At 38.6% G+C, this 123,198-nt stretch overlaps 3 protein-coding genes, 1 long non-coding RNA gene, 1 pseudogene and 5 gene segments (V, D, J or C); 5 read left to right on the forward strand and 5 right to left on the reverse strand.

The window, feature by feature from the left end:
- The first annotated feature begins 4,007 nt into the window (after positions 1-4,007).
- Positions 4,008-55,538, forward strand: LOC146686241 (DNA (cytosine-5)-methyltransferase 3A-like). Its single transcript, XM_085440652.1, has 23 exons — positions 4,008-4,111; positions 5,277-5,472; positions 10,463-10,549; positions 15,300-15,642; positions 23,268-23,314; positions 23,953-24,099; positions 33,820-34,200; positions 34,789-34,947; positions 35,197-35,304; positions 35,925-36,081; positions 36,244-36,390; positions 37,050-37,094; positions 38,240-38,319; positions 38,470-38,582; positions 45,181-45,364; positions 45,465-45,549; positions 45,831-45,976; positions 46,392-46,482; positions 46,640-46,788; positions 47,263-47,348; positions 49,942-50,011; positions 51,996-52,114; positions 52,246-55,538. Exons 2-23 carry the CDS (start codon positions 5,410-5,412, stop codon positions 52,385-52,387), a joined length of 2,949 nt encoding a protein of 982 aa, XP_085296778.1. The 5' UTR covers positions 4,008-4,111; positions 5,277-5,409; the 3' UTR covers positions 52,388-55,538.
- Positions 55,539-58,720: 3,182 nt separating this feature from the next.
- On the forward strand, positions 58,721-71,195 carry dpysl5a (dihydropyrimidinase like 5a). Of its 2 annotated transcripts, none has more exons than XM_085441407.1 (13): positions 58,721-58,873; positions 60,964-61,234; positions 62,880-63,038; positions 64,262-64,441; positions 64,556-64,624; positions 64,742-64,786; positions 65,862-65,937; positions 66,156-66,312; positions 66,430-66,571; positions 66,806-66,948; positions 67,079-67,286; positions 68,220-68,388; positions 69,193-71,195. In XM_085441407.1, the coding sequence occupies exons 2-13, from the start codon at positions 60,974-60,976 to the stop codon at positions 69,276-69,278; spliced, it is 1,695 nt and encodes a 564-aa protein (XP_085297533.1). In that variant the 5' UTR covers positions 58,721-58,873; positions 60,964-60,973; the 3' UTR covers positions 69,279-71,195. The 2 variants fall into 2 exon arrangements, with proteins under 2 accessions (XP_085297533.1, XP_085297532.1); XM_085441406.1 differs by lacking the exon at positions 58,721-58,873 and adding an exon at positions 60,704-60,793.
- Positions 71,196-71,842: 647 nt separating this feature from the next.
- Positions 71,843-78,858, forward strand: mapre3a (microtubule-associated protein, RP/EB family, member 3a). 3 transcript variants are annotated; one of them, XM_085441536.1, is made up of 7 exons: positions 71,843-71,987; positions 74,043-74,165; positions 74,275-74,420; positions 74,559-74,751; positions 76,227-76,369; positions 76,479-76,631; positions 77,298-77,434. In XM_085441536.1, the coding sequence occupies exons 2-7, from the start codon at positions 74,045-74,047 to the stop codon at positions 77,310-77,312; spliced, it is 771 nt and encodes a 256-aa protein (XP_085297662.1). In that variant the 5' UTR covers positions 71,843-71,987; positions 74,043-74,044; the 3' UTR covers positions 77,313-77,434. The 3 variants fall into 3 exon arrangements, with proteins under 3 accessions (XP_085297662.1, XP_085297659.1, XP_085297660.1); XM_085441533.1 differs by lacking the exon at positions 77,298-77,434 and adding an exon at positions 77,457-78,858 and having other exon boundaries at positions 71,846-71,987; XM_085441534.1 differs by lacking the exon at positions 77,298-77,434 and adding an exon at positions 77,457-78,858 and having other exon boundaries at positions 71,848-71,987; positions 74,559-74,715.
- A 4,075-nt stretch (positions 78,859-82,933) lies between these two features.
- LOC146686244 (Ig kappa chain V region 3381-like) lies at positions 82,934-83,477 on the forward strand. The segment is given in 2 exon segments: positions 82,934-82,998; positions 83,170-83,477. Coding segments are annotated over 2 exon segments (357 nt in total).
- Positions 83,478-88,536: 5,059 nt separating this feature from the next.
- Positions 88,537-90,311, reverse strand: LOC146686245 (Ig lambda chain C region-like). The segment is given in 2 exon segments: positions 88,537-89,053; positions 89,756-90,311. Coding segments are annotated over 2 exon segments (474 nt in total).
- Positions 90,312-94,367: 4,056 nt separating this feature from the next.
- On the reverse strand, positions 94,368-94,674 carry LOC146686246 (immunoglobulin lambda constant 7-like). The segment is given in 2 exon segments: positions 94,368-94,523; positions 94,567-94,674. Coding segments are annotated over 2 exon segments (264 nt in total).
- A 10,665-nt stretch (positions 94,675-105,339) lies between these two features.
- LOC146686247 (Ig lambda chain C region-like) lies at positions 105,340-107,120 on the reverse strand. The segment is given in 2 exon segments: positions 105,340-105,856; positions 106,562-107,120. Coding segments are annotated over 2 exon segments (474 nt in total).
- A 2,132-nt stretch (positions 107,121-109,252) lies between these two features.
- LOC146686248 (Ig lambda chain C region pseudogene) lies at positions 109,253-110,968 on the reverse strand (annotated as a pseudogene).
- Positions 110,969-114,951: 3,983 nt separating this feature from the next.
- Positions 114,952-115,436, reverse strand: LOC146686249 (uncharacterized). The gene is made up of 3 exons (XR_014916861.1): positions 115,318-115,436; positions 115,096-115,201; positions 114,952-114,996 (listed from the first exon to the last, which is right to left on the reverse strand). It is a non-coding gene; the product is annotated as an uncharacterized LOC146686249 (long non-coding RNA).
- A 4,163-nt stretch (positions 115,437-119,599) lies between these two features.
- LOC146686250 (Ig kappa chain V region 3374-like) lies at positions 119,600-120,194 on the forward strand. The segment is given in 2 exon segments: positions 119,600-119,660; positions 119,806-120,194. Coding segments are annotated over 2 exon segments (357 nt in total).
- Positions 120,195-123,198: the final 3,004 nt, after the last annotated feature.

Below are 123,198 nucleotides of genomic sequence, written 5' to 3' on the forward strand. Positions count from 1 at the left end.
GTGAATGTTCTTACAAAAATCTCATTCACTAATTTTAGTTAGTTTCATTGCTGAATTGTACATAGCAGTATTATTATTTTTAATTAGACTACGTTCTCCAGCATTAATTATACCAATTAAAAGAATAGGGGCAGTAAAAGTCTTAGGTTTCATTGTAACATAGAAACATTAAGATAACTGCCTTTGAATCCTGAAATGTACTTGCAAGTTTGTTGCAGTGCAAATGTTGAGTTGGGTTTCTTTGATCACTTTTTTTGTCTAGTTTGATGTTCACACTTGTAAATGAGGCCATTCTTACACATTTAAAGTATTACTTCCTTTATTTCAATGCATTAGTGGTGAAGACACATGCTGTTATGCTATTTTAACATGTATTTCACTTAATACAGGAAGTATAGAGTTCAAGGAAATAGATAAACTTTGCAAGTAATGTTGGTCACATCCCTTTTATTTAATATGCACTTCATTCATGTAGAGTAGATTAAAAAAAATGTTTACTCCAATGTGTATTTAAGGACAAATCATCACTTGCTGTCTTATGAGTGTTTCATCCTTTGTTAATATAGGTAAGTCTACAGTGTAATATCCATCCATATTTTACTTGTTTAACAGGCTATTTTCTTTACATCTCAGTTTCTGCTTGTTTCGCCAACCTTACACAAGTATTTCCAAGTTGCAGACACAAGAAAGTGTGAGTACCCTTGATTTTAATCTTTTGTGTACGACCACCTTTTCAGCATCTTCTTTTAAACAAGAAGCAGAGAAACAGAATAACCGAGCAATAACTGAAGCCCACCAAACTCTATATCAAAAAGAGTGTGGCCTTTTTCCCAATACTTCAGGCGTAGATCATATCAAAAGCTATGAAGCTGACATGAGGTCAGGACACTGTGACCTCTCAGTATCCTCCTCTTGGGGTTTCCACGAATAGACAAAGGGTGTCCACTAGCCAGCAGCACGCTGCTTATGTCTGTAGGTCATGTGCCATCGTCTTGCTGCTGCTATCCTCAGATGAACCACTCAGTCCCAATGACACTATGAGAAAGAGGAGCCATTGCTACTTCCATATCAGTGAACCACATCTGCCAACTACGCACACATGTCCTCTCTTCCTTATTGCCCATGAAAAGCCTTCAAGCTGCCCCAAAGGGATTTGTTCGGTGAACATTTAGCCTTCCCGGAATCTGGCATTGGGCGACTGCGTCTAGTGGCATGTACGGGTATAGATGGTTGTTTGCAATAGTGAGTAATAAAATGAAAATGATAAAACCACAGACATGGTGCAAGATGAAGAATTCTATATGGACTATAGTCCCAAACATTTTGATATACTGCATGCATTTTTGCACGTTTAATTTAAGATACATTTGAAATAAAGTGAATCTTAGACCTTTGCACTGTTTTTTTTAAACTCATACCTTTGTCCAGCTTCTTTTTTATTGTGTTGTTTTGCCATCTTAATAAATCCTACTAATGTGACTCTTTACTGCGATATAAAGGATACTAACTGTTCCCAGGGGGCAAATTAAACAAGGACTTAGAAGTTACTGAGTAAAACCGAGCAAAGATCTCAGATACTAAATGTTAATACCTTTAATATTGTGTATTGCCTTCAGCTGAGCCTTAAAAGCTCATCATGAATTATCCTACTCTTACATCTCTAAACTTGTTTTTATTTCCTTTTGTTTGATGTTCTGTTCTTGTAATTTGCATTTAAAAGCCTTATTATTATTATGTATTAATGCATAATGTAAATGACTTTAAATTGTCTTTGTGTAAGTAAACTTTCTTTTACAGGAAACGTACCAAAGTTTTTTCAAAGAAATTACTTTTGATTTGTCACAGCCTCCACTCCAGCGCTTACAGGCATCACAGTGAAACTTTTAACATTTTATTAGTCCCAACTGCGTTTCGCCAGTTGAACTGTCTGCTTCTCTAAAACTGTTGATTTGACCGAGAAAGGATTGAAGGCTACTGTTGTCCTCCCATCCCTTATTAGATACCAGAGACAAAGCATCGCAGGTACCAATTAGCGTACAGAATAAGAAATCTAGGATAAAAAAAAGAATGAAAAAGGAATCATAAATGTCTAAATCTAACAAAGGCACATTTACGAGTAATTTGAAGGGTCTGAACAGGGATGAACAGACTGTACAGGGAATGTTACAATCCATAAATATGTAAAAAAAAAAAAGAAAAAGAAAAAGTGGGGCATTAAAAGAAAAAGTCTACACCAGCGTCAAGAAGTAAAACACACATTGCAGTTTAATTAAAATAGGCATAGATGACACAAGTGTTACTTCACCAGACCCCAAAGCTGGCTTCAGGCATCAGCTAATTACATGGCTGCTTGGGGCCCCACAGCCACCAGGGGGCCCATAAAAGAAACAAAATAAAAACTAGGAAGTCTCTCCAGGTTCCTGTGTGTGTGTGTTTTGTCATTATTTTCTATTACACATGTATTACTTGTATTACACACTACATTTGAACAAGTTCAAGCCTTTGTGTGTTTCAGTGCCAATACTAAAAATGCAACAATCATTTTCAAACAGGAAACTTCTTGCATGCTTGGTTGTTTCATTTTTCTCAACTTAGTATTTGTGTATTTTGATACATTTAAGAACTTATCTTGCATATTTTGTCAGTGTGTCACTTTTACGTGCACGGCATTTCAACAGCTGCTGGTGATAGCTTTAAATGATCAGGTTCATCAGGTTTTTGACATGTGAGATTTGGACAATCTTTTGAATATGCAATGAGCAGAAAAGGAGATGGGGACTACACACACATAAAGGACAAAACAGCTCAGGACTGGTTATGACTGCAAGTGCATATTGTCATTTGGCACAGGCACGCAGAGACTCTCTAAGGGGCAGTGGTAAAAATGTGGTTTGGTTTACTGCTTATTTTTACCCTAAGGTCACATCACTGGGGCCAACCAGAGCAGCACTTAGGGGACATCTGGACCATTAAAATGTCTCTGGTGTAAAATCAGTTTAGAAACTAAGCATAGTATTGTTCCAATTGTGCAATAATGCATAGACCTGTAAATAAAGTTATAGAGGCATCCCTGCAGCCTTGTGGTCTTCAGTGCACACAGTGTGGTAGCATGAGTCCCAGCCTGAATTATCTTTGTTATACAGGATTCCCCTTTACCTGTCTCATGTTAGAGTATAAGGTAAAGGCCAGAGTTACTAAAGACTTGCATTTCCAATTGAGCTTTTTTTTTTAATTTTACTTTGAGTGTTTGTTTTCAATTCAATTCAGCTTAGTTTCATTTATTTTCACAGTCATGCACACATTACAATGTACACAAATCTCAATAGACGCATTCCCCAAATATTCGTTTAGTTAATTATAATAGCTTTGGTAAATACTCAAGAATAAACATATGAAGGCATCCCAAATGTTCGGGGGATACACATGGAGTAGGGCTGGGTTTCAATTATCGATTTTCTTATTAACACAAAGACGTAAACACAAAGCGCAGACTCGACACCTCATAGATTTTGATGGTGCAGGTTTTGTCGCTCTCCGACCAAAATGCACTGAACCAGCAGTAAAAGAAGATCAAACTACGCTTTAAATTTGATAAATATGGTCATTAATTACTCTTATTTTTGCTGTTTTGCTTCCATCAGGATAAAATCACACTTCCTGCACAGCTCTCTCTCTCTGTCAGTGTAGTTCAAGAATAGTTTCCCATCTTAAATCTCAGTTTTCTGCATAATTTTCTTGCTTATTGCTTATTTCTGCTGTTTAATACCGAAGAAATTACTTTTAAGCTGTTTATCTGACGCAAAATTTCAATCGAAATCCAATCGAATCGGGACCTTGTGAATCGGAATCTAATCGATTATATAAATCAGTGACGATACCAGCCCTATTATCGTGCAAAAATGTAGATATTTGCAAATGTGTTGAGTCCACGATATATGACTGTTTCTAGGACCCAGAGAAAAGCAGGCACACTTCAGGCCCCTGCAGTCAGAGCGGCGCATCTGGAAGAGAGCTGGCCGGCTGGGGAGGTGGAGGACGGGGAGAGAAGAGGAAGGAGGCTCCGGGAGCAAGCGAGACAAAAAGGGTCAGGCCTGGGACTTGGGAAAACCGGGTAATGACACACAGTGACTCACGCATGTAAATTTGTTTAACCCGCCACGAGCAACCACGCAGGAAGGGTAACCTTTATGTGAACAAAAAACGTGAACGACCGGAAGGCGCTCGATGGAAATGGGGAAATAGCGATTTAGGGTTCGCTTTTTGCAGATGTGCTGATTGGACGTCGAGATGTGAACTTGACCGGTTTTGGAGCACGGAACCAGCATCGCGGCTTCTCAAAGCTGTGGCCTCATTAAAGGAAATAACGGGGGGGTTATCCTTCAGTGTCCGTGGCCTGTAAAAGATCCACAATCCCCTGGGTCATATTGCAGACTTCCCCTGCTGTAAAAAGACGTCTAAAACTTTGCAATTTTTAACGCATAGCCGGTTGAATAATATATGCACACCAGTCGATCGTAGTGTGGTGTAAGCGTGTGGCCTGATTGCAGGCTGATGGCATGGAAATGCGGTGACACTGAACGCCTGTGTGGCCTTATAATAAATTATTTTTTAACACGTTCTGGTTGTTGCCTACATTTATTTTCCACGAGCGTGGACGTAAATCCGGCAGTGTGTTTTACATACAGCATGTTTTAAATAAATCACAACCGAGTGTCATCAGTCTCATTTTAGCCCTTAGATTCAACACATCCTGTACGAATATAGGTTGTTGTTGTTTTTTTTTTGTTGTTGTAAATTTCCACGAGTGCAAAACAGTGTAACTGTGGCTTCGCTTTGCGCGTTAGGCAGACCGCTCGAGTAACTTTAACCCAGACTCTCACGATGGAAATGAAATATTAATGAATTTTGAAAAATGTCCCCACAAAAATACAAGTATTTTTGCGCTTAGTTTGGAGCATCGCGCTCTTTATTTTCAGGCTGCACGATGCACCCAGTTCATGTCGTCTACTGCACAACACACATTCATGTGGTGTAAAGGGGCCTGTAGGATATAGTGGCCATACAGTATCTATAGAAGCCTGTGAGGGTCCTATAGCTACATGACGTGTACTCAGCAAAGAGAAAGCTGATGCTCAGGGTAAAACAACTTCATTTTAGAGAAGATACATAAAATATGTCACTGGATTATCTAGTCTGCATGAAACTAAAGAATCAACACATTAAAGACAAACTTGCTGAACATATCTTACCATTGCTTTTCTTCTTTTAACTTCCAGGAGAGCAGGAAGAAGAGGGGATCATCCGTCATTGCTTTATTTTCTTTTAAACTTTTCAACTTCCTTTTAACGTGAAAGTCCATATCTACACTACCCATCATCAGACATTACCCATAAGCTCATAAGACTCTCAATGATGCCGTCCAACACTCTCACCAACACCACCACCACTGCTGATTCACCTGGAAATCCAATGGTAAGAAACACGTGCGTGACAACAACAAAAAATGCGTCACTTGACACGTTGCGGAACTTAACTCATGATCTGGTGATTTTAAAAAGATGTCGGGAGGGTTTCTGAATCACTTGACTTGAGCTCAAGATTGAATTGGATTTGCTCGTCCATCACTGAAAAGTGCTTCTTTTAATGTCTTCGGAAGCACTGATTTAAAAAGACATTATTCACCCCTGAGCTCGTCCTGCAGTGATATAGCATGCACTGCCTGTTTGTATTTTCATATGATCTTGGCACGGAGTATGTGTACATGAATTGTATTTTTTATGACCGTGCTGTTACACAGATAAAGCCTTAAAAATGAAAGGAAGTGGATTGGATTGATTTCTATAGTCACTTCAGGCCAAAACCAATTCAAATCTTCCTCAATTTTACGATTCCCATTAATCATTAACCCACACTCACTAATCTGTGCAGTCCAAAGAATTGCTAGAGCAGACCTCATTGCAATGAATTCCTCTATTCAGTGAAGAAATGGGCAAATTTTTACAGTAGAATCCAACAGCATGTGACATGCCTTGTCACCTTTCATGATGCAGACGCACTTGTAATTTCAGTCTCTGTGTAACTGCAGCATCACCTGTGTGGCAGCAATAGCAGCGGCACCGAAGAGGCTGTTGGGAGGTGCAGCTGTATTCTGTGACATTTACTGGTATAATGGTGGTTGGTGACGTGGGCGTTGGCTGGTGTAGGTTGAGATGGAGCTGGAATGGCTCGACAGCTCTTTTGCTGGGGGGATCTGTCCTCTTCTTCTGTGTTCCCATTACACAGTACTGCCCTTAGTCTTGTTGCCTGGCAACAGACATTGCCTTAAATAACTGGCTACCCAGACGGAAATAATGCAGAGATATTGACAATGTAGTAGGGTTCACTCCAGGCAAGAACAAATTATATTCCAGGCTTTTTTTGTTGTTTTTCTCAGAAAATATTAGGGCGAAGCTGAATGTGAAAATGGCGTGTTGTCCTCAGTCGGAGGACCTCAGCCTGAGCTCTCTAACAGAGAACTGGAGGAGCGGTGTGCTGTGCTGTGCTTGCAGAGATAGCCAGGCACCACTGAATTGTGTCATCCATGTAAGTGGTTCCCAAATGAGCCTGCACACCAGGCTGCACTCAAAACGTGCTATTATCTATGCAAATTCTGCCGCCCTGGTAGGGAAAAACCGACGCACCAGGCACTCTATTAGTGATCGCACAATGAACTGGAACCATCATCAAAACACATTCTCTTACAAAAGGTTTCAAATCTACGTGTAAAAATAACCGTTCAAATGCTTATCTCTAACAAAAATGTCATTATTTTCACTTATTTTATAACCATTTCTTCCAGTTTTAATCCTCTGCCCATCAATCAGAGTATCATTTACCTTGATTATATCTATTTCCTTATGCAAATTAGTTTATCTCCCAGGAGCATTGATGGCTATGGCAGACACTGAGGGCGAAACGTGGCCAGACGGTTGAAATAACTGCCTATAATGATTAAAACCCCTTGCCCTTAAATTATTTAGTAGACCTTGTGGTACTTTTATGGTATTTTTTAAAACATATTATATAGTTATAGTATTTCATCAGCACAGAATCGGATGAGTTGCAGATTTTACTGTAGGACTGACTCAAACCCAGAATGTCACAGCTACCAGGTACTTCATGAAATATGCTCAACACTAAGGCTACTGTAAAAACTCACTTTGCATACTGCAAGTTTTTTTTTTCACATGACAAGATCATCGTCAAAGGGCACATTTTGTACGGCTAAAATGAAATTGTTCCTGTTTAAATAATTTTCTGAGAAAATGAAGGAAATCCCGTCCATTTTGGTTTAACATATGAGGTGAATTTTTGACTTTTGAGACAGCAGTTGAAAGAATAATTAACTCCAAGGCCCAGTTAGCAGCTTGTAATCTTTTTGCCCAAATCAAGAACCCCTTACCCCCTAAGTGTTTAAATTTGAACATTTAATTGACTTTTGAACCCTTTGTGCTGATAAAAGGAAATGATTTAATTAGATCTGATGCTGAATGGATCCTGTGGCCTCATTTCCCGTTCTTTAATTCCAGAATAAATTATGACACTAGAGTATAATCTATAAGGTAAATGTTTTCATGTAACACCAGGGTGGAAGACCAGATGAAGTCATGCAGTGTAAGTAAAAGACGTGCACATGCACTTTGAAGCAGCTTGTTGATTTGTGGGCTGCTTAGTCTCATTTTGCTGCTGCCATCTTGTTTAAAAAAAAATGTAACAGGAGCATATATGGACTCAAATTGCTTTCTTATTTACTATAAGCAGTGTTGGGAAGGTTACTTTTCAAATGTATTCCACTACAGATTACAGAGTACATGCCTCAAAATGTATTTTGTAACATATTCCGTTAAGTTACTCAATGAGAGTAACGTATTCGGAATACTTTGGATTACTTAATATATTATCATGCTTTTTACAACTACATGAATGTAGTATTGCTGTGTGATTTATTACTATAACTGAAGGATACTCTCCATACCAATAGCAACTAGATTTTTAAATCTTAATATAAAATGAGTAACAGTAGGTGGACATTAGGTAAGGCTGCACTTTTTGCAGCGATTTCATATAGAAAACTATTCCACGCGTGTATAGAACAGGTCCGCGGCTCCGAAACCGTAGTAAAGGGACCTCTGGCTAATACGTCGGGTTCATGTCGGGCTCGTAGCTGAAAACTAGCTTTACTTTGTTGTCTGAGTCCGCTTTGCTAGCGAGAGACAGAGAGAGGCGTTGAAAGGCTGCTCCAACGTAACTTATTGTTTTAGAGGAAAATACGATCACAGTGTACAGTCGAGTCTTAATAGCTTACTTACAACTGGGCTCATCAGGCACTCTTTTTGGCTGCAGTGGTTATTATTATATTTACATGCTTTCATCTCCCGTTTCTGCTCTTTGACAGCTCATACTTTTCCACTCTCCTTTTTAAACGGTAACTGTAACGGAATACAGTTACTCATATTTTGTATTTTAAATACGTAACGGCGATACATGTATTCCGTTACTCCCCAACACTGACTATAAGCCTCACCCATTTACACAAACATTCATAGAAGTGCTTTTTTCTATTCCTAAACACTTATGACCTAGCATTCATATACTCACTCTCCAAAGAATACATCGGGAGGAACCTGGGGTTCAGTATCTTGCCCAAGGATGCTTCGAATTAAATTCTCCAAAAAATAGATGACTCACTCTACCTCCTGAACCACAGCCAATCTCCCCCCCCCCCCCAAATACCACACTATGAGCCAAATCCTAAAGCATAACCTGCTTTATTGTTAATTTACTGTAAATGGAACCATAATTTTAAAAAATGAACGTCATGCTGTGTTAAACAGCACGCGAAATGAGTGAATGAGGTCTTAAACTCAGTAGGAGAGTGTTTACTGAGGTCATAAATTGAGTGAGAAGTAGGCCCATTTACTCATAGATCATACAGCAACTACAAGAGTTGCCTCCTGCTGGTCATTGTGAAATAAATAAGGTTCAAGGCATTTCCACCTTGGATTCGCTTTTCAGTCCCACAGTTATCCTGCATTCTGTTGGAAGCAGGAAGTTTCCAGTCTCTGAAGTTTTAGCTGGAATGCCCATTCAAGTCAACGTGCCACTTGGAAAGTTGGAGAATTCATGCCAGCGCCACCTTTGCACACAAACAGTATTGAAATGGCAACATGTCTTGTGTATTTATGACTCCCTAAATAAGCCATACATAGAAAACCCACCAGGCTCTATCCATGAACGCGTCGCAGCCTTCCACTCCATGTATTGCTGAAGGATTGTGTTCATGGCATCGCCTTCTTGATGAAGCGCAGACAGCTCAGGTATGAACATGAGATCCAACATCCAAGGTTAAAGCAATGCCATAATTGCTTTTATCTTTAATTGCAGTTTGATACTTCCATAGTCTGCATAGCACAGTAATTCTGTGTCATATTGAAATACACTAAATCTGACGTAGTTTCATATGTTCATTGTTGTAATTTCTAGTTAAATGTCTTTAAGATGACAAATTAACTGTGGATATGCACTGGAGACTGCTTTTACTCTGGTTTGCTGCTTCTTAAAGTTATTAATGTTTTATACCACTTTACCTCCGTAATTCAGTAACTCCTCTTGTTAGACTTAACTCCACCCATTATATATAGACAAAAGCTTGTACTATCTCATAGTAACATTTTATCATGTTGTACTACGCCATCTCACTAGAGATTAGACATACATACACTTATCAACATGTCAGCAGAGGTTGGAGAATGCCTACAGTGCAGAGACCCCGTTTATCTTTGATGGAATTTCACATTCAGTACTGAAGGAATTTAATAAGGACCCGGCCCTCCACCCCCCCACTGCAGCTGTCAGGAATGGCGTTGCACTCTCATTTGCATTCAAACCTGGTACTGGTGGTTCTATTCAGTCAATATTGAAACTCAAAGCATCTACATTAGGATCATCTTTTCTCCCGTCAACCCCAGGGGTACTTGGTGATGGCAGACATGGGGCTTTGTTCCTGGGGCTAGACAGTTTTATTAATCAAAGGGAAATTGCAGCAGGGGAAGGTGGGGGCCGATCTATGTCTTTGTAACGGTGTCAAGAGGGAATTGTCTGTGGAAGGTCAGCACTGCGTCCGAGGAGCTTTCATTTCAGCCTACTTCAAAGGAATGTGTCATTCAGTTTCTATCTGTCTCATTGTCCACTCAACCAAAGACACTGGAGGACCTGCTCCAGCCCTCCCAAATGTTCAAGTGTTTCACTGTAGTGCAGTTGTCTCTGTTTCCTATAGATCTAGTATCTTTGGTGGAGGTGAAACTGCCATCTAGCTGATTGTACACAAAAATGCACTAATTAAATCATTCAGTGTTACGTGCATCTTTACCCAAGCAGCTGCAGGTACTTTGTCTAAATTGTGGCATGCATTTTTTCTTGATAGGGTGAGAGAACAATACTGGACTCGGACCTGATGGAGGAGAAGTCACCTAAAAGTAGCAAGCCTGGAAGAAAACGCAAGCAGTTTTCAGTGAGTGTTGACATGTCTAAACAAATTACATTTGTCCACGCATGCATACTTGTTTTGCAGTGATTAGGTCTGATTCAACAAACCCAAAAATAGGATTAGAAAAATATTTGCAGATGATGTGCCAGAGGGCTTGTGTAAGTAAATTTAACCTCCTAAGACCCAAACTCTTCCACGGCATGCATTTTTAATTTCTCTTTGATATTTGGTCACATTGGGGCCCGATGAATGTAAAAACAAAGAATTACCAGATTTTTTTTTAAAACTTATTTTTGTTTTTAAGAAAAATAAGAGCCACATATGAGGATATTCGTTTAAAATTTTGATAGAACAGTAGCAGTATAATGTCCTCGTAAGTGGATATCAGGCCCTTGTAGAGCAAAACTGAGTATTTTGGTCTAAATAACACAAAATGTGATGTTCACATATGTGGACGCCAGGTCCTAGGAGGTTAAAGCAGCTTGGAGTTAGTATTAATACCTGGTATAGTAACACTCTACTTCGAATCAAGGCACCTTAGTAAGTGCTTTCACAGCTGCGTGGGGAATTGACCACATGTACCAAATGCTCAAATGTTCACTGTTGCTGTTGTTGTAATTCATCTCTGAGCGAGACAGCCACTTCACTTTGTCACATATCAGCCTCCTCGCTGACTTGCGTTGTTTCCTGCCTTCAGTGTCAAATGTCAAAAGAAAAAAAAAGTTGCAAAGAAATAAATTTAGAACTCAAAATGGGTTCAAGTTGTCCAACCACAACCGAAGGTTTGCTGTTTCAGAACTGAAACTACTGAACTGAAACCCTCCTGGAAGGCAGAAGGACAGATGGCTGCCTTTTCACCTTCACATACTGTAGCTGGCCAGTCATCGCGTGAAGTGCTTGTTAGACTGTTGGTTTCAAAATTCAGCCCTTTTCCAGCATCGTCAGAACGATGTGTTTAACCATCTGACCAGTTTCAACATGATTGTTCTTGTGAATCCCACCTGGCCATATTCGGTTTCATTCACTGGTATTTATAAGCCCGATGTACTGAGTGAATCTCATCATTCCATTCAAGCAGAAAGATTATAATGGCGGAAATGCCTGTAAGGAAAGCCCATCTAAAAATATTTGATATTATTCTTCCCTTCGCCATGTTTTTGCCTCATCGTCAAGTAATCATTTATCTGTACGCCACATTATTTGAGGCATGTACCAGTTTATAATGAAAGCTCTTGTTTTGTCTTTGCACATGGCACCTATAAGCAGTTTCAGTAGAAAAACAAGTATTATTTTAGCCTTCAGAAATCTGTTAACCTGTAAGACACAACGTGTACTCCTTTGTACTCATGAATAAACATGACATATTCTTGAACCTTGTTTCCAAGATACATGCATGCACTACACTAACACCATTTGCAGTCTATTTGTGATGCCTTGTGTAGTTAAAAGCTCTGATTTAATAATGACTCTAAGGGCCAACATGTTTCTGGGTATTTTTTCTTTCCCTGAGATGTTAGCATTTGCATAAGCTTCTGTTGAAAATCATCTTAATTAACTCTCACTGTGCAATTAAACAAACCAAAAAGGGAAAAAAGGATTAGACAAATATTTACAGATAATGTATGATTGGACAGGATATGCCAGAGGGTTTGTGCCCCTGTATTTAAAGAAGCTGAGGAGTGGTATCAATAACTGATTAAGAAAAGCCGTACGCAGAATCGGGGCGCCTCACTGAGTGTTTTCACAGCTGTGGGGGATTGACCATGTGTACCAGGCGTTCTGCTCACATAGATGTTTCACAGTTGTTGTTGTTATTCTCTGAATAAAAGAGTCACTCAAATGCCAGATTGGCCAACTTCAAATGCTGTCAGAAAGCCTCTTTTAATTTTTTTGTTTGACTTTTTTGAAAAGAGGCTGACATGGAACATTGGTTTTAAAATGTTGTTTTCCATGCAAACTGTCAAAAGCTGAGTGAAAACAGAAGGTAATTGTTGGAAAGGATAGCGTAAACAAGCCTTTAGCCCTCTTCGTATGTTGCGTTTACCCACATGGACAAAGGCAGTGGAGAGAAATTCTCAGAAATGTCCTTTCTACAAAAGTGTATGTATTTTATCAATGCACACTACTGTATATGGGTGAAAGTATTGGGTCAAACCTCTTAATCTTTGAATCTTAGCCCCATTGCTTCAGGTCTATACTTTTGTCCTTATTGTGTACATACTCACTCATTCTGCTCTTTACATATATTTGCGTTCTTTTTAAGTGTTCAGTGACAAGATCAATATACTAGGTAACAAAGTGAGTATGAAACTAAAGCCATCAGGATGTTAGCATAGCTTAGGAGCTGTACACAGATAGCCATTTATATACTGACTATATCATATGTATAGAATAAGTTTGTATAAGGTGTGTAAAGTCTTTTTGATAAAATACTTGCTATAGCTTAATTCTTATTGTACAGACATGAGAACGTAGCACTTGGCAGGAACATGAATAAACAGGTTTTGCTTGGAAAGATGTTGAGCTAATCCTTTAGAAAACCTGCCTGAACAAAGTAACATGACTAAGCTCTTTTTTTAGGGCACCCAGCTTCTTTATTGCTGCACTGCACTAGTTTCACGTGAACTGATGAATTTCTGAAGTTTCAGGCTAAAAATATAAAAAATCCAAACAAAAACTTGCCTGCAAAAAAGCCCTGTTGCCTGTTAAATGTGATGATTAGTTTTCTGTTAAACAGATCAAACACTGGAGTGGTATTAAAAAAAAAACCCCTGAAAATAAAGAAAAACTTCCATAAACATCTTAATATTTCCTGTTCGGCTAGCTTTCCAGAAACAGAAGATCTTCAATCAATGATAATAACACGTAGAAAGGCAGCAAAATACCTCTTTTCGCATAACAGTTTCCAGTTGCTGTTAATTGAATAATGTAAGAAGTTATCAGGCAGTGTAATGAATTATTAGCTCATATTTTCAGGCGTACATCTGCATTTAATTTTAATTTCAATGTGTATTTTTAGAAACCTTTATAATCATATTATTACTGCACCTAGTTCTATGAGGGTGTGTGAGTGTTGTAGCAGTAAGTTGGTTGAGGTAATTAGTCTTTATTTTTTCAACCTCTCTCTCTGTCTAAGCTGCCTGATTGACCAACTTTGACTTTTGACCTGTAGCAGGGGCCGCATGTTGTTAACTATGTCACAAATCTGTTGCGTAATTCTTTCACTGTGAGTTCTGTGTGTTGCTAGCATGTGTGTCTGAGAATATGAGTTTTTTGGGTTTTCTCTTTGCTTACTTCTTTTTTTTGCATGTGTGTGATATTTGCGTAACCCCCCCCCCCCCACACACACACACACACACACACACACACACACACTGTAGCCTCTTTTTCTAGTAGTAAACTGAGTCAGAATATTAATAATGTCTGAGCTCTGGGTTGTTTTCATTCATCGTGTCAAAGAGATTTACTGGAGAGCTGTTCTTTGTAGGAGTGCAATTGTTCAGTTTACAGTTAATTTGTTCTCAGTTACTACAGTGATGAAGTCGTTTAGAGTTCTGCGGCCTCTGAAGAATGCTTTGAAACCGACTTTGGCTTGCTGTAGATTTGTTTTACGATTCAGAGCAACTTCCACTGAAGCTTTTTTTTTCTTTCGCATGTCTGCCACTCATAATTTGCATTGCATCCATTACACAGACATTAAAACTTGATTTAAGTTGTGTTTGCTTATTCCGACTGTAAGAATCAGATTACGGATTTGATCCTTACCTTCCTGGAGAGGATCTTTGCTCAACTTCGTCCGATGACAGACAAGCCTCCTGAGGCATTGCTTTCTCCCTTCCTCAAACTTCTGTAAATACCTGCAGATAAAAGTTTCAGATACTGTCGTAACTGCTGACAGTCTAATCTCACAAGACACACTCCACTTTCTCCCCTCAGTGACCCTATAGTGGGACTGTCTCACTAACTCGGTTTTTAGGGCTATTTTTAGGCAGTAGCAAAGACACTATTACATTGCTTCAAACATTTAGGACTTTTCTAGGTCTTCTAAGATAGTTGGTGTTTTATTTAAGGATTGATGACTGAGTTCCTGCCATTGAAACTTTCAGCTTCAGGTCAGCTCTATTTGAATTTACTCCGCTTTATAGAATGAAACACTTGACTGGGCGTTCCAAACTGGCCGGAGAAAAAGCCTTCCCATTGTCAAACAGCCAACATTCTCAACATATTTCCGTGCTGCTGTAATGATGAATACATGACTACAAAAAGTGCACTAGTGTACCTGATGAACTGTAATGTAATCCCTTTCCTTCTTGCAAGTTAATGGCTGTACAGCACATTTACTGGCACAGCTTTGAAGTTTATAAGTTTGCCATAATTCACAGATTAATACGTGCGGAGCTGAGCTACATGTTTGATTCTGTCCAGATAGAGCTGAGGAAATTTAATTAGGCTTGTCTAATATGAAAGAGATGAATGCTTTCATTCACATTCTCTTTGAAAAAGGCCATTTAGCCACTGCTGAAAAGTGCTTATCCTGACACGGATAGTGCCAACTGTTTTATTGTGGGTCGTTCAGATCCACTGGATGATTTGTTGTAAATTCAGAAAGGTTGTGTTTATCTCACAGCCAGCTATCCAGTCATATTTCATGACTGCTGAGGCACAACTCTGTTGTACACTTCAAAACATCAATTTATAGCATACAGCTGTAAGAATCTTTAAGGATGATCGATCATCAGGATGTTAACATTTCAACCTCCCCTTTTCCTTTCAGCAGGTTGAGAGCTGTGGCTCTCTTAAAGACAGTGCGAGTGTAGGCCACAGCTACACTATGGCGATGGCACAGGTCTTCAATGGGGACATGGGCGGGATCAGAGACAGGATGCCCGATGCCTGCTTCCCAAAACAGGAGAAGCGGGAAGTCGAGAATGGGATTCCCAGAGACCCTTCCTCCTGCCGTGCAGAGGACAGCTCTCAGGGGCAGAGTCTGAGTCATCCTCAAGAGAACGGATTCCTGTCCAGCCGGGAAGAACAGGACTTGGAGAAAGCCAATGATGACTGCCTGATGACGCCGCGCAAGAAACGAGGGAGGCGGAAACTGGAGCACCCAACTAAATGTAAGATTTTGGCCATTTTCATTTGGGTTTTTTTTTTTAGTTTTTAGTTGAGGTTTATTATCTTTTGATCAGTCTTGTGTGGCTCCAGGAAGAAAAAATCCTGGGCGTGTGACAAGTACAAGATGTTGAGTAATGAACCGTAAATGGATGTCAGACCAAGTAGGTCGACTGATGCTGCCAGGATTAGTAACACTGGGCTCGAAGAGGTGCCTTCATGCTGCTGCACAGACTAGTCTGCAAAGCAAATTGGTGATGATGATCTCCTTGTTAACATTTATGTGAGACACAGTATGCAGACTGTTATGCATGCAATATGTCGCTTATTTTGCCTCAGTTTGGGCTACCAAATGCTTTCAGTATGCAGAAGCAGTTGGCATTTAAAAGCTCAGCGTGCTCCATATGACAAAAATGAAATTACAAATGTAATGAAAAAAGAAAGGGATAATTACCAGATAATGTAGTGAAAAGAAGAGTGGATCACTTTACATTTATTATGCTATCCTCTAAGTTAATTACAATGTGCCGTTTTAGCAGGATATAAAAGAATACAAATTTAATTTACCCCAAAGGTTTCGACTCATCCAGCAGTTCATTAAAACATCAAAACGCAGACTACATGTACCAGCAGCTCTGACAGTATGAATTCACAAACTAATCTTGAAGACAACACTTAATTAAAAATTTAGGGAAAATGCCCAGATGTTTAACTTTTTAATAAGACAAGAACAGGCTCTGCTCCCAGTGTGCAGTTTTAGATTAAAGAAGCAATTATTTATTAATCTGTCTGTTCAGTTTTTCTAATAATTTCTCCATGCACAAGTAGTTTCTGCTGCCAGCTTCTCGAATGCGAATGTTCGCTGCATTTATTGGACTTTGTACAACGTAACAGACAAAATGATTAGTGCATGTAATTTATTACTCTACTCATGTTCATTTTGAAAATATGGCCACATTAACAGTTAAAATTAGCGGGATTAAATCGTTTATAATAGAGGGATGCAAGAAAATTAGGACAAAAAGGAAATGTCGTACTGAAGAATGCCTCAAATATTTATTTTTCAGGAAATAATTTGACAAAATAATTATGGCAAATATAATTATTTTGTATAGATCAGATTTTTGTTCTGTTGGACTAAATCAGCACCAGTCGCAGTGCACCAGGAGATAAAACAACCATGTAAAGCGATGTAAATCAGTGGGGCATTGTTGTGAGAAAATACTGCTGACAGGTAGGTTTTAGGCCAAGATGGAGATTAACCATATCACTTAGCCCCCCCAACACACCCATCACAGCACACATGCACTCCATTTTTTGTCCTATCTCTCCCTCAGCCACGTGCCTCTCCTGCTCCGCTCTCAGTCGGCAGACACACTGGCTATGACCTTGATGAGTGCAATAAATAAATCGAGGGGAGGAGCAAGTTCTCTCCTGGCAACGGGCCTCTGTTGGGAGCTGGCAGGTCTCTGTTGTGGCCACCTCCCTGTCGGGGGTCCTGCCAGGTGGATGGCTTTGTGCCCAGAACTCTTTACAAACTGAGTCTGCACTCTGCATACACCTGATCTGTGCTTCTAGGATCTGTTACTTCACTTCCAAGCAAAAGTCAGGAATATGCATATTGGCTGCAGGTGAAAAAGGGTCAGATTTCTTAAAGCTCAGTCCAGTGCCGCTCACCATTAGCATGGGACGCAGATGGCATGGAAATCTGATTTCCACATTTCTACCTTAATGATGGTAATTCTCTGATAAATCATGAAAGTGTTTTGAGCCAACCATTTTCTTCCACTTATTTGATTCAGGGTCGTGGGGAGAACTAGCCTATCCCAGCTGTCATAGGGTGAGAGCCAAGGTACACCGTGGACGGGCTGCCAATTTGGTACAGGGCTAACACAGTGAGACAATTTAATTCCACTGAGTTTTTTATATAGTGCCAAATCACAACAGTTGCTTTAAGGCGCCTTATATTGCAAGGTAAAGACCTTAGAATAATAGAGAGCAAACCCCAACAATTAGATGACCCCCTATGAGCAAGCACTTGGCAACAGTGGTAAGGAAAAACTCCCTTTTAACAGGAAAACAACTCCAGGGGTACCAGGCTCAGGGAGGGGCAGGTGTCTGCTGTGACCTGGACAAAAGACAGGATAAAAAACACTGTGGAAGAGACCCAGAGACGGACAACCATTTACACTCACATCCACAGCTGATTTAGTATTACCGGTTAAACCTGAATGTGTAAACTTGACACAGAAAGGTCCCAGCTGGGATTCACACCCAGGGCCTTCTTGCTGTGAGGTGACAGCGCTAATCAATGCACCGCATCTTTTTTTATTTTTACAGTGAGGAGAAGCCTTAGAAGTAGACTGTATGAAGTGAAAACTATTAGGGAGTATACTATTAGGGACTGCATGAAGTTAAAACTATTGAAAAGCACTTGACCAGTCTGTCAAAAGGCTAATATTACTGTCAGAAAAAGTGTTACTCGTGCCTCTATTCAAAGAATGTGTCTTTTTTGAGGACACTGATTTGAAACCAGTGGAAAGTGCAACATTAAAGCACTGTTTACAACTTTAGTCTAATATAGGAGCATGCTAACTCAGAAAATTAACAGCAGCTTTGTAAATTCCCAGTGTTTCAGTGACAAATGTGTTTGTAATTATTTTTCAAACATTAAGACCACATAAAGAATGACCTAATCTCTAAAATTTTGAAAGGGTTGTCAGCACTCTTTTCCACGATAACCACTTTTAATGAGCCCTGTGCCGTGATAATCTAGAGTGAATTGTGGGAGTTTGCAGGAAACAACCTATAAGCATTCCTTTCCACTTTAGCTGTGTAACAGAAATGAAAGGTCTCAGCAAAGTTTCTCTCACAAGATAAGACCAGTTGTCGACATGTCAGACCAGTTTGTCAGACAGAGGAACTAGGTAGTGTGATAAAGCACCGTTAGCCACAAAGTCAAACAAACAACCTTCACAATCAGATACTCAGAGTAGAGGTTTGCAAGCACTCTGCAAGTCCTTCAAAATCTGCAGCAGATGTTAGCGACATGGCTGCATCATGGTGTTCACCAGCAGCTATGTGGGATGATACAGCAGAAAGTTTGCTTGAGATTTTAAGATTTTTTTTTAATCAACATGGAGAAAGGATGGTGACATTTTACAGAAATGTGAAAGCAGCAAGGCGTTATGCAAACACTCTGGCATGCGCATGTATGATGTTAACATTTACCTTATTGCATTATACTCAACAGCATATCAGACTGCAAAAAAATCCCAAAACAATCCATGCACGGGGCTTATTAAGGTTTTAACTAAACATTTAAAATGTGTTGGTATATCCTTTTTAGAGTGGAGAGACCTTGGTGGGAGGCACTGCGGTCGATCAATAGTCAGCTAAACAGGGTTTCTGTTATCCATCTGGAGGGTACAGGAAGGACTTTAGCTCCAGCAGGAGTTGAACTGAGCTCCAGCAATACTAGAGCTGGAACCCACTCAAACTGGCAAAGTATACTCTCTGTGGGCAACATTAGCCAGCTCCTCATGCAAACCCAGTGACCTTGGCAGTGTGCATGCCTCACCGATTTGTTATATAGTCACTTATTCCCGATGAGGACAAGGAGACCAGTAGAGAGGGGTGGGGTCAGGGTGTGTGTGTGGGGGGGTGGTGGTGGTGGTGCAGCAAGTTCAGCCACACATGGAACCAACTTGAAGAAGCTGCTAAGAGAGCGGACTATTGTTTGGACAGGTTTGCAGGGCACTTCACTAACAATCCTGTGCAGAAAACACGCCATCAAAAGTTGTCCTTAACCTCTTAGGACTCGAGTGTTATGATAGTGTTTGGGCTTTAAAACAGCAGCTAGTTATGTGTACTCTGGCTGTGCCATCATGCTAATTCAGGCCACAGCTGCCTCAATGTTGTGTGTATGCTGCCCCGGTGTAATATCACTGAGCCAGGGCCCTTTTCGAAACACGTGCCTTCATTCAGATTAAACATAGTGAAAGTAATACACGAGCTTCTGGTTTGAGCTTCTGTGATGAAGCTGATTTTGGCTTGCTTATCAATGTTTCTGCAGCCACTGTGGCAGAAAAACTTTTCATAAATCATGAATCCCTGCTGCCAGGCTAGCGTTTCAGTTGGGTGATATCCATGCTCGCAGGCTAACCTCTCGCTGCTCCGCTGAACACAGGCAAACAATGCCTTTTAAGAATGAATAACATGCCGTTGTTGGTGTGCACCCCCAGACATTAAATCATGGCCAAGTTAATGGGAAATCCCAACTGGAGCTTTTACTGTGTTTGAAGCATTTTTATTAGACTGCGGTTTCAGTGCACGTTTCAGCAAATATTTTCAGTGCCATTTTTGACAGCTTTACCCCGCTGCTGTACCTCTCACTTACGGTTTCGCAACTTCCTCTGTACAGTTAGGCACTCTTTCCTGTGCAAAACACTGGACTTGCTGGTACTCTTTAGCGTCTTGAGCAGTAATAATATATCAGCGGTGGGTAAAGCATGATGATTTCATGTAATTGCGTGAATGTTTTTACAGATTTTTAAAAAGAAGAGTAGAATTTTCCAGTAGTAATGTTGGGAGGTTTGCATTTTTGGATCAAAATGCCATAATACAGCGGTTAGAGCTTTTCTTATATGAATATCTCCTCATTTCTTGGCAAGAATAGCACCCTGAAAAAATTTAGCTTCTTACACTGAGTTTCTGCCCACTTAAACCCACACATATCCATGATTAGTTGTCTTTTTGCTTATAAATGAAGGACTATAGTTGTTAGATTGACTCATCCACTTAAAATCTAAATATTGCTCAAAATTCTTGAACGCTTGCTTGTTTACAAAGATTCTTATTACTATATTATTACTGTAGCTGGTTATAGTTTGACCTAAGGCTGGGCCATATCATACCATTCACGGTAATACCGGTATAATGTTGGGCAACGATAAGAAAATGAAATATCGCGATAGAATATGGGTAAAACGCACATGCGTAGTGCCTTTCTTTTCATACGCACATGGCGGAAAAAGCATGGTGGAGAATGAGAAGGGCGAAAGCGGGTCGTTGAATGAAACGGATGAACCAGAATTGGTTTGTAAAAATGCTGCAACTTCAGTGGTGTGGAACTGGTTTAGCTTTCGTCTGTCAGACACACAACAAAGCACTATTTTTGGTAGAGCATGCTAGCGGGACGGCGTTATTACCGTGTTCTTTGGAAAATACGGCACACTTAAAATCAATCCTTTGATTTTTCTGAAAATCAACAGTGCCCCTTATAATCCCGTGTGCCTTATTTATGAATTCTGGTTGTGTTTACTGACCTCGAAATGATTTTATGTCGTACACGGCGCTCGAAAATCTGTCAAATATTTTAGTACGACTTTGCTAACCTACGAACCCGCACCGCTTGATGGATTGTCGGAGCATTACGGCTATCGTAGGCAGGAGCCTCGCAGAGTGATACGTACTGTGCTTCAACATAATATTATCGTATTGTGTGTGTATAACCTCTTTTTAAGTTTTATGGATATTATACATGGTTATGCTGAGGCCAATTTCCACTAGAAATGCCTTTTGGTTAAACTGTCAGCAAGGAATTTGCATTTGCACTGTTAAATTTTTATATAACTTTAATGCTCATAAAAACAGCTGCTTGTTTAAGTAAAAATACATTGATGGGATTTTTTTTGTACTAATAAAGTTGTGGAGTTGTAAAGTATTTTGTCTAGTGTCAATTATATCGTCAGTTATATCGTTAACACAAATTTTCAAATGCATATCGTGATAAATATTTTTGGTCATATCGCCCTGCTCTAGTTTGACCTACTACTTACATTTGAACTACTTTTGTGCTGTTGTATAATTTAACGTGTGATATCATATTCTAAAAGTTGTACAGTGGCAATCAGACATTTTTAACTGCTGCATGAATGTAGTCTAGTAAACCGTACTAATAATCTGTAGGAAGTCCCTCAGAAATATTATATCAAAACTATCAATACTCATTTTTCTCATCGCCATGGATGCATGAGGGATTTCTTCTCTATAGTGTTGGCAGTGTTAAAGCCAGTTTGCAATTTTGGGGTGTCCAAGATAATGGAAATCCCAAAACGGTGCTTGTGTTGTACAGCGAGAGGCATTCAATGTAATCTTCAGTCTTCAGTCTTGCAACCGAAGATTATCTGGGACAAAAAAATTCTCACAGTGTCTAATATTTAGGACATTTCTAGCACAGCTTCACCTACTTCCAAGGTCTGTGGAGATAAGCAGTAGTTTTAGACAGGTTGACAATCCAGGAAAACCTGTGGTACTTCATTACGTATTGGTCAAGTAAGCACTGGAGCTTCAACCTCTTTAATGTCTTCCAACCAGCCAGCAGGAATGCATCATGAAGTGATGTGTCTAAATGGTATCAGTGGATTTTAAAATGGGCTAAACCAATTGACTGGGACAACCAAGAAGGAAAAATAGTTGAGTTGTGGCAGCAGCAGCGTATTTGTATGAAGTGTCCCCCCCAGCTGTTATCCTGACTCCATCATGAAGAGTGTAGTGTGGAAAGGAATAAAAAAACCCCCAAACAATATATTTAAAATGGAAAACTAAAGATAGGCTTGGAAAGGCGTATCAAACAGAAGTCTATTAAACAGGTGTGTGCAGGTAACTGTGTAAGTGTGCGTGTGTGCGTGTAGGTGTGTGTGTTTATATGTGTGGACAAAGATATGACACTGCAGTTATCTTTTGGATAATTTAAGATGTCATTTGGACTGTAGCCAGCTGGCCTCAGCTGTCAGGTTTTCTTTTTATTCTTTTTTATTTTTCCATTAAATTGATTCAGTGGGGTTTATTAAAACAGTTCCAAATGTGAAAATAAATCTTTTAAAACTAAGAAAAAAATAAAATAAAAATAAAAACTCCTACTGAATGAACTGTGAGGTGAAACCCTCCTGTTAGCTGTGAAGTCTGTGATCTTTGAATGCCCAAACTTAGCTTTGACAAAATTGTACTCAGCTAAGGTACAAAGTAAATTATTCACTCCTCAGCTTTAATACACAAAATAGGAGGCTGTTTTTTTCCTTCCAAAATAATGTTGACAAGCACTGGCTATTGTGTCTCCTCACTACATACATCTCCATCTACACAAGACAACTGCAGGGAAATGAGAATCCTGTGTCGATCCATTTCAGGCTTTGGAGATTGGCGGGGAGATTATATACAGCCCCAGAGTCACAGACGTGACCTGTGGAAAGGGGCCTTCAAAACTCACTCTCAGTAGTTAGGGAGGGGCCATGTTAATGGCAGCCAGCTGTGTTTCTCATGAAGGGGGGATATCAGGTCAGAAACACAACATTTGCAAGTAATCCTGGCCACCCTCCATCTTCATCATAATTTGGGCAGGCCCTCCGAATGTTCGGAGTGGCTATGGTATCTTTCAGCAGTTTATTAACTTGACTTTAATTTGATCAAACACGTCATTTATGGGGGTCAGATTAATATATGTATAATATGGCTCAGTGATGGACGAGAGCTCACTGAAGCTCAACATTGATACAGCGAAAGCCGATGCCAGCTCCCTCTCTCTTATGAATGATTCAGGCCATCCATTGTGTCACTGTCTTCTCTCTAGATGTGGAGCACAAGGAGGAGGATGGGAGTGATGCGGTAAAGACTGAGGTAAGATTTCTGTCCTGTTGTGTCTTTATTCTTTGGTTAATGTAGGTAAGGTGACTGTCCCACGTTGCAGAAGTGTAGCTTCATTTATTGAAGTGGGTGAATTACCTTGCTCGTGTCAAACCAGAAGTCAAACCGGTTGGGTTCTGAACTGAACATGGCAAAAATGAGAAGCTATTCCTTTAAACTTACTCATTAAACTTTTGCCACATGCCTTCCCATAAATGGAGCAAAGAAGCCTACACTGTATCAGCACCATTACACAAGTGGAGGCTATTCGTTTTCTTGCCTTTGGACTTATGAAAGAAATGGTACCTGATGGTGTATAAATTTGAAATATCAAATACACTTGGGAGCTTGTTGTATAAGTCGGTATTGTTGGCCTTGAGTCTGTTAGACATGGTGACATCATTTCTTCCTGCCTGACCAATCACCAGCATGCGAGACATCATATTTTTAGCAATGTAGTTAACCCCATCTTAAGTTTATTATTACCCAGTTGTTACCTAAATTGTTAATTTGCAGGTTGTAGCGACAGATCAGTCATTTTACTACAAATCTGGATGCTTCCTTATGACAGAAACTCTCAGAAGAAGAATCAAAAACAAATAGCTAACTTTTTTTTTTAACGCCTTAAACAGGGAGGTCGAGGCAGGCTGCGAGGGGGAGTTGGTTGGGAGATCAGCCTTCGTCAGAGGCCCATGCCCAGAATAACCTTCCAGGCTGGTGACCCTTATTACATTAGCAAGAGGACCAGAGAGGAGTTGCTGGCCAAGTGGAAGATGGAGGTGAGTACCCCAGCTCTGTCCCAGCCACCACAGACGGCAGGATGAGTGACAGGCGTTGACTAAAGCCGCCAGGGTAAAAGACAGAGCTCGTAGTGCATTCATGCTCTGCCAAGTGTATTTGATGGGTCATTTGATATCTCATGAAGGTACCATTTATTTCAGTGGATTTCCAGGCCTTTCTGGCTCAGTAGGCTCCTGTGTCTCCTGGCTTAGTTCTTGTGTCTTGCATTTGCAGAGAAGAAATCACACACAGCTGTGTAAATAGCATTCGTTTGGTGTGTTGATATGATTCATGCCTCCTGGATGAAAATGTGTTACATTTCGATTTGCATCATTCTGACTGCTTTTGGTGTGTTGAAGCTGAGCCAGCCAATGCAGTCTCCTAAGGACAGATTCTCCCTCTGTCTTTGTTAATATCGAATGTACTTTTAATTGGCTAGATCAGACTAAGTTTAGATTTAAGAAATGGTGTTTAAAAATTGAAGAAGTCCAGTGTGAGGATGATCTTGTAAGAGTAGTATTTTCAAAGCTTTCGCAGATGCTTATATATGGCACGGGTTCATAATTTAATGGGAAAGGATTCAGGAGTAAAAAAAGTAATTATCAGCATATTAACCCATTTTCTTCCTGTGTATTCAGTCAAATAGAAAAAAGTAGTGTATTATAGATGCACTTAAAAAAATTCTAGCAATGTATTTGTAAGGTTGTTAACAACTTGATGTGAAGACACTGCTTGACTCTGCCCACCATCTGCAGCTGTGCTGTGTACTTTGCTATTTGTACTGCAGAACGTATTATAGACAAAGTCAGAGTTCCTCTGCTGGACAAACACCAGCCGACTTTACTGCTTTGAAACGTAATCACAGTAGCAATCATTTCATCTTTCAACCCAACAGTTGCAGAGTAAATTTAATTTGTATATATAGCTATATGTAGCACTAAATCATAACAACAATCGCCTCAAGGTGTTTTGTATTTTAAAGTAAAGCCCCCCTGACAGTATTGCCAAATCAAACATACTGAGCAACCAGCTGTAGCAATCCCTATTGAATAATGGGGCTGCCGAAAGTAGATTTTATAGTGGCATGTAAATGCATCATGAGTCGAAAAGAAGCACTCAGTGCATCATGGGAAGTCCCCCAGCAGCTTCAGTTGGTAGCAGCATAACTAAGGCCTCAGTCGCACAGGTCTTCAGACAGGTTGGCAACCCCCTGCCAATCTCCAGTCGGTAGAGAAAAATGTGTATGCCCTGACAGGTTGCTGAGTGGTTCCTCGAGGTTGCTGGCTGCTACTGGGTGAGATTGGATGCAAAGAAGGTGCTGCATCAAAAACCTAATTGGTTTGTTCAGCAGCAGATTTCTGTGGCTGTGGTTGCATGGATTTGCAAACATGTGGTTGCAAAACTTGAAAAGGTTCTACTTTTGCAAAGTGCAAAAGTAGAACTTTTGCTATTCAAGTAAAAGTTGTCCCTTTTTGCTGAAACCAACACACTTCAAAAGATGCAACTTTTACTGTGAAAATAAATGGTTTCCTTTTTATTGTTTGCATTCCACTCTTCACAGACTCCCTATGGTTTAGCATGTAGTTGGAGTGCTTTTAGACAAGCTGACCTCTTCTGTATGGGCGACTGCAGCGAAATACTAGCAACCAAAGCAGTTGTAAGAAATTTTTTTGCATGTCATCATCTTTTTGATTAATTACATATATATTTTTTCTGACCAGGCGGTCGCCATTCAGTCTCTAGGAGATTAATGGAAGGTCCAGGGTCACCGAGTACAGCGCTAACTCTAAGCTTTATCAAATATGATAGTTAGAGAGCATGCTTGTTTACCAAATGCAAACTGGGAGGTTCCACAGGTGAAGTGCCTGAAAGCTGAAGGGTCTGCCTCCCATTCTACTTTTAGTCTACACTCTGAGAGTGAACTGCTCTAATACAAAAAAATATGTTGGAGGCCAATGATTCAGGACTTTGTCAGAATAAGGATTTCAAAGTCATTCCTGAATTTAGAAGGAAGCCAATAAAGAGAAGCTGAAATAGGAGAAATATGATCTGTTTTTATGGTCCCTGATAGTACTCTTGCTGAATCAAACAGCATTTGCAAACCAGGAATTTCCACTTGTCTAATTTTACTGTTGGATGATGTTGCATTGTGGTACAGTTGGCCTTCCTTTTTTTCTTATTTTTGCCAGAACCAGTGGCCACTTCCAAATAAAGGAGGGGATTTTTACGCAGGTTTTATGAAGACCTCTGTGCTACCTGTTAACACACTTCAAACAATATTTTATATCCATTAACTACACTCAGAACAATCACACAGCTTGCTCTTTTATCTTCTGGCAAATATTTATCCTTGATTTTTCTTTTTAGAACATTTATCATCTGTGAATGATGATAGATCATCCTTCATCATTGTAAAATTCTCCACATTGCTTACTTAATCCTCATAGTAATGTGATGGCACCTACCTTCATCTGTTACATAATGGGGAGTCTTCCATTTCTTCTGCTGCTCGCTTCTCCCTCTGCTCTCCTCGGGACCGTAAAAGTGTCTCCAGAGAGAAAATATTGCCAAATTAGTCCTACGAGTGAAATGTCATAAAATACAAAGTGGGTAGTTCACATTTTCCAAACAGAGGTGGATACTCTTGAAGAAGTAGCTGTACAAGACAGGGATTTATGGGGATTTGCAAGATGCAAATTTTAAATGTACCTGCTCCCCCCCCCTTCCCCATCCTTTTCTTATCTGGCTTTTTGCAAGCTTTGAACTCATTTGCATAAAAGGATGATTTGTTTTGACATAAAAGCCCTTTCTTGATATGATTCATATCCCGTAATTTTGGTTCTGCTCTTGCTACAAAGATCTTTGCTGTTGCATTCTGCTGCAACAGGGGCCATATGTTGTTGAAAGGCTGTCTTGCACTTTCTCCAGGATCCCTGTTTGTTTCATTTGCCCTGTGTTACAGTGGACTTCTCGGTCTCTCCCTCTCCTTTTCCCTGCTCCATTCTTCCAAGGACCCCTCCCCCAGCTATGGAAATGAACTCTGTGCTATGGATATGAGGGTGAAGATGAGGTTTGCAGCAAATTTCCAACCCTGCTTGCAAGAGAGCCTCTTGGCTCCTTGCCAAAACTTTGCAAGTCCTCTCTAGCCAACCAGCGTTCCTGTCGGCAATCACCTGACCCTGAATTCCCAGACAAAGAAATGTTCATGCTTTCTTTTTTTAAGCGATCTCTCCTACGCCAAGAGTGGGGGTGGAAAAAAAACTTCAGCCCCACACTGGATTATGAGGGTTGCACGCTGGCGTGTATGGGTATGTGCACTGCATTGTTTGTTTGATAACACAGGGGGATAGTGTGCATGTCTGATTAGCCTGCTTACAGCGAGGCGAATATGCTGACTTCAGGTATTTCCACGAGAATTGTTGTGGACCATCTGCTCTGCACGGCTTAAAGGGAAACGTCTCTTTAAAAAGGAAGAGGGAGCAGGGAGCTTTAGCCGTGTTTGGGAAAAAGTTGATTGGCATGAAAAAAACTTTTTCCCCTGGGTTGAATACTTGCTCAAACTATTTCCTGCTTCAGAGCAGCAGCTAGAAATGTTAGAATAGCATTGTTTTTAGAGGTGAAGTATATTTAACTTTTGAAAAAAATGTTTGTTTTTTATTTCCTCAGTGCCGGTATCCTTCACCTTACATAACATGCACCTAGAAAAAGTGTGAAGTGAAGCCCTTTTCTTCCTATCTTTGTGCACTTTGTTCTGTTTGACTCCTAACATAGATTACTGTAAAAACTCAATCCCTTAGAAATATTTTAAGTGGCTTTTTTTTGTTAACAACTCTAGTTGTGGATTAATGGAGAAGTTGATTTATGTATTCATGGGTAGCTCTGTAAAATTCCTAATTATCTCTTAAAGGGATGTAATACAATGAGAAACAGATGGCCTTTTTTAAAACGTATTTTCTGGGCGATGTGACCCCCCGCACCCCCTCTTCCGAGGACACTCATGTTGTAGGGATCAGTGCTAAAAACAGCCTAATGAAAGCAGTAGCCGCTGAACCTGACATTTGTGCATTTTTGCAAAGTATTTCCACGCTAAAAGCTTTTTCAAAGCTTAGGATCAGATTATTCTCCATTTGGAGTTAACTACACCTGTTGTGGCTTTAGTTTTTATTATTTTGCTGCAGTTCTGCTCAGCAGATAAGCTTAGGTCTTTGCACTGAAAAGACATCTCACTGCATTATCCATCACACAGTCACACAAATGAGTCCCCGCTGTGCCTCCCCTGCCTGTTGCGCATGACAGACTACTGCATTCAAAGGTCACACTCTTTTGTGTTGTTTCAAAGGCTCAGTGTAATTTTTGTGACAGTGTATTTCGTCTAATGTTTAGGATACCTGATTGTTTTGACTAAATGGCATTTTTTCTTGAAGTTTTAACACGCTTCTCTCTGTAATCAGATTTGATTTTCTCTTTGTAGCTGGATCATATTATTTTTAACATGCACAGTGTTGTTTCATCTCAGCAACTGCACTTTTAAATCTTTGACCCGTAAATACTGAGACGTCTATAACTTGTAAAGTTAATAACCATATAATAGACAGTTGCTGACTGCAGCTATGCAGTAAAAGTGACCTTTTTGTTAACAAGTGCTGCCAGATTTGATAGTAAAGTATCATCTGCACACCCCAGAGACCAATATCACTTCTCTTTTTTTTCTTCCTCCGTTGCAGTGCACTCTGTCACCCCTTGAGCCCTCAGGGTATCATGCAGCACAGCCTCTAAGTCTGATTATCCCTTATTGTGCGCCCAACATGTCTCCACAGTCTGCCAGGGGCCTGCAGAGCTTCTGTTTTCTCTCTGCTCATAAGAAAGTCCACGATCACTGGAAGCTTAGTCTTGCATGATACTTTAGAACATTTAACATAGTTTTTTGGAGGGTGGGGGAAGGGGGATTGTGTAGTTGTTTTCAGCACATTTATTTTGCAGTGTTTTTACAACTACAGTATGTCTGCTGTCATTTTTGGTATTGTTGTTCAGCACGGCGTGACAGCGGATATATGGTATTTCTGGTATCTGGTATTTCTAAGCTGTCAGTGACGGGCAGGCGTGTGTAAGTGATAAAGACCGCATTGTGTCTCTGCTACCTCCTTTCGTATTTTCCCCTTTAGACTCTGAGGGCCTGTCTTGCTGGTGGAGCTGCACACACACTGTGAGGCCCCCAAAAGGGGGCAAGACAAATATCTGGTTCTTATAGCCACTGTACTTTCTCTCCTCCCCCCACTGGCATTTTCAGCGTCACTTTCTCATTGGCTCCGAGGAGAAGGAGTCATGGAGACAGCCGAGTCCTAAAAACACAAAAACGAATGCAGGAAAAAGGTGCTTCATTGGCTTTTACAGATAACTCTGTATACCTGCAATTACCAGTCAACAAATATGAAGAAACTCACTGTGCCAGTTTAATTCATTAAACCAAGACTAACTAACCTTCCAGTTAGTCTTAAGTCAGCTCATTTCGTCACAGCTACACCAGTGACTGCCCTCCTCACTTGCCCATAACAACACGGATTATTCCACCACAAACTATGTCAGCTTAACTGGCATTTGGTAGTTTTTGTATTTTACCAACTGGAACCGCACATTCACGCAGGGCTCTCGAACACTAACTTCAGTGTTCTTGTACTGGAGCCAAGAGGCCTAACACATATGGCCAAGGGCTTTGAACCATCCATCCCGCACTACAGTACAGATATTTATAAACCACAGCAGAGCCTCTTGATTAAAGAGCACATGTTTCTACTCTTCTGCGCCGACACCCCTCCCCATGCTCGGCACTACCTCCCCTTAAAGGCACTATTGTTTACTAGTCACACTGGGGGAGAGGACGGAGCGTTGTGCTATACTCTCTCTCAGCCTCTCTGCTGTTTGACTTTTTTTCCTCCTCTTCCCACAGAGCCTCTGAGTGAGATATGAGAACCTGAGAAACACTTGAGCAAAAGTAAGCACAGCTGTGCAGCACTGCTCTCACGTGGAGCCTATAGTATGACCAGCACGTGTTTACATATGGTACTGCATATATTCTGTGTGTGACAAAGGAAAAGAAAGAAAGGAAGAAGAAAGTTAGCACGTGTTCGCAGTACAGCCCTACTGGGTGTGTGTTTGAGAGAGAGAGAGAGAGAGAGAGAGAGACATCAGAATGAGTGCAGCTGTTGGGGATTTGCTGTGAGAGGCTTAAGTCCCGGCTGTGTCTCGTCCTCTCTGATCGACCTAGCGGTTCAGTGTCAGGTACCACAAACCAAGTGAACGATACACTGCAGGTCTGTACACTATAGAGTTATTGTATTCAGTGCTGCTGATGAATAGGTCTCACACGCAGAGATAAAGACGCGTTTGCAAAGGCTACCATTCTGCATTTACACAGCAGAAATGAGGCGTGCCTCTTATGTTCTATAGCTAAATAGCTTCAAATCCGTCAGCCTCTGTACAGCTATATCTATATCTGAGGGAAGCATTTCATGCATGACCAGATTTATGGAAGACTGGGCTGCGTAACAAATTGTTACCCTTGTGAGTAAAAAACTGTGTCCATAGAAGTTGTTGGCAGTTTTACTGCTTCTCGGATGAGAGGTGAAACGTCTTCAAGCAACTTAAAGAAGTCCAGACGCTTTTCTTTGCAAGCTCCTTTGACTACGATGACCTGGATGACTGAGAACCTTCACAGACATTTTGGCAGTTTTACATTTTTTTTATTTTTTATTTTTTTTACTTCTTTGATATATTGCGTTTATATTTCCTTGAGGTTAGTAAGACCCCCCCCCCCCCCCCCCCAAAAAAACAAACAACAAAAAACAAAAAGAAACATCACACCACCCCCTATAAGCAAGCACTTTGTGACAGTAGGAAGGAAATACACTCTTCTAACATGAGGAAACCTTTACCACAAGCAGGATCAGGAAGGGGCAGCCATCTGCTGTGACCGGTTGGGCATGACAGGAGGAAGACAGGACAAAAGATTCATGATGGGAGAGATATTTAATAATTAATAAAGATTAAATGTGATTTAGTGATGTATTAACAGAGGTACTGAAAACAGACTGAATGAGCAACAGGAAGCCCCCCCTAGCAGCCTAAGCCTGTTGCAGCATTACTAAAGAAGGGTTCAGTGTCACCTGATCCATCCCTTGCAGTGTTCAGGATCAACTGAAGGCTCTTCAAGGAGTTTTTAAAGCAACCTGATTATAACGAATTACAGTAGCTCAGCCTAGAAGTGAGGCACAGGTTACACATCATTTATCTACCTTTGTTTATTTTCAATTAATTTTTTAACTTGAAAATGTCAAACTGTGCCTATTTTTGTGGTTTAAGAATGTTGCAAATTGATAAATACTCACATAAAGGACGTTGGTAAATGATTAAGCTTCAGTTTAACACTTCAGTAGGTTGTCCATCAAACACAAACCACAGTGTTATCAGGCTAAAGGGTCGCACACCCATGTTTAGCTGCAAAGCGTGGGGGTTTCTGCTCTGATAGCCAAGAGGTATGTTATATGAGGATTTGGTTCAAATAAGCTAGATTTTTCACAGCGTTTTGAGAAATATTATAGTAAATGAAGTTAAGACAGCAAATATTTGAAATCTTGATGTTTCATCATTGCTTGGCTGATTTTTTTATTTTTTTTTGCAAGTACCTGGGTTTCCTGTGCTTCATTACATATCTTGACAAGTTGGTGGGGTATTAGTTAAGTTATTAGCTAGTGCTACCATGCTGAAAAAGACAGCTGCTAATTAGCGCCAAGTAACATATAAACAAAGTATCACTCACCAAAACTGGTGCTCAGAATTTTTGAAAAGGTACAATTATTTGCACAGCAAGTCAGTATTTGTCACACAGTTGTAGGGCTGGGAGATATGGCCTAAAATCCATATCATGGTATAATTTGAAGCATGTGCGGTAACGATATATATTGCGATATATTCTTTTCTTCTGTATAACGTATTTTACAAAGTATAAGGCACACTTAAAATCCTTTAATTTTCTCAAAAATCGACAGTGTGGCTTATGTATGAATTCTGGTTGTGCTTACTGACCTCAAACAGATTTTATGTGGTACACGGCGCTCAAAAATCTGTCAAAAATGCTTTAGTACGACTTTGGTAAGCTATGAAGCCACACCGCCTCGGAGCATTACGGCTACCGTAGTCAGGAGCCTGGTAATCTGGGTCCAAAACTCCATCTGCTTCAGGTCCCAAAGTCAAAGGAACACTGCGGCATTACTGACAGTTAAAAACTGTCTAAATTATTTCATCTTTAATAAAATGATCAGCGTTGCTGCTTTACCAGTTGTAACAATTAAGTTTAACATCCAGGCATCCATGAAAACAGAATTTATTAAATTCAACACAATGGGGTCCTTAGGGACTAGAAAAGCGCTATACAAATGCAGGCCATTTACCATTTACCATTCAACGGAGTTAGAAGTTAGCAGGAAGTTAGCTCGCTGGTTTCCACCTAAACATGACATGCCATGTTCTGACTGAGAGATATCTGAAGAAATTCAAACGTACAGCTCTGCTATCACTTCCAACATAAATGAGGACAGAAAACTAAGCAGTGACGTTTGTAGGGTTACTGAAGTTGGACTAGCTGGTATATAATAATGTCCTACGTGATTGCTAGCAAAACAGCTATGTTAGCATAACATTAGCACAGTGAAGCTGAAGGATGAACGTTAACTTTTTTCCACTCGATAAAAGTTAACGTGAGGGTTCTGCTGGTTAGGGACAAATGCAATTGCATAGCAGGATGCTATAAACGGACCAAACTTCAGTCAGGAGAACAACTAAGATAATCCATCCACAATACGAGGTTAGTCATTAATATACAGCAACAACATGGGAATAGAGCAGCTGCGAGGGAATTCGGCATTAATGAATCAATGGTAGGGAAGTGGAGGAAGCGCAGTTTTTGACTTTCCTCATATTCCAGAAGTGCTTTGTCTCTTTGCTATTACTGTCGCCCGGTGTTCTGGGAATCCATCCTACCCGAAAAAACATCCTACCCAATGTTAGATGATGTTGTTTGCAGCCGCTGCAACCAGGCGCAGCTTGATAATGACACCATCAACATGTGCTATTGCGGTATAGTAAAAATCTACTGCTGGCCAAATTTATATCGTTTCTACCATATACCGTTTCTACCGCCCACCCCTACACAGTTGCATGAAAAGACACAAAATGAGAGATGCAGATGAAGTCTGGAACATAGCTAGCTGTTACAGCTCCGTCCACCTGTAATTTTAAGGCTTAATAATATTTAAAACGGAGGTGTTAACAAATCAGATCCTGCACAGCTGGTGTGAGGGCAGTAATTTTTCTATAAATACCAAAACCATGTTTTAACATGGGAGGGTATGGTTATTGAGTTGCTGTTGGAGCCAGCCTCAAATGGCCAATCCAGAAAGTGCAGCTTTGTGCTCTTACTGGTTAGCTTCATCACAAGTGGCTTCTTTTTCTTCTTTTTTCACAGTTATTCTTCAGCTGTTTGTATTAATATACAAACAGCTATGTCTGATTTGGTCACATTTATACATATTTTTTGTAAATTATATTTTTTTAAATCCTCTAATAGTGTAAATTCCTGATATCTTGATATCTAGCTTAAACTTACTTAAACTCAGTGACTGCACGCATCATGTCCTCATCTCTGTTATCACTTGGCTTTGTTTCAGGCAGAGAAAAAGGCCAAACAAATGTCAGCAATGAACGCGATGAAGGATCACGAGGATAATGAAACAGAGACCCGGAATGAAGAGGTCTCAATAATCAAACACCCACAGCCTTCAAAGCAGCAGCCGCAGCAGCAGCTGCAGCTGCAGCCGCAGCCACACACTAAGTCTCAGTCACAGCCTCAGTATCAACAGCAATCACCGCTGGTGCTGCCACAGCAACAGCAACATCTGCAACATCAGCAGCCACCTCAGCAGCAGCAACAGCAGCAACAGCCTACTGACCCAGCTTCCCCCACTGTGGCCACGACCCCAGAGCCTGTCGCCATCGAAGGAGAAGACAAGACATCCCCCAAGACTCCAGACACTGAGTCTGAGTATGAGGTAAGATCATTTTGGGTTTCCCACTGACTCGTGTCTGGTTGTAAGCTAGTCTGTACTGGATAAAGGATCCAGTTGACGGTGAGGGTTCATCTTTATCATGCAAGGTAGCCGGTCACGTTCTGGGAATGTATTCATTTCAGATATTTACATAATTTCTTCTGGGATTGTTAAGAATTCTGATTGTGACATCTGCAAACTTTAAAGGGCAAACGAAGCATTCAAATAAATGACAGGTTTTTAAATATGCACTAATTTAACGGTTATTTGGAGTAGATATGTGTAAATCAATTACTTAATTCGGCAATTATTCAACCTATTTTCATAAGCTGTACTTTTTTCATAGTTTTCTCCCACATAAAAATCCCTAGCATTGTTAATTTTATGGGAAAGTGAGTTTAGCTTTCTCAGAAAAAAAAGGTGATTTGTGATGTTGCTACGGTCACCATTTTCATATAAACTTTTTTATCTAAGCGATCTAACCATCCAAAAAGTAAAAAATATCCCTAGACAGGCTGTTGAAAAAAGGTTTCACAACTCTGCCCACAAGTCATAGCAGAGGGGATGATTTGTCTTTTCTTTTGGCTGCAGGACGGTCGTGGTTTTGGCATCGGCGAGCTGGTTTGGGGGAAGCTCCGAGGATTCTCTTGGTGGCCAGGCCGCATCGTATCCTGGTGGATGACAGGACGTAGCAGAGCTGCTGAGGGAACCAGATGGGTCATGTGGTTTGGAGATGGAAAATTCTCAGTGGTGAGTCTTTAGAGCCAACATTAATATTGCTGTTAGGTCTTTTTTTTTTCTTCTTCAAGCAAAACAGACGTCTGTTTATAGTGACAGCCACAGACTTTATAATGAGCTTATTGGTTTTATTTACTCAGCCAGATGATCCTTTAGAATATAAACAGAAAACTCAATGTCTGGAAAGTTTTTTTTACCTCAACACGATTCCTTTAAACATGCGGTGTAAACAATCGTTTATTTTTATGTGTATTTTCACAGGTTTGTGTAGAGAAACTATTGCCTTTAAGTTCCTTTAACAATGCCTTTCACCAACCAACTTACAACAAGCAGCCCATGTACAGGAAAGCCATCTACGAAGTCTTACAGGTGAGCATGGGAGAAGATTTTAGGGCACAGCTTTCGTTGTAGTTAAACCTTTAAACTTACAAAGCGAATGTATCTGACATTCATATTTTTTACATGTTTTCAATCTTTCATGTAAAGACTTCAATATCTGCTGTGGCATTAAACCAAAGCCTACTGACACTTAGCTTGGCATAGCATAAAGACTTGAAGTAGGGTTGAAGCAGCTGCAATGGTTCTTTAGAAAGGCCACGAATATTAACATGGCACATCTTGTTTGTGTCTTTGTGTCTTTTTGCAGATATAGAATAAGAAGTAACTTTATTCCATGTTCCCCAGTCTTTTTGAGCATCTCAGGAAGAGGGTGTTTAAGAAGCTTTATGAAAATTGCAGAAACGTTTCTGCAATTACCATAATTTGGAGAGCCAAATGCAAAAAAAACAAAGAAGTAATTTCAAAATAAGTGCTCTCAATGAGAAATTCAAGAGCAAAATTATCCAAGACGCCCCGCAGGCAGAGCCCTCTCAAATTATCCACCCATTTTAGGCATAGTATTAAACTGAATGGGACTAAAGGATCTTTACTGTAAATATCATAGAATAAGAATACATTTTTGGTGAAAAACGTTTTGAATGTGTTTGTAGGTGGCTAGCAGCCGGGCAGGAAAGGCCTTCATGGCCTGCCCTGACAGTGATGAGACAGAGACCTCAAAATCCGTGGAAATGTTAAACAAGCAGATGATTGAGTGGGCTATGACAGGATTTCAGCCCACTGGACCCAAAGGCTTGGAGCCACCAGAAGGTAAGATGACATCACTATTTTAACCCTATTTATGACCCATCTGGAAGAGTTAAAAATTGCTATATATAATGGCATAGCAGATGTATTCTATACACTTGGTAATTAAAAACATCCGTAACATTTGGTGCAATATTAATTTTTTGCTTCTGTTGTGCACCCCAGAGGAGCGTAACCCATACAAAGAAGTTTATCCTGAAATATGGGTAGAGCCAGAAGCAGCAGCCTATACACCTCCTCCAGCCAAAAAGCCTCGCAAAAGCACAGCAGAGAAACCTAAGGTCAAGGACATCATTGATGAGAGAACACGAGGTAACGTGCCTCATTTATTGGGTTATATTGGAGTCATGAACTCTGTGTCCAGCTCCTTGGGGAGGTTGCGGCGGTGTTTTACATCACTATAGTGGTCTGGGAGGTAAGGTATGGACAAGAGATCCATTAGCAAGTGACGTGAGAAGGCAAAAAGATTCAGGTTGCTCTAAAGACAATAAATAGATGCTATCTAGAAAGACAGTGCCCTGTCTTTATTACAAGTATTACTCATCCTCCGTCTCTTCCAAATGACAAAAGAAGAAAAGAAGTGTAATTCAATTCAGTTTTATTTATGTAGTGTCAAATCACAACAACAGTTGCCTTAAGGTGCTTTATAATGTAAAATAAAGATCCCATAGTAATACAAGGAAAACAGAGGAAACTCCAACAATAACATAACCAAATGTGTATTTTGACTGACCCATCAAATGATCTGTTTGTTACATTATTTCTTTATATATCATGAAAGCATTTGTGCTGTCAGGGATTATCATGATGACTGATACTTTAAGTGGTTTCTGACATGTTTGGCGAAGAAGTTTTATTTGCGTGATACCATCTTAAATTTTAGTTTTATTTATTTTTTCCTATATTTTTTTGAATTTACTTCTAAAAAAAAATGAAGGAACTAACACAGATTCTTCATTTCTCTGTGTCAGAGCGACTTGTTTATGAAGTGAGACAAAAGTGCCGCAGCTTAGAGGGTAAGTGAAATGTTCTCTGTGTGCTCTTGCTTGTAGCAACACCGAAGGGCCTCTCAGGAGGCACCGACACACCTCTTATTTGTACCTGTTGTTGACGGGCAAAGCCGATTATATGCATGCATCTGTGTTCACAAAATAACAATGAGTAAAAAGGAGGAAATGGGTTTTCTGTAATTTCATCTACCTTATTAGCAGCTTTGTTTGTTTTCTCATAACCTGATAGCTAAACTAACTAGATCTAGACCTACAGTTGTGGTCAATGTTTACACACACTTATGGTCATGAATAATAATTTGGGGCTCAAACATACATTTCATTCAGTCTCTCTTAGCAAGTTGCAGCTCAACCCTTCTGAGCCATCAGCAAGCTTCTGGAATAATTATGGCTGTATATCTGACTGGTCTTCTAGGTGGTATTGACAGAATTAATTTAAATTTGTTGGTTTTCTGGTACATAGTACACACATTTTCAATAAGGTTCAGGTTGAAGCCTTGGGAAGGCCATTCCAGAAGCTTAATTTTAGCCTGCTTTATTCATTTTAAAATCAGTTTTGATGTGTATATGGGATCGTTGCCCAGCTGGGACATCCAATTATATCAAAGTTTCAACCAGCTGTTGATTTGAGGTGAAGTTAAAGGATTGGGTGATGCTACCACCATGCTTGACAATTACCTGACAGCTGGATAGCGAAGTGTTTCTAGGTTGAAACACTCACCCTTACTACTCTAAGCATGCTTCTTGGTGTTGTTGCCTATCCTCTGTAATGCTGGCAAAGAGAAACTACCAGTCATGATCACTAATGAGAAGCTAACAGGCCTTGTCAAGTTAAAAGACATTGCAGAACCTTCAGCACCAGTTATTCAAAGATTTATACTTCTGACCATGTTTAGATAAGAGAAAATCCAAAATAAATTAAAACTAGTGCAAAGATGTATGCTGTACAATCATCCCACTCTGGAAAAATAACAGGAAATCATTAAAAGTACAAATTACCCTTCGTGTCCCATGATGAGCGTATGGAAACTTCTGACCACAACTGTATCTCATAGATATTCAAATTGTTTCACAGAGGTGTGAGTTCTGGGTGCTCACTCCTCTCAGAGCTCTGCCTGTTAAATACTAACACGGTGTTTCTCTTACTGCAGACATCTGTATCTCCTGTGGAAGTCTGAATGTTAGCCTTGAGCACCCTCTTTTTGCTGGAGGAATGTGTCAGAGTTGCAAGGTAAGCTGCGATAAAGGCTTAGACTTGGACTCAACTAGGGTGTTATTAAAAGTCACAGCAAATTTCAAAGCTCCTAATAAACAACACATATTTTAAGCAGCAACTGATGTGACCCCGTGTCTTAGAGTATATTTTGGATATTTTTTGCAGAACTGCTTCCTAGAATGTGCTTATCAATACGACGACGACGGCTACCAGTCATACTGCACTATCTGCTGCGGGGGACGAGAGGTGCTCATGTGTGGGAACAACAATTGTTGTCGGTAAGGTTTCTACCATGAGAGCCTGTGTTGCAATTACATGGATGTGCATGGAGTCTGGTAGAACTAGATTTAGTCTACATATACAGCTACACATTACCTGACCTGAGCACAGCCTTTTTTATAGTTTTGATATGCTAAGTGGTCAAGACAACAGTTGGATTTTTAAAACCATAGCTATGAGGGATTTTCTTGGTGCAAAGTTGACAGAAAGGCAACAGTAACTGAAATAACTGCTCATTACAACCGAAGTATGTAGAAGAGCATCTCTAAATTTGCAACACGTCAAACCTTGAAGCATTAGAAGCCTACAGCAGCAGAAGACCACACCAAGTGGCACTCCTGTGAGCTAAGAACAAGAAACTAAAAATAAACTGACCTTCCATAACCTAAATCTACTGTTAGTAGAGTATGAAAGGGTCTTTAAAAAAACTTGCAATCTTTGCAAAATTCTCATATGCTTTCTTCACACCTTTATTACAGGATAATCAGCCAATTGACTTGTTCTCAAATCTCTTTGTCATAAAAAATACTCATAAAATTATTGCTTAATAAAGAACATTGTGAAGCTGTGTAGCAAATAACAGCAATATTTTTTATTTTTGAATAGGACAGTACTTGCCTCTAAATTTACAGTTGTTTTTCCAGCACAGATAGCAGGATTGTGCGTTCACTGCTCATATTGGATGCACAATAAAGGCTTTGTGATGGGTCACTAATCTCGTAGCAGTGATGTAAGGCAACATCGTGGCAGCCCAGTGGAGAACTTGCTGATAGCAAATATTTTATAAAGTGTGGTTGCACTGTATTTCTGTTGAATAGAGCATTGTTAAACATAAAGAAACAGACTGGTGTTCTCACACAGTTAGATTGAAGTCTAGAAAAATACCATTGAGAACAGATTGAGCTTTGTCAGAGGCATGCTGGACTGATCACAAACAATGCTATTTTTGGATGGTGGCGTTTGACATTTGGATGACAGTGTTAACGATAACTTGCTGCTTCTCAAAACCCACAAACCCCATTAAAAACCTTTTTATCTACACCTTTTAAATACAAAACAAAGAGTGATAATGAAACTGTGCACCTTTTCTTGACCTATGACCAGTGTTGGTCAAGTTACTTGAAAAAAGTAATCAGTAACTAATTACCGATTACTTCCCCCAAAAAGTAATCCCGTTACTTTACTGATTACTTTTTCAAAAGTAATTAATTACTTAGTTACTTAGTTACTTTTTAAAAACACGATTTACAACCTGAAGAGGTGATAAAGTGATAGATCTTTCAGCCCATTTCTACTTTTTCTGCATAATCCATCATACAAAATGTAATCAAATGGAAAAGTCTCTTGTTTTTAACTTGTTTTATCAGTTTTAATCTTTTAACTTTATGCATCAAGCAAAAATTTAATTATATGCAACAGTCTCTGACTGGAAGAAATTTGCTTAACATTTAAACTTATTTTCTGCACATTCCAGCACATAAAATATTTTTTTTTGTGTTTACACTCAGTCTTTCAAATAGATGCAAGTAAAACACAGCAGAAAATAAATAACATCAAAGACTAGCGGTCCTGTTGCTCTATTTTCACCTGTAAAGCAGGAGTAGCGTAGGCGGAGGTTTACCCTGGTGCAGGTGTGCCGCGGCGGTCAGTTGAAGAATCCGCGAGTTTCTCAGCGTACTTGGTGCTTGCTTGGAAGTTTAGGGGCTTTTTTCGCTATAAAGAGAAGTTTTCTTCCCAGGCACAACGGACGCTAATGTTTTTGTCACTTTTTATGGAATTAAACTCAAAATAAGGTCAGTACTTCCACGCTTTAAACGCTGCACGCTCATACTCTCTCCTGCATTCGATATATGATCCATTGTTGATCTGCACACAGCTGTTGTCACGAACGTCGCACTTGCTTACGTCACTGTCATGAGACATTCTGGCAAAAAAATCACGGTTTTAGTAACGCAGCGTTCCTACGGGAAAGTAACGGTAATCTAATTACCGTTTTCGCAATAGTAATCCCTTACTTTACTCGTTACCTGAAAAAAGTAATCAGATTACAGTAACACATTACAAGTAACGCGTTACTGCCCATCTCTGCCTATGACTGATAAACTGATCTAGAGAAGAGAGACATGTCGGTCATGTTCATGTTGTATAATTTTATTTGAAGGACACAGATGTTCTCCTACGATCATTACGGTCAGCAAACCCCCTCATACGAGTCCTTGGTACTCATTGGTTGATTTTCTTTTTGATCTCAGCCTGTAAATATTTGGATTTGTATCTTGCCTACTTGATGAAGTATTCAAACCACCTTTGTGGTTGTTCTTATTACAGCAGGTGACTCCAGGGCAACATTTGTCTGTCATAAAACACACACTGATAGCTGGTGACTTTGGAGGCCATGTGAATACAGTGAAGATGCTGAAGATGCAATTTTGAGAATATTTGTTCTTTATATCAAGGTACATCAAAAGATGGGTACACTGTGATCATAAAGGGGGTGGATGAGGTCAGCAAGAGTAATCAAACTGGCTATAGTGTTAAGACCAAATTCTGACCTTACCATCTGAACGTAGCAGAAGAAATTGAGACTCATCAGACCAGGCAACAGTTCTCCAGTCATCTAGTTTCCCATTTTGGTGAGCGTCACTTTCCTGTTCTTAGCTGACAGAAGTGGCACGCGATGTGGTCTTCTACCACTCCAGCCCATTAACCTTCAAGGTTTCAAGTGTCGCATGTTGAAAGATGCTCTTCGGCATACCTTGGTTGTAACAAGTGGTTATATGAGTAACAGTTGGTTTCCTATTAGTGTGAAGCAGTCTGGCTGTTCTCCTTTGACCTCTGATATCAACAAGGCATCTTTACCCAGAGAACTGCTGCTCACTGGATATTTAATCTTTTATGGACCATCCTCTGTATTCCTTTCTAATCTGGTAGTAAACTATGCCAGATGCATCTGGCTTTGCTGTTGGCTAATAATTACCCTGGCAATCAAATTTTCAACAGAGGCATTGTACCACTCTGTCTTCTGTGTGTGTGGGGCTCTTTCAGTCACAACTTCCTGTTCCTCTTCTAGTTAAACCATTACTGCTAGACCAAACATTTCTCCTTACAGTCCTACTGGCACAAACGAAAGACTTAACAGACTTATTTGTTGAGGTTTTTTTTTAAACGATTTTTCCTAAAAATGCAAATAACCTGTGTAGTGGAGGTATCAGGGATAGACACGGTTATGGCACTGATTCACTCCTTAGCACTACGGTCACCCTGGTGTGTCAGCCAGAACACCACTTCACCAATTCTCCCAGAGCATGGAAAAAAAAGCTTAAGGTTTGGTTTGAGGAAGTTTATTTCCTTCACAGCTCAATTCCTGTGGCTGTAATCGTGTGTGTGTGTGTGTGTGTGTGTGTGTGTGTGTGTGGTTTTCTACTAAAGAAGTACATAATACAAATAAGTGATAAATAAGGTGAAGAGATAAGTGACATATCCAGATATATGCATAATACAATATAGTTAACATAACCATACATAAAGAAAAGAGCACAGTAGTGTAAGGCAGTAATGCTAAACACAAAAAGATGTAGCTCTACATAAATCTATCCTTTAAATGAGCAGAGCAATGTAGTACACTTCTACTGCTTACACTATGCCAGCTAAATAGCATTACTGCGAGGTTAAGTTAACGTCAGTACAGAGGAACTACTTCCGGTAGCTGTAGAAAATAAAGGCTTCTCCGTTATAATCCGCCGTAATGCTTTTATTGCGAAGGGGAAGTAGGAACATGGTACTTCCGGTCGAACTACGCTCGGCATTTAAGCGGTACTCTGAACAAATTATCCGCTATAAACTCCGTATTTTAAATTAAAGAATCACGAGCACCACATATACCATACAGGGAAGCTCTGATAACACATGAATTACGTTAGAAACATATTGAGGATCGTACATGTGGCAAACTAAAGCCAAACCAGGATGAAGTAACTGACATCAATTAGCATGTGAAATGAGGGTGAACTCACGCATTGCGTGCGTGGCCTATACCGCTCCAACTATGAACTACATTAGCTCCTAAATGGTAAATATATCACAGTATCAACACAAATAAAGCAAAATGCAACACAGGTTAATAATCACTTACCATTCACGCACACATCATATCCCACAGGAATCAGTGCACCCCCACCTGACCAACACTGCTCATCCGACACTAAAACTGCCCACCTTACTAACTATATGACATCACCAGACGGTGGGCTGGCTCAAACTAACAGAAGGTTAAATGCTAAATGAACAGCATATAAACTTGTATATAAACTTACAAACACCTGTATAAGAATTCAAATATAGTTATCCTATGAACTTTGGGGCCTTTTAGACAACCTTGGTAAACCCCATCAAAGATGCAGAAGTTTTTTCACTTGCACGTAGGGTTGCCAACTCCCTGAAAAATAAATAAGGGACACCTCGTGGCCAGGGCCGGGCAACCCAGTTGTCTTCACCCTTCCCAGTGTGGTAGCTCTTTTTTTTGTGTGTGAAATTATTTTTTAACCATTTGACTTGAATTTGATTTAAGCAGATGCATATTCTTTGTGATATGACCATATGGGAAACAAATGATCATTTAGCCATTTATTTTTAGCTCAAAATGACAACATTAACACAATAAAACAGGTCTCTTTCTTAAACAGAAGCCTGTCATGCTTAACTTTTGAGAATATAAGTAAATCTTTCTTTAAAAGAACTCTGTCCTGCTTAACTTAAAATTATATAAATTAATAGAAAGCAATAGAATGAAAAATATTCTTGTAACAGTGCACATTTAGTGCATTTAGTACAATTGGCTTCAGTTGAGGTATTATTTCAGCTTTTCTAATGCTAATCAGCTGCTTCTGTTTGTAAACCTGCTTGTTCCCATGATTACGCATCTTAACTCATCATCATTATTAATCTATGTATTACTTTTATGTATTAGTCATCTATTTGTTGTAATCATCTATCCTTGCAGTTTATTACACAAAATAAATTATATTATCACACTTCTGGCCACATAGCGCTGATATTCACTGCACATGCCCATATTAACCTTAACCAGAAGGTTTAAAAAAAACAAACCAGTGTTTGCATACCATATCTGCTTCTGCCGTGGCCTGGTGGACAAGAAATTGGTTAAGGGTTCCCCGAGCTTTCACGCCCCTCTTGTTCTTCATGTGCCCACCATTAGAAGCATGCCTATGGAAAAAGTGCGCCGGCACACAGTGCAGTGCGCTTTAAAGGTGTTATCGTGCACTTTTCCAGCCAGGTGTTTTCCTTTTCCCATTCCTCCCTGTACTTTTGCAGCCTTTTTTTTTCTTTCTCTGAGCGAACAAACATTGCTGCTCTAATGCTGGGCTTACACTGTGCGATTTTTGGCCCATTTTGAGCCGATTTTTGAGTCGTGCGACCGTTTTGGCGATCGGCCCGATTTTGGCCTTCATCGTGCATCGTGTAGTATACGTGGGGTAACGAGACACGATTAACACCTCACGACCACTGCTCGCGTGCAAACACGTAAACGTCGGTGAAAAAGGTGGAGCAGCACAGCTGTGCAGCGTGTGATCTGGACACAAGCGATGGAGGCACAACTTGTAGAACTTTGGAAAGCTCATCCGAGCCTTTTCGATGTGGCCTCACAAAATTATCACGACCACAACAACTGTGAAAATAGTTGGATTTACATCGCTGCTCAATCACAGCTGCCTGATCAATGTTTTTCATTAGCAATTTAGCAAAGTTGATGGTGGTGGTGTGTCTGTGTGAGTGAAAGACAGAGAGAGGGAGAGCGAGCGACAGATTTTCTGTTATAACCTTCATTTTATGGAGGCACAGTGTGAGCACTCAGGTCGCATCAGAGTATCGGGTCGTATAGTGTGAGACCCTGCATCGTGACCTACCAACTTCTAACCCCTGCGAGTCAATCGTGCAGTTTGAGCAGGAGCTGAATAACGTGACTGAAAAAATCGCACAGTGTCTGCCCAGCTTTAGGTGTACTGTCGTCCGAGACTTGCACTGCAGTGTTGGCATTTGTTTCCCTGTTGGCCATGCTTGTTGTTGTGGTCATCTGTTGTCTTCCGGTATTTTCTCCGCAAGCGACCTTTCCTCGACCAATGAGATGAGCAGTAATCTGAATTGTCATACTCGAATTGTCATAAGTGTGCTGTCAGCTCATTGGTCACAAAGCAGGAGAGGGGCTGGGAATTATGTTTTCCAACAAAGCGTTAATTCCATTAACATTTATAGACTACTTTTGATTCTCACTGTATTACGGGACAAAGTGCGTCCCTTATTAGCTCAATACGGGACGTGTACTTTTGTTTCTAAATACGGGACGATTCCGTATTTTAAGGGACGGTTGGCAACCCTACTTGCACGTTACATTTCCTGCATTTTCATTCTCAGATCAAGACCATTTTAAACAGTTAATAGTTTATTTTGGTCTTCTAATGGAAAACATGCAGTCTACCACATTTAGTCACTTAGTCGCTTACTGTACTTAACACTGTGACTGCTTTTAATAGGTAGGGTTAGTTATCATTTTAGAAGTAAATGTCCTTGTCCTTGGCGCAGGTGCTTCTGTGTGGAGTGCGTGGACCTTCTTGTTGGTCAAGGAGCCGCTCACGCTGCCATCAAAGAAGACCCATGGAACTGCTACATGTGCGGTCAGAAGGGTGTGTTTGGTCTGCTGGAGCGTCGTAGCGATTGGCCCAGCCGTCTCCAGCACTTCTTTGCAAATAATCACGATCAAGATTTTGTAAGTAATTGACCTCTAGGCCATAAATCTCAATCACCATGTGACTGAGGAGTCTGTCTCCTTTGTGTCTCACTGTTGCCCCCTCTGCCAATAATTTCAGGATCCACCAAAGCTTTACGCCCCAGTCATGGCGGAGAAGAGGAAGCCCATTCGTGTCCTTTCACTATTTGATGGCATAGCCACAGGTTAGAAAATTTTCCCCAGTTTGTGTTATAAAAAATTAGATGGATTTACTTTCTTCCTTTATTAGTCAGAACATTGCCATGTATCAGTCACTACACATGCCATATATAACTAGCTATACTAGCTATATAGCTATTAGCTATATTTGTGTTAGTCATCATAGGATTTATTTATTAGGGATAGCTCCAGTTCTTCAGATCAGATCATTTAAGTGGACAGATTTTTTTAGACTGTCTCCTTCTTTTCTTTTAAAAAAAATAATCTTTAACTACACCCTGCACAGGACTGCTGGTGCTCAAAGAACTTGGCATCCAAGTGGGTCGCTACATAGCTTCTGAAGTGTGTGAAGACTCCATCACTGTGGGTATCGTCCGGCATGAGGGTCGCATCATGTACGTTGGAGACGTGCGGAACATCACGCGCAAACATGTGAGTGAGAATAAGTTACTAAAAAGAGACACCAAACTTGCAAATGGCTACAAACTTACAAATATATCATTACTCGCTTGTACTAAGTAGCATTGGATATCATTTTCTATTGTGGAAAACCAGAAATTAAATGCAGACTCTTCTAAACAGAAAATGTGGATATTTTTAAGGCTTAACAGTATGGTTGTTTACCAGATGTACAAATGACCGACAGTGAGACCATGCTTTTCTTTGACACTTTACCTTGTCATATTAAAAGCCAAGAGTGGAGAGTAAAAGACAATAAAGACATTATAAAACATTCAAACTCTAGCATCTGTATAGCTAGTTTTATTAGTATTTACTACTCACTAGGAGTACATTGCTGGTTCAGTTCATAACCCTAATCCTGACTCTGATTCTTTTCTCTATACAGATAAACGAGTGGGGTCCTTTTGATCTAGTTATAGGTGGAAGCCCATGCAATGACCTCTCAATAGTCAATCCTGCAAGGAAGGGTCTGTATGGTAAGTTTAAATGAGTCCACTGCTTTTTTGCTTTGCTAATGTTGGGAAATTCATTCATATATAAAGTCACTGGCCTAAATAAATCACTAGAATATAAGGAGTTTATGTCTTTTGCTTTGCTTCAGCACCTGGTTTAATACCTCTTTCTGTCTCACAGAGGGCACCGGACGCCTGTTCTTTGAGTTTTACCGACTGCTCCATGAGGCTCGGCCGAAGCAGGGGGAAGACAGGCCTTTCTTCTGGCTCTTTGAAAATGTGGTTGCTATGGGCGTCAGTGACAAGAGGGACATATCTCGCTTTTTAGAGGTTAATTTCTTTACTGATACTTATAATCTCTACCTGCTGTAGGCGGTAGATGTATGATGTGCCGTTGGTGAAGTGGGTATTGTTGGGCTTTGAATGCCCCCTTGTGGCAATAATTCATTATCTTTAGGCAAAAATTATGAGAACGGAGCTCTGACGTCTTGATCTTCATTCAACAGTTTAATATGCCATCTTTAATGCGCTGCAATCTACTCCTAGATGGTGTTTCTGGTTATCTGTTAGGTGAAGCCCTCATTAGCTGTTAGAATACTCTCTTTTTTTTAAATGACTGTCCACTGAGGAAACTGACAATTTTGAAGTTTAATTTTGACTCTTTTCTGTTATATTAACATTGTGCTATATAATAAAATTGTTGTTGTTGTGTGATTACACTTGTATTATTCTGTATGCAATCACAAGCTTTTTACCTTTGTTGCTTCCTGATTGGTGCTTGTTCTTCCTCGTCTCTGTTTTCAGTGTAACCCAGTGATGATCGATGCCAAGGAAGTGTCAGCTGCCCACCGTGCCCGTTACTTCTGGGGTAACCTTCCTGGCATGAACAGGTTGGTGTATGAATGGTGAGAAAAGAAGTAGTATTTAACAAAAAAGTAACACTATAAAGGGACTGCTTATGTCAAATTATATGGTCATGTTACAACAAAGTACAACCTAAATTCTTTAGTCAGTATCAAGTCTTAAAATAATGCAAAAACAAACTAAAAATGAACAACAACACAGAACATGTTACACTATGTTATTACTTGTTTTTAGAAAAGTAAGCCCAAAAGAAAAAGTGGTGTGTGAAAAACTAATCACACCCTGTGATTCATTATAACTTTTAGGTGCCATAATTTAAAGTGTTTTGTTTTCTGCATGACTTTATTCGTCTCTCATGTTGCTGTGGAGGAACTTCCTCCAGTTCATTGAGATTTGCAGGCATTTATATGGTAAATTTATGTGGTATAGCATTTCCGCTATTTCCTTTTTTAGTTATTCTGTTTTAGATTTGCTGCTGTACTTGGGATTATTATCGTGTTGCATGACATCATTTTGGCAAGTTTCAGTTGTCAAACAGATGGCCTCACATTTTGCTTTAGAAATCTTTGGTATACAAAGACTCAATGACTTCAACATGCCAAGATCCTGTGGCTGCAAAACAAACCCAAACCATCACCCCTCCACCACCATGCTGACAGTTAGTATGAGGTGTTTGTGCTGATGTGCTGTATTTGGTTTTGTGCATTATAGCCACACATGTCTACTTTGGTCTCATCTGTCCAAAGGACATTGTTCCAGAAGTCTTGTGGTTTGCTCAGATGCATCTTTGCAAATCTAAGTATGCTGCCATATTATTTTTAGAGAGAAGAGGATGTCTCCTGACAACCCTTCCAAGTAAGCCACATTTGTTCAGTGTGTCTTGAACTGTAGAATTTAACTATCTAATTAAGGCCTGTTGAGGCTGAGACGTAGCTCTTGTTTTTTTGTCATTTCTCTGAGCATTGCATGGCCCGCCACTGCTGAGATTGGCAGCTGTCGTGAATGTTTTCTGATCGTGAATAATATTTCTCACTGCAGAATGAGAGACCTCAGACTATTTGGAAACAGCTTCTCTGCTGAAAATAATTGCTGATGTTTTTCCTCTTTGGCATTGTGTTAACACACATGTGAATGTTCCTGATGAACAAACTGCCTAAACCTTTTGTTTTTTAGAGGCGCGTGCTTGCTGATGATCAATGAATCGAGTGAACTTGATTAGCAGCACCTGGCTGCTACTTATTCTCTTAATTCCTGTTGAAGCAGTGTGGAAGAAGAAGTGTGGCTTTAGTTTCTCACGCACTGCTTCTGATTTTTGATTGTTAAATAGATAGTCACACAGTGTGGTACGTCGTGTTTTGTAGGCCCTTTGAGGTTTTATGTATCATATTTTAAGACCTGCTAAAGACCAGATTATTTTTATTTTTAGTTTATTTATGGGAAAACAGAATTTTAAGGATCATACTGTCTTTTTTACTATGACTATAGATAAGGTAGTGATAGTGAGTCATACATACCCAATTGATTTGGCTTCTTTTTTTTTTTTTTTTTTTTTTAACTATTCTTGTCCTGGCAGATTATCTTCTGTTTTCTTAATACTGCATTCAAAGCATGGAACAGCAAATTAGATTAGATTATCTCCAAAATCATTGAATCAAAATGAAGTGCCATTATGGCATGGACTGAAACTGATTTCAGTGGCTAGATTAGAAGTAATTTCATACTTCCGGCAGAGATTTTTTTTTCTTGTTTAAAATTGCAGATAAAGGCCGATGAAGTAGAGACTTGTAGTATAGCAGATCCAATTCAGTCTATTATGCCCTACTTTCACATTTGTAAATGGGACCTTTTACTACCTCCAGCTCCATATTTTTATTCTTGGACTCTATTAGTGTAGCTTTGCATGATTCACAGTTCAAATAATAATTTGTTATCTTTTTCTGGGCCCCGTTCCTCCCTTGGCTCAATCCCAATGTCTACATTTACAGACTCAGAGACTTAGGCTATCCCACTGTGACATTATGAAATGCATGACGAGCTCTCTGCTAGACATTATCCATAGTTTCACAAGTCTGCATTTCTGTAGACTTTGCTCAAGACAGTTACTCAGAGTTCGTAGCAATGTGGCATTAAATGCAAGGTTGTAGGGGAGGGCTTAGAAAAAGGTAGAGTAATCAGAGGAATGTAGCATGAGCTTTATTGCACACCTAGTAATGAGAAAATTGACTGTTTTTGACTGTTACGTTTTGTCCACAAAGATTTGAACTCACCAGGGTTATTTGTACCTGCACTCATTCCATCCATCCTAACACGGAGACACGGACAACCATTCACACCTATTAACAATTTAGAATCACCAGTTCCTCCCACAGCCCGTGTCCATCTAGAAAGGTCCGTGGCGCCCAGCTGGTGAACTCAAACCCACATCCTTCTTGCTTTGAGGTGACGGTGCTGACAACTGTGTCACCATACCCTGACCTGTTATGTAATTGTTTGAAACTTAGTCCAAGTTTAATGTGAGCATCCACTATTGTAAGTGTATATAGGGACCAGGAAAAAAATGAAATGCATGTTAGATTTAAATAACGTGTTAAAGTGTAAATTGTTCATTCTCTCTTTCAGGCCTTTGACTGCCATGTGCACTGATAGGCTGGAACTCCAGGACTGTTTAGAACATGGCAGGACAGCCAAGGTACTTGCAGCTTGTCTTTCAATACACATCATGTTCGCTCACCGGTGCACACAAAAACTCAGTCTGGCAGCTGTAATCTCTCTGGTTAATCTGATTCATTCAATTTAAATACAGTAGAATATCAGAGACACTAAAGCTGGTGTGGCAGAATGTCATACTAGAGGATGGTTCTTTACATACAAGGGGGGAGCAAGCGAGTCAGAAACCCAGGGCACAAAGATGAAGCAGGTCTGATCAGAAAGGGTTTATTCCAGGCCAGGGAGCAAGAATGACAAACAATTCTAAAAGCCATAAGCAATAAAATGTTGTAGAGGTACTAAAATTCCCAGGAATAAACAAACCCAATATCAAAAAAACTTTATAAAACGCAATGTTCTATGCGCTCTAAAATCCCACCCCGTCACACAATGTAACTGTCCCACAGCCAAGGACGAATGTTTGTTAGGTGTTCACAATCAGGGCAGAAATCCCTCTTCCAGAGCGGGGTCCATACCAGCCTCGTCCCAGGAAGACCAGGAGAAGCCTTCTATCCCCCTCTCGTCCCATCACATCCCTGCCCAGCTCGAATTCTGCACTGGAGTCCGTTGCTCGATGCCACCACGGCTCCCCTTGCATCATTGCCCTGTAAGTAAACAAACAGGGGCCAGAACCATCGTCCCGGAAGTTGGCCTGGCTTATAGCCATGGCGACCGTCTCCCAACACGGCTGCACAACGGTGGAGACACTACTCACAAATGCAGCCAGAGGTATACCTCTGCCCTGCTGTCAATCCCACATGTTGTCTCCTACTGTCGCCATTCCTGCTGTTGGGACTGGGTCGCCACGTCACGCTGACCAGACTGTCTCCAGATGAGGTGTCGCACCCCCATGATCAGGCAGCGGGTCCCTCTTTATCAGCTGGCCTCCATGCATTCCTCTCCATATCTGGGGCCTCTCTCCTTCCAGTGCTCAGCTAGCTTCCTTTTAATAGGTCCTTTAAACAGCTGATAGGCCGCCTTTGGACACACCCATGCCTCAGGAGGTGACCGCTATCAGCTAATTTGTCCCATGCCCAGCCAGTCCACAGTGGATTAAAACATGATCGGAAGGTCGGGGGTTCAAATCCACCGAACGGCTACCCCGAGTTACCCCTGAGCAAGGTACCGTCCCTACACACTGCTCCCCGGGCGCTGGATTGGCTGCCCACTGCTTCACTGAGTGAATGGGTTAAATGCAGAGAGTAATTTTCTTACAGAGGATTAATAAAGTATACAGAAAAAACATGCAATACAACCAGAATAAAATCATGCAAATAAAAACTACACTCACAAATAAACACTAGAATCAGAATAAGACCAATATAAAAGATAAATGCAAATTTCCACTGTGTGACATGTTCGGATTTCGTAATACAGTTCATTTGATTCAGGAGTGTAAAACTCTGCACACTGGTGGCTCCATGTGGCAGCTAGATGTAATAGTTTCAAATTGAATTTATCTAACAAAAAAAATCAGCTTTGACATGACTCAGAAACTAAGTTTAAACTAAAAGACAACTTTATTGCAGAGCTTAAACTTCAACAAAGAACAAAGTACTCCATGTCCAAAAAACTAGGAAACAAAACTTTAACGAAAGAAGACACAACCATGAGGGCGGTAAACAAACATGGAAACAATACTGGGCCAGAAAAGGAAACGAGAGGCGGGAATAACCAGGGATTCTTAAACCAGCCTAAAACCAAGAAACCAGAACACGAAAAACTCACAACAGAGGACTAAAACCAATACAGAATCATGAAATAAAGATCAAAAATACAAAGCTGAAGACTCAAAACTCTGGGACCAAGATCCAGGGACAGGTCTTCACATGGAACCTCATGTTTACCAAATTATCTGATCACGATAACCTCAACATTTTAGAAAAGGTATCTCAGGTTTTGTAAGTTTGTTACGCAGCAAGGACATAAAAATGGCATAAACAAATTTTTTTTTTATTGTCCTCCAGTTTGGCAAGGTGAGGACTATCACTACCAGGTCTAATTCCATCAAGCAGGGCAAGGACCAGCACTTCCCAGTCTACATGAATGAGAAGGAAGACATACTGTGGTGCACTGAGATGGAGAGGTATGTAAACATAATGATTTCAACTACTGTGTAGGCTTTTTTCAGAGGTCAGAATTTCAAGGTTTTCTTCCTTTGTCTTCCCCTGTCTGCTCGCTGGTTGCACGTGTGGTGTGGATGGTTGCTCACATCAGGGTCTTTGGTTTTCCAGTCCACTATACAGACGTATCCAACATGAGCCGACTGGCGAGGCAGAGGCTGCTGGGCAGATCATGGAGCGTCCCAGTTATCCGCCACCTGTTTGCACCACTCAAAGAGTACTTTGCCTGTGACTGAGCAGTCAAAAAATTAGCTCAGAACCATTTAGTATGAAGTGCCGTAAGGGGCATTATTACTGAAACGCTCTCAGACACACTACTGAACACCAAGGCATTTCAGCTGAACAGGAAGGTGTTTTAGTGTTGCCAACTTAGCAACTTTGTCGCTATATTTAGCGAGTTTTCAGACCCCCTTAGCGACTTTTTTTCTCTAAAAAACGACTAGCGACAAATCTGGCGACTTTTGCTTTTGTTATTAGGAAGACCTATGACCACTTTTTGACGTGAAAGCACATATCTGTCTTACTCCCAACAAGCAGCGGGTGCTGCCGTGGGCACTTCGCCCATGCCAAAGTGCTCACAGGCAGCAGTCGCCCCCAGCTGCTGTCAGAGCAGGAGATGCTGATCCCTACCCATCCAAACTGCAAATGAATCACGCATGAGCAAAGCCGCTGCTCCCACCCTGACTTTAACGCAGTCAGTTCTTCTTTTACTTTTTGTAAATCACAAGGTTTAAAACTACTTAAACACACACAGTGTGTGTGTGTGTGTAACTCCGCCAGAGTGCCTTTTTTGGGTCACTTTTGCCGGTACCAAGCCCGGATAAAGGAGGAGGGTTAGAATTGTGACATAAAAAAAAACAATAATTACTCAAAGAATTTAATTTGTAGTTCTAAATATATTCCTAATCCATTTAGGGTGGTTTTTTACCCACTTTATGTCTCTTCCACGATGTTATTTCTCTCTCCTACAACATAGGTTACAATTACATAAGCATGACCAATTATGCAAATTAGGCAATGACCATATTTAGCAACTTCTAGCGACTTTTAGGACAACAACGCTAATAGCGACTTTCCTTACTAAGGATTTGGCAACACTGCCCTATCCAGCTGAAACGCCTTGGTTTTAAGTAGTGTGTGTGACTGCATTTCAGTAGCGTGTGCGAGTACATTTCAGTAGCGTTTGTTAGAGCGTTTCAGTAGTGTGTGTGAGAGATAAAATTTTAGTCGTGTGTGTGAGAGCATTTCAGTAATAATGTCCCTTACGGTACCTCATAATTTAGGAACCACAACTGTATGTTGTGACTAGAAACAAGAGCCTTGATCCTCAAATTATACTCTGGTATAATTTGTAAGCGAAACATAGATTTCACATTATTTCTTGTATTTGAATTGCAATTCTTATTCTATTTAATTTTATATATCATTTTACAGTAGGGCCGCTGCAGTGTTATCAAGTATTGTTTATTTGTTTGTGCAAGCTATACTTGAGACTATGCTTTCTTCTCAAGACACGAAGACAGAAGAGTGCTAAATACGTCTTGTAAGAGAGAGGGATAGGAATACATTGGGAAACATCAGAAAGACAGGAAGTAGGATATTTTTTTTCAAGATATGTGAAATGCTTCTGCTGTGTGAGCGTACTGCGAGACTCCCACCTGCAGTGCAGCCATGCTTCCAGCTACTGAGCCTCACAGGGATGTTTCCTTCAGTGTCAAGAGAGCTGTGTCTCTGAGAATCCAAAACACCAGATCACATATACCTCTTTGTTTACAGTTTCTATACACAACTGAAGGTAATAAAGGTACTACTGTAATATGGTTACAATACCATGGTGCTCCAAGATGATATGAAACATCATAGCCCATGTGGCAATGCATTTTTAGACAATACGGAGCGTTTTAACCTGTTGCTGGATGAACTTTTGTTTGACGTTTTTACATTTAACGAAAAAAAAATAAAATAATGTTGTATGCCGTTCGGTTGACCGACGTTTGACTGCAAAATAGAGCTTATACTCTTTTCTGCGTTTTTACAGCTATTACACAAGTTTGTACTGGTGCTCTTCTAATCTCAGCCTTGCTACACTCAGGCTCACTGTCTGAATCTGCACAAACAGAAAGTGAAGCTAGCCACATGGGAGATGATGTTTTCTGTCATTCAAAAGAAAAAACTTAAGATCAAAGTCTGTGATGAGCTACTTTTTTCTAGTTTCATCATGAACAATGACGTTACTGTACAACTGTTAGTAAGCGTGGTCGCTGTAAAGGAGGGAGAGCGACCAGGCCGGGTAACTCTCCTCCTTGGCTTCCACCTCTCTAAACTGAATAACTGTCAGGTGCAAATACTCAACAATATGGTGCCGCTTCACAGAGTTCTTCTACCTTTTTATAGCAATTTTGTGCTGTTTTATCAACATTATCAAGCACTTTTATACGTACACTTTCTTTTTCTTTTAAAAACTTTTTTTTTTCTTGTGAATTGGTTTATTTTTCGTTTAGTTTAATGATGTGAACTGATCAATCCTCGTGTAATATTTTTTGTATACAGTAGGGCTGTGCCAATAGAAGTGAAAGAATGGATTTTTTTTATATGTGAAACCATGTTATTTGACTCGGTGTACAGTAGATGGATTGTCATTTGTAACCTCCAACTCCTTTTCTCACCTTCCATCATCCATATTGTTCTCTGTTTCGAAGCAGCGATACAGTATGTTGCCACGTAAATTCAAGGAATGTCTGTTGCTATTAAGATTGTAAAAATGTAAGGCAGCGTCAAAAAGCTGTGTTTCCTGCTTTGTAAAAATATTTTGTCCCCTGTGAAGGACAGTAGGGCCGCTGCCATTTGCTCGATAAATTGTAGTCGTCACGTTGGCAAATTGTAAGCGCCGATCCAAATTATGGATTACACGCGCAAACTAAATTCTCTTGATTGTAATCCTTAAGCTAAACACAGAGGATTTAGGCTGCAGTTTGTCAAAACAAAAGCCTGACACAGTGTTTGACACGGATGTCAGCACTCAAAGAGTAAAGAGTAAGAGCAGATGCTATCGCTTCTCTAAATCATATTTAAGATTTGAAATTTAATTTCTTAATGTAATTAATTTCTTAAGTGACCTTATTGCCATCCTTTTTGTCCATGCATGGTGGCTCAATATGAGCTCTCGTGCTTTGTATTTTATCAGATGTTATCCCCCTCTCCACCTTTAATACCTAACGTCATATTCATGGTTGTACATTCTGTACATAGAGTTTTCTGGTTGCTGTTTTCAATTTTTTTTCTTTTCTTTTTTTAATTACAAATGAGATGTACAAATATAATTCTTTGCTAATATATATCATCAAATAGAAAGAAAATCTTAGGTCGAAAATAAAAATCATTGACAAATTTCATTCAAAGCTTCAAGCATTAGATGTAGAGAGATTCCAACTCTGCTTTTTTTGTTTTTTTGTTTTTTTATTTGTTTGTTTCAAGTGAATCCAGATTGGATGTTTTGTGATCTTAACATTGGCCTAAAGACAGCTTTAAGATTGACGGTCTAAACTTCACTGCACAGCCCTACACGGTGGTGTTTTTTTTTTTAAACTTCTGTTTCTTTTTGTAAGACTTTAAAAAGAGGGATTGTAGGCGTTTCCGATGGTGCTAAACATTTTACCTAATCAAGAAAAATGTGTTTGATTGGAAGACAAATAAACATGTCTTGACAATGACTGTTTTAAGTTCCTTGTAGTAATGAAAAATAACTATTATTTCACTCATATAAATATATTAACAAAGGCATTTTAACTTTGTACTTGAAAAAATAAGGATAACAAATAATGAAAGGTTTGCTATATTGTTTTAGACTAGAGATTGCTGTAGTCGGTGCTTATCTGTGGGAAAATTGTGTGAGAAAAAAAATGGTAATAACTTTTACTGTAGCATAATGTATGCTTAATGCGCATTGCTTCTTAATCCTACATTCCATGCCACAATATTCTCCATGTCTGTTTTCCGAATGTTGTTTTGAACTGACGCTTACTTGTTTCTTTGTTTTTAAAAAAAAAGAAGAAGAAAAAAATCTGAAACAGCATTTCATTTTACTGGTCAAAGCAGGTCAATACTTCAGTGATACTGTTAACGCTCTTTGTGACTTTCTTTCTGTCATAACTGTTTTATGGCCTGTATGGTTTTCCTCAAGACCAGTTCATACAGCAGATGTAGCAGTCATTCTCTGCCCCATACCTTTGTTTAGTGTTCAAAGAGAAGATAAAGGCTTCGTATGTACTTGTGCTGGAGAACACTTGAATAAATGTATTGTTTTTGTGCAAAAAAAAATTCACCATGGGTCTTTCTTCTTTTTTTAAATGTATTGATATCTTGTAAAATGTATCTTTTGACGTTACACTAAGAAAATATATTTCAGATGTTCAGCATCAGAATTACGCCAGAACCAAATTAAGTGTTAGAGAAATATGTACCATCACCTTTTTTTTAAAGTTAGACCATTATCTGGCCAAAAACTGAAACTGACTGTGGCTAATAAATGACAAAGGTACTTTAAAATAATATCAGTGTCACATTACAGTCAAACCAGTAGATGTGTTTAGACTTTTAAGGTGTCCAAGTAAGTAAGGCACAGGCTGTTGGACATGACAGCCAAAGTGATTCAAAAGTATGAATGATTTTTATTAACCAGACATGGCTTCATTGCTTCATTTGCTAGCACTTGAAGACACACAACACATTTTAGTCTTCCATTGTTATTATTTGTCCATTGTGCTAATTAGCTGAGTTTGAGAGCCAGTGATGTATTTATTGCCATATTAATGTGAAAATGGGCAGCTGAAATTACACGTTATGTCTGTGTCTATGATTATTATTATTATTGTGTGTCTTCAAGTTTTAGTATATAAACCAATGAAGCAAGCCAAGCTAAAGTGGCATGTCATCACAAAGTACCCAGCATTTTATCAGCTGAGGACTATAATTGGGTCCAATTGGGTCCCCCCCCCCCCCCCAAAGGGGTCCCTGCCCCCCAAAAGAACCTCTGAGATACATGATGCAATATCTAAATCAGTACTTTTGATTTAGTGGGAACTCCTTGTATATGAGGTGATTCCTATTATATTTTCAAGTCATATCTGCTGCAAATATTACTAAGAATGGTTCTGCATTAGTGAATTAATGTTATGATTTTCAGTATTTGTTCATTTGTAACTTAGTCTGTAATTAAGATATAGCCTACTATATCTTAATTATACTGAATAAAATGATAAAAGTATAAATCATAGTATAATTATAATGTTGCTTAATTAGGCAATTATAAGCTTGTGACTGTCAGCAGCCCGTGAACATTGATATTCAGCTCCAGTTTCCATGCTCCTCCAGCAGAGGATCTCTCAGTGTCTTGGCACCTGAGTTCACTACGACTCACTGCTTTAAATACAGGTGACAGCCTGCAGCTCCCCTTTGATCACATTAAACCTGAACATGTTGCCATTCTCCAGCTTCTAATTCAGCCACCAATCAGAGCTGATGAGTCGCCTGCAGTTACACTTTCTGCTAGTACCATGTTCTTGCTTGCAATAGAATTTCTTTTTCTTTCCCCCCTTTACCTCATTTATAGCTGTGGCAGATGAAGCTGAAGTCGTTGAAAGATAACGCACAAAAGGTAAACGAGCTACTTATACCTCAAGGTGAACCTCATAAAGATACATAATCCTTTAAATCCGTTACATTAGTACTAACTATGAATCCTAAGGGTACTTCAATCAGCCTTGCTGTACTGCTGTCTTCATAATCACCCTCTTGATCTGGTAGTGGTACGGCCTCCTCAGAGTGAACACGCCCTAAGTCCAAATTAATTGGGTGCTTGGGCAACCAAGCCTTCACTGAACGCTGCTGATTGGAGCGTCACACAGTCGCACGGCCTGGATGCTGCGAGCTGCGTCAAGTTAATCACAGAAACACCGGAAGTGTGCTGATTTTCCTACAAAATAAAATATAGTAGCTATACCATCATAGTTAGTTATAGCGTTTCGATATCGGTGCTGATATAAATTACACTGATCGTATAAGTTAGGTAATTTTCATTGAGTTATTTTATGCAAAGACAATATTAGTGCCGTTATTGGTTAGTTATAACTCAAGAGTTTTTTGTGAATCAGTGACAAAAATAAATAAATAAAATAAACAAATATTGTTATTGAAAAATAATAAAAAAAGAATTACCTCAAATTATTGTCTTCCATCATATGTATCTAAAAATTACTACATACAATGTTTTTTTTATTTATTTGATAACATTTGATATAAAGCTATAAAACATGAGCTGCTCTAAAATATATTCTAACACATTTTTAACATCAATAAGTTGTAGAAAACTCCCTTTCTTTCTTTCTTTCTTTCTTTCTTTCTTGAGCTTGATGTTAGGTAGCAGCTGATCAATTATATACAAATCATGATGAAAATCTACTCTATATTCGCATTACTTTACTAGAAGTTGCATTGGGCTCAACAGCTGTTTTATTTTGAAAGTCACAATAAGAAGTCTTGCTTGCATGTCATTGCTGACTTCACGGTGATGATGCTGCCCCTGATGGTCCCGGACCGGCCAGGAAGGTATCCATCTGGTGTGTGTGTGTATATCTCCTTGGGAAGTGCCATCCACGGATTGTGTTGAATTGTGTTGAGAAAGTATCCAGTGATCCGAGTGGAGCAGCAGCAGGCCCATAGAGGAGGTATGTGGTCCACGTCGTCAGAATTATTAGGTCTGCTATGCTGCAGTGACTGTGTCTGGGGTGCAAATCCTCTCCTGGAGCACGGAGACTTTGTTTCCATGCCCCTTGGCTACACGTCTGGTCCCTACCTGGTGTTTATACCATCCTCCCCGTGATCTATACACACCCTACAAGTGCAGCTGCATCCGTTCACCGTGCATGAGGGCAGTGTGATGATAATGTGAGGCCACTTAGATAGCAGACTGGTGCTCATTGTGGAAGAGGAGAGGAGGGCGGACTGAGAGTTAAGAGGACGCTTTTCTAGGTCGGTAATGAACGCTGTGAAGCCGATCATGCCGGATGGAGACCGGTTTCTTTGTGTCAAGTCGCACAAGTGGAAGTGTCATCATTTCACTGTGTTCACAGCTAATCAGCAAAATTGCCATATTTATTGGAATAATCATTGTGGCTGGCGCCAATTTAAAAGCACGTTTGGTTTTTACGAGGGATTTATTACATTTATTTTATGGACGAACAAGAAAAATATCAAATAAAGAGCATTTGAGCAATGTAGCCACGAAAGAAGCCTTGCGTTATAAGTTTGTAATTACCTTTATTTTATATTAAAGGTTTAGTGTATCCTTATTTATCGTGCAGTGATTTCATGCAACTCAAGCTCCTATGTTTAATAATAACTAACCGCCGACAACTTCCGTACTGGTAACTGAGCTATAGGCCTCCTGATATAGTAATGACTTTATTATGCCTGTAGCTGTCCCCTCAGGCTTTAGGAGGGTAAAAAAAAGCACCTGTGAGTATCAATAGATGTACATGTAATAATGGGATATCCATCACATTATCAGCTATCAGATGTGGATGTGTAAGGAGTCCATGCCTTGCAGTAAAGTTGCCGCACCCTCATACGCACGCATCCTGCATGCACACATGTACGCAAGCACGCAAGGATGGAAACACACTCACACACTACATCACACCATTAATACAGTGGTGTGGAGGGAAGGGAGGGTGTAGGTCTTAGAGACTGCTTCTTTGTCACAGATGAGCCGTTAATTACTGACAGTAATTATATCTGTGCTACCCAACAGCTGATTTAAAGAAAATATTGTGTGTGTTTATTTATGACTTTTATGAGTTAAAACGTGTTTAGGACAGAGCAGATAAGAGTAGAGGGGCCTTTAGGACCAAGAGGCCTCGGACAGCCTTACTCAATAAAATTGTCTTTGGAGTAATAATTTGTTACTTACTATAAATTAATTTAATTTTACATGAGAAATGCCTAAAACCTTTGGAAGTTTTCATACTGCCTGGAATAAAACTGTGGATTGGTCCAAAAATAACCTGATTTAAACATGTAAAACTGGAGTTAGCTGTTAAAATATGAGGGCTTGCTACACCATCCAATTCACATGTGTGTGTATTTTTATCACAGCATTCACACCTGTGAGCAGTTAAAATCTAGAGGTGACTATTTCAGATGATAACATGATTTTAGATAATGTAAGTGGAAAATGTGTACGTACCAACCATCAGTTTAGGAAATGGAGTAGAGGCAATCAAAACCATTCTCAGTTTAAGCTAAACATATTTTTACATGTTTTCTTAGGGTTAGGTTTAGGGTTAGGGTTAGATTCTTGTAATATAACAATACAGTGAGTGTAAGCAGTGTTATGCTCCTTCGGTCCTTTCAAAAATAATAGTCCCATTGACCCTTGCTTGCCCTATTGTGACCCTTAACTGGACGCAGCTTCTTTCTATTTATTATGACGCCTCTGCACACTGAGCTGTCAGGTCTCAGGCAGTGACTGACACAGCCTACTCAGCCTTGTAGCTGATGTCAGTCACAGTGTGACAGACTGGTCCCAGAGCAGCATTACTGATCCTTCTCTCTCCTCTGTCATCTTATTCTACTGTAAAAATGAGGTACTGTAAACAGATTTTTTTCATAGAAATACTGCAGATTCCTTTGTCAGGTGGTTATAACTTTTCTTCTGTTTTGATGTACACTGTGGTTGCTTTGAATCAGATTGCCACCCTTTAGTATCTACAAAAAGCAAAAAGTATTCAGCTGTATGTTTCCCTCTTCCTCGCAGATCAATAGCCATGTCTTCCAGCTCAGCGATGGTGCGGATCCTTATAAAGGGTGGCAAAGTGGTGAATGATGACTGTACCCAGGAGGCTGATGTTTACATCGAGAACGGCATCGTCCAGCAGGTGGGGAAAGAGCTGATGATCCCAGGTGGGGCTAAAGTGATTGATGCCTCAGGGAAACTGGTGCTTCCTGGGGGCATCGACACTAGTGTCCACCTGGAGGAGAGCTTCATGAATGCCACCACAGTAGATGACTTCTACAGCGGTACCAAGGTAACAGTCTTTTCATATTGTCCCAAATTTAGAGAAGCAAAAGAGCAAACTTCATGTTTTATCACCTTTGTCACAACAGGAAAGATTAAGATTCAGAGACCATTGAATTATTGAAAAAAAGGTTTTTTACTGATGTTAATTTTAGTCACACTGTCAGTAATGCATCATTATTCTGTTCTTAATATTTGGAGATCAAATATTTAGGTTATTTTAGGCAGGAATACTTTTGCTGTCAAAGTTAGAACTAAGAAGTCAGACCTCAGACACAAATTTATAGGTCACTCCTCCTTCCCTTAAGAGAGCCAGAAGTAATATATCTATTACTTTGCAAATAAGCAGAGCACAGAAATTACGTCAAAAACTGGCACATAAAATAGTAACGAAGCATTTAATTTTAAGATCTAGCTGCAAGCAGAAAAAGCAGACAAACCAGCGGTACTAACATTAACAATAGCTGTTACTAAGGATATAAGAAGCATTTATAAAAATAAATGTCACTGGGTTGCATCCAGAGTTTATTTCTCCAAAATTAGACAAAGGTGTTTTGGCAATTTTGCTCTTGGCAAGGGTGAATGTTGGAGGCTGATATAACCGGGATACCCCACTCTGCTTCAGGGCACTGTGATGACTCATCACCCTGTAGTACTTTCAGCTTTCTAAGAGGTGACGGATGCTGGGAGCGAACAGGCCGGTAGATGCTGGTGACAGACACAATTCTTTGCTGCTTTCCATCTCCGCCAGTCATTCCTCTTCTCTGTCTCTCTCCTGGCCCCTCCCTGCCTGCTCCAGTATAAGTCCAGAGAAAAATGCAGATCAGTATCTGTTTCCATGGATACCGGGGTGCTGCTGCAAAGATTGCCGCAAAGCCTTTTCACTCACGCTATTGTGCTTGGAGACAATGGTTCCCAGACCCACGCCCCCCTAACACCCGTACTCCGTGCACGCCGCTCGAGTCTCTAGGGTCAGCTGACAGATGCTCAGTGAAGCATGAAGCACAAAACACTTGTTTGGGTTATTAAGATTTTCCTTAACTTGTGTCTGAAACATCTAAATCTGCTCGTAGGAGGTTAAAAAGTAAGAAGTGCTGATGCTGTAAAGAAATGATATAGTTTGTAGGTTTTAAAAAAACATGATTACACTGTAAGGAGCACTCAATCCTGTGCTTTAACTGCTGAAGGATTTATATTTCCATCAGCAAGAATGTAAAGATAACCATTAGCATTAATGGTAATTGAAGCTATCACTTTTATGCTTGGACTCGGGGCTGTGCTGATTAGTAGATTAAAGTTGTTTTAGTAGTTCATAATTTCTAGCACAAAATAGCACAAAATGGATTGCTTCATAAATCAATCCATTTTGTGCTATTTAATCATTTTTAAAGAAGCAAATGATTAAGTTTAAGGATTTAATTTAAGTTCGTGTCATATAGTCTCAAATTATTTAAGTCTTAAATTGCAGCTGACGATTCTAAACAAACTGAATAACAGCTTTTAAACTGAAACATCTCAGTGAAAAAAAATCAACTATTATAGCAAATGAAAAAATGTCAGAGCAGGAAATACACCACATGTTTTTTGCAACTTATTTGACAGAATTAAATTAGACATTATAAGTGACTTCAGAGCTACTTTTGTTGTTTTTCCAGGCTGCTTTGGCTGGTGGCACCACCATGGTGATCGGACATGTTCTCCCTGAGAGGAACGAATCTTTGCTGGAAGCCTACGAAAAGTGCCGCAACTCAGCCGACTCCAAGGCCTGCTGTGATTATGCTCTGCACATTGGAGTTACTTGGTGGGGACCCAAGGTACTGGAACACTGTCGCTCTATGTCATTGTAATACGTTTCGCCTCCACGAACACTTCTTCTAAAGTAAAAACTCAACTTTGTGACTTAAATTATTATAAATGACCAGTGTGTATAAAGTATTGCAATGGGTTTCTAAGCCCCCCCCCCCCCAAATGCAATATTAGGAACAGTTAGCAGCACTTTTCACATTTCCTTTCTCACAAAGTACCAGAATCTATTCGAAATACCTGGAATATGTTTTAAAATCCTTGTTAAATTTGACTAACTTTGTAATAATGAACTTGATGATCTTTAGCTGCTAATATGTCAAAGTACAAATAAATGCAAGAGACTTGTTATTTTTAAAGAGGACCTGTTATGCTAATTTCCAGCTTCTTATTTTAAATCTAGTGTTCTGCTATGATAGCTTTGAATTTACAGCTCAGATTAATCCTTATTCATATTTTGCTTGCTCATGAACATCTGAGTTCATCTTTTGTCAGAAACGAGCTATTTTCGCTCCCTTACCCCACCCTTTAAGACGACTTCTTTTGATCTGGTTGCCCCTTTACAACCAGTGGGTGGGGCTGTTGTGCTCATAGCTAGCTGTGTGCCTGAGATGATAATGCTGACCTCATTCTTTGAATCTTTAGCCATGTTTAATATGAGCCTCCACCACTACAGGACAGTCAAGGTAAAAAGAAAGAGCATCATTTGCCAATTCTAAGGTTTTACACATCAACACAAAAAAACAAAACAAACCCCATAAAAACAAAATCAGGTCCTTAGCAGGCATTAAAATGAGGTAACTGTAATCTACAATATATTACACATTACACTGTGTCATTATTTATTATATCCGTTGTATTATATTTGACAATAATAAGGAAAAGCATAACAGATCCTCTTTAAAATAACTATTTTTGCATTCTCCTTAAATCAGGCTGGATTTCATAACTGACTTAAATTAACAAGTAAGAAATGACCCATATTTGCTTTATGACTTCATAGTTGTTAAAAACAATACTGGAACAAACTATTTATTTCAAAAATACCAAACTTTTTTTGTAAAAATAAGAAATCCACTTTGATCCCACCTACTTACAAGAATAAATACTGTAACTCAAATAACGGCATTAAACACTCAAATTAACTACTTCAGTTTAACCTTTTTTTTCTGGATAAGGATATTTTGGAGATTGAGGCCACATTTGAGCTTGTGTCATTGTTCCCCTTGTACAGGTTCGAGCTGAGATGGAGAAGCTGGTAAGAGACAAAGGAGTGAACTCCTTTCAGATGTTCATGGCGTATAAGGACATGTTCATGCTGCGGGACAGTGAACTCTTCCAGGTCCTGCAGCACTGTAAGGACATTGGAGCCATAGCGAGGGTCCACGCTGAGAATGGGGAACTTGTGTCAGAGGTAAGGGATTTACTGGGAATTACAGTGTGTGTACGCAAATGAAAATATTGTTAAAGTTATTTAATTACATTTTCTATATATTTAAAAAAAAAACATTATTACTTTTTTTGTCAGGGTGCCAAGGAGGCATTGGATCTTGGCATTAGTGGCCCAGAAGGTATTGAAATCAGCAGGCCTGAAGAGGTATAAACATTTATAATTATAACTCTTAATGATATCCAAACTCTGGTCAAGGATATGAGATATTTTTTCTATGATTGAATAAATTCCTTGCTTTGATTTACTGTGATTTCCTTGCAGTTGGAAGCAGAAGCAACCCACAGGGCGATTACCATCGCCAACAGGGTGAGTAGGATGTCAGAAAAAATGCAGTATAGAAATCAAAATAAGGTCATTATAAACTCTAGGGATGTTAAACATAAAACATTTTAATCACCAATCTTAGCACTGCTAACACTGCAATTTAACTCCAATGATTAATCTGCACAGAGCTGTTTTTGTTGGACAAAATTGTCTTTGTGCACAACCACAGTTGATTTTAAACCAACAATCAGGATGTGATTAAATTAAAGGGCAGACTTTAGGCTTTAATTTAAGGGCTCTAACAAAACTATTACATTAGTTGTTTAGCAACCATTTTCATACACAGTGCCCCATTTTCAGAGGCTGAAATCTAACTGGATGGCTGACTGACAAACAGTTTAAGTAGGGATTTTACCCTATAATCTAAAACACCTTAAGACTACAGTTATTATCATTTGGTAAATAAAACTGAAATGAATTTAATTGAATTTAATTTGAATTGAATCAGCGAGACAGCAAAACTCTGGAAGTGGTCAAATCAACAATCTGACACTTTCTTGGAAATAATGAATGCGCGGGCCAGCTCAGGAACACCTAAAAGCCTGAAACACCACAAAAGACAGCTAAAGTGGATGATTGCACTGTTCTTTTCTTGGTTAAAAAAACAACAACCCTTCAAAACATCTAGCCAAGTCAACAACACTCTGGAGGAGGTAGGCGTATCGTTGCCAAAGTCTGCAATCAAGAGACGCCTTTATGAATATAAATACACCGAAGCTTTAAAACAGGGTGCAAACCACTGCTTACACCCAGGAACAGGAAGTTCAGATTAGACTTTGCCATAAAACATCTCAAAGAGCCTGTATAGCTCTAAAAAACACAGATTTAGCAGATAAAACTCTAAATTAACTTGTACTAGAACGATGTAAGCGAAAAGTATGTAGAAATTATTTTCATCCATGTAGTTTGTCCAATTACTGTACTTTTGAGACTTTGAAAATAAGGATCTATGAATAAAAATAACTGTACTTCTTCAACAGTTAATGCTGCTTTTGTATTAAAAAGTCTGTACAAGCACTTGTGGACCTAACTATATAACCTTTTTGTTTTCTGTTAGGCCCACTGCCCAGTTTATCTTGTGAATGTCTCCAGTATGTCTGCTGGAGATGTAGTGGCTACAGCCAAGATGCAAGGTGAGGCTCTTTATCTTTTATATTTAGTGTTACTATCTTTGAAGCAAGTGATGTGCATTAAGGGAATGTATTTCTTTGATGAGATTTGATCTACTGTTACTTAAATGTCTGCTTTGACGATCCTAAAGTCAACTGAAAATCAGTGTTTGCTTGTCTTTTAAGCTCCTTGCACTATTATTCTAGCTAATATATGTCCTTATTGAAATGTCTGACCACAGGTAAGGTGGTCCATGGAGAAACAACAACTGCCCACACTGTCCTGAACGGTATGCAGTACTATCATCAGGACTGGTCTCATGCAGCTGCCCATGTGACTGTGCCTCCTCTCCGCCTGGACCCCAATACTCCAAATTTTCTAATGAGCCTGCTTGGAAAGTGAGAAAAAAAATACTATAACATCTGTCGTTAAGTTTAATTTAATATGAATGTTTCTTGTTTCTTCCACTGATTAAATAATTAATAATAAATATGACTTCCTTTGTCCTGCTTCAGCGACACTCTAAATGTTGTGGGGTCTGACCATCGTCCATTCACCGTCAAACAGAAGGCCATGGGCAAGGATGATTTCACAAAGATCCCTCATGGGCTTCCTGGCATTCAGGACCGTATGAGCGTCATCTGGGAGAAAGGGGTGGTATGTGTGGCTCTTTTGTTCCTGTGTGGCTGTCAGAGAACTTTCACAAATAGGACATCTGTTTTGGTGGTTATGAATGTGAGCTTTTAACAAACAGACAGAACGGGCAGAAGAGACACAAAAACATCTTGGTCTCCTTTTACTGGGTCAAATGATTTAGTAGCAGTTTGTGTTTTGTGTTTATCCCTAGTATTAGAAATGGATTCAAATGTGTGTGCGTGTTCTCATTTTCAGATTGGAGGTAAAATGGATGAGAATCGCTTTGTAGCAGTCACAAGCTCAAATGCAGCCAAGATCTACAACCTCTACCCGAGAAAAGGCAGGATCATCCCAGGAGCAGATGCTGATGTGGTGGTCTGGGACCCAGAGGGATCCAAGTATGAAACTCAATCCATCCATTTATCGACCAGCTTGTCTCAGTGCAGCTTTTATATCAAAGCTGTAAGGCTGATCCAGCGTTTGCTTTGCTAAACTGGGTCACTTCTGTCTTTCAATCTCTGCCTACAGGGTCATTTCTGTTGAAAACCAGGTGCAGGGAGGTGATATTAACCCGTATGAAGGTCTGCGCTGCCACGGTGTACCGATTGTCACCATCAGCCGTGGACGTCTGGTCTACGAAAATGGCATGTTCACGTGCGCCGAGGGCTCCGGAAAGTTTTGCCCACTGAGGACTTTCCCGGATTATCTCTACAAGAAGATGGTTCAGAGAGAAAAGGTATCAGCCTGACCTGAAATACACTTACAAAGCATTGGTTTATAAACTTAAATTTTATAATAGGATGATACGGCACAGTTGTTTCATGTATTTTTCTCTATCACCGGTGCCGCACTCCCTACTGTAATGATTGAACTTCCCATTTGTTATATAAAAAAAAAAAATAGGATAATTGACAAAGCAGTACTAAAAAGGCAAATATCATAGAAAAGGTTGAAGGTTGGTTAAAAATAAACCAGAGCTGCACTAATTTAAGTTAATTATATCATAATTTAGAAACATGTATTTTTCACACTATATTTCTCCTTAGTTATATGTATAATTGTAGTTTATTGTGATTTCATGTCTCATCCTCCATAGTGGAACTACAAAAGATGGAAAGCTAGAAAATCAAAAACGAATTTGTATATTTAACCAGAGTTGGCCAAATAGCTCTTAATCAATTGGGATGTTCTGTGAGAGGGAAAATGTTAGAGATTGTTGGAGCTTCCACTACAAAGCTCAGTGTTTCCCACTGATTAATCTTGATTCTGGAGGTGTAGTTAGCATCTAAGAAATTTTGCAGTGGGGTTGAGAAATATACTCAGTTGCTAAAACATGCATTGCTTTCAGTGCCCCCTGGTGGAACATAACTCTCCTTGCTAGGGGACAGCAAGGAGAGTTTGCTGATCCTATCATCTTCATATTTTTTCCTTAAAAAAAAAAAAAAAAAAAATCTCAATAATTGATAAGAATTCTTGGATCAGGGTGTGTGAACTTTGTTAGATTCAGACAAGATTAGAGGATTTGAAGACTGTAATGAGATTAATTTAGAATGTCAATAAATATGTGCTACTTCAACTTATGTTCTCTACATTTTTACAGGAAGCCTGCAGCGTAGTTTGTTGAAAGTATTGTTTTTAAGGAATACTTATTGCTATATGTTTCTGCCAGTGCCAGGCGGTGAAAGCTGTGGAGCGGGAACCCTACACAGGTGAAGTTGTTGCCGTGGCAAATTCTGGAAAAAGAGACACCGGCTCTTCAGATCTAGACACTCCAACACGCCCCTGCACCCGGCATGGGGGCATGAGGGACCTCCATGAGTCCAGCTTCAGCCTGTCTGGTGAGGACCAGCTGATTCATACACATGGCATTGTGAATTTTATAATTATGTTATAGATACACAAAAGGAGGAATTTCCATGTTAATGGAAGCTACGGGACACTGGTAGCTTGTGATTTGGTGGCGCTGCTGCTGGTTTTATAAAATGTCTAATGACTGGCCTGATGAGGGCGCTATAGTCAAAGTAACTTTGAATAACAGCACTTTAAGTCAGCTGAAGACTATAGTTGTCCCATGTTTGGGATCAAACTTGTTTGTTTAGGCCTGCATAATCAGAGCAGTACTTACTGGCAAGCTGCTGAGGTAGAAATGACGAATGACAGGCAGCAAAAAGTCTCAGTAGAAAGAGAGTAAAGGTTTCTGACAGAATCTCACCTGCTTCCAGGGTGCATGCTGAAGAACACGTCTGAAAAGGTTAAAACTCCAATAATGATTCTAACTGTGCAACACGTGTTGCTTTATGCCTGGGAAGTCACTTCACCTGGGAAGATAATAATTGGAGTGTAGTTATAGTGAACATTTATGCTGAAGGAATCCTTGTATTTGTACCTTACATCAAATTACTTACCAATAGTTTTATCAAAACCATAAATGCTTTGATTAAATGGAAAGCAAACAAACACTTCCATCCTTTTAGTTATGCTCCATTTCCTAAATCTCCCGGAACTTAACATAAGCTCTTTAGAGAAGCCTTTACTGTACTACTGCAAAGTATGACTGAGCTTCAAGTAAGTTCTTCAAGGCAATAGCAGTTGTTTGTTTTTCGTTGCCTAATCCAACGTGATCTTGTCCCCGGTTGCTCCAGGTGCTCAAATCGATGACAACATTCCAAAGAGATCCTCAGCGAGGATCCTTGCTCCTCCTGGTGGAAGATCCAGCGGGATCTGGTAACCAGTCAGAATGCTGCTACGTAAAGCAGAAGAATGATATTTGAGGAAAATGTATGGCCAAGCAAGAAGACTTGTTTTACTTTAGAACATGTGTGGAGTAACGGAGTCATGTTTTCATTTTGAACTCAGTGCTGTTATTTAGAATTGTAAAATTGTATGATGTGGCTGTAATTATACTGCAATACGGCCAGGGAAAAATGTTTGCTAAGTGGTTATTGCTACCAAATTCCAGTGAAATGTTAACCAAATATAAGCAGCAGATATAAATTGAGTTGCAGTTGAGTTACTTTGGTTATTGGATTCTGGTAGGGGAAAATGTTGAGTCTTATTAACAGTTTTAGAAATATGAAGGTGAGTCAAGGTTTTTATGATGCGATTGTGTTACCTCACTGTAAAATACGATTTTGCACTTGTATCATGTACTATTTAGATGCCTTTTTACATGATTTCATGTCACAAGTGTCACAAAATGTCTTTTTACTCAGAGCCACGATGAATGAAATGTGACAAATTCCTACAAGGATGTCGACGTGACATTAAAAAATGTCAGTTGTGAAAGGAAGAGTTGCTACTGATCAAATGATGAGGAATATCATAATTCAAGCTTACTGTTTTTTGTTATCATTTTTTTATATTGCATTATTTGTTATGTTCTTTTGATGCTACTATGTTGGAATGATTACACAAATAAGAACATGAAGTCTTTGCTCACTGGTTCATCAGGTTCAACAGCCTTATAGCAGAATAGACTTCTGTTCCACCTCCACCAAATGTGAATGAAGCTATGCTGTGAGTACTGTGCATGTTAGCATAGTTAGAAGAACTTTAACAAGCACTGATACTAAACATGTTAGCATCTTTTCTGATCATATTTATTTCCACAGAGAGCAAACAGTCTCACCCAAATGGCCTTTTTCTCACCTGAGAACACACCATCCTGTACCACTGGTGCACTTTTAACAACTTAACAACTTTGGTTCACTGTGGTCAGGGTGTTATCGGTCATCTGACTGACACGTCTAATGTAGCACACCACTGTGAAGCACATACAGTGCTCAACAAACCTATTAGACCACCACACAGTGTGAGTTACCACCGGTGCCCCAAATTAACTCCTGAACTTTCAAATGTACTTTTACAAAAAAAGAGATGAAATAGTTAAACACATGATCATTTTTTGATTCAGATGCCAAATTACAGCTATTTACTTACATTCCTCAGTAGAAACATTTATTTTAGTGGTTGAATGTTGTGCTTGAATAATTTCTGACCCAAATTTGTGCCTGCTCAAAATTTGGGTATAAAAAAGTATATTTTACTTGCCTAACAAACAATATAATTTTAGTTTTTAGTAAGTTTTTGACAGATTTATAAAATATTTGTGTTTTCTTCTTTTTATGACAGGTGGTCTGATAAAATTTGTTAAGCTCTGTATAGAAGCGGTGAAGGGATCCACTTTAGTGTTCATAAAGTTGAAATCTTCAGAGGATCAAATGCCTTCTTATGACACTGAAAGTTTGTATGTTTGTTTAGCAACTACAGAAAAGCACTGATACTTTTTCAAGTTCTCTAATACTGTATTTTTACTGTTCATTTTGTAGTTACTACTTGTGAATATTTGTCTCGGCAACCGATTCTCTCTCTTTTTTTGTATTTTGATCATGCATTCAGGATTTAGCTCATTTTAGAATCAGTTATGTTCACAAGATCTTCATGCATGTTCTAGTAAAACTCCTCCATCACTGTTTCTTTTTGGACAGAGTTCACATTTTGCTCCAGTGCATTATGCTGTGTCTTTTCCCCACCTAACGTACACTGGTGCTGAACAATGTGTCGTCACATTGAATCCTTTTATCTCCTTTTTTCGCCCCTTGGAGCTCTCTATCACATGATGTGAGTGCAAATAAACAACAATGAAATCAAATCCTGTGTCTGATTCCTGGCTATACTCGATATACTGCACATTCTTTCACAGGAAAATTACAATTTTATCCAGTTTTATGCTTTTACATTACATTTTTCATACTTCTCTATATTTCGCAGACATTTGCCATTGCTAGTAACTCTTTTGGCTTGTTAGGCTCCTTCGTCACATTTCACCAATAACAATTTTCACTTAATAGGACAAATGTAAATAACTGAAAACAGATGGCATATATAATTAGACAAAAAATATAAGAGTGCTTTTTCTTCTTTTTCAAAAAGGGTCTGACCACTTGATTGGAAACTGTCAAACTAAATTAAATTTATACTGTAGATATAATAGATACAGATCACAACTAAAATACTGGACCCAGCAGTATTAACAGCAGTTTGCACATTAAATCAACCCATAGAAATTCTAAAACAGTTCTTTTGTAAAAAATGATCACTCCACTTTGTCCTTCGTTCACATATCTTATCCAGCAGCAGATAAAACAGCAACATGTGAAGCCTGACCCCACAAAAACCTTAGTCACTCGCAGTCCTAAGATCCAACCAGACACATCATGTGTCTCTTAGCTGGAACAGGCCAAAGTCCTATTTATAATGAACCTTTAACAGCATGGAGTCGGGCGCACGCGCAGTAGAGGCTGAATTGTTGCAGCCCCAGACAGGGCGGCCCGTTACCAAGCACTGCACCGCGTAGGGTCTGACAACGACGACAGCAACGGGCATTGACATAAGGAATACTGCCAGCGTGATAACACCACAGACGCTCCTGAATACAGTGAGTATCGCCGCATTTACGCCCTGCCGACCCACCCCGTCTCTTAAATCTCTCCTTTTTCTGCGCGTAAAGGGGTTTAACGGGGAGCTGTGCTTTATTCCCATGCAGCGAGGATATTTCCCGTGCGCTGACAGTCCTGAGGTATTCGGGGAGGCCTGTAGAGGGGGCCGCTATGAGAGCAACACCCAGCGTTGCGGCTTTTTTTTTAACCAAAAGCACCCAGCAAACGAGCACATTTATTGTTCTCAGCTCGGGTTGAAATGTCAGACCCCCGCCCATTTGCTCTTGCTTGACTTCAGCGGTTTGCGCTCAGGATTTTATTTATTTATTTTTTGCTGCAGTCATTATGGGAGCTTTTTCCAAGGCCCGATAGATTTTTGGAGAATAGATAGACTTCCCTTCGTGCCCTTATTTAATAAATGTACGCCCACTGCGTGGTCCTTTGCTGCTCATGTAGCTGAAACATTGTGATTTTTTCCTCATCCTGGCTAGTAGTTGCTCGTGGGGTTAGACGCTACAGCCATGCAATTTCAGTATAGCCAATGGCCCGTGGGAGAATGCGTTGCTGAAGGTGCATTCACAATAGAAGTGTTATCATCAGAAATCACAGCACGATTCAGCATCAAACTAAAAACTGACAGACGTGGTTTCATTAGTCTTTGGCTGTCAGGTGCAGACAGAGCGGCGTGTGACCTTAAAAAGCATCATTTTAAAGTCGCCACGTTGCCCGTGTTAATATGCATATTGGTGCAGGAAAGGTCTGAGGTGTTACAAGATCGTTTGGACATGACACCGCATTAACAGGCAAGCAAAGTGAGCACAGAGAAGGCTGGAGATGCCAGATGTGTAAAGCTGCTGACAAATACTCCGGATTTTTTTCTCTCTGTATAATCAGGGAGGATTATGCTTGAAACACATTTTTAGATTAGAACTGAGAATAAAGATACTTCTTAGGGACTCAGTTTATGTCTGAAAGTCAAATTTCCTCCCTAAAAGCTTGATATCCCCATTCTCAGTGGGCTTTACAGCTGCAACAGACTGTGGCCCAGCCCCAGGATTTACAGTCAGACAGGGGGTGAAAAAATAATTCCTAAAAATTGAAGAAACTGCAGTGCAGTTTTGGAATCTGCCTGTATAGATTATAGGGTTTAATATTAACATGGCCCAACGAAGAAATCCAGGTCAGTACAGTAAAAAAAAAAAAAAATGGATTCAGTGAAAGTAGTGCAGTGATGTAGATTCACAAGTTAATGAAGTCAGAAGTCAGTTTAACATTTCCTAATTCCAGCTTCTTGAATGTGTTGCTATCTCTTTATGTTTAACCGAGATAAACATTGTTTATATAGCGCCAAATCACAGCAACCCTCGGGTGCTTTGATACTGTAAGTTAAAGACCTTATAATATTAGAGAGAAAACTCCAACAATCAGTTGACACTCTATGAGCAAGTGCTGGTGACAGTGGGAAGGAAAAACTCCCTTTTAACAGGAAGAAGCCTCTGGCAGGACTAGGATTAGGGAGGAGCAGTTGTAGCTGGTTGGGGGTGAGGGGAAAGATAAAAGAGCAGAGGGAAAAGGAACACATGGAAGAAAGCCACAGTTTAAAAACTAATTAATAATGATTGTTAATTGTTAGTGATAAAAAGCCATAGTGGTGTAGTAGATAATGGCATAATAATCATGTATAGTAGGTTTATATGTTTTGCAGTGTTTGCATGAGAAATAGGCACATTGTTTTTAGCAAGTAATTAATTGCAATAATAATCATTATTTAAGGCCTAAATAAGTCCTGTTTCAGTCTTTCAAATCCAATATAAGAAGCTTGGTAAATGTTATGTACAGTAGTTGGTAGCTTGGTTAAGGAGCATGCAGAATGGTTACTTTGCCTAGATTATACTATAAAAACAATCCCTACATTTTTATACTCATACCTTGCACTGACCAATCAGAGAGATTAATCATTGACCAATATTCTTCCTTCAACTTCCATTTAAGGTTTTCAAGTCTTGCTAACAGGAAAATGTAGCTGAGTGGTTGTTTCTCTCTTTTCGACTCAGGGATGGCAGTGAATGTGTACGCAACATCTGTGTCCATTGACAACCTCAGCCGACATGACATGCTGGCGTGGGTCAACGACTCTTTGCATCTCACTTACACCAAGATTGAACAGCTCTGTTCAGGTGAGGCCTGAGGTTATTTTTTCCCCCTGAAATAAGCTGCTGAGGTAATTTTGGGGCAACTCTTGACCGAAATAACGAGATCGATTTGTTGTGTCTTTATGTTTTCAAGGAGCGGCGTATTGCCAGTTCATGGACATGTTGTTTCCGGGGTGCATTCTTCTGAAGAAGGTCAAATTTCAAGCCAAGCTGGAGCATGAATTTATACACAACTTCAAAGTTCTTCAGGCAGCTTTTAAACGGATGAGTGTCGACAAAGTCAGAATCACTTTATTATGGTTTTATTATTTATTTCATTTATGATACCTGAGATAATTAATTGTTTTACCTTTCATACTGATTGACGTGTGTGTATCAAGTGGAGCTTTTCAACTATTTCCTGTTTTCATTGTCCAGATAATTCCTGTAGAAAAGCTTGTAAAAGGGAAATTCCAGGACAACTTTGAATTTGTGCAGTGGTTCAAGAAGTTCTTCGACGCCAACTATGACGGCAAGGAGTATGACCCTTTACTAGCCAGACAGGGGCAGGACGTGGCCCCTCCCCCCAATCCAGGTGATCACTTTATCCACAAACCAAAGAGAAACCAAGGTAAAGCCAAACATTTTGCCTTTGCTGCACGGTCTTGCTGAGCTTTGGATGGCTCAAAAGCGCTCCCTGCAAGCAAGTGGTGTGAGCAGCACGATTCACAGAATGACTTCTTTGATCCATCTCACTGCCCAGCATTCGCAAAACCATGACACTTTAGGTACAAGTGAGTCATTGGTAATATTCTAGTAATCGTCACAGTGCCTAGTGGGATGCAGCGTTAGTTTGGCAGAAAATCCACATTTGTTCTGATCGATCATGATCAATAATGCCCAAACACCTGCAGAAACAGCAAATATAGTTATCTCCCCAGTGTCCTGCATCGAGCGACTGATGCAACACTGTTGCAGCTTTGTCTCTATTAAAGCTGGTTTGATAACAACAAATTCTTCCCTTTCTACTAACGAGAGTGGTGTCAGCCTGAACAGCCTCGCCCTGTCTCTGTAAAAGCTTTTTGCTTGAAGATCATGGCAAACAATCTAATTTAAGCTGTAGTATGTCATAAGCCTGCTTTGTGACTTTGTCACTAGCAAGCAGTGTGTTATAAATGGGAAGAATGATTGCACTTATTTTTAAAACTGAAAATACCATAGACTGTATATAAAAGATGGATGTCACTCATTGCATTGTGGGCTGCTGTTTCGAAGCCTCAAGTCTGGCATTTACCTTATTTGAACATGAGCGTCCGGTTTTTGCACTAGTTAGCCATCTTGGTTAGCCAGGTGCTAATAATGAACAGTTTGAGCAACTTGGAAAACAGGCTTAAAAATGTGCGTAGTAGAAAAACTGAACAGCCAGCTCCTTAGCCTGTTGCACCCTGAAGAATAGCAATTATTTTACCATTATTAGGCCCATAATTTATAACATGAATATCATTTGTAATGTATCGAAGCAACCAATACATTGTGAGAATTAAGGGCATTTTTTCACTGACTTGTGCACAGTCCCAAAAACTATTTGCAACCAGGAAAGCCATCCCATCTTGGCCAGTAAAAACAAAAAACAATGATAAATAAAAACAAGTTTTGCACTACTTGATTAGCGTTACTTTTAAGACCTGGAAGCCGCTTCCATCTTTTATATACAGCCTGTGGATAATGTGTTCGCATGTTTTGTCTTTGAGTTTATCTGAAACACCTTTGCTTAAGCACTTATAGAGGTTTAGTAGGCAACAGGTCTTTTCGTTTTTAAGATCTTGAGTCAAATTAAAACAACCTTTGGTCATTTATATAAATGAATCGATAATTTGGCTATTTAACCTCAGCACTCTAAATATGTGTCATTTCTATCAGTTTAGTTGTAAAACAATTTGAAACCTTTTACATGTCAAAGGCATAAAATTCTTCTACAAGATGATTGCATCAGCGCTCTATAATGTGCTATATCCATCGCCACAACTGCTAACAAGCCAAAATAAGTGCAATAAATCTGTCTTAAATGAAATGCTGAACCACTCCCACCATCTCTAACCACTCCAGGACCACAGAGGACATCCCCAACAGTTCCCAAAAACATGCCAACACCGCAGCGGGTCCAACATAACACTCCAGCCTTGAGGAAGAATCCGACTTTGTCAAGAAATGGGGGCAGTGATGCTGAAATCATGGAGCTAAATCAACAGGTAGAGTTGAACGGGAAGGACAGAAGGCCGTGTGGCTCTTTTGTTCTGATTTCATCCTCCAGACTAGTTTTTGACTACCAGCTTAAGCACCTTTTTCTGTTTTTCTAAGTTGATGGAGTTGAAGTTGACTGTAGATGGCCTTGAGAAGGAAAGAGACTTCTACTTCAGCAAACTACGGGATATCGAGTTGATCTGCCAGGAGCACGAGAGTGAAAACAACCCCATTCTCAGCAGGATAATTAACATTCTCTACGCAACAGAGGTATCTAGCCATTATAACAGATATATAACAGATTGCCATACTCTCTCCACTGTTGACAGTGAAAAGCAAGGAGAGCAGAAGACCTGATAAAATATTATCAGGTTTTCTGCCCTTCTTGCTTTCAATTCAATTCAATTCAATTCAATTCAATTCAATTCAATTCAATTCAATTCAATTCAATACAATACAATACAATACAATACAATACAATTCAATTTATTCAACGCAAATCACAACATCAGCTGTCTCAAGGCACTTTTTTAAATACATACAGAGAAAAACCCAACAATCATATGATCCCCCATGACCAATTTAGAATTAGAATCAGAATCAGAAAGGGTTTTATTGCCAAATGTTGAACAGATTTACAACATTAGGAAATTAGGTACTTTGTGTGAGACATACGATAAGACAAACACTTAAATAAAAAGAAAAAGTGCTAAGCAGATTGATATATACATGAATGCAGGTGATGATCAGTGCAAAAATGTAACAGGTGTGGAGAACACAATACAGGGTCATGGGAATCCCCCAGCAGCCTACGCCTATTGCAGCATAACTAAGGGAGGATTCAGGGTCACCTGATCCAGCCCTAATTATAGAAAGGAAAGTTTTAAGCCTAATCTTAAAAGTTGCAATAGTGTGTGTCTCCCGAATCCAAACTAGAAGCTGCTTCCATAGAAGAGGGGCCTGAAAACTGAAGGCTCACCTTCCATTCTACTTTAAATACTCTAGGAACAACAAGTAAGCCTGCAGTGCAAGAGCAAAGTGCTCTAATATGGTGATATGATAATATATATATATATATTTTTTTCTGTATCTTAGGAAGGCTTTGCACCTCCAGATGATGAAGACCTCGATGAGCAAGCTCACCTGGACCAGGACGAATACTGAACCCATCGTGTCCCTACCCTCAAACATCTCCATCTTTCTTCCCCTCTTCTTTTTCCCCTCATTTTTTTTCTCCTGTTTGCACGCTTTCTGTAAATACTCACCATCATCCCAGCTTTCTGTCTGTGTTTTCCTTTCTTTCTCATGTGCATATCTGTTGGTAACCTCCCCCTCCATCCTCTGGCCATCTACACACTCTTCACAACATCTCCGTATCAATATTTGCTGCTCCTCCCTGCCTCCATTTACACAGTAACAATAACAGTAATGTATGACACATCCCCAGTTATTTCAGCATGAGTAATGCAGAAAATAGAGCCGAGAGCTGGCTGGCATGGAGGTTGTTATGGCGAACAGTTGAGTTTAAGTCTGTAAATATTACCGACATTTTGATTACCGAAGGAACAATGTCTTTGCTCTTTATGGAGTAACTTATTTGCCTTTGGTGCGTTGTTAATACTACTGTTAGAGCACAGGACAACACTGCTCCCATGTGCAATCAGGACACTCCTTGAGCTACTAAAACTGTAACAAAACTGACTTTTTATTAACACTTTATTATTTATTATTTATATTTCATTTAACTTTCTGTAGCAAAATTGGTGCAGACCTACTGTACGTGAACTGAAAGCTGAGGCCATGTGTGTTACTCATATCGGTTTGTGCTTCAGTCAAGCTTTTGGTTTCTGTGACGGTGGGTCCATGGCATGTAGAAATGCTGAAGGAAATTCTTTGGTGTAATGACTCAAGACTTATGATAAGTGCTCTGCAATTATTCATTATTGATCAGCAACATATCTGAGCATGAGAATGTTACACATTGACTGTGAATGAGTGATATTTTGTATGTGTATTTTGTGTGCAGATTTTCTTGGATGTCGCACGATCCTGGTTAATTGCCATTGTATCTTTTTAGGCTGACATACCGCAGTCTATTTAGGTGTAAAATGTAAAGGTGGAAAGGCACCTGGATTCTGGCAACTTGGTTATCGAGTGTAGCAGATCTAAAGGTTTAACTCTACAATATGAAAAAGCCTGACACTGAATTAAAAACAGACATTTTCACATGTTCTACTGCTAATCATGCTGTGTTTATACTTTAAATTTGCTGTAAAGGGTTGCCCAGGGTTTTAGAGGTGTCTCAGAGAAGTCATTATTTAGAGATCTAAGACCAGTTGACTGGTCATCAAACAAGGAACTCTCCTTGTCCTTCCCTAGTTATTTTTACTTTGCAAACTGGCTGTTATCTACTCTGGAACTCGCATTCATCGACCATATAAACATCTACAGAACACTCATCTTTTGAGTTTTGAATAAATAAACAGTTGTGAAACAAGTTGTTTTTGGTGTATTTGGGGTGATGCATTGTGGTGAATGACTGGGATTGTATTAGGAAAGTTAAAATGTGTTAACGTGGCTAAATTAAACCTTGCAAACTATATGTTTTTTTAAGACTTTACCTGAAATTAGAAACTAATCAGCCAAGCCGTTAAAGATGACTGATGAAGTGAATAAAATTGGTCACCTTTCATGACCTGAAATACAGCCCAGGGAAATCACAGTATACGTGTCAGAGATAATTATACCACAAACTGAATTGGTTGTATAACTATAAAGCAAGGGTGTTGCTAGGATCTTGAAATCTCCGTGCTTCACAAAGGTTTAATTCACAGAATGATCCTGAAATTAAAAAAAAAAATCAGTGCAATTTCATGTCTTGGGAGCTTGGAAAGAAAGTCACTGGACTTCTGTAAGTTTGTTGAAGATGAGTTTCCTCTCATCAAAGAAGCTTCTTCAGTTCTAAAACCAAATGGTGGAGAGCCCCAGGTATTTACACCCTAGTGGGAGTTGTCACTTAAAAGGTCATGACCCACTATTGATCATGTGCCTCATCCTTTTGCCAGTTACCGGTAATAGAATTATCCAAAATGTCAATATTTTTTCTAATATGACATTTGCCATATTTTCAGTCTTCTTTTTTTTAAAATCTAATATTTTTTTCCTCAAGTGTATTAAGTCATAAGATCAAATGTGTGTTAATAACAGTTAATGTTCATAAGATTATTTTTGCAACATTAAAATGGTAAAAATTGACCACCTTCCCATTGATACTTTTACCCCTAAAATAAAAGTTCAGTCATTAATTCTAATGCTTATAATCTTAGAGTCATGAAGCTACAGTGCATGACAATACATTTACATTTAATAGAATTCAATGTATCATATAAAAACCAGTGAACATTAGTGAATGTTTCAGAAAGATATAGGGACTCAAAATGGGCACTACCAAGACCACTAATGAACTGAAGTACAAACAAATTCAGGTATGAAAATATTGATAAATCACAGATTGGCAGATGGAACATTCATATACGCATTATTTGTGTTTAAACAACTATTAGTAAATATGGTCCAGTGACACTATACATTCTTTTAATGGCAGGAAAGAAATCTGCCACATTGTGTTCTAGCTGGTACAAGGAGATATGATCATGAAAATATGCACTTTTCACAGCAGATGGCATTTCAGTGATTATTTTAACATGTATCATTCCTTTCATTTAGATGAGATAATTTCAGGATCCTGGAAGTCTGCAGAACTAACTTCTGAGGAATTCTGGTATAAAATGATAAAGTTAACCCTGTAAAGCCTGAACCACAAAACAATTGCCAGAAAATTCTAATTTGCTTATTTATTTTTGAAAATGGAGTGGTTATTGAATCTTCTGACAAAATAAGTAAATAAATATGTATTTTCCAACAAGTGTTGTTACATTTGGTCATTGCTTGAAGATATATTGTGCAATTTGTTTAGTTTTTTTTTTTGGGGGGGGGGGGGGGGGGGGGATCACTCTGATGAAGTAGCGATCTCGAAAACCCTAAAAAACCTGTGTATCAAATAGGATATTTTTGCCATTAGAGGGTAAAGGCTTGCTCAAATCATGTGATTTGTGAGTAGATGTCATAATACAGATGGAAACCAAAAAAAATACTGATATCAGAAATCTTGCCTTTGACTACAGCTTCTGTGTCTTTATATTGAGATATCAGTTTATACTGCTTAGGGTCCTTCTGCTTGGCATAATGGTTGTCACACTCATGGCTAACTAAGGTAAAACTGAGACATCACTAGTGAAATTTATCTCACTGTGCTTTAGTATCACATGCACCTCAATAAGGAGACATCATTTTGAAGGAACTGAACATGATTTATTGAAATACAGCTATTTAGCAATTACGCCCCCATAGTGCTATGTAGAACAGGAAGTAGAACAGGACCCCTGGAGTCTAGACGCTGGTGGTGGAGATGAAGCAGGTGGAGATAAGGGTGAGGAGCTCGATCTGGCCAGAATGAGGTAGGGATGGGGAAGAGGCAGGAAGTAACAATGAGAGTCTCAAAGGCTGAATGACAGAAAAGCAGTGCAATTTAAAGATCATCACACAGAGGCTGACTGGTTTGCAGAAGGGGGACAAGAAAATGACTGGAGCAGAGTGATGAATACAGAGTTAAGTTAGACAGCAAGGGAAAAGTGAAAGTGTTGCAAGGAATAGAGAAGCCTGACACCCAGTAACGATGAAAGATGAGTGAATCTTGATCTTCCTGCATAGATTAATTCTAGGAATATTCAGGTCTTTTGCTTGTAGTCTTTTTTTGTGAATGAAACTTTTCATTTTTTTTTAATTTGAAGAAAAATGTTCTGAAGTTCTACGTTTCAGCCCTCTGGTGGTAATTGGAGGTGTAGCAGGTTTCTTTTGTATATTTTGTATTTTGTGTAATGTTCGGTATTTTGAACAGCTCTTACTATGCATATGATTGTTTTATTGGTAAAATGAACACAACAAAAGAGGATTTCTATTTTTTTTTCAGATTCTTTTTTTAAAATTCATCTTTGGTTTCCTGAACTATGCAATCTGCACTCAAAAATCACAATATAATGATAACCCTTAGACACATAGTATTATGAAATTTGTTTTAGGTGGCTGGAGTAACAGATGAGACTGTTTCAATTTCCAGAAACTTTAGACAATCACTGCAAACACTGAAACTTGTTGATGTGTTTACTCAACAAGTTGACACAAATCCTTAGGACACAGTAATATACATCATTATGTGTTTTTTAACCAGAACACCTGCTCCAGTTAGAAATATGTGAGACTGAAAAGAATAATTTCTGGCACTGAATAAAATTTAGACATGATGTAAATTATAATTAAAGTATGGCCTCAGAGATTTGGATCTCAATTAATGAGATCCATGGATAAACTGTTATGTTAAGTGACTGTCCCACTTCAAACAAAGTGACAGTTTTTGGCTACTCGGAGGTGAAAAATGACCATAAAAGGATGCAATAAAAAGAGGTATAAAACAGGAAAAAATGACTACAAAACACTACAAACAAATATGAGGTGTGGAAAAAAAAACACCAAAAGGAAATTGTCATGTTAAGCAATGCAAAATACTGTAAAATAATGTATGTAGATGCAAAATTGCAAAGAAACACAAACTCTCGACAAAGATCATTATAGCAATTATTATTATTTTTAATATAGATCACTAGAAAGAGGCAGGGCATATTTTTTTTAAGCCACTCCTGTAATTTTGTGTCTCTTTCAGAGTCGCTCCGATGTCCAGTTTGCTTTTTGTATCAATTTGGTGGATTTAATTTTATGTGTATTCTCTTTTTATGACACAAGAGGGCACTATTTGTTTTCATATAAACAGAGGGGTATAATTTCCCATGCAGACTCTCCAGGTGCAGGTGTGTTCACTGACCCATGCTGTAATTTGAATATTTGCTATATATTCCATATTATCATCCCAGAAAAAAACATTTTTGAAAAAAAGTTTTTATTATGCGATGATAAAAAAAATCTTAAAAAAAATATATTTTAAATATTTTACCGGACTGACAGCTAACCTAGCTCTGATTCTGACACACAATTATCAACGTCTATAAAACAAGGCGATAGCGTCTCTCCGAGCTGTACAGTCAGCACAGGTACCTGTAAAGAAATCAGCTCAAACCTGTTGGGTTTTCATAGATTTATGCTGTCATGAGTTGTGTAGAACTGAACATCTTTCAGCACATAGAAAAAAGATAATATTACATCAGTTTAATATACCTTCCTTTTAATTGATGTTCATGTATTTACATTTAAATATAGATTTGGTTTGTCAGAATGAGCAAAATGAACCAACCAGTATCTGGCGACCAACTAATATGGGCCCTGTTAATGAGACAAATATAATGGAAAGGTTGAATGAGCCTCTCCTCACATGACCTCTGTGTTTTCTGTTTCATTGGGAGAGGTGGGTGGTTTCCTCCTACAGTGTGTTTTGCACACTTTCATGCATCACTGCTCCTCACAGTTTAAGTTCTGCTGTCACACATGCTCTCATTCACTTCCACTGAAAACTGAGTCAGGATGGTGTTTCCAATGTTGGTGGTTCTTTTGTTAGGCTTTCTGAGTCAGGGTGAGAGTTTTGAAAACATTTCTGACATATAAAACAAATTTTATGTTTGGTGACATGTTATCTGCTCCTTCTGTGTACATTGAGTTTGAGAGTTTAAAATGCCTTACTGATGTTTACTATTTGAAAGTTAAAAGATTCTGTTAAAGTCTTTGTTTTATTTCTTCATTTCAGAGTCATTTGCCAATAACTTTCTGACTCAGACTGATGAAGCCAAGTCTGTCAGTCTTGGTGGGACCGTGACCATCAGCGCCACAGGGAGTTCAAATATTGGTCCTGATCTCAGTTGGTACCTTCAGAAACCTGGACAGCCTCCCAAACTCCTTATATACAAAGCATCAAGTCTCTCCTCAGGAACTCCGTCACGATTCAGTGGCAGTAGATCTGATTCTCAGTACACTTTAACCATCAGTGGTGTTCAGGCTGAAGATGCTGGAGATTATTATTGTCTGGGTGACCATGGTGGAGCATTCACACAGTGATATATAGCTGTACAAAAACCTCCTTCAGCAAGACTGAAGGCTGCAGGTGCAGATAGCTGGTGCAGAGGCTGTGATGAAAGTTACTGGCCCAGTGAACACAAAAAGAGCACAAACACAAGAACATAAATACAACTGAAGAAACTAAAAGCTTAAACATGCTGATTTAACTCTGCTAAAAAACAGTAAATGTAGTTTTCCTCTTGAACTGATCAACTAATAGAATAGAAACATATTATTTACTGTTACAAAATACACTAAATCACAGCTAAATCACAACAGTTGCCTCAGAGAGCTTTATATTGTAAGGAAAGGGCCCTACAATAATACAGAATAGACAAAACTAAAACATGTTATGTTACTGAAACAATAAATAACGGGTTATAACCTTGACTGTGTGATAGATTGGTGGTCAGTTACTGAAAGGATCTTCATTGAAGTGGCACTACAGTCTTAAAAATCTGTAGTACATTGTATTTTCTTCTCTACATTTTGCACTGCACACAATAAGGTAACATAATAATAAGATGTTCTAACAGTTTTTAAAATAGAGTTCTCACATTTAAGACATAGACTAAGTCACAAAGTGTTCCACATTTACAATATAATGCAAATGTAAAAAAATAACTTCACATATCACACAAACAAGGTACCCGTACATTATACATGTATTTACAATACATGTATTTTTCAGTTAAACATTTAATATAAAACATATATTTACCTTTATTTGAAATTGATCTTGATTATGTTTCCTGTCACAGGGTTGTAATGATGACTGCAATTTAATCTTTAGTCCACGTTGTGAAGAGACCTTAACTACATGTAATCATGATGGATGACCCTGATCATTCATCCAGCTCTCCTGGCTCAGACTCAGACTGCTGCTGCTGTAGAGTCCACTCTTCTCCTGAGTGAAAGCCAGGCCAGATTTTACTGTAACATACAAAATGTGGAAAGAAGTTGTTTGAAATATGTCAAATGACTACAAAAGGATGGTGTGCACAAAAATATGTGCAGATTTATTAAATGGTATTAAATAGAAAAAGAAATAATAACAGAAATGCTCCGAATCTGAGATTTTAAAATAACCACAAAAAACAGAAAATTGTGTAAAAAAAATACAAATGACGTAAAACAGTATAAGGAGATTGGTGTCTTGGTCAGTGTGTATCATGGTTAAATTAGTATTGGTAAAAATGCTAACAGTCATTTTAACAGTGTTAGAGTGTTTTGACCTACAGGAGAAGAACTGACCACAAAAGAAGGGTGTTCACAGTAACTCAGTGCAAAGACAATAAACAGTGTGAACCAGGAAAAAACCCTGGTGACAAAATAAAAAAAATGAAATAACCACAAATAGCCTGCAATTGTATAAAAAAAAATGCAAAATGGCATAAAACAATATAAGGAAATGCAAATAAGCAAATTAATAACCAAATAAGCCAAAGTATAAAAACACACTATAAAGAAATACATTGAATGCAAAAGTCACAAAATGGCAACTGAGACACAGACAGACAAAACATGTATAAAAACCTTAACAGAAATGAATTAAAGAAAATTACAATTGGCCAGAAGGAGACAAAGAAAATGTGTTTTTTCATCGATGTCCAGTCTGCTTTTTGGATCTGTGTATCAGAGTCAATTTTATATGTATTCTCTTATTTTGACATAAGAGGGCACTATTTGTACAGCAGCAATGTACAATTTCCACCCAGACTCCATTGGTGCAGGTGTGTGCTCACTGACCCATGCATTAATTTGAATATCTGTCGCACACCCTGGATGCAAAATAGTTTTCTATAGTTTCAGAATTTTTTTCCCCTTCTGTAAAATGACAGTTTTTAATGTTTTGCTGGGTGGACAGCTGTCTTTAAGTCTATAAGGCCATCTCTCTGAGCTGTACAGCCAGCACAGAAATCTGTAATTACCTCAACTCTGAACTTATGAAGATCTAAATTACTGCTGTGTTGAAACATATGTGTGAGAACAAGCACATTAGTTATACTAATATCAAATTAAACTAGGGACTGATGTGTTGCAGCGATGATCTCTCGGAGGAGATTAGAGACAACACTGTTCCATAGAAACTCCCTGATACTCATTAACGGGTAGTGAAATTGACATTTGCGCTCCTTTTTTCAGCTTCACACTTCAGTTATGCAAACAGTTTCCTTCTGCAGAAACAAACATTGTTCTTAGAATCTATAGTTCCAAAGCAAAAGGTAAAATAAACTCCAGAATACGGATTTTTTCCTTTGGATTAGATTAGTTTCATACCATAGACAGAGACTTGACTTTATAAGTAAACATGCAGTAACATATACAACCTGCTAGATTAGTAGTTAGTATGTTAAAACAAAACAAGTTTTACCTCACAGACTGAGGATCTGGTCTTCTTGAGCTTCAATAATTATTATCTAATGAGTTTAAAATCAAAAAGCTCTGTGAGGTCTGAGCAAAAATGCCAGCATCATCATGTTAAAGCAATAATAATGCAGTTATTTTCAGGAACTCAAAATGCATCTGAAACTGCAGAGTGTGTTATAAAAAAAATATAAAATATTAAAATATGTTACTCATTCTTTCTCAGTAAAATTTGAGGTCAAAAAAGGTGGTTCTTTTGTTAGTTAGTTTTTATTTTTTTTCTTCATTTCAGGCTCATTTGCCAATAACTTTTTGACTCAGACTGATGAAGCCAAGCAACATTTCAAGCAAGATGTGCTGCTTTTTCCCTCATTTATTTTTGTTGATAAATGAATGATTTGTTTTCTAAGCTATTACCACTCAATTACCTGTGGTAGTTCCATGTAATAAGCATGCAAAATGCAAAGCTGCCCGTTTCTATATATTAACATATTATTAACCTATTAAAAAACTTAATTGAATGAACTGGAAAAACATATGCAGAATCATAATAATTAAAATTGAATGAAGACTACACATGAATACATTAGATTCACATATGCGTGTAGAGGATACTCTTTCACAGCATAATTAATATCTAGATGACAATACATAAAATGGTAAAAATATTTCAGGTAGGAAAGAAAGTAGAACACATTCAAAATGTTCAATAAACAAAAATAAGATATATAAATTGCCTTCAGTGTGTTGAGAGCAGAGAAATGATTTCCATAGAGAGGAGGCTTTGCATCATCAGCTGATCCTCCAGAGAACTGAGAAGGTTTATAGTCCTGTGAGTTCAACGCTGCAGGACTCACATCTGTCAGTCAACACAGCAGAAAGCACAACCACCATGACTCTCATCACCATCCTCATCTGGACGCTGACCTGCTGCTGTTTTACAGGTTCATTCACTCAGCAACATTTCAAACATGATGTGCTGCTTTTTCTCTCATTGATTTCTGCTGATAAATGAATGATTTGTTTTTGTCTGCAGGATGCAGCGGTCAGGTGACTGTGACTCAACCTCCAGTAGTGACATCTACTCCTGGAAACACTGTCACTCTGACGTGTAAAAACAGTAAAAATGTTGCATATTGTCCTGATAGTGATAACCAGTGTATGTCCTGGTATCAACAGAAATCTGGACAGACTCCAAAGCTCCTAATAAAACAGGGGAACAAAATTCAGTCAGGAATGCCAACTCGATTTAGTGGCAGTGGAAGCAGCTCTGACTTCTCTATGACCATCAGTGGAGTTCAGGCTGAAGATGCAGCAGTTTACTACTGTCAGAGTGCCCATGTAATAAACAATACTACTGTGTTCACACAGTGATTTGCAGTCGTACTAAACCCCCCTCAGTCAGACTGCAGAGACACTGAGCTGTTACAGCAGGAACTGACTGCAGCTGCTGAAGAGGAAGAAACTCTGACACAGACCACTGAAAACAGAGCTGACAGTAATCTCACCAAGCACCAAATCCAGAATTGTGCAGATATATTTGATTTGGGGTGATTTTAGAAAGGATAAAAAAACCCCAGACCCATCCACAAAGTCGCTTTCTTATTGTGTTTCCAACTGTATTCACAGGAAGAGTTGGCAAATTACACAGAAAGATCAGATTTTTTTTTACATTTATATTCCCATTAAGTCTCTTGATGATTATAAAACAAAGTGATCTGAGTTTTTAATACTGTATGATCCCACGTGTATAATGATTTGTATAATGATCAATTAGAAAATGGTAGGTACAAATACAGTGCCTCTGGAAAGTATCCACAGTACTTTACTTGTTCCATATTGTGTCACATTACATCCTTATTCCAAAATGTAACTACTGAGATTCGCTTCTTTTCCACTTGATGATCTGCTGCACCTTGCGATGTGGTAGGACTGTATCACTCACACTTTCACACACAGCTGGTTATACATGAGATCACTGACTGACATTCTCTCTCCCCTATTTTCTTTCACACCCTGGGAATTTTTTGGACTTTACCCCTTGGACATTTTTTTATTTGGGACTTTGAACAATAAGCTGTTGTGTAGAACATTCTCCACATGTGAAAAGAGTGTGAGATTTTCATTTGAATGTACAATGGATTTGTGCAATCTGTTTCTATAAGAGTTAAGGAGTCAGGTTACTAGGGTGCACCTGAGCATTGAAACCCAACGTTGAAACCGAGAATTGAAAACCAAAAGTAACATATGGCCAAGTCATTGTCTTAGCAGTTTATGTGTTTTACTTTTCTTTCATTTTTGTAAGTTTCCTTTCTGCAACTGTAAAGTGCCTTTAACCTGTGCTTGTCAACCTTATGTTTTTTTTCACTAAAGTCGGCTGGTTCTTTTGAGTTACATTCTTGTCTCTGTGTCTCATTTAAACACACCCCTGTGCTCCTATAGTCGAACCTATTGGCCCATTGATATATTCTTTTCAACAATTCCCCTTACTGTGTTACATATACAACTACGTTTATAGTGATTCAACCTTTATATTTATCATTAAATATGAGCAAAAGTTCATGAGCACATCTTTTTTAAGTGTAGTAACAGAAACCAATGTGTATTTATTTCCAAACTTTAATAAATTGCATTTTTTCTTTATAAAAGTTATAAATTCTTATAGATAAAGAATCAAAAGATAAAATGTTAGTGATTTTTCATGAACTGGGATTTTATTTTGTTCCGCAGACTTTCTTTTTATAGCATGGTTTGAAAACACAATGTGAATAAACAGATGACATCTGCATGCACAACAACAGACAACAATGTTTGCAGGAAAATTAAAACAAACGAAACATGTAGCTTCATCAAACACATATGCAAACAGGAAGTGTTGCTGAAGTTCTACTCTGAGCAGTGGTCAGGGTCCAGGGTTTGAGTGACAGGGCTCTGTCCACTCAGACTGGCCTCACAGCTCACTGAGCCCGCCTTCTTCCACTGGTCTGCAGAGAGGCTCAGGGTGCTGCTCCAGCTGTAGTGGCCGTCTGTCCCCAGGACCTCCAGGCTGCTTGACACACCTGAGGATGTGCTGGTGCCCCCCACCTTCCAGCCCAGCTTCCAGTTTGAGGGGAAACCGCCGGCAGCCAAACACACCAGAGTGGCACTACTCTGTTTGTCTTCCTCTTTGGAGGGAGGGAGGACAGTGAGGGTGGGCCTCACCACACCCACTGGAGGAGAGAGTGGGGAGAAGAGCAACCAAAGACGTAAGAATCAAAGCAGGAAAGAAATACCTACATGGTGTTTAATCATTAATTATTGATGAATATTATTATTTCTATAAAGTTTTACAGTAAATATCTCATCTATGTGATAATTTTCAATGTTACACTCACAGAGTTGAAACACTCATGTACAGTTTAAACTTTGTCATCTGCTTCTTTCACTTCCTTTTAAACTACAAGTACAATCAATCATCCATGAACTCAAAGCTGGTCTGTGTTTACTGACACTTTTTTTTTTTTTTAACTTTTGGGGAAATCCATAAAATACTGATATTTTCAAAATAGAAACAATAAAGAAATAAATCCACAAACACTATATTTGACAATCAAAGCTTGAAAATAACAAAACCTGAAATATTTTAACTGGAAAATACTAAAAAGATATTAATTAACATTTCAGAGAAACTTAAAAATGAAAAGGGAACAAAATATTTTTTTGTGTTTTTTGTGTTTTTTTTTTAACATAAATTCTGACATTTGTAAAACTGAATGAGTTTCTCAGGGAAGTTATTTTGCAGACTGTGAGATCAACTTTGTTTTATAAATAATGAAAATGATCAACAACAATCACCAAACTTGATCAAATATCTTTTCAAAATTTTATAAAATGTTTTGTAATGGTAGTAAATTAAAATTTCTGGTACTTACAGTCAACGGTGAGTTTGGTTCCTCCACCAAAAGTCCACCACAGTGATACAAACTCATTAAGTGGCCGTACAAAAACCTCCTGCACTCTGATCAAGCATCTAACCACTGAAAATGAACCTTTTTTCATGTAAAACATCACAGCACACCTCATTAAATGCAGAAGATGATTTCACTAAAGTGACTTAAAGTGTTTAATAATTTTAAATCATGATTATCATAATCGTATTTTTAGGATTAAGAATTTAAAGACAAAACTTAATTTTCACCTCACACATACACAAAACTGTTTAAAACAGCAAAGAGAAACGTTTCAAGAAATCATGAATTCTGAAACTATGAGAATATAATAAAGATGGCTTTACAGGTATATTGTATTTGTTGATACTAAAATCAAAAAGTAAACATACAAACCAGAGTGCCATTTTAATCCAGGTGTTCAAACTATGTAATTATGTTTCCAATATATTTTTCTCTGTTCCATAAAATTTTTAAAGGTATTAGTTCAAAACTATTTTCTTTTGCTTTTGTGCCCCAAAGTTTCCTTCAGTATGTTGAGAGCAGAGAAATGATTTCCATAGAGAGGAGGCTTTGCATCATCAGCTGATCCTCCAGAGAACTGAGAAGGTTTATAGTCCTGTGACTTCAACACTGCAGGACTCACATCTGTCAGTCAACACAGCAGAAAGCACAACCACCATGACTCTCATCACCATCCTCATCTGGACGCTGACCTGCTGCTGTTTTACAGGTTCATTCACTCAGCAACATTTCAACCATGATGTGCTGCTTTTTCTCTCATTGACTTCTGCTGATAAATGAATGATTTGTTTTTGTCTGCAGGAGGCAGCGGTCAGGTGACTGTGACTCAACCTCCAGTAGTGGCAACTACTCCTGGATCCACTGTCACTCTGACCTGTAGGACCAACCGAGCTGCTTACAGGCAGCCTAGAAGTGTTTATTATTATCTTCCGGTCATTCCCGATTTAATAGATGCCATTGAATATGATGACATATTTTGGTATCAACAGAAGTCTGGACAAACTCCAAAGCTCCTAATTCACCATGTTAGCATAAGTCAGCCAGAAACACCATCTCGATTTAGTGGCAGTGGAAGCAGCTCTGACTTCTCTTTGACCATCAGTGGAGTTCAGGCTGAAGATGCAGCAGTTTACTACTGTCAGAGTTTCCATGAAATAAACAGTGCTTATGTGTTCACACAGTGATTTGTAGTCGTACAAAAACCTCCCTCAGTCAGACTGCAGAGACACTGAGCTGTTACAGCAGGAACTGACTGCAGCTGTTGAAGAGGAAGAAACTCTCACACAGACCTCTGAACACAGAGCTGACAGTAACCTCAACAAGCACTAAATACAGAAATAAACAGAGATATTACATGTATATTGGGGCATTTTGAGATAAGGATTTTTAAAGTATCTGCTGTGATTAAGTCATTTTCTGTTTACGTTGCATTATTTGACATTTCACTCAAAGTGTTTTGCTGTTTGTATAAAAAGATGAATCCTAAATGTTTATATTTATATTCATATTAAGCTTTGTGATCCTTTATGAAAAAAAAAATCAGTTCCATTGTATCTTGCCACCTATATCATGAATACAAAACACTGATTTTCTCTTAGATATTGTCAAATTATTGAATCTGCAGTTGGAACAATTTGATTTCTAGTAATTCATCTCAAAGACCAAACACTGATGTTGACAAGTTTATGATCCAAGTTGATGTTGCCAACACAGCATTGTTTGTTCAAACTCATATTGATAAAAGAAGCAGGCTGCTTGTGTCACACTGAACTCTTATCCTGGGCTTCCAGTACACCATTTGTCATCACTGGGGGAGCACAAAGTCCTGCTGGAGGTGAGAGCAGTTACAAATGAGTACCCTGTTAGTTCACCATAGAATAAAAGCTGAAAATGAATCAGAGGTTTGTCAACCTCTCACCAAAGGTTATAAATAAATATTTTGAAAGAGAAGGTTTAGCAAGAGTGAAAAAAAATGAAAATTCCAAAAGAAATTGGCATTGTTCTCATTTTTCTTTTTCTTTTACGTGGTTTTGAAGAAGAGGAGATTTGAAGGTATAAAATGTCTCTAATGTATTTCAGCTCATTAATAAAAATAAAGAGCATATCTGCACCCAAAACCTAAGGCAGGAGAAGTTGTTGACAAGTTGTGGTTATTACAACAATCCCATGACTGACTATCATTACTGTCAACCTATAGTACAAAAGGAAAAGGAAAACAAGTTTGTTATTTCAGTGTCCTCTCTGAGTCTAATAGATCAAATTAATGATAATACAATTTGATGAATAAATAAATAATTGTTTTTATGCCTTACAACTCCTCAGATTTAAAGGTTTTTTAATGGACTCACACAGAAAACTTCATCAGGATGATTTTTCCAATAACTCCATCATGTTGGGTTCTTTTAAGCTGCTGCAGATTATTACTGTCTGCGTTGGCATGATGGTGGAGTGTTCACACAGTAAAATAGAGGAAACACATCTTTCACTTCAACTGAAGGCTGCAGGTGCAGATTGTCAATGAAGAGACTGATGAGAATAACTGGTCCAATCAATTATTGTGTTTAAGTACATGATTGTGGTTAATGTAGCCCAGTTGATAGAATTTTAACATTATTGAAGTTAATTAAATGTTTTACTTTACATACTTTTGCTGTTACCAAAAAAGTCTAATGTAGATTGTGATGATGTTAGTATTTTAATTTTTAGATTTTTCAGTTTTGATATATAAACTATAAAATTCTAGAGATTATATCTAATGTAACTATGTGACTTATATAAGTTTATGTAAAGTTAAAGACCATATGCACAGTCATACACAGGAATTTGAAATTGCAATGCCCACTGGCCCTCAGTGTACACTAAAGATAAAAAGATAAAAAATAAAATAGGAGTCTTATGTACAACACAATACAGTACTACACAATTATATAAACAGCAGTATCCAACACAATCATAGGGATTGTGGGCAAGTTTGTGTGCAAGTGGGGATAGGGCAGTCAGTAAAAAGCAATGGTGGTGGTTCAGAGTTTTGTATGTCAGGAGGGTGGGGGTTCAGAGGGAGCAGGTGGATGCAGGTCTGTAGTTTGTGTGGGTGAGAGCAGGGAGTGAGTGTTGATATTCTAAAAATATTTTCTTGTTGATCCCATATTGTAGTCTGTCAAACGAAATACAGTCAGTTTCTTCTAATATATGTTCCAAGTATTTTATTCCTTTACAACTCCAATTTGGGAAGTCTATCATATTATTGTTTTGTAATATGTCAGAGTTGCTCCAGATACATTTGCATGGGATTAATGAAGAGTTTGTCATTTTTAGAAACTCCCACCATGCTGTCAGAGAACACTGACACTGCACTTAGTTCGAACTTTTAATGAACCACTGGTATCAGATGCCGTTCTATCTGTGACTCAGTCTCCTGTATTTAAGGCTGCTGCTTTGGGGCAGACGGTCTCTCTGAGCTGTACAGCCAGTAAAGGAATTGATGATGATCTCAGCTGGTACCTTCAGAAACCTGGACAGCCTCACATACTACAGTTTCACAAAATCAGCAGAAGTGAATCTGGTACGCCGAGTCATTTCAGCAGTGGATCTGAGCCTGAGTTCAATCTGACAGTCAGTGGAGTTCAAGCTGATGATCGAGATTACTACTGTATGGATGTGTATTCTGACCGAGCATGCGCACACTAATATACAGTCATACAAAAGCCTCTTTCTGTTACTATTTGCAGTGTTGCAGCTGTGAGCTTCTGTACAGACTCAAGGACTGGCTCACTGACTCCAATTACAGATGTGGAAACTTTCAAATGAAGTGGCACAATTTAAAGTCTGTGTCATTTGATATTTACCTCAAAACATTGCTGTACATAAAGTAATATAAAAATATTTTGCTGTTGTTATTGTTATAATGCAAAATAAAACATTCAGAGTAATTGTGTACTTACATATTTCATTATGAGCACCCTCACTAAGATACATTTTATATTGAAGTTTTGGACATGGCAAGACCACATGAGCTTTTATTTTGTAGATCTCTTCAAAGTTTAAATGTAAAATGGAGAATTTATTTACTGAATCAAACTCAAGTTATTTTTTTTTCAGCAAGAGTAAAATTTTCAGATATTGTCATCCTGCTAAAATAAATAAATAAACGACCACAAGGTTCTTTCAACTATTCCCTTAATTTTAAGAGATCACCTCACATTTGATTTGTTCCAGATGTTCAGGCCAGATGCAGCCCTGCCATCTTAATCTCCTCCCAGTCTTGATTTTTCACATGTTAGGGGAACAGGTTAATATATAGCACACTACACTACAATTATAGAGCAAGTATATTTAAAAATCAGACAAAAGACTTAATAATATGGATCACTGCAAGCTCTTTGGCAAAAATATGAATCAGTAATAAGGCAGATATTTGGTACACTCACATCCAGCTTCTACACACGTCACTATCTAAGTTGTTGTTATCAAATAATTTCATCTACAAACTTTCAAACTCATATTGATCAGAGCAGCAGGGATGTATCTCCTGCTCCCCCACACTAAGCGCCTGTCCTGGACTTCAGCAGCCCCTCTAGCCCTCACACCGGTTCTTGCGGAAAGACTTGGCCTGCCAGTAGTCATGATGGTTCACCCTGCAGGAGAACACCTCTGCGTTCATCCAGTTCTCTTGGCTCAGCATCAGGGTGCTGCTGCTGCTGTAGCGACTACTCTTCTCTTCTTCTAAGCTCTTCAGGACCCCCTCTGTCACCTCTGTGCCATCTACATCTCACTTCAGCTCCCTGAGGAGAGTAGCCGGTCAGCAGGCAGGCCAGTGTGACTGGGCCTCCAGAGAGCTTCTCAGAGGATGGTTGAAGCAGGGAGACTGAGGGTCTGACCATGGGGCCAGCTGGAGGGACGATCACAGACACACAAAGAGTAGATTAACCTCTACTGTAGGAGAGATAGCTGACATGAGACAGTTATGATACATGACAGAGATTAACAGGCCTGTGGATTAACTGTATGTGATCAGAAACTGAGAAATTGGAAATATTAGGTTTTAACAAAGTATAAATAATTAGTGAATGTGTTACTGTATTTGTTTTCTTGATGATAAAATTGAAATGTGTACAGGAAACGTTAAAGTTTGTCATCTGTTTGCTTCACTTCCTTTTCATCACATCAGACTAATGAACTGTAAAGTCTGTTAAAGTGCATCTGTATGAAAACTAATTCATTTAGTCAACAGCATAAAATGTCATATCCAACATGGTGTCAAAAATTTCAGTGCAAGTCATCATATCATATTTTCAGCAACAGCTGAGCATTACACAGTTATGGTACATGACAGAGATTAACAGCACTGTGGATTAACTGTGTGAATCACACTGTGATCAGATGAAAGGTCATAAATAGGAGACCCTAACACTTTTAACAAACAAATATTAAAAAATTGTATTTTCACAGTCACATTAACACATAATTTAGAATAAATGTCTTGTTGTTACAGTTATTTTCTTGATGGAAAACAAACAGAGCTGGACTTTGTCATCTGTTTGTTTCACTTCCTTTTTACTACATCAGACTAATAAACTATAAACTCAGTGATGAAACTGTTAATCTGCAAATAAATAAAAGATCTTTAAGGTAAGAATGTTTTACTGTTTGTATAAATAAATACAATCTCAGTCTCAGATTTCAGATTAAAAAAAAATGTATTTGCAGATAAATACAGAAAACCATTCATTAAAAACAGATTGACCCACCGGTAAAGTGTTCGCACAGTGATTTGTAGTCATACAAAAACCTCCCTCAGTCAGACCCACGTCGACCGAAGACTGTTGACGTTTGCCTAACCAGGTGAAGGGACACTTTCTCTCGGTTGAACACGGAACACACTCACACGCAAAGATACACATGTAGACTGACACAGACCTACACTCACCCCCCACCCCCTCCATACGCCTTTGAAGCTTATGTCTTCTATGTTGTGAGATGTGCTGATTCATGAGCTATGTGCTGAGGTGTTTTTTTCTGTTCTCAAACTGATCTCCCTGTTGGAGCTCAGTCTGGGGGGAGTTATTTTTCCTCCTCGTCTTTCCTCATGCTGTGCATTTTCCATTATTATATCTCTCTGACCTGTCTTCCCCATGTGATGTTGTAATGTATGTATGGTCAGAGGGGTATGATGGTGCTGGCAAAGGTCGGCAGCCTTCCAACAAATTAATGATAAAGGTTATCTTATCTTATCTTAATCACTTCATACGGACTGTAAAGAACCTAAAGACATCAAATTATTTTATCTTCACATGTAATTACCACAAATACATTTTTATGTAATATATAATAAAATATAACATCTATGATATCAAATATCACCACGTACAATGGAGTGATATTCATTTTTGGGGGGGAATTTCACACTATATTTTTTCACAGATTAGTTTCAAAATAGTTTTCAAAATAACAATCTTTTGGTGTACTGTGTATTTTTGTCAACAAAGAAAATAAAAAAACAACAACAAATATACTTCTTAAAAGAACACAAAAATCATTGTACTCACTCAGATGTTCTAATAAAATTTCATCACTTTCAAAGATTAATGCTCGTGTTCTATCAGCTCAGAGTTTTTTTTAACACTAAGATACCAAGTATTTAATAGAGTTTCAATGATACTGTTATATGGTGATTCTATCACATTTGACCTCTGATCTCACTTTTACGTTTCACATCTGTCTTTTCTATCCAACATAACACCAAAAAGCATTATATCTGACAGGATTTGTGTGCGGATGCGAAGAACTGACCCAAATGCAGGACTCGTGGATAGTGATGAACTGAAGATGGTTTATTATAAAGAGTGGATGAATAGAAGATGAACAAACACTGACTGGCTGGATAACTGAATGGCTGGCTGAACTGAGAGCACACACGGGAAAGACGACATCAACATCAATGACACGACAGTGAACTGGTAAAACTGAGGAACTTAAATAAACAGACTGAATGATGATGATAATTGGACACAGGTGAGTGCACGGCTGAACATAATGAAACAGGAAATGGAACGTGGAAAAAACAGTGAACAAGAACCGAAAACGATGGGATCCAGGAATCCTGGCAATACCTTTACGAAAAAAAGCTTTGTCAAGAGAAACAGAATGAAATTCAAATATACTCTAGTATAAAAGAATTATAATAACCTCAAGTTATTTGAGTCCAATTATATACAAACAATTAACTTTGTATGCTTTGAATTTAAACAGTAATAAAAATAATCATCATAAATACTATACCCTTAATTGTAAATAGTCCCAAGTAAGTGAGCTGCCTTCTGCCTCTTGCCTTCTTCTTATTTTTTGTTTTTGACACAAATTGTCCATCCTGATTAGGGTTAGGGTCTGTCTGTGAAGGTTCTCAGTCATCCAGGTCATCGTAGTCTTAGGAGCTTGGAAAAGGAGCTTGACAGTCAGTTCAGGCTGATGACGCAGGAGAATAATGTTGTACGGGAGTGCATGAAGACCCAGTGTTTACGCACAGATAATATATGTTATATAATAAAAAACTACTATTATTAAGAACTGTAATCAAAATTAAAGATGTACATAGCCAGGGAAGATTAAGCAATCAGAAAATGTTTGAAATATTAGAAAATGCTAAACTATAAAACTAAGTTTTCAGCAGAGTTTTAAAAAACACTCACAGAATCAGCCAAGCTCATTCAACTTTTAGGTGCTACAATTTGAAAAGTGTCAAAACAGAAACAGATCAGATGATGGTACAAAGTGGGTCCTATAACAAGGTCATAGCAGTACAAACAGGACACCATGGAACTGCAAGGTTTTACATATGAGTAGAAGAATAATTGACTGACATCTCCAACGTTAATTGAGTATTACATGTGACGCAGTTATTTTACTTTGAAGTCAGTTATAACTAAACAAAAAAATCAACCAACCAATCTTATTGTTAGAAATGAATCTCTTTAGAAGGAAATTGTGCTTTAAAATTAAACTTTTTTATTTTTTAATTCCTTCATTAGAATTGAGTAAATTTGCCTGCTTACATATTTGATTCTGATTTCATAATGCCTCAGTGGTTTTTGTAAATATATTAAAAAACGTGGGGTTATGTTTTCTAGTCCTTTGTGTCATTTTGTTGTAAACAGAATAATGAAATGTCTGAATACTGTCTTCCTTCTCATCATTGAAGAAAGACAAAAAAGTTTTATAATATTCTGGATAACTGCAAGCTTTATTGACACAAACATGAATCATTAATATGACAAGTACAATCACAACCAGCTGCTGAGCTGCACATGTTGCTCTTTAGCTTGTTGTTCTTGTCAACACTTTACATCAGTGTCGTTCTCTCACACACAAAGCTGTATTTCCTTCTACAAACAAAAACACATATAGATCACAGAGGCAGGTGTCTTTCTCCTGCTCCCCACACACCCGGCTCCTGTCCTGGGCTTCGGTAACTCCTCTAGCCTTCACACCAGCTCCTGCTCAGGGACTGGGACTGTGTGTGGCCATGATGGATGACCTTGCAGGAGTAAAGCTCTCCCTTCAACCAGCTTTTCTGGCTCAAGGTCAGGGTGCTGCTGCTGCTGTAGCGATCACTCTTCTTCTCCTCTGAGCTGGTCAGGACCCCTTCTGTCACCTCTCTGCCGTCCACCTCCCATCTCACCTCGGCTCCCTCTGGAGAGTAGCCGGTCAACAGGCAGGCCAGTGTGGTGGTGCACCCAGAGAGATCCTCAGGGGAAGGTTGAAGCAGAGAGACTGAGGGTCTGACCATGGGGCCAGCTGGAAGGGAGAGCAGGAACACACAAGGAGCAGATTAACTTCTGCTGTAGGACAGAGAGCTGAACATTACACAGTTATGATACATGACAGAGATTAACAGCATCGTGGAAGAAATGGAAAAATAACAATTACAAATAATGACAAAGTTGGAATTTTACATTTAAAGTTGGAATTTTCCCCTAGGTTACACATCTTTTTTTCTAAACCTGCCATAAAAGTAATTATATTGTACAGCATCTAGTTCCTACATTTATTTTCTTAACTGAAAAAAATGAACCGTCTGTACAGACTGCCATCTGTTTGTTTCACTTCAGTTTTACTACCTCAAAGTACTGAACCATAAACTCGCGATGGAAGCGGTAAATTGCATCTAAATAAAACTCTTTTATTTTTAAGCCAAGAATGTAAAACCTTTTTATCCAGTTAACTAAATAAAATCAAAGCTTCCTCGTGCTATTTTCAGCCTCAGATTTTGTGAAAAAATATTTATTCACAGATAAATACAAAAAAAACTTAATTAAAATAGATTTATTCAAAATATAATTTTAATTTTCAGTACTATATAAACATTCAGTTATGATACTGTATTATATATTCACACTTTCTGATACCAAGTTTTCAATAACAGCTACTATGACTAAATCCAACCATGTACACATCATGTAAAACACCCAGAATATAATTTAACACACAATGTTTAAATACATTCTGATGACATATTCAAAATAGTAATAGTATAATATTTTGTGTTAATGAGAAGATTTAGATACTTACAGTGAATGATGAGTTTGGTTCCTCCACCAAAAGTGTACCACAGTGATACAAACTCATTAAGCGGCCGTACAAAAACCTCCCACACTCTGATCAAGCCTCTAAACGCTGGAAATTAACTACTTTCCCCAGTAAACTTCACAGTTTAGAAAATATTTATCATAAAAGTGTTTGTGTTCAAATGGCTTTCTTTAAAAAAAAAATAATTAAGGATTGTTTTAATATTTTTCTTGATTAAAAAAGTAAAATCTACGCTTTCCAACCAACCTGCCATTTTAATCCAGATGTTAAAAAGAATCGCTTTTCTGAAGTATTTTCCAGTGTTTTGTTAGAATCATAATCATGTCATAATAATTTATTGTTGCTTTTCACATTGCTTTGTTGTGTGTTGAGAGCAGAGAAATCATTTCCATAGAGAGGAGGCTTTGCATCATCAGCTGATCCTCCAGAGAACTGAGAAGGTTTATAGTTCTGTGAGTTCAACACTGCAGGACTCACATCTGTCAGTCAACACAGCAGAAAGCACAACCACCATGACTCTCATCACCATCCTCATCTGGACGCTGACCTGCTGCTGTTTTACAGGTTCATTCACTCAGCAACATTTCAACCATGATGTGCTGCTTTTTCTCTCATTGATTTCTGCTGATAAATGAATGATTTGTTTTTGTCTGCAGGATGCAGCGGTCAGGTGACTGTGACTCAACCTCCAGTAGTGACATTTACTCCTGGATCCACTGTCACTCTGACCTGTAGGACCAACCCAGCTGTTGTCAGATATACTGATGGGGATCAGGGCATGTTTTGGTATCAACAAAAATCTGGACAGACACCAAAGCTCCTAATAAAATATGTGAAAACACTTGAGTCAGGAACACCATCTCGATTTAATGGCAGTGGAAGCAGCTCTGACTTCTCTATGACCATCAGTGGAGTTCAGGCTGAAGATGCAGCAGTTTATTATTGTAAGAGTGCCCACAAAATAAACAGTGTTTGGGTGTTCGCACAGTGATTTGTAGTCATACAAAAACCTCCCTCAGTCAGACTGCAGAGACACTGAGCTGTTACATCAGAAACTGACTGCAGCTGCAGGGAGACAGAACACAGAGCTGACAAAAAAGCTTTACAAAAAGAAACAGAATGAAATTCAGATATACTCTAGTATAATCTTATTATAATAAGCTCAAGTTATTTTTGTCCAATTATATAAAAACAACTAACTTTATTATAAATCATTTAAATAAAAGTTAAAATTTTTTTTTTTTAATTATTTCACGTATATTAAAATAGATCTCAACCAATTAATGCATGCTTTGAATTTAAACAGTAATAATAATAATAATCATAAATGCTTTCCCCTTAATTGTAAATAGTGCCCAGAGAGAGAGTGCTGCCTTCTGCCTCTTGCCTCATTAATTTTTTTTTTGTGTTTGACACAAATTTTCCATCCTGATTAGGGTTAGGGTCTGTCTGTGAAGGTTCTCAGTCATCCATGTCATCGTAGTCTTAGGAGCTTGGAAAAGGAGCTTGACAGTCAGCTCAAGCTGATGATGCAGGAGAATAATATAGTATGGGAGTGCATGAAGACCCAGTGTTTACACAGAGATAATATATGTTATATAATAAAAAAAATAATATTATTAAGAACTGTAATCAAAATTAAAGATGTACATAGCCAGGGAACATTAAACAAGCAGAAAATGTTTGAAATATTAGAAAATACTAAACTATAAAACTAAGTTTTCAGCAGAGTTTTAAAACAACTCACAGAATCAGCCAAGCTCATTCAACTTTTAGGTGCTACAATCTGAAAAGTGTCAAAACAGAAACAGATCAGATGATGGTACAAAGTGGGTCCTATAACAAGGTCATAGCAGTACAAACAGGACACCATGGAACTGCAAGGTTTTACATATGAGTAGAAGAATAATTGACTGACATCTCCAACGTTAATTGAGTATTACATGTGACGCAGTTCTTTTATTTTGAAGTCAGTTATAACTAAACAAAAAAATCAACCAACCAATCTTATTGTTAGAAATGAATCTCTTTAGAAGGAAATTGTGCTTTAAAATTAAACTTTTTTATTTTTTAATTCCTTCATTAGAATTGAGTAAATTTGCCTGCTTACATATTTGATTCTGATTTCATAATGCCTCAGTGGTTTTTGTAAATATATTAAAAAACGTGGGGTTATGTTTTCTAGTCCTTTGTGTCATTTTGTTGTAAACAGAATAATGAAATGTCTGAATACTGTCTTCCTTCTCATCATTGAAGAAAGACAAAAAAGTTTTATAATATTCTGGATAACTGCAAGCTTTATTGACACAAACATGAATCATTAATATGACAAGTACAATCACAACCAGCTGCTGAGCTGCACATGTTGCTCTTTAGCTTGTTGTTCTTGTCAACACTTTACATCAGTGTCGTTCTCTCACACACAAAGCTGTATTTCCTTCTACAAACAAAAACACATATAGATCACAGAGGCAGGTGTCTTTCTCCTGCTCCCCACACACCCGGCTCCTGTCCTGGGCTTCGGTAACTCCTCTAGCCTTCACACCAGCTCCTGCTCAGGGACTGGGACTGTGTGTGGCCATGATGGATGACCTTGCAGGAGTAAAGCTCTCCCTTCAACCAGCTTTTCTGGCTCAAGGTCAGGGTGCTGCTGCTGCTGTAGCGATCACTCTTCTTCTCCTCTGAGCTGGTCAGGACCCCTTCTGTCACCTCTCTGCCGTCCACCTCCCATCTCACCTCGGCTCCCTCTGGAGAGTAGCCGGTCAACAGGCAGGCCAGTGTGGTGGTGCACCCAGAGAGATCCTCAGGGGAGGGTTGAAGCAGAGAGACTGAGGGTCTGACCATGGGGCCAGCTGGAAGGGAGAGCAGGAACACACAAGGAGCAGATTAACTTCTGCTGTAGGACAGAGAGCTGAACATTACACAGTTATGATACATGACAGAGATTAACAGCATCGTGGAAGAAATGGAAAAATAACAATTACAAATAATGACAAAGTTGGAATTTTACATTTAAAGTTGGAATTTTCCCCTAGGTTACACATCTTTTTTTCTAAACCTGCCATAAAAGTAATTTTATTGTACAGCATCTAGTTCCTACATTTATTTTCTTAACTGAAAAAATGAACCGTCTGTACAGACTGCCATCTGTTTGTTTCACTTCAGTTTTACTACCTCAAAGTACTGAACCATAAACTCGCGATGGAAGCGTTAAATTGCATCTAAATAAAACTCTTTTATTTTTTAAGCCAAGAATGTAAAACCTTTTTATCCAGTTAACTGTTTGTATAAATACATAAAATCAAAGCTTCCTCGTGCTATTTTCAGCCTCAGATTTTGTGAAAAAATATTTATTCACAGATAAATACAAAAAAAACTTAATTAAAATAGATTTATTCAAAATATAATTTTAATTTTCAGTACTATATAAACATTCAGTTATGATACTGTATTATATATTCACACTTTCTGATACCAAGTTTTCAATAACAGCTACTATGACTAAATCCAACCATGTACACATCATGTAAAACACCCAGAATATAATTTAACACACAATGTTTAAATACATTCTGATGACATATTCAAAATAGTAATAGTATAATATTTTGTGTTAATGAGAAGATTTAGATACTTACAGTGAATGATGAGTTTGGTTCCTCCACCAAAAGTGTACCACAATGATACAAACTCATTAAGCGGCCGTACAAAAACCTCCCACACTCTGATCAAGCCTCTAAATGCTGGAAATTAACTACTTTCCCCAGTGAACTTCACAGTTTAGAAAATATTTATCATAAAAGTGTTTGTGTTCAAATGGCTTTCTTTAAAAAAAAAAATTTAAGGATTGTTTTAATATTTTTCTTGATTAAAAAAGTAAAATCTACGCTTTCCAACCAACCAGCCATTTTAATCCAGACGTTAAAAAGAATCGCTTTTCTGAAGTATTTTCCAGTGTTTTGTTAGAATCATAATCATGTCATAATAATTTATTGTTGCTTCTCACATTTCTTTGTTGTGTGTTGAGAGCAGAGAAATCATTTCCATAGAGAGGAGGCTTTGCATCATCAGCTGATCCTCCAGAGAACTGAGAAGGTTTATAGTTCTGTGAGTTCAACACTGCAGGACTCACATCTGTCAGTCAACACAGCAGAAAGCACAACCACCATGACTCTCATCACCATCCTCATCTGGACGCTGACCTGCTGCTGTTTTACAGGTTCATTCACTCAGCAACATTTCAAACATGATGTGCTGCTTTTTCTCTCATTGATTTCTGCTGATAAATGAATGATTTGTTTTTGTCTGCAGGATGCAGCGGTCAGGTGACTGTGACTCAACCTCCAGTAGTGACATTTACTCCTGGAAACACTGTCACTCTGACCTGTAGGACCAGCCAAGCTGTTGCTACCTGTGATAGTAAACCTTGTATGTTTTGGTATCAACAGAAATCTGGACAGACCACAAAGCTCCTAATAAAACAGGGGAACATAATTCAGTCAGGAACACCATCTCGATTTAGTGGCAGTGGAAGCAGCTCTGACTTCTCTATGACCATCAGTGGAGTTCAGGCTGAAGATGCAGCAGTTTACTACTGTAAGAGTATCCATGTAATAAACAGTGCTAATGTGTTCACACAGTGATTTGCAGTCGTACAAAAACCTCCCTCAGTCAGACTGCAGAGACACTGAGCTGTTACAGCAGGAACTGACTGCAGCTGTTGAAGTAGAAAAGTCTCTGACACAGACCACAGAAAACAGAGCTGACAGTAATCTCACCAAGCACTAAATCCAGAATTGTGCAGATATATTTGATTTGGGGTGATTTTAGAAAGGATAAAAAAACCCCAGACCCATCCACAAAGTCGCTTTCTTATTGTGTTTCCACCTGTATTCACAGGAAGAGTTGGCAAATTACACAGAAAGATCAGATTTTTTTTTTACATTTATATTCCCATTAAGTCTCTTGATGATTATAAAACAAAGTGATCTGAGTTTTTAATACTGTATGATCCCACGTGTATAATGATTTGTATAATGATCAATTAGAAAATGGTAGGTACAAATACAGCGCCTCTGGAAAGTATCCACAGTACTTTACTTGTTCCATATTGTGTCACATTACATCCTTATTCCAAAATGTAACTACTGAGATTCGCTTCTTTTCCACTTGATGATCTGCTGCACCTTGCGGTGTGGTAGGACTGTATCACTCACACTTTCACACACAGCTGGTTATACATGAGATCACTGACTGACATTCTCTCTCCCCTATTTTCTTTCACACCCTGGGAATTTTTTGGACTTTACCCCTTGGACATTTTTTTATTTGGGACTTTGAACAATAAGCTGTTGTGTAGAACATTCTCCACATGTGAAAAGAGTGTGAGATTTTCATTTGAATGTACAATGGATTTGTGTAATCTGTTTCTATAAGAGTTAAGGAGTCAGGTTACTAGGGTGCACCCGAGCATTGAAACCCAACGTTGAAACCGAGAATTGAAAACCAAAAGTAACACATGGCCAAGTCATTGTCTTAGCAGTTTATGTGTTTTACTTTTCTTTCATTTTTGTAAGTTTCCGTTCTGCAACTGTAAAGGGCCTTTAACCTGTGCTTGTCAACCTCATGGTTTTTTTCACTAAAGTCGGCTGGTTCTTTTGAGTTACATTCTTGTCTCTGTGTCTCATTTAAACACACCCCTGTGCTCCTATAGTCGAACCTATTGGCCCATTGATATATTCTTTTCAACAATTCCCCTTACTGTGTTACATATACAACTACGTTTATAGTGATTCAACCTTTATATTTATCATTAAATATGAGCAAAAGTTCATGAGCACATCTTTTTTAAGTGTAGTGACAGAAACCGATGTGTATTTATTTCCAAACTTTAATAAATTGCATTTTTTCTTTATAAAAGTTATAAATTCTTATAGATAAAGAATCAAAAGATAAAATGTTAGTGATTTTTCATGAACTGGGATTTTATTTTGTTCTGCAGACTTTCTTTTTATAGCATGGTTTGAAAACACAATGTGAATAAACAGATGACATCTGCATGCACAACAACAGACAACAATGTTTGCAGGAAAATTAAAACAAACGAAACATGTAGCTTCATCAAACACATATGCAAACAGGAAGTGTTGCTGAAGTTCTACTCTGAGCAGTGGTCAGGGTCCAGGGTTTGAGTGACAGGGCACTGTCCACTCAGACTGGCCTCACAGCTCACTGAGCCCGCCTTCTTCCACTGGTCTGCAGAGAGGCTCAGGGTGCTGCTCCAGCTGTAGTGGCCGTCTGTCCCCAGGACCTCCAGGCTGCTTGACACACCTGAGGATGTGCTGGTGCCCCCCACCTTCCAGCCCAGCTTCCAGTTTGAGGGGAAACCGCCGGCAGCCAAACACACCAGAGTGGCACTACTCAGTTTGTCTTCCTCTTTGGAGGGAGGGAGGACAGTGAGGGTGGGCCTCACCACACCCACTGGAGGAGAGAGTGGGGAGAAGAGCAACCAAAGACGTAAGAATCAAAGCAGGAAAGAAATACCTACATGGTGTTTAATCATTAATTATTGATGAATATTATTATTTCTATAAAGTTTTACAGTAAATATCTCATCTATGTGATAATTTTCAATGTTACACTCACAGAGTTGAAACACTCATGTACAGTTTAAACTTTGTCATCTGCTTCTTTCACTTCCTTTTAAACTACAAGTACAATCAATCATCCATGAACTCAAAGCTGGTCTGTGTTTACTGACACTTTTTTTTTTTTTTACTTTTGGGGAAATCCATAAAATACTGATATTTTCAAAATAGAAACAATAAAGAAATAAATCCACAAACACTATATTTGACAATCAAAGCTTGAAAATAACAAAACCTGAAATATTTTAACTGGAAAATACTAAAAAGATATTAATTAACATTTCAGAGAAACTTAAAAATGAAAAGGAAACAAAATATTTTTTGTGTGTGTTTTTCGTGTTTTTTTTTTTAACATAAATTCTGACATTTGTAAAACTGAATGAGTTTCTCAGGGAAGTTATTTTGCAGACTGTGAGATCAACTTTGTTTTATAAATAATGAAAATGATCAACAACAATCACCAAACTTCATCAAATATCTTTTCAAAATTTTATTAAATGTTTTGTAATGGTAGTAAATTAAAATTTCTGGTACTTACAGTCAACGATGAGTTTGGTTCCTCCACCAAAAGTCCACCACAGTGATACAAACTCATTAAGTGGCCGTACAAAAACCTCCTGCACTCTGATCAAGCATCTAACCACTGAAAATGAACCTTTTTTCATGTAAAACATCACAGCACACCTCATTAAATGCAGAAGATGATTTCACTAAAGTGACTTAAAGTGTTTAATAATTTTAAATCATGATTATCATAATTGTATTTTTAGGATTAAGAATTGAAAGACAAAACTTAATTTTCACCTCACACATACACAAAACTGTTTAAAACAGCAAAGAGAAACATTTCAAGAAATCATGAATTCTGAAACTATGAGAATATAATAAAGATGGCTTTACAGGTATATTGTATTTGTTGATACTAAAATCAAAAAGTAAACATACAAACCAGAGTGCCATTTTAATCCAGGTGTTAAAAATGCATAAATATGTTTCCAATATATTTTCTCTATTCCATAAAATCATTAATGGTATTAGTTCAAAGCAATTTTCTTTTGATTTTGTTCCCCACATTGCCGTCAGTGTGTTGAGAGCAGAGAAATGATTTCCATAGAGAGGAGGCTTTGCATCATCAGCTGATCCTCCAGAGAACTGAGAAGGTTTATAGTCCTGTGACTTCAACACTGCAGGACTCACATCTGTCAGTCAACACAGCAGAAAGCACAACCACCATGACTCTCATCACCATCCTCATCTGGACGCTGACCTGCTGCTGTTTTACAGGTTCATTCACTCAGCAACATTTCAAACATGATGTGCTGCTTTTTCTCTCATTGATTTCTGCTGATAAATGAATGATTTGTTTTTGTCTGCAGGAGGCAGCGGTCAGGTGACTGTGACTCAACCTCCAGTAGTGACATCTACTCCTGGATCCACTGTCACTCTGACGTGTAAAAACAGTAAAAATGTTGCATATTGTCCTGATAGTGATAACCAGTGTATGTCCTGGTATCAACAGAAATCTGGACAGACTCCAAAGCTCCTAATAAAACAGGGGAACAAAATTCAGTCAGGAACACCAACTCGATTTAGTGGCAGTGGAAGCAGCTCTGACTTCTCTATGACCATCAGTGGAGTTCAGGCTGAAGATGCAGCAGTTTACTACTGTAAGAGTATCCATGTAATAAACAGTGCTGATGTGTTCACACAGTGATTTGCAGTCGTACAAAAACCTCCCTCAGTCAGACTGCAGAGACACTGAGCTGTTACAGCAGGAACTGACTGCAGCTGTTGAAGTAGAAAAGTCTTTGACACAGACCACAGAAAACAGAGCTGACAGTAATCTCACCAAGCACTAAATCCAGAATTGTGCAGATATATTTGATTTGGGGTGATTTTAGAAAGGATAAAAGAAACCCAGACCCATCCACAAAGTCGCTTTCTTATTGTGTTTCCAACTGTATTCACAGGAAGAGTTGGCAAATTACACAGAAAGATCAGATTTTTTTTTTACATTTATATTCCCATTAAGTCTCTTGATGATTATAAAACAAAGTGATCTGAGTTTTTAATACTGTATGATCCCACGTGTATAATGATTTGTATAATGATCAATTAGAAAATGGTAGGTACAAATACAGCGCCTCTGGAAAGTATCCACAGTACTTTACTTGTTCCATATTGTGTCACATTACATCCTTATTCCAAAATGTAACTACTGAGATTCGCTTCTTTTCCACTTGATGATCTGCTGCACCTTGCGGTGTGGTAGGACTGTATCACTCACACTTTCACACACAGCTGGTTATACATGAGATCACTGACTGACATTCTCTCTCCCCTATTTTCTTTCACACCCTGGGAATTTTTTGGACTTTACCCCTTGGACATTTTTTTATTTGGGACTTTGAACAATAAGCTGTTGTGTAGAACATTCTCCACATGTGAAAAGAGTGTGAGATTTTCATTTGAATGTACAATGGATTTGTGTAATCTGTTTCTATAAGAGTTAAGGAGTCAGGTTAATAGGGTGCACCCGAGCATTGAAACCCAACGTTGAAACTGAGAATTGAAAACCAAAAGTAACATATGGCCAAGTCATTGTCTTAGCAGTTTATGTGTTTTACTTTTCTTTCATTTTTGTAAGTTTCCGTTCTGCAACTGTAAAGGGCCTTTAACCTGTGCTTGTCAACCTCATGGTTTTTTTCACTAAAGTCGGCTGGTTCTTTTGAGTTACATTCTTGTCTCTGTGTCTCATTTAAACACACCCCTGTGCTCCTATAGTCGAACCTATTGGCCCATTGATATATTCTTTTCAACAATTCCCCTTACTGTGTTACATATACAACTACGTTTATAGTGATTCAACCTTTATATTTATCATTAAATATGAGCAAAAGTTCATGAGCACATCTTTTTTAAGTGTAGTGACAGAAACCGATGTGTATTTATTTCCAAACTTTAATAAATTGCAATTTTTTTTGTATAAAAGTTATAAATTCTTATAGATAAAGAATCAAAAGATAAAACATTAGTGATTTTTCATGAACTGGGATTTTATTTTGTTCCGCAGACTTTCTTTTTATAGCATGGTTTGAAAACACAATGTGAATAAACAGATGACATCTGCATGCACAACAACAGACAACAATGTTTGCAGGAAAATTAAAACAAACGAAACATGTAGCTTCATCAAACACATATGCAAACAGGAAGTGTTGCTGAAGTTCTACTCTGAGCAGTGGTCAGGGTCCAGGGTTTGAGTGACAGGGCACTGTCCACTCAGACTGGCCTCACAGCTCACTGAACCCGCCTTCTTCCACTGGTCTGCAGAGAGGCTCAGGGTGCTGCTCCAGCTGTAGTGGCCGTCTGTCCCCAGGACCTCCAGGCTGCTTGACACACCTGAGGATGTGCTGGTGCCCCCCACCTTCCAGCCCAGCTTCCAGTTTGAGGGGAAACCGCCGGCAGCCAAACACACCAGAGTGGCACTACTCAGTTTGTCTTCCTCTTTGGAGGGAGGGAGGACAGTGAGGGTGGGCCTCACCACACCCACTGGAGGAGAGAGTGGGGAGAAGAGCAACCAAAGACGTAAGAATCAAAGCAGGAAAGAAATACCTACATGGTGTTTAATCATTAATTATTGATGAATATTATTATTTCTATAATGTTTTACAGTAAATATCTCATCTATGTGATAATTTTCAATGTTACACTGACAGAGTTGAAACACTCATGTACAGTTTAAACTTTGTCATCTGCTTCTTTCACTTCCTTTTAAACTTCAAGTACAATCAATCATCCATGAACTCAAAGCTGGTCTGTGTTTACTGACACTTTTTTTTTTTTTTACTTTTGGGGAAATCCATAAAATACTGATATTTTCAAAATAGAAACAATAAAGAAATAAATCCACAAACACTATATTTGACAATCAAAGCTTGAAAATAACAAAACCTGAAATATTTTAACTGGAAAATACTAAAAAGATATTAATTAACATTTCAGAGAAACTTAAAAATGAAAAGGGAACAAAATATTTTTTTGTGTTTTTTTTTTTTTAACGTAAATTCTGACATTTGTAAAACTGAATGAGTTTCTCAGGGAAGTTATTTTGCAGACTGTGAGATCAACTTTGTTTTATAAATAATGAAAATGATCAACAACAATCACCAAACTTGATCAAATATCTTTTCAAAATTTTATAAAATGTTTTGTAATGGTAGTAAATTAAAATTTCTGGTACTTACAGTCAACGGTGAGTTTGGTTCCTCCACCAAAAGTCCACCACAGTGATACAAACTCATTAAGTGGCCGTACAAAAACCTCCTGCACTCTGATCAAGCATCTAACAACTGAAAATGAACCTTTTTTCATGTAAAACATCACAGCACACCTCATTAAATGCAGAAGATGATTTCACTAAAGCGACTTAAAGTGTTTAATAATTTTAAATCATGATTATCATAATCATATTTTTAGGATTAAGAATTGAAAGACAAAACTTAATTTTCACCTCACACATACACAAAACTGTTTAAAACAGCAAAGAGAAACGTTTCAAGAAATCATGAATTCTGAAACTATGAGAATATAATAAAGATGGCTTTACAGGTATATTGTATTTGTTGATACTAAAATCAAAAAGTAAACATACAAACCAGAGTGCCATTTTAATCCAGGTGTTAAAAATATGTAAATATGATTCCAATATATTTTTCTCTATTCCATAAAATCTTTAAAGGTATTAGTTCAAAACTATTTTCTTTTGCTTTTGTGCCCCAAAGTTTCCTTCAGTGTGTTGAGAGCAGAGAAATGATTTCCATAGAGAGGAGGCTTTGCATCATCAGCTGATCCTCCAGAGAACTGAGAAGGTTTATAGTCCTGTGACTTCAACACTGCAGGACTCACATCTGTCAGTCAACACAGCAGAAAGCACAACCACCATGACTCTCATCACCATCCTCATCTGGACGCTGACCTGCTGCTGTTTTACAGGTTCATTCACTCAGCAACATTTGAAACATGATGTGCTGCTTTTTCTCTCATTGATTTCTGCTGATAAATGAATGATTTGTTTCTGTCTGCAGGATGCAGCGGTCAGGTGACTGTGACTCAACCTCCAGTAGTGACATTTACTCCTGGATCTACTGTCACCCTGACCTGTAGGACCAACCAAGCTGTTGGTGGCTGTGGTGATGGTCAGTGTATGTTCTGGTATCAACAGAAATCTGGACAAACTCCAAAGCTCCTAATTCGACATGTAAGCATAAGTCATTCAGGAACACCATCTCGATTTAGTGGCAGTGGAAGCAGATCTGACTTCTCTATGACCATTAGTGGAGTTCAGGCTGAAGATGCAGCAGTTTACTACTGTAAGAGTGTGCATAGCGGGCCAGTGTTCACACAATGATTTGTAGTCATACAAAAACCTCCTTTAGTCAGACTGCAGAGACTCTGAGCTGTGACTGCAGCTGCTGAAGTAGGAGAGACTCTGACACAGACCAGTGAACACAGAGCAGACATTAACCTCACCAAGCACTAAATAAAGAAATTAATTTAAACACGTCATGTCTATTGAGGCATTTCGAAATAAGAATTTTAAAAACATCTGCTGTGATCAAGTCATTTTCTGTTAACATTACATTACTTGAATAATTACATTACATTCACATGAAGAGTTTTGCTGTTTGTATAAACAGGTGAAGCATAAATGTTTATATTTATATTCGTATTAAGCTACTTGGTAATGATAAAAAAACAATCTGTTTTAAGATTTTTATCATTGTATGTTGCCACCTGTATAATGAATAAAAAACACTGATTTTCTCTTGATCATTGTCAAAATAATGAATCTACAGTTGGGATTTTTTTTATTTCAACACATTTATATCTGAAAGACCAAAGATAATCTTATTCATCATTAAAAGCTGTATTTGCAGTAATAATCATACTATTACCATTTAACAACATCCATACCCACCAGCTAAGTTACATATCACCATCTAAGTTGATGTTGCCAACTCTGTACAGCAGTGCTGTTTGTTCCAACCTTACAACTCATATTGCTAAGAGTAGCAGGTTGCTTATCTCACACTCAACTCCTGTCTTGACGGTTTATCATCACTGGGGGAGCAAAGAGCCCTGCTGGAGGTGAGAGCAGAGACAAATGAGGACTTTGTTAGTTCAGCTTAGAATAAACACTGAAAATTGATGTGAGGTTTGTCCACCTCTCTCCAAAACTTTCAAATTTCATTTGCATTTTTCTCATGTTTTTTTTTGTTACTTAAGTGCTTTTGTAGAAGAGCGGATTTGAAGGTATAAAATGTCTCTAATCTATTTCTGCTCATCTTTAAAATGCAGCATTGCTGAGTCACAGAGAGCTGCTTGGAGGAGGAGAGAGCAGAGACACATGAGGAGCCTGTTGTGTCAGTTTAGAGTAAAAACAGGAAACAAGTCAAACATTTGCCCATAACCACAGCAAGATTCATTAATAGTTCATTAATATTAAGATAGTTGTTCATGTTGCTGGAAGCCAGCAGGAGAAGTTTTTGACAAGTTGTGGTTCTCACAAAAATCACATGACTGACTATCATTACTGTCAACCTAATGTACGAAAGGAAAAATTCATGTGGTAGGTTAAAGGATCCTGAGGCTACATATGTTTAATTATTTTTATGTTATTCCAGCATCCTTTCTAAGTCTAATAGATAAAATGAACGATAATAAAATTAGATGAATAAATAAATAATTATTTTTATGTCTTACTACTCCTCAGATTTTAAGATTTTCTAATGGACTCACACAGAAAACCTCATTAGGATGATTTTTCCAATAACTCTGTCATGTTGGGTTTTCTGAGTTGCTGCAGATTATTACTGTCTGTGTTGGCATGATGGTGGAGTGTTCACACAGTAATTTATAGCTTTACAAAACACATCGTTCACTTTGACTGAAGGCTGCAGGTGCAGATTGTTAATGAAGAGACTGATGAGAATAATTGGTCCACTAAAGACAACCAGAGTCATCAAGCAGAAACACAATGAATGAAAGAAATTAAATCAAGTCATGGATTTTAGATGCAGCATTTACTTGAATTTAAATATTTATGTAACTTATGTAAGTTTTTGTTCATGAATAAATTTAACAAACCAGGTAAAAAAATGTTTTCCAAATATGCAACTATTTTTCTAAAGTTGCAAAACCTGCACTTTATACAAAGGAATTGAAGGGAAATGAAAAGTGACCTCACAGTTCTACTTATGAGCCTTATTAATGTTCATCAATTTTCTTTTGTGAGCTGAATAAAAACCTTATTGTCTGCAAAGATGTTTTAATTAACATGAATGTAACACAGTGTTAAAGTGAACGCAGTGAACTGTTGATTTATTTTGGTGTTAAGTTTTGCCAGACATCATCTATTAATATAGATTTATAAAAGTTCTGATACTTGAGACTAAATGTCTTGTTGCTGCAGTTATATTCTTGATAGATTTGTGTACATATAACCACTGATGAGTTTGGTTCCTCCACAAAAAGTCCACCACAGTGATTCAAAGTCATTAAGTGGCTGAACAAACACCTGCTGGACTCTGAACAAGCATCTAACCACTTTTTTCGAATAAAGCTAACATTTTACAACCTCTGTGTTGAAAAAAAAGAGGTTACTACCCAATCATTTTCATTTCTTTTCAAAATGTTTCTATACTAATTCTTAATATTTATTTAATATTTCTTTATGTTATAAAAATGACTTTGAATCCTGATAAAAATGCAAAATCATGGGTTAAAAATGAAAACAAGAGAACTACGAATGTATTAATATTTGTTGACAGAAAAACAGAAACTGTATGTGTGCCAACCAAAGTGCCATTTTAATTCAGATGAAAAAAAAAAGGGATTTATTCATTCATTGTTCATTCAGGATCTTAAAAATGTGATAATAATAATGAAATAATACAAATGATGTAATAATAAGAATGATGTAATAATAATTAATGTAAATCTAAATAATATTGTCCTTCAGAGAAATCGTTTTGTAGTCCTGAAGATGGAGAAGTTTACTCCTGCAGAGCGACTGGGACTGTCTGTGGTCATGATGGTTGAACCTCCAACCACTTTCCCAGCTTAGCCTCAGAGTGCTGCTGCTACTGTAGCAGCCGCTCTTCTCCTCTGTACTCGTCAGGACTTGCATTGTCACATCTGGGGATCCCAGGCCCTGCTGGAGAGGAGAGCCTAGTCTGGATGCTGACCTGCTGCCTGTAATTATTAGCCTTTTTCAGGCTCTTCTCCACAGGACGCCTGTCTTTTTCAGGGACAATCTTCATCCACAAATTCATAAAGTCCTTGTGAAGGGTCAGTTTCTTGATGATTGTTCGCCCATGGTACCTGTGGAAGATTACAGTTGTCATTAATTTTCATTAATTGTGTAAACTCACAGAAAATAAATTTGATGCACTTCAAACCCATTTAAACCCATTTAAAAGTACCCACCTGGCTTCAGGTGCAGCATCCCCTGCCATTCTAGAGGCAGCAATTAGAAACCTTTCAGTGAAGCTTCCTGCTTTCAGGATGACGGCTGCTCCAAGTTTGTCAGTTGTGCAGCTTGAGCCGTGCTATTCCTCACTGCGACACAGCGATGGCTGAGCAAGGACAATATTAGACACACAACTCAGTGAACATGATCTCTCTTTCATGTCTTCTAATAAAATCACTACAGCTTCTTCTCTCCTCTTACGCCAGTCCTGTGTTAAACAGAGCGCTCAGAATCCGTCCATGGCTGCAATTTTCCACCATGGCATCAAGCGCCAGATTGACCTCCTGATGAAGAAAGTTGTTGTTGGTCTGTGCAAGCTTCAGCAATAGAGCTCGGCCTGTTGCTTCAACTTCTGGGTCCATTGTTTTCTGGAGCTGAATGTAGAGCTCATCGATGGCATGTATGGCCTCACAGGCTATTGCTGAGCGTTGGTTTTTCACCTAAAATGTGAGTGAAAATCATCAGTTGAGGCTGTAGTATGCACTTGAAGGGAAACTAGCTGCATGAAACACATATAAGAAACATAAAGTGTGCTATACCTCCTCAATGAGGACCAGACACACTTCATGCAGTTTAGTCTTCAGGATGTCCGAGTGGTGCTTTGCCAGAGACTGAATAGTTTGCAAGCCCTGTCTTTTCTTAATCCTGTATTTACACAACACAACATTGAACACGACTTCAGGAACACCACAAATAACACAGCCACATTATGCAGCACTGTTTCTGTGCAGTATTTAATGTCTCCTTACTACGTTTCTTACCAGTCGTCTGAAGACAGCAGACTAAAGCTGTGGGACAGGCTCTCTACAGGTGTAGCTAGAGGCGGGAGTTTGACCCTGCCCTCTCTTGGATTATTCTGACTGCACTGACTGTCTGCTTTCTTGTCTGATAATCAACAAGGTTAGTAAAAAGAAACGGTACTTTCTTCTAATTCGAGGCATTGTACATGATGCAGTGATTAATTGTTCATTAAAATCTTTTTAAATAATCTCTTAATTTAAAGTTTGATTATTCAGCATCTTCTACAGTTACTGAGGAAAACCACTTACTGTCTATAGGGACGACTTTTGCACGGCGCAACAACGTCCCAAGCCGAGGTCCTCGTTTTTGCGGTATGGGAACTGTTGGAGGTTTTGGAGTCAAAGGCTTTACTGCAGTAAATGTTTTGGTTGGTACTGTGTGTCCAGGTGAGGTTACAATCCCATCCTGGAAATGCTGCAGTTTTTCCAAAATAGGCCCAAATTTGTCTTTAACTGTCAAGACTCTTATTTCACGAATGACCTTCGTGTCTGTTTAGACAAAAAAATAACTAAATAACTACAAATTGACATCTTACTAAAAAAAACAACAACAATAAACATTTTTCTTCCTGATTTTTGTTTTTCTTCAAAAAAGCATATAAAATGAATGGACAGCAAGAATATGTGTAATTTAGCATTAAAATAGATAATCTACAGTCTCAAATTTTAAAATCTAAACTAACTGATTAACAGCAGGTGTAACCACTAAAGAAAAGCATCACCTTTGAACCGAATTTCTTATATACTGAAAATGAAATCTCTTCTCAGGAACCTTTTCTCGATTCAGTAGAAGTAGATCTGGTTCTCAGTCTTTAACCATCAGTGGGTTTCAGTCTGAAGATGTTGGAGATTGTTACTATTTGGGCTGTCGTTGTAGTCGGATGTTTAAACAGTGATTTATAGCAGTACAGGAACCTCCTTCAGTCTGATTAAAGGCTGCAGGTGCAGCGTGCTGGACTGTGATGAGAATAACTGATCCACTAACACAAGACTCATCAACCACAAACACACTGAATAAAAATAAAACTAAAGAAGTATACAACTGTGTTTATAGTGATTCAACCTTTATATTTATCATTAAATATGAGTAAAAGTTCATGAGCACGTTTTTTAAGTGTAATGTTTACATATTTGTTGGGGACTTGTAGTAAACTACAAGCACAATCAATCATCCATGAACTCAAAGCTGTTCTGTGGTTACTGACACTTTAATTTTTTTTAGTAGAAATCCATAAATCATTATTTGAAAAAAGTCATTTTCAAAATAAAAACAATAAAGAAATAAATCCACAAACACTTTGTTTGACAATTAAGGCTTGAAAATAACCTGAAATATCTTAATTGGAAAATACTAAAAAGATATGAATTAACATTTAAGAGAAATTTAAAAATATCCACATTTCTACATAAAATTAGATATTTGTAAAACTGAATGAGTTTCTAGGGAAGTTATCTGGCAGACTGTGAGATCAACTTTGTTTCATAAATAATGAAAATGATCAACAACGATCACTGGACTTGATCAAATATCTTTTCAAAATTTTATAAAATATTTTGCAAATGTCCAAAAAGTTGATTCTCTTGATCTGGACGTAGCGTTTTGTGGGAGAAATGTTTCGTCACTCATCCAAGTGCAAATGGTCGTAGTTGGGAAAAGAAAACATTTCTCCCCCAGTCAGACTGCAGAGACAACTGAGCTGTTACAGCAGGAACTGACTGCAGCTGCTGAAGAGGAAGAAAAACAGTTCAGTGAAGACAAAGCTGACACAAAGTCATGTTCTGCACACATTTTCTGAAAAGAAAAACAAAAGTTGGCTGTAGGAACGGCATTGGTCAGCTGGTGAGTTGTGCCAAATTTCCTCCACGCATGATGTCTGGGATTCAGGTTAAAGCGTTCTTTATTTCATCAGACCAGAGAATTTAGTTTCTCATTGTTCTGAGATTCCTTCAGGTGCATTTTTCTGGGGAATCACTATCATCGTGTTATTGGCCAGCTTCACATCTAAGGCCCTTCTACCCTGATGTCTGAAAGACTCATGGTGGTTTCAGTTCTTCAATATTTGGGAGAATGGAGGCCACTGTGCTCTTTGAGACGTTCAATGCTGCAGAAATTTTTCTGTACCCTTCCTCACAAAGAGACTGTAACATACAAAATGTGGAAAAAAGGTTTTGACCTCCTAGGTGAAGAACTGAACACAAAAGAAAGGTGTTCACAGTAAGTCAGTGCAAAGACAGTAAACAGAAGTGTGAACAAGGACAAAAAACCCACAATGAAAACATGACAAAACATACAAAGTATAAAATAACCACAAAAAGCCCACATTTATACAAAAATTGCAAAATGGCATAAAACTATATAAGGAAATGCAAATAACCAAACAAGCCAAATTATACAAACACACTATAAAGAAATACATCAAATGCAAAAGGCACAAAATAAGACACAGTCATACAAAACATGTTCAAACAGAAATTATTTTTTAAAATTAAAATTGATCAGAAGGGAAAAAAATGTGCCCTGCATGGATGTGCAGTCTGCTTTTTGGATCCATGTATAAGAGTCAATTTCATGTGTGTTCTCTTATTTTGACATAAGAGGGCACTATTTGTACAGCAGCAATGTACAATATCCACCCAGACTTCATAGGTGCAGGTGTGTGCTCACTGACCCATGCATTAATTTGAATATCTGTCGTGCACCCTGAATGCAAAATAGTTTTCTATAGTTTCAGTATCATATAGAAATGTTTGTCCTTGTGTAAAATGACAATTTTTAATATTTTGCTGGGTGGACAGCTGTCTATACGTGTATAAGCCCGTCTCTCTGAGCTGCACAGCCAGCACAGAAATCTGTAATTACCTCAACTCAGTACTGACAAAATAAGTTAGTGTCTGTTTATTAGATCTTTGTTGTTTCAGCAGAATCAGATCCATACTTGAATTAACACTAACAATCAGTGGAGTTTAGGCTGAAGATCTAGATTACTACTGTGTTGAAACCGATGTGTGAGAACAAGCACATTGGTACAGTTAAAACTAATATCAAATTAAACTGGTTAGGGATTGATGTGCTGCAGCGATGATCTCTTGGAGGAGATTAGAGACAGCACTCCAGAATACTGATTTTTTGGGGGGATTAGATTAACCAGGGGTCCCCAATCCCAGTCCACGAGGGCTGGTGTCCCTGCAGGTTTTAGATCTCACCCTGGGTCAACACACCTGAATCACATGATTAGTTCATTACCAGGCCTCTGGAGAACTTCAAGACATGTTGAGGAGGGAATTTATCCATTTAAGCTATGATAGATCAAGGACATATCTTAAACCTGCAGGGACACCGGCCCTCGTGGACTGGGATTGGGGACCCCGCCATAGACAGAGACCTGACTTTAAAATTAAACATGCAGTAACATATACAACCTGCTAGATTAGTAGTTAGTATGTTAAAGAAAAACACGTTTTACCTCACAGTCTGAGGATTTGGTCTTTTTGAGCTTCAATAATTATTATCAGATGAGTTTACAATCAAACAGCTCTGTGAGGTTTAAGCAAAATGCCAACATCATCATGTTAATGCAATAATAATGCAGTTATTTTCAGGAATTCAAAAAGCATCTGAAACTGAAGAGTGTGTTATAAAAAAATATAAAATATTAAAATATGTTACTCATTCTTTCTCAGTAAAATTTGGGGTCATCAAAGTAACGGCAATACAGTCTGAGAAAAAAATAGCTGCGTGGAGGAAATTAGAGGACAAGTCAAGTTTTTTATTTATTTATTTTTTTCAGAGAAGATACAGTTCATCTGTACATGGTTCAAAATATCAAATACCTGAGTTATGGCTTTTACTATGGAGCATAAACCCCCTTTCTCAGGGCTTTAGAGAGCTGTACAGGACTAAACTATTTAGAGAATTGAGAATGTTAGACCAGCTTGTTATTCATTCCTTTAAACCACTATTCATATATTTCTTTTTTTCAAAATAAAGTTCAGTTTGTCAGAATAATCAAAATCAATCAGTGTCTTTAGTGTCAGATGTATGACAGTAGGGGAACCATGCAGCTGTTAATGAGCAAATATAATGAAAAGTTGAACGATCCTCTCCTCACATGACCTCTGTGTTTTCTGTTTCATTGGGAGAGGTGGGTGGTTTCCTCCTACAGTGTGTTTTGCACACTTTCATGCATCACTGCTCCTCACAGTTTAAGTTCTGCTGTCACACATGCTCTCATGCACTTCCACTGAAAACTGAGTCAGGATGGTGTTTCCAATGTTGGTTCTTTTGTTAGGCTTTCTGAGTCAGGGTGAGAGATTAAAAAAAAAACTAATAATAATATTTCAGGAGAATGTTGTTTGGTGAAATTTACTCAGCTTGTTTTATGAGTACATTCATTCTGAAGTTTTTGGTGAATAAAAATACATTTTAAAATGTTTTTCCTTTCATTTCAGAGTCATTTGCCAATAATTTTCTGACTCAGACTGATGAAGTCAAGTCTGTCAGTCTTGGTGGGACTGTGACCATCAGCGCCAAAGGAAGTTCAAATATTGGTGCTGATCTCAGTTGGTACCTTCAGAAACCTGGAGAGACACCCAAACTACTTATATACAGAGAATCAACTCTCTTCTCAGGAACTCCGTCTCGATTCAGTGGCAGCAGATCTGGTTCTCAGTACACTTTAACCATCAGTAGGTTTCAGGCTGAAGATGCTGGAGATTATTACTGTCTGGGCTACCATGGTGGTGGAGTGTTCACACAGTGATTTAGAGCTGTACAAAAACCTCCTTCAGTCTGGCTGAAGGCTGCAGGTGCAGAGTGACAGACTGCAATAACTGATCAACTCGACACCACAAAAGCAAAAACACAAAGAATCTAAACAAAACTGAAGAAATACACAGCTTTGTTTATTAAAAGAAATACTTAAATATATCTCAATGAACAAAACATCATGTGCAGGTCTGTTAGGTGCCCCGATAGAAACTAATATGTATAAAGAAATATTTCTGTATTTTTATATTTACATACATAAATGTATAAATGTAAATGTATAAATATCTAAGAGAAATATGGAGGTTTGATCAAGTATTTCTATGCAAAGTAATGGAAAAACAATAACACAAAAGTGATTTTTCACAAGCTGCGATGTTATTTTGTGATATAGACTTGTTTTCTCTTTCTCACAGCATGGTTTTAAAGCACAATATAATATAAATAGCTGATGAATTCTGCATTTAGATTAATAGAGTCAAACGTCTGCAGAAATATCGCAACAGAGGAGACATGTAGCTTCATCAAAGTATAAAAAGCTTCACAGGCATGAAATATTGTTAATATATAATAATATAACTTAAATTTGTTGATGATTTTTAGTCATTTTCATAATTTTATTTGGACTATTACCAATTGAAAGACAAAAGATTGTCAAATGAAATAAAGCTATATCAGCAAAAAGAAAAAAGAAAAACACAGAAACTAAAATGTTTCTAAAACATGAATTATGAGATTTTGGCAATATACTTTGGACAGCAATAGAGGTGTAATGTGTACCAATAGTGTGAAGTAAGCTTACTAACCAAAGTGCTGTTTTGATCCAGATATTAAAAATGCTGAATTATTTTTCTGTATATTTTACTCTATTCCATAAGACGTCAGTGGTATCATTCAAGTTTTATGTATAATAGTATTAATCCAAACAATTTTTCTTCTGACTTTGCGTCCCTTCTTGCCTTCAGTGTTTTGAGAGCAGAGAAATGATTTCCATAGAGAGGAGGCTTTGCATCATCAGCTGATCCTCCAGAGAACTGAGAAGGTTTATAGTCCTGTGACTTCAACACTGCAGGACTCACATCTGTCAGTCAACACAGCAGAAAGCACAACCACCATGACTCTCATCACCATCCTCATCTGGACGCTGACCTGCTGCTGTTTTACAGGTTCATTCACTCAGCAACATTTCAAACATGATGTGCTGCTTTTTCTCTCATTGATTTCTGCTGATAAATGAATGATTTGTTTTTGTCTGCAGGAGGCAGCGGTCAGGTGACTGTGACTCAACCTCCAGCAGTGACATTTACTCCTGGAAACACTGTCACTCTGACCTGTAGGACCAGCCAAGCTGTTTACAGATGGTCTGATGGTGATGAGGGTATGTACTGGTATCAACAGAAGTCTGGACAGACTCCAAAGCTCCTAATAAGATACGCGAAAAAGCTTGAGTCAGGAACACCAACTCGATTTAGTGGCAGTGGAAGCAGCTCTGACTTCTCTATGACCATCAGTGGAGTTCAGGCTGAAGATGCAGCAGTTTACTACTGTAAGAGTTTACATGAAATAAACAGTGCTCGGGTGTTCACACAGTGATTTGTAGTCGTACAAAAACCTCCCTCAGTCAGACTGCAGAGAAACTGAGCTGTTACAGCAGGAACTGACTGCAGCTGTTGAAGAGGAAGAAACTCTGACACAGACCACTGAACACAGTAACCTCACCAACTCACAGTTTTGTTTCTTTTTTACATTTCCCTAATAATCACATTGCATTAAGACTTTGTTTGTTTTTTTATTTTTTTTTAAGCTTTATATTCCCAATATCTTCCCATGAAGGCCATGAAGATCATTAAAGCTTGATCGAAGCTTTAACTTGTTGTTGTCAACACTTTTTAGCAGTGATCTCTCTCACACAAAGTTTTCTTCAAAAATCATATTGATCAGAGCAGCAGGCGTGTTCCTTTTCCCAGTGTGAGTTCATTCCCAGCCTCTCTGATCTTTGCATTACCACAGATCTACTTTCAACCAATTCTCTTGGCTTTGCGTCGGAGTGCTGTTGTATCAGTAGTTCTGTCAGTACAAAACCTGAAGTACCAAAAGGACAAGCTGTGGTTATCGCAATAAGCTCATGTTGACTATTGTGGGTGTCAGTCTGTCATATGTAAGGAATCATGATCTCATCATCAGATCATGATGAGATTGGACTTAATAACCTTTCCTGCACTGGACACCAGGTTCCTTCTTTGGTTTTTGGGTTATGTCATGTGGATAAAACATGTGCATGTGACAAAAAGAAAAAAGAAGTTTAATAGATCATAACAAGTTTAGGTAGTATGTTTTGCCAGCACACCAAAGCCATGTTCCTGTTTTTTTTTCTTAAAAAATTTTTGATTTTCAGCAGATGAAAACACTATGTCACTGTACTGTTTTGGCCTCCGGCGCTGTCGGCCTCCGGGTCGGCCCCCCGAACTTGTCCGGTTGGGCCTTTTTGGACACTGCATGCATCTTGGGTCCTTCTTCCAACTCCACACGGCTCGCCTTGGCAGCCGTGACACTTTCCCTGTCATTGGTTATAATGATATGCCCGATTGGTGTATATACAGAACTTCTTAGAGTGCTTTTGCGCGCATATATATATATATATATATATATATATATATATATATATATATATACCCAAAAAGCGGCCTGGCAGATGACCGACGATGTGGAGGTGGTAGTAGGGAACCTGAAGGCTGCGTTGCCCCTGCAGCACCAGGCGAGGCGGAGGCTGGACCAGACGAGGCGACACCAAAGCTGAACCAGGCGAAGCTGATGAGGACGCTGAAGCTGGACCGGACGCTGATGAGGACGCTGAAGCTGGACCGGACGCTGATGAGGGCGCTGAAGCTGGACCGGACGCTGATGAGGGCGCTGAAGCTGGACCGGACGCTGATGAGGCTGCAGCTGGCGAGGCTGATGAGGCAGCAGCTGGCGAGGATGATGAGGCAGCAGCTGGCGAGGATGATGAGGCTGCAGCTGGCGACTGGACAGGCTCCTCGGGCCCTCCAGCTGACGAGGCAGGAAGCTGGCTAGGTTCT

Source organism: Copadichromis virginalis, linkage group LG19 (assembly GCF_057382275.1).
Source record: "Copadichromis virginalis isolate Kocher_CV1m ecotype Utaka linkage group LG19, C_Virginalis_male_GT1.1, whole genome shotgun sequence".
Classification (NCBI taxonomy): Eukaryota; Metazoa; Chordata; class Actinopteri; order Cichliformes; family Cichlidae; genus Copadichromis; species Copadichromis virginalis.

Bases quoted from the DNA above. Each gene is read 5' to 3' on its own strand.
- LOC146686241 (XM_085440652.1), top strand. From the start codon at position 5,410: ATGATGCCGTCCAACACTCTCACCAACACCACCACCACTGCTGATTCA. The intron at 45,977-46,391 runs GTGAGTGAGAAT...TTCTCTATACAG, and splicing joins GGAACATCACGCGCAAACAT to ATAAACGAGTGGGGTCCTTT. The intron at 50,012-51,995 runs GTACTTGCAGCT...ATTGTCCTCCAG, and splicing joins AACATGGCAGGACAGCCAAG to TTTGGCAAGGTGAGGACTAT.
- dpysl5a (XM_085441406.1), top strand. The intron at 64,787-65,861 runs GTGAGTAGGATG...GTTTTCTGTTAG, and splicing joins CGATTACCATCGCCAACAGG to GCCCACTGCCCAGTTTATCT. The intron at 65,938-66,155 runs GTGAGGCTCTTT...GTCTGACCACAG, and splicing joins GGCTACAGCCAAGATGCAAG to GTAAGGTGGTCCATGGAGAA.
- mapre3a (XM_085441533.1), top strand. From the start codon at position 74,045: ATGGCAGTGAATGTGTACGCAACATCTGTGTCCATTGACAACCTCAGC. The intron at 74,752-76,226 runs GTAAAGCCAAAC...TAACCACTCCAG, and splicing joins CAAACCAAAGAGAAACCAAG to GACCACAGAGGACATCCCCA. The intron at 76,632-77,456 runs GTATCTAGCCAT...TCTGTATCTTAG, and splicing joins ACATTCTCTACGCAACAGAG to GAAGGCTTTGCACCTCCAGA.